Source organism: Telmatherina bonti (assembly GCF_933228915.1).
Source record: "Telmatherina bonti genome assembly, chromosome: 5".
Taxonomy (NCBI): domain Eukaryota; kingdom Metazoa; phylum Chordata; class Actinopteri; order Atheriniformes; family Telmatherinidae; genus Telmatherina; species Telmatherina bonti.
The window spans coordinates 27464172-27608350 of record NC_136623.1 but is presented as its reverse complement, the minus strand read 5'-3'; the positions used below and the strand labels follow the sequence as shown (position 1 = coordinate 27608350).

The window sequence follows — 144179 nt, the reverse complement described above, 5'->3', positions numbered from 1 at the left end:
TACCCTAAAACATTCAGTCTCTGTCATTTATGATCATATCTGTATCATTATAAGATCAACTTCAAAATAAAATTCTTAATCATTGTTATTTTGTGAAAGTTTGTCATGTTTGTTTCCTTTTTTGTCTCTTCTTGCTTTTGTAAAATGTGTTATATTTACTGTGCAAACTGTGAGCAAAAACTGTGAATAAAGATCTCACTTTGGGACGCACAGGAAATGACATTCACACTTCTGTTTTTCTACTGTGTTCATTATTAGAACACTGCTGTCTCTCAAGTTTAGTTCATCAGTGTACATTTGAGGGTATCACATCTCCTGTGATATAGACAGAAGGAACGATAAAACCTTGGAACACAGAACTGGACTGTATCTGATAGAAGAAATCATCACTGAAACATGAATAATTCAGGTCAATCCATTTAATTTCTTTTCTTAAACTTCAAACTGTAAGTCAGTCTTATGGAGGCTTGTTGTTGAAAATATATTTAATTATGAAATATAAAACAGGGTTGTAGGGTTTAGGGTTTAACACTCATGACATGGACAAATTTTAAAAATTGTCTTATTCAGTATTTGCATTTAGATTTGAATTATCACTGTGTAACAATTTAGCTGTGTTCCATAGATAGCATTATGAACTATTTCATTTATAAGATAAATTATTTATGTCTCGAATTATTGTATTATTGGAAATTATATGTATTACCCCAACATTTTTAAAAAGAACGGTTTTAAGTTCTGTTGAGTAAGTTTATATTGAAATTAATTCAGAATGACTATAATTAACAAACTATCAAAGATATTCAATAAATATAATATTCCTACTGCTGCAGGAACAAGACAAGTACAAGATTTTGTATTCTTAGATTTATTTGAGGCCATGTTTTGTTTTGTTTTACTACTGGTGTGTCACCTATAATAACCACAAGGGGGCACCATAACTGTGTTTATCAACTGAGTGAAAGGTTTCCTCGTGAAAGCTATAGTTGGTAATCTTGCTCATAAACTATTTTTTTCTTTTTACTCTGGGTGAAGTGATCCTCGTCCTGATAGTAGTCTATACCTTTTGTAATCATAAACAATAAGAAATATAGTTTGACCCCTCAGTTTGCTGTAAACCTGTAAAAACTCTGACCAATCCAAACGTTCGGGCCGAAGTGAAGTTGTACTTTTCTTATATTTCGTAAGTTTCTTCTCCCGGCTCTCCTCCTCCCCCTCTCGCAGCACATTCCGGATAACCCGACACTGGATATGAATACGATGTAGTTAGGATGAAAATACAAAGTAGTGAAGAAGAAACTCGGAAGGCAAACATGGCTGAGAAAATGCAGGAAGGATTTACCCGGATTACCCGAGGATATGCCTCCTCCTTCTAGCCGAGAAAGAGAAAATCGTTGGTGGAAAAAGATGCGAATAAAAAGAGCCTTGGATCACGCAAGGAGCAAAACGAGAGGGGGAGCAGCCAAGACAGGGTGCTACTTTCAAATCTTGCAAGCTCCCCAACATTACCTACCCCCACCTTTAACAACAGTTAAAGCAGATAGTTTGTATTAGTGGATCAGTTATGATTTTGTCATCCCAATGTGTCAGGGTGAATTAAAAGGAAATGAATCTCTGCCTGCAGGTGTGGGTGGAGAGATTACCGTCGCCTCCACATACAATTATTCAGATTACTATGAAGATGAGGGAGACGCTGCTCCCTGTGACTTTGGTTTTAGTGGCTTTAGCCAGGAGTTTGTGGTCATTCTCTACTGTTTGGTTTTCATCCTGGGCTTCATTGGTAAGTTTGTGTAAACTGGTCTGAATGTTGTGACTATCCATTCTGACATCAAGAAGCCTGCATTTTTACATGATGTGTTTTTCCTTTTCATTCTTCTAAGGAAATGGCCTTGTGGTGTGTGTCCTGATAAAGCACCGCAGCTACAAGACCAGCATGACAGATATGTGGCTCCTCAACTTGGCCATCTCCGACCTCATCTTCGTTCTCACGCTGCCTTTCTATTCCCACCTAGCCATTATTGGCCACTGGCCTTTTGGAGATTTCATGTGCCGCTTCCTGCCATGGTCCCACCACTCTGGCTTCTTCAGCAGCATCTTCATCATGGTGGTGATGACACTGTACCGCTATCAGGCCATCATGCATCCTCACAGTATAGCACAGCATTGTACAATGAGGGCAGGCATTACTGTGACCGCAGTTGTTTGGATTCTGAGCTTGTCCATCTCTCTGCCACAGTTAATCTTCTCAGAGGTCAGGAATGAATCTAACGGGCTGCAATGCGACTACTCTCTGTACAATAAAACTTGGCAATATTATGAGGTATTCTCAACAAATGTTTTGGGTCTAATAATTCCCTTGTTGGTGATGGTGGTTTGCTACTCAAGAATTATCCCCACACTGGTGAAAATGAAGACTGTGAAAAGGCAACGCATTGTTAAGCTAATCATCTCTATTGTCGTGGCCTTCTTCTTGTTTTGGACTCCATACAATCTTTCCCGTTTTCTGGGGTTTCTGAAGCTCAATGGTACATTACCGCTGGATTGTAGCTGGGAAACCAACATAAAGCTGGCAATAACGGTGACTGAGTCTTTCGCTTACACCCACTGCTGCCTGAACCCCATCATATATGCCTTTGTGGGACAGAATTTTATGAAAAAAGCCTTGCGATTGCTGAGGTGCTGGAGGCGTGTCTCTGTCAGAGATTGGGCAGACAGTTCAACCAGGAATGGCTCAATTGTGTCCAGGGACTCTGTTGTCTCTTCCACTGTCATCATGTAGAAATTATTTAAGGCAATAATGTTGTCCTCATGTCCGCTGTAGAGACTCTTACTTTCAGCTTTTCAAAGCAGTACCGTCCCTTAATTAATCTGTTTTATATCTCCAGATTCCACCTAAAACATTTATAGCACCAGTATGCTTTCTTTCAAACCGCTATCACCTGCATTGCATTTTTTATTTTAATTTGAAACTGCAACATTGTAGTGTTTTGTGCTTCTTATTTTGTTTATCTGCTGTTGTTCCATTGTTCTGACAGCTTGCAACCACAAAATTTGTTTGTTGTTTGCCTGTAAATTATGGCTTATTTTCTGTTCACACAATATTTTGTGAAACTGCAAGTCTTGCCTTGTAAGAAACAGGCTTATAATCACATATGTGAGGCTAGTTTTGTTCCCAAAAGTAATTATTCATCACTGGTTTCATTTTGTTGATGTGCACAAGATTTTCCATTGATGTTTTATGCCTCACATATGCAAAAATGTACAGTGTGCTGCATCTTTTTACATTTTACTCTTTTTACAGTCTATACAAATGTTTGTACAAAGTCAACAAAATATTCTTTTGATTTATAACATGTACTTGGTGACAACCAAATAAAAAAAGGGACATCCTTTTGACTAGTTGGTAGAGGTTAATTTTTTATATAATAAAATTCTGCCAAAAGTTGTCAAATATTTCAGTAGTTCAAAGTGATTATTTAGGTTGTCAAGAGGGAACTGAGAGGGAAAAAAAAATCTAAAGTCCTCAGTTCAATCAGTGGACAGCCAAGGGTTTCTGTTACAGCATGGTAAAAACAGCTTCTTTTTTTAAAAATTATTATTCAGCCATTGTTCAAATGTAAGTCACTATATTTATTTATTTATTTATTTTTTACACAAACAGTTTTTATATAAAACTGTATAGATAAATCTCATGTCAGAGTAGTTTTCTTCATTAGATATTATTGTTTTTGTGTTTTTGGTTCTATTGAGTTTACTTCTTATGCTGTAAAATTTACTTAGTCTGTACTTTGGCATTCAATTTAGGCTTTCTGGGTTTAGGTGGAGCCTTTGTGTATTTATCATTTCCTGTTGTAATTCATGAAGTTCATATTTATGGTACTTTTGTTGTACTAACATCTTGTTCCCCTGTTCCACCTTGTTTTTGGTTCATAATTACCACACCTCCTTATTCATCAGTCCCACAGTATATCTTCTTCCTGGTTTCTTTTCTTCTCTTGTAGTTTGTCTTTAGTCATGCTGGTGTAAGTAGGTCAGGGAGTTGGTTGGTTTTGAGTTCTCATCTAAAGGCAAGATAAGGCCTTTAAGTCCCACATGGGGAAATTCTCAAGATTGCATCAGCAAAGAAGTAATAGCACTTAGATTAAAGATAAATACTTAAAAGAGGGCAGAAATTAAACGCTATGTACATGGTGCAAAAATAAAAAAAAAGTGAAACAAGACAATGCAATATTGTATGTATGATGAGAGTGATTTGCAAACAGTTGTGTTTGTGTCCAGTACACCCCATAAGCAGAGGACATTGTAGGATCTAAAAGCCACATGTAAGAACGAAGTATGAAACATCTTTCTTATGCACCTCGGATGGAACAGCCTTTTGCTAAACAAGCTGCTCAGTGGACTCAATGGATCAACTATAGACTCAGTGGCACTCTGACTCCATCATTCATTCACTTAGGACAGTTTCGCCATCATCGTCCTCTCCCACTATCTCAGCGAGTTCAAGATGGTACCCCAGAACATAGCTAGCCTTCTTAATTAACCTGTTCAGTCTTTTCAGCTACTAATCCAACAAACCACTGCATGCAGGATGGCCGATGCCGCCAGAGAGCTGTACGAGATTGCCAGATTGACCCCTGAACTCCAAAGACCTCAGTCTGCCCTGTCACTTCTTGTAAATTGTGTTGGTGTTGTGCAACCAGTACAGTGACCAGTACTCAGGTATTTGATGTCTGTTCCATGGTGCTACAAAGAGGTGTCTATATCTACTACAAGTGGTACAAGGCGTCTCCATACCATTAGTTCCTTGGTGTTCCTCACATTCATACACAGGTGGTTCTGCTGACACCACTCCACAAACTCTCAGGATAGTCCTGTATACTCCAAGTCATCCCCATGAGAGATGAGGGTGATGATAGAGAAGTTGGCCATGTAGAACCCATCCATCCATCCATCCATCCATTCATTTTTTTTAACCGCTTAGTCTAATCAAGGGACACAGGAAAGCTGGAGTCTATCCCAGCAATCACTGGACGAGAGGCAGGTACACCCTAGACAGGTTGCCAGTCCATCAAAAGGCCAACACAGAGAGACAAACAACCATTCACACATATTCACTCCTGGGGACAATTTGGAATAACCCATTAACCTAAAATGCATGCCTTTGGACAGTGGGAGAAAGCCGGAGTACCCAGGGAGAACCAATGCATACACGGTGAGAATGTGCAAACTCCACAAAGACTCAGTATAAAAGTTATTATTCCCTGACAAGAGAAAGATTTTTCTGTTTACAAACTGGTAACAAGATGTTTACATACACATACACTTACAGACATATATTTGAATACCTTCCTGCGCTTAAACTTAGCTTCTGTGCACTCAAAAAGTTGGAAAAAAAAAGCCAAAGGCAAAGTGACCTTGTCCCCAAAAGACAAAATTCCAGGCCTGGTTCCATCACAATAGGACATTATTGCAATATAATTTTTGAAAAAATTGATCAGATAATAATGAGAGTATTAGAACTTATGAAAAAGAGAATGATAATAAATTCAAGAATTATAGAAATTACAACAATGAAAAATATATGTAGACTGAAATAAGCTTCCAAAACAGCTTACTCATCAACACAGTATAAAAACATCACAGCTGTGCATTTTGATAATTGAATACATTTTTTGTTTGTTTGTTTGTTTTTACAATAAATTCTACCAAGTAATGTAAATGGAGTGAGTTATTACTGCTCATAAGATTATTACTGTGCTATTTTTAACTCCAACTGGTTGGTGAAATTGACCATACCTTCAAACATTCAGTCTCTGTCATTCATGACTATATCTGCATAATTAAAAATCAGCTTTGAAATAAAATTATTATTTATTTTTACAATGTGGAAGTATACCATGTTTGTGGCCTTTTCTTCTCTTTTTTTCTTTTGTAAAATGTGTCACACTGACTGCAATCTGTGAGACCCTGATAAAGATCTCACCATGAGACAAAAACAGGAAATGACATTCATAATTCTGTTTCTCTACTGTGTTCACTAATAGAGTACTGCTGTCTCTAAAGCCATTTAGTTTATCACTGTACATTTGAGAGTACCCCATCAACTAGGATACAGACAGAAGCAACGGCGAAACCTTGGAACGCAGACCTGGACTGTATCCAACAGAGGAGGTCATCACTGAAACATGAATGATTCAGGTCAATCCATTAGATTTTTTTATTTTTTATTTTTTAACTTTACACTGTAGATCAGTGTTGTGGAAACTTGTTGTTGAAAATCTAAGTATGTCATATACAACATTTAGGGTTTGGCATTCACAACTTGGGCGGCTTTTTAGATTATATTATTCAGTAATTGCGTTCAAGTTTAAATTATTATTGTGTAACAATTTTTCTGCATTTGGATTGCTTTACAACCAACTTAATTTATAAAATAAATTAATTATATAATCAAAATAAGTTCTATGTTATTACCACAACATTTTTACAACAACAAAAATTCTCTAACAAACTTCTGTGACAAACTATGCGATATATTCATTCTATACAATATTTTTACTGCTGTAGGAACAAGACAAGTACCAGACATTACATTCTTAGTTTTATTTACGGCCTTTTGTTTTTGTTTTGTTTTATTTTACTACAAGCATGTGACTTATAATAACCACAAGGGAGCACCATAAGTGTCTTTATCAACTGAATGAAAGGCTTCTTGATTGATCACAGTTCGAGCATTTAAAGCAGATAGTTTGTTTTTGTAGATCAGTTGTGATTATGTGTACAATTCATTTGTCAAGATTCTGCTTGAAGACAACCACTTGTTTGGTTTTAGTATTTGCACCTAGTCAGTAAATAATGGGATATTCCTTGGGATGTTCAAAGAACAGGCCAGTTACGGACTAATTTTAAATAAGCAACAGACATTTGCCTCCTTAAGAAAGGATCGACTGCACTCAAACTTCCTTTTACTTCCCTGTATAAATGACACATCATTACGACTTTTTGTTAACAGCCAAAAAAGAAGAGAATTGCACTCTCCTCAAACCACCACACACAGTATGCTTTGCTCATCATGATCTGTTTGTTGAAAGGGGTGGTGGTGGAGGGGGCATCCCGATGTGTCATGGTGAATTAAAAGGAAAATCTCTATCTGCAGGTGTTGATGAAAATATTACCATCACCTCCACAATCGATTATTTAGATTATAGTGGATATATAGGAGACGCTGCTCCCTGTGACTTTGAATTTACTGGCATTAACCAGGAGTTTGTGGTCATTCTCTACTGTTTGGTTTTCATCCTGGGCTTCATTGGTAAGTTTGTGTAAACTGGTCTGAATGTTGTGACTCTCCATTCTGACATCAAGAAGCCTGCATTTTTACATGATGTGTTTTTCCTTTTCATTCTTCTAAGGAAATGGCCTTGTGGTGTGTGTCCTGATAAAGCACCGCAGCTACAAGACCAGCATGACAGATATGTGGCTCCTCAACTTGGCCATCTCCGACCTTATCTTCGTTCTCACACTGCCTTTCTATTCCCACCTAGCCATTATCGGCCACTGGCCTTTTGGAGATTTCATGTGCCGCTTCCTGCAATGGTCCCACCACTCTGGCTTCTTCAGCAGCATCTTCATCATGGTGGTGATGACACTGTACCGCTATCAGGCCATCATGCATCCTCACAGTATAGCACAGCATTGTACAATGAGGGCAGGCATTGCTGTGACCGCAGTTGTTTGGATTCTGAGCTTGTCCATCTCTCTGCCACAGTTAATCTTCTCAGAAGTCATGGATGAACCTAACGGGCTGCAATGTGACAGCTCTGTGGACAATAAAACTTGGCAATATTATGAGGTATTCTCAACAAATGTTTTGGGTCTAATAATTCCCTTGTTGGTGATGGTGGTTTGCTACTCAAGAATTATCCCCACACTGGTGAAAATGAAGACTGTGAAAAGGCAACGCATTGTTAAGCTAATCATCTCTATTGTCATGGCCTTCTTCTTGTTTTGGACTCCATACAATCTTTCCCAGTTCTTGCGATTTCTGCAGTTTAATGGTACAGTACCATTAGACTGTAGCTGGGACAGCAACATGAAGCTGGCAATAACGGTGACTGAGTCTTTCGCTTACACCCACTGCTGCCTGAACCCCATCATATATGCCTTTGTGGGACAGAATTTTATGAAAAAAGCCTTGCGATTGCTGAGGTGCTGGAGGCGTGTCTCTGTCAGAGATTGGGCAGACAGTTCAACCAGGAATGGCTCAATTGTGTCCAGGGGCTCTGTTGTCTCTTCCACTGTCATCAAGTAGGAATTGAATTCGGGCAGTAATGTTGTCTTCATGTCCGCTGTAGAGACTTGTGCTTTCAGCTTTTCAGAGCAGTACCCTCCCTTGATTCCACCTAAAGACATTTAGGTGGAATCAACAACAGTGTTCTTTCTTTAAAACTGCTCTCCACCTGCATTTGCATATTTTTTTTTATTTCATTTGAAACTGCAACAGTGTAGTGTTTTGTGCTTCTTATTTTGTTTATCTGCTGTTGTTCCATTGTTCTCTGACAGCTTGCAACCACAAAATTTGTTTGTTTGCCTGTAAATTATGGCTTATTTTCTGTTCACACAATATTTTGTGAAACTGCAAGTCTTGCCTTGTAGGAGACAGGCTTATAATCACATATGTGAGCCTAATTTTGCACACCCAAAAGTAATTATTCATCACTGGTTTCAATCTGTTGATGTGCACAAGATTTTCCATTGATGTTTTATGCCTCACATATGCAAAAATGTACATTGTACTGTATCTTTTTACATTTTACTTTTTTTACAGTCTATACAAATGTTTGTACACAGTCGACTAAATCTTCTGGTGCTTCCATGTACTTGTTGATGAGCAAACTAAAAAATATTTTTTAAATAAATATAGTCTTTTTCTTGTCTAATACTCCTTTAGTTGGTAGAGGTGAATAGTTTGACCCAACACCAATAAAACTGCAGATGAAGATGAATTTATTTTTGAAGAAAAGTTTAATTTGAAAGTGTCCTGTAGTCTGAGTAAATGATCTCCTCACAAACCTCAACAACGTCTCTGTAATTCCTCAATGAGCCAAAATTACTTCTGTTTTTACATGCTGTTATTGTAAAAAACTTAAATAGATGTGATTGTCATGAAATGTTTTGTGTTGTGTCTTTAGTTCTTGTTTACTGTTTTGCTTTCCTATTCACCTGGACTCATTAGTTAAGTCATTCCATCTCTGTCTTATTCTGTTTGTGTGTATATATATACTAATGGGCAATGGGTTTCTGTTATTCGTTGCTGGTTTATTTTGTTAGCTCCATGTGTTGTGATTAGCTTCATATTTTTTGCTTTTTGTGCTAGTTTGCCTTCAGTTTAGTTTTTTGGAATTAAAAACATCATTCTGAATTCCTGCCTCCCGTCTCTGCATTTGGGTCCACGCCTCCTAAATGTTAATATTTGTATAACAGCAGCTGACATCCGACAGTTATTGATGAGCTAAGAAAGAAAGAAAAATTTGTAAAATGAGTTCTTATGAGAACTAGAAAGTAAAAAATGTTTCTTTATCACAGAGTTAATCTTTCCGTTAAAATGAGATTTTTAATGTATTCCTGCTTTAACTGTTAGGTTGACGTCAGGTTCGGAGAATTCACATGCGGACTCGGCTTGGAGTTTCGATAATAATTTATTTGCTTCTTTCAGATTCTTGATTCTTTCCCAGGTGGATGCGGAAACCAGGCTTAGTCGGCAGGCAGACAAGCGGGGAGGAAAACCTAGCGGATAGAGAGGCGGGCAGGCAGGCAGGCAGGCAGGACAACAATCGGGCAAACAGGCAGATCTCTGACGGGAAAAAACACACGGGTTATTGATCAGGACTACACACAGGAAAGAATCTTTCAGGCCGAGAGTTGTACCGCGGAACGTTCAACAATCTGGCGATGAACAGCAGGCCGGGCGGATCCTAAATAGTGCTGCAGCTGATTGCCAGAATGAGGATCAGGTGTTTAGGATGCCAGGCACGCCCACCAAGGAACAGGATCACAACAGTACCCCCCCCTCAACGGGAGCCACCAGGCGACCGAAAACGGTCAGGATGAGCCCGGCGAAAGTCACAAATCAGGGAGGCATCCAAAATGAAAGAGCGGGGGACCCAGGCACGCTCCTCAGGACCATACCCCTCCCAGTCCACCAGGTATTGAAAACCCCGACCACGACGGCGCACATCAAGGAGACGGCGGACCGTGTAAGCCGGGTGACCAGCCACAAGCCGGGCGGGAGGAGGGGGCCTGGAAGGAGGGACCAGAGGACAGGACGAAACAGGCTTAAGTTGGGAGACGTGGAATGAGGGATGAACCCGCATGGAACTGGGGAGTTTGAGTTGGACCACCGTAGGGTTGATGACCCGTTGAACTTCAAAGGGGCCCAAGTAACGAGGGGCTAGTTTCCGGGCATCGGTTCGTAAGGGAATGTTCCTGGATGAAAGCCAAACCTTCTGACCGGGGGAATAATCGGGCGCAGGGGTCCGGTGACGATCCGCCTGGCGCTGATTCCGTTCCCCAGTTCGGAGAAGCGCAGCCCGAGCCTTCTGCCAGACCCGTCGGCAGCGGCGGATGTGAAGCTGGACGGACGGCACCGAAACCTCACCCTCCTGGGCGGGGAACAGTGGTGGCTGGTACCCTAGGGAGCACTCAAAAGGGGACAATCCAGAGGCTGAGGAGGTGAGAGAATTGTGAGCATACTCCACCCAGTCCAGATGTTCGCTCCAAGAGGACGGGTTAGCCTCTGACACACACCGGAGGGCAGTCTCCAAGTCCTGGTTGGTCCTTTCAGCCTGACCATTGGTTTGAGGGTGAAAACCAGACGACAGACTCAGAGTGGCACCAATAGACTGACAGAAAGCCCGCCATACCTGAGACGTGAATTGGGGCCCTCTGTCAGACACGATGTCCGCGGGTAGCCCGTGGAGCCGAAACACGTGGTGAACCATTAGATCAGCCGTTTCCTTGGCCGAGGGGAGCTTGGGGAGAGCAACAAAATGCACGGCCTTGGAAAAACGGTCAACAATGGTTAGGATAGTGTCTTTACCTCTGGAGACGGGCAAGCCGGTGACGAAGTCCAGGGCAATGTGGGACCAGGGCCGGCTGGGAACAGGTAAGGGTCGTAGGAGACCCGCCGGTGGTCTATGTGAGGCCTTACTCCGGGCACAGGTAGTGCAGGCAGCTACAAACTCCCGAGTATCCTTATCCATCGTGGGCCACCAAAACCTACGCTTGATGAGGGATAGGGAGCGCGTGGATCCAGGGTGGCAGGCCAGGCGAGAAGAATGACCCCACTGGAGGACCAAGGAACGGGCGGTATCTGGAACAAACAAACGGTTAGGCGGACCTGTGCCTGGGTCAGGTTGCCGTCGCTGGGCCGCGAGGACCTTATCCTCCACGTCCCAGGTAACTGCAGCAGCAATGCAGGCGGCAGGCAGGATTGTGTCCGTGGAGGGAGTGGAACCTGATGTGAACTGGCGGGAAAGGGAGTCTGGCTTCTGGTTCTTGGAACCGGGTCGGTACGACAGAGTGAAATTGAAACGGTTAAAGAAAAGGGACCAACGGGCTTGATGGGGATTCAACTGTTTCGCGGACTGCAGATACTCCAAGTTTTTATGATCTGTCCAAATGAGGAATGGCAGCCTAGAACCTTCCAGCCAGTGACGCCACTGTTCGAGCGCCAATTTAATGGCTAGTAGGTCACGATCACCGACGTGGTAATTCTGTTCGGCCGGGGTGAGACGTCGAGAAAAATAAGCGCAGGGATGGAGTTTCTGAGTCCTGGTAGATCGTTGAGACAGCACGGCTCCAACCCCCTTGTCCGAGGCATCGACCTCAACCACAAATTGACTACTGAGATCAGGGTGGAGGAGAACTGGTGCTGTGGTGAAAAGTTCCTTCAGTCTAAGGAAGGCCTGATCTGCAGGTCCAGACCAGGTAAAGGGACCCGAAGGTGAGGTAAGGCGAGTAAGAGGGGCTGCAATCTGACTATAGTTACGGATGAAGCGACGGTAGAAATTGGCAAATCCCAGGAAGCGTTGCAGGTCCTTTACAGAGGTGGGAGTGGGCCAATTTACAACCGCCTTGATCTTCTCCGGGTCTGTACGGACCTGCCCGGTCTCAAAAATGTATCCAAGGAAGGTTACTGTATTAGCATGGAACTCGCACTTCTCAGCCTTGACGAACAAGCGGTTTTCCAAAAGTCTCTGTAAGACAAGTCGGACATGTTGCACGTGCTCTGACTGGGTCCGGGAGAAGATGAGGATGTCGTCTAGATAGACTAAGACGAAGCGGTTAAGGAAGTCACGTAATACATCGTTTACCAGGGCCTGAAACACAGCAGGAGCATTGCAAAGACCGAACGGCATTACCAGGTATTCAAAATGGCCCAGGGGAGTTCGAAACGCGGTCTTCCATTCATCTCCTTCCCTCATTCTGACCAAGTGGTAAGCATTACGGAGGTCGAGCTTAGTGTAGATCGTGGAGCCATGAAGGGAATTGAAAACTGACTCCAGTAGTGGTAGAGGGTACTTGTTCTTCACGGTGATTGCATTTAAGCCCCGGTAATCAATGCAGGGCCTAAGGGAGCCATCCTTCTTAGAGACAAAGAAGAATCCTGCTCCGACGGGTGATGATGAGGTCCTGATCAATCCAGCTGCCAGGGAATCTGAGATGTATCCCTCCAAGGCCTCCATCTCAGGTCGAGAAATATTGTAAAGTCGGCAGGTTGGTAACGGAGCACCTGGGAGTAATTCAATGGAGCAATCATAAGGCCGATGGGGTGGCAGCGCTAGGGCTTTATCCTTGCTGAAAACCTCCGTTAGGTCGTGATAAGCCGTAGGGACTGCGGATAGATCCGGGGTAACGGGGAGAAGACCAGAAACGGATGAAGTGGAGGGAACAGCCGACTGAAGACAAGTGGCATGACAGAAAGTGCTCCAATTAATTATTCTCCCGGTCTGCCAATCCAGGTGCGGGTTATGTTGTGACAGCCAGGGGTGACCCAACACTAGCGGAGATTTAGGTGAGTCAATTATGAAGAAGGGGATGTATTCTTGGTGGTTGCCAGAGACTATCAATCTAACGGGGATGGACTGTTGGGTTATGGAGTAGAGGTGGCTCCCATCTAGAGCTTGTACAGACATGGGAGAAGAAAGAGTCTCTGCACCTATTCCCAGGGTGGTGGCCAAGGTCCTATCCACGAAATTGGCCTCAGCTCCGGAATCAATTAAAGCCTCAACAGAATGGGGGGTCTGGTCTGTGAACAGGGTTACCGGGATAAGTGTCCTTGTGTGCGGGACCTCCTTGGGGGATGTGGTCGCCAGTACTCCCGCTGCTACTGACGACCCTGGTCTTTTACCCGGTTAGGGCAGAGAGATATCCTGTGTCCTGATCTCCCACAGTAATAGCAATCACCAGATTCTCTTCTCTGCCGTTCCTCTGAGGAAAGGTGAGCCATGCCCAGCTGCATGGGTTCCTCCGTAGATCTGTTTGTGGGAGGCAGAGGGAAAGTAGTTGCTGCAGAGGGAACCTCAGGATATTGGCTAGACCGCCGTTCTCTGTCCCTTTCCCATAGCCGGTTGTCGAGTCGTATGGCGAGATAAATCAACTCATCCAGAGAGCCAGGTGTGTCTCGGGTGGCCAGCTCGTCTTTCATCCGACTACTTAACCCGTTAGCGAAGATGTCCCGGAGTGCTTCGTTGTTCCAGCCTGTATCCGCAGCTGCTATCCTAAAATCAATGGAAAAGTCAGCAACACTCCGATCTCCCTGACGGAGATTAAGTAGCCGTTTGACTGCTTCACCTCCCCTAACTGGGTGGTCAAAAACCTTCCTCATCTCCTCGACAAACGAGGAATACGAGGAGTATCTGAAACCCTGCTGTTCATATGCTGCCTCCGCCCATGCCAGTGCCTTACCTTCCAGAAGCCCAATAACATAAGAAACCCTGGATCTATCATTAGCATAGGTGAGTGGTTTCTGGTCAAAGACAAGGGAGCATTGAAGGAGGAATCCTCTACATTCTCCCAAATTCCCTGCGTAGGGCTTAGGATCTGGGATGTGTGTCTCTCTTACTGTGACTGCGGGACCGTGCTGAGGTGCGGGTGCGTCGGGAACCGGATGCTGGAGAGGAGCAGGAGGGGTTAATATAGCGATATGCACGGTTAGTTGAGCCAGCTGAGAGAGAATGGTGTGATAATTCTGTTCCAGAGTCAACATCATCCGCTCATGTTGAGCGAGGCGAGCATTCTGACCTGAGAGGGTTTGTTGCAGTGGGTCCGAGGCGATTTCCGGGTTTGCGTCCGCTGAATCCATTTGTGGCCAGATTGTTCTGTTAGGTTGACGTCAGGTTCGGAGAATTCACATGCGGACTCGGCTTGGAGTTTCGATAATAATTTATTTGCTTCTTTCAGATTCTTGATTCTTTCCCAGGTGGATGCGGAAACCAGGCTTAGTCGGCAGGCAGACAAGCGGGGAGGAAAACCTAGCGGATAGAGAGGCGGGCAGGCAGGCAGGCAGGCAGGCAGGCAGGACAACAATCGGGCAAACAGGCAGATCTCTGACGGGAAAAAACACACGGGTTATTGATCAGGACTACACACAGGAAAGAATCTTTCAGGCCGAGAGTTGTACCGCGGAACGTTCAACAATCTGGCGATGAACAGCAGGCCGGGCGGATCCTAAATAGTGCTGCAGCTGATTGCCAGAATGAGGATCAGGTGTTTAGGATGCCAGGCACGCCCACCAAGGAACAGGATCACAACATTAACACACAAATCAAGTTGACTTTATTTCAAGTTTTTATTTATTGTGCTAAAAGAATACAATATTTTATACATACTATTATGACTCAAACTACATACTAAAATTCTGCCAAAAGTTGTCAAATATTTCAGTAGTTTAAAGTGATTATTTAGGTGTGTCAAGAGGGAACTGAGAGAAAAAAAATCGAAAGTCCTCAGTTCAATCAGTGGACAGCCGAGGGTTTCTGTTACAGCATGGTAAAAGCAGCTTGTTTTTTATTATTCAGAAATTATTCTAATGTAAGACACTACATTTATTTATTTATTTTTACATAAAAAGTTTTTATGTAAAACTGTATAGATAAATGTCATGTCAGAGTAGTTTTCTTCATTTAGATGTTATTTATTTAGTGTTTTGGGTTCTGTTGAGTTTACTTCTTATGCTTTACAATTTACTCAGTCTGTACTTTTGCATTCTGTTTAGACTGTCTGGGTTTAGGTGGAGCCTTTGTGTATTTATCATTTCCTGTTGTAATTCATGAAGTTCATATTTATGGTACTTTTTGTTGGGCACTAACATCTTGTTCCCCTGTTCCACCTTGTTTTTGGTTCATAATTACCACACCTCCTTATTCATCAGTCCCACAGTATATCTTCTTCCTGGTTTCTTTTCTTCTCTTGTAGTTTGTCTTTAGTCATGCTGGTGTAAGTAGGTCAGGGAGTTGGTCGGTTCTGAGTTTATGCCTGAAGACAAGATAATCCCTTTTCAGTCCCACATGGGGAAATTCTCAAGATTGCATCAGAAAATAAGTAATAGAACTCAGAGGAAAGATAAATACTTAAAAGAGAAGGCAGAAATTAAACACTATGTACATGGTGCAAAAATAAAAAGAAAGTGAATGAAGACAATGAAATTTTGTATGCATGGTGAGAGAGATTTACAAACAGTTGTGTTTGTGTCCAGTATACCCCATAAGCAGAGGACATTGTAGGATTTAAAAGCCACATGTAAGAAAGACGTATGAAAAATCTCCCTTATGCACCTCGGATGGGACAGCCTTTTGCTAAACAAGCTGCTCAGTGGACTCAATGGGTCCAATATAGACTCAGTGGCACTCTGACTCCATCATTCATTCACTTAGGACAGTTTTGCCATCATCGTCCTCTCCCACTATCTCAGCGAGTTCAAGATGGTACCCCAGAACATAGCTAGCCTTCTTGGTTAGCTTGTTCAGTCTTTTCAGCTGCTAATCCAACAAACCACTGCATGCAGGATGGCCGATGCCGCCAGAGAGTCAAGGAGGTTGTCAGAAGTGACGCCTGAATTCCAAAAGACCCCAGTCTGCCCTGTCACTTCCTGCAAAGTGTTGCATGACCAGTACAGTACCTGGGTGACCAGTAACTAGGTATTTAATGTCTTTTCCCTGGATGTTCAACGGTGCTATAAAAAGGAATCTACATCTACTACGGTACAAGGGGTCCACCTACGAATAGTTCCTTGGTCTTTCCCACATTCATATGGAGGTGGTTCTGCTGACACAAGTCCAAAAAGTCTTAGGATAGTCCTTTATACTCCAAGTCATACCCATTAGAGATGAAGATGACAGTCAAGGTAAACTTTTGCAGACGACAGTGTGGTGAGTCTACCCTGTAGAGCACGAACAGGAAAAGGTGAGAACTGATTTCTGAGGGGCTTTTGACAGCAGATTGCTGTCTCAGGGATGCAACCCTGGGCCCTCACAGACTGCTGATGCAAGTGAGGTATTCCAGGATCCAGGAAGACAAGTCTTGCTCTACCCCTGCACCTCAGAAGCATTGGCCAAATGGTGTGGAAAGTAATGGAAAAATCAAAGAAATTTTTCCAGGCTCTACTAGGTGGGACAGCCTTTCCAAGGTCTTCATCGGGTGTAATGTGAAAGCCACTTGCCTGTAGTTCCTTCTTGAGGTGCAGATTTGGATTTTGTTGGCTCCTAAGTTAGTTTCTTGATTGTTTCAAACACTTTTGGATAGCTTTAAAGTAAAATACTGCAGCATTTTGGTCCTTAGGTTATTCTGAAGTGCTAACAAAGTTACATTGAATTTAAACAAATTTCTCCCATTAAGTCCCCTGCCAGCCTCCTGTCTCTTCATCTAGTATGGGGACTTTTCTCTCCTTTGTCATGAGTCTTGACAGAAGTGTGCAGGCATTAATTTCAGTGATGGTCTTCATAACAGGAGAGAGTGCAGCCTGCCTGCAATGACATATTGGACTTGTGACATATTTAGAATTAAAGCAGTTTTCAGTAAAATTAGCAAAAAAGAAAGCACATACCTTAATCTTGTTTTGGAATAGACTATGATGCTTATTTGAGGAAATTAAGCTTCGGAGTTCCTGGTAAGCTGCATGCTTTACAAAGAATTCTGTGAATGAACAATTTATTATGTGCAATAAATAGAATAAAGGTTGCATCATTTGCATACACTTTCCCCTTAACTCCTTTCTTTCCTTGAGCTAACACACATATTGGCATTCATCAGAAAACCACAGACACCTCTGTGTAGAATTAACACAATGTGAAGGAAACAACAAAAGCCAGGGTTCACCTTACCAGAAATGAGCAGTGCAGCACGTTCTGACAAAAAAAAGAAGAAAAAGCGTGCATTGCAAGTTGACAGGATGGCAATTTAAGTTGGATGCTCGGCAAATGAACGTACACATTTTGGAGCAGAGAGTTTGATTAAGAATGTGGTAAGTGTTTTATCAGTTCAATTTCCAAACTTTTAGACTAGAGTTGCTTCTCATCTTCTGACACATTTATACACGCTGCATAGTTGAGGGTTTAGATGCACATGTGGCTCTGTGTGTTAGCAGGTGCTGCCACAGGAAGTGAGGGTCGAGGCAAGTGGTTCTGCGTATGTCACAAGTGAAAGAGAAATGATTAAGATGTGGTTTGCGACATCAAATTAAGTAGGAAGGTTGTGATGTTTTTCTTACAAGCACTTCTGTATATAGGTTATGGTTCTTGAGAACGATGCTTGTTACTGCTGGCAGGACAACAAATTCACAATTTATTAATTTGTTATACAGTTGAGGGAAATCAGCAGCAACAATAACAACAAAAGAATTAAAGTAGTTCATTTCTTTATGATTTTGTAAGCTGTTGTTTAAAAAGAAAAGGGGCCAGGGTTGAACTTGTGAATGTTTGTACCAGAGGTTGTTTCCAACATGACTCACTAAATTATGATTGCAACTGAAAAGATCAACTTAAAGGGCAAGAAAGTCCTTTGTAACGTTTCTGAATTCCCTCACAGTTTCAATGATAAGCATGTTCATTTGGGACAAAATGTTTGATAGAACAGATGACCTTCAGTCTGCATGGCAGGGAGGAAAAGTTTGTTCAACAAAGAGGCAAAGCATACGTTACCGTCTTCTTTTAACGGCTCACTGAAGATGGATGAGATTTTTTTTTCCTAATACCACAAGAAACCAGAGTCAGGACTTAAAATATGAGGTTTTAAAGTAAGTGGAGTTCAATGTTTCATATGATAATTCAGCAACTTTGGCTAAGAGTGATAATGTTTTCAACATATGCAGTTGGTGAATTAGATTGGAAATAAGTTGATGGTTCATGAAGCAAAAAATGAAAGTTTCTGCTGTACTGAAACAGGCGTGTTCAATATGGTCAAGCTTATTTGCTTAATCTTTTTTAAAATTAAGTAATAATATATTCACAGTACTTTGTGTTTTAATTTACCAAGATAGAGCAAAAATCTAAATTCACTTATGCTCAAGAAATCTATAACCACTTCTTTAGTGAAACAGTTTTTTGTCCTTCGTCTACTTTAAGTAAATGAGAGATTTAAGAATTAAATGCTGTAATCTTTGACACTAAAATGAATGTTGTCCTAAACTCTCATTATGTTACAACATTTCAAAGGTTTTGAGGATCTCATTTCCATGTAGGTGACTTAGAACATGTTGTCCCAGAGATAAAATCTACTTGTTAATTTGAAATGCTTGATTATGCAAATCCAATGATTTGTGTACAAATATAGATTGACATAAATCTAAAAGTAAAAATGAAGCATTTGGAAAAAAAAAAAAAATCTGTCATAACTGTAATTATGCTGCATAATATTGCAGTACATTTAACTTTCCAATATCCCGTCATATTCTTTCATGATAATTCAGCCATTTGTTATTTACACCTACATATTTTTCTCTGAATCCACCAAAAACCATATTATGAAGAAGTTTTGCACTTTGTCTTTAAACATGTTACACTAAAATTAGGAAGCACTGATAATCTCTTTTTTTTTTCTATCTCTCTCTCTCTCAGCTCTGTGAACAACTCAATAGAATATTACGACATGTCCTATGATTATACATCCTGTGACCAGGATGACAATCCATACTTCCTCAGTGGATCAACAGTCATGCTGGTTCTTTACTACGTGTTGTTTTTTCTGGGTGTACTTGGTATGTTCAAATAAACACAAATTCTAAATATCATGTTCTATTATGTTAAAAGCATTGTTTTTATATGAGCAAATGTACCAGGATAACATACATTAGTGTGTATAGTCCAAAACTGACCTTTACAGTAATTTTATTGTTAGAGAGGCTATAAAACACATCACCATCGTGATATATATATTTAGATATATATTTAGAACTAAATTCAGTTCAGTAGATAAGTTTACCAAGCTATTTCACAATTTTTCAACCACAAATAATCCAAAATTCCCCATCTTATATAATTTGACTTGTTTTCACAGGTAACTGTACCGTTCTGTGGGTTCTCCAAAGGTACATAAAGCTGAAAACCATGACAGATGTTTGTATCCTTAACCTGGTCCTGTCCGATCTTCTACTGGCTGTGTCCCTTCCCCTGTGGACCTACAGTTCTGAGAACCTCCCATCATGCAAACTGATAACAGGAGTTTACCAGGTGGGCGTTTTAAAACACATTTTCTTCTGTGTTAAACACAATTACAAATTCTCTAAATGTGTTGTTTGAAAGTCAAACCTGAATTTTCTTTATTAATGACAAGTGACTTTAGGTGAGACTTGCTGTGGGATGTCAGCTGCATGGAAAACTTTACTCAGCTTAACAAATATCCTCTCATGTCTTTTCACATCCTGTCTTACTGTGCTTCCTTTCTGCTTCTACGAACAGATAGGTTTCTTCAGTGGGACCTTGTTTGTTACCCTGATGAGCGTGGACCGCTATTTTGCGATTGTCCGCGCTGTTGCAGCCATGAAATCTCGGACACTTCGCTATGGAATTGTGGCCAGCGTTATTATTTGGGTTATATCTGTAATCATGGCAGCCCCTCAGGTGATATTTGCCTCTGTGGACACAGTTGCAGATGACAACTCCACCCTCCAGTGTGAGCCTTTTTACCCAGAAGAAACAGAGATGTTTTGGAAAAAGCTGCGAAACTTCACTGAGAACACTGTGGGACTTTTTGTGTGCCTCCCCATTATGATTTATTGTTATGTGAACATCCTGATTGTGTTGTCCAAATCCAGAAACTCCAAAAGACACAAAGCTGTAAAAATGATATTAACTGTGGTGTGTGTGTTCATGGTGTGCTGGATTCCTTATAATATTACTGTTTTCTTGACAACGCTGCAGCTGTTTAATATCCTGAACACCTGTGAACTCTCACAATCCATCAACGTGGCCATGGGCTTTGCTGAAGTTATTGCACTGTCTCACTGCTGTGTCAATCCAGTGATATATGCATTGATAGGGGAGAAATTTAAGAAGTCACTGGGCAAGATATTGATGAAATACTCCCACTTTAATTATCAAAGTAGAAATACCACAGAAAATGAGACGTCTAACACACCTGTAAAATCAGATACCTGAAAGTGGATCATCTGTATGTCAGAGGGTGCATCTGCAGTGTTGTGGTTGTGTTTTTTTTCTGTTTTTTTTTTTTGTCATTGCACCTGAGATGACATTGTGCACGTGTCAGCAAGTATAGGTGTGTGGTGTTGATGGTGGAGGTGTTGTACATGTGGTTCATGTGCATGTGCTTGCAAGAAAAATGGTAGTTATAGCAATTCACATAACTAGTGCATGATTAATTTTACTAGCACATAGAATAAAGGAAGTGTATAAAACATTTATGACTGAGAATATATAGCTTGTAAATCTAAAGTGTTTGTATTGGAAGTACAATATAAAAGTTGTCTTTTCTTTCTTTGTTAAACATGTTAAAGGAAAAAAAAATTATATCTTCAATGTTTTATGAATGTGTGTATTTACTGTTAAGAAAATATACAATATAATATCATCAGAGTAGTCCTCAAGTCTGAATAGCATTGGTAGAATATATGGTAAGGTATAAATGTACACAATTAATGAACAACTGTTTGATTGTAGAATTATTATATAAACCAGTTATAACTTTCTCAACTCCTTGTTCATTCTCTGCCTTCCAGTGAAAGTTTGACAAATAAGTTGAGCAAAAAAGTTTAAAAAACCAAAGAAGTTTTTGAAATATTTTTTACTGACAAATAAATTAAATTTCCTCCTTAGTACTCACCTTGTAAAGTGGCTGTGAAGCGTCAGGGGCTTGGGTTGTTCAAGACTTCTGAACGCATCCCCCTGCTTGGCACTGCTTCTACACGATTGTTTAATAATGCAAAACCTACCAGCTGAACACAAAACAGTCACAGAGTACAGTACGGCATCTGTGCTGGGGCCCACAATGCTTTCTCATTTATTCTTAGACAAATACACACGTAACCACACACTTTAGGAAGAGAGAGGAAAAAGAGAAACGATACATTCAGACATAAGTGGGTAACCTATATTATACACCTCACTCATGTGAGAATCAACAGCTACAGTGTCATAACTAGGTTAGCCTGAGCGTGGTGTGGTGGCCTGGGGGATGTTATCAGTGCAGTGGAGAACTGACTTGCTCATTGGCTCTGTCATACATCACCATAGATTGTTGTGGGAAGGGGTTGATTTAGATCAGGCCTGGGAGGGGATGCAGTGTCTGCCTAAGATCATTCTTTTGTTCTTAATGTTTTGTTTTTTTAACCCCTGCTTATGGTCATACATGCTGTACTTAAAAGTTGCCATCCTAAATGTTTTTATTTTTATGGCTACCCCCTCACATACTCTAACTTGCACCTACACTTCTTACACTTTAATGTTTAGTAGTTGTTTGTCTTTATTGCTTATGATCATTAAAATGGATAGAAAAACTCAATATGAACATCCCCTACCCAGATTTGTCAGTTTATTTATCTCTTGAGGATCTTCTGAAGCAGCAAACACAGCTTCTGCTGGCCGCATTGAGAACTGCAGGTCTTAGGTGACAAAGGGGACAAATGATCATCGAAAATATTTACGGACTAGTCAAGAAGAAGAAAGCAAGATGCAGCACTGTCATGCAGAAATTTCCAGAACATTGTGCATCTGTTCTGTGGATTTATCACAAAAAATGATCCACTGATTTGTATTTTCAAGACTTCTCATGGGCACATGAAAAAATAAATGGGTGCTTGTCATGACTTTTTTTTTTTTTTTGAGGTTTTAACAAGTAAAAGATTATTTATGTGTAGAGACTGCAGGAGGTAGGGATGGATGTATTACTATTTAAGGAAACGCAAGTTTGTGTCATGTCTTCAGAGCTAGTGGCTACTTTTGACCCCCCCCCCCCCCCCCCCCCCCCCACTTCTTTTTTTAGTTTCTGAAATTACTTATGCAGTAACAAAAACATCAGAGCCTTCCCTTAAATAGACCATTTAACTAAATCTTCCTCTGCAGTCTCAAGAATGCATAAAAATCGTGTCAGCTAGAAAAATGCTTCAACTCAATACTTTAAAAGTCATCTAAAGTCCCAGATGATGAAAATACAAATCTCACTTCATGTCCATATGTATAAGTTAAATTATGTGAATGTGTCTTGATTCATTTTTTTCAAAACTGGGCTGAAAGATCCTGGCTTTCCTTAATCCAACTGGGTAAAGTTCCATGAGAAAATGTAGGTTTAACCTGAAAAGATTGAAATGACTAATTCAAATGACTCATTCTTGATTATTGGGAATGTTAAGTTGGCGTTTTGTGTTGTCTTTCTATTGTAAAATTAAAGAGATAGGCTTTCAAAAGCATGTCACAATTATTGTTGATCCTCATAAGTAAAATAAAATCATTGTTAATAAAAGCATAACTGACAGCTGAAATCTCATTACAGATGAATATTTTACTGCTATCAACATAGACCTCAAGGGTCCCATAAATGCTTCTCCTCTATTGTTTGTGTTTTATTTATCTATTTATTCTATATAACCCTATCCAACCAAAACAGTTTTGGACACATGACTTTCTGCAGAGTAATGTCACTTATCACCTTCTTTTGGCAACATTGTTTCAGTGGCATTTTGACAGGATGTAAAATCGAATTTTTATTACCATCCGAAAATGTCATGAGTCTCTTGAGTCCAGTGTCTGCCCTGTTTCTTTCCCTTTCTTTCCCATGTCTGTCCTCTGTGTGTGTGTGTGTGTGTGTGTGTGTGTGTGTGGGTGTGTGTGGGGGGGGTATGGCTTTCCCTCAGCTCATAATCCTTGCAGTATATCTTCTCCAATCCCTCCTTCACTCAACACCAGATTGCTAATCTTGCAACAAAAAGTAAATCTGGTCTCGTGCATTTGCAAATATCAAATTGCCTGTTCTGATTAGAATATTGTTCTTGGATAAAAGTCAAGGATGGTTGAAGGTTGAAGCCAAGGAGTAATCTTTTGATTTCACCATGAATAAACTTCCTCACTCCACTGTCACTCCACTGCAGCTACAACCTTCACAAGAACAGCGTAACCATCTGTGTCCCACTTGCCAACCCAACTTTTCAGCCTGTCAGCAAACTTCCCCAACTCCTAGATAAAACTTATTGGGTGCCTCTTTGTACATTCTGTCTGCTCTTTGGTCCACAAGCCTACTTCCTTTAACAGAAAGGGAAAATAAGCATGTAACAAAGCAGCTGCATTTTCTGAAGTGCTTCACCTAAAGTTGTATTGTTTTTGTTTTGTTCTTTTTTAGAGAGAGAGTGTGTGTGTGTGACAAAATCTCTAAAACCTTATGAAAACCCATCAGTTAATGGGTTTTATTTTTTTGTAATTTTTTTTTTGTAATTTTTTTTTTTTTTTTACATTTCATTGAATGAATCTTATTCAGTGGCCATATTTGAGCTTTTTTTTTTGTCCGCATCACTGAGTGGAAGGTGAGTGAATGTGGAAGGTGTCACATCCACATTCAGGCTTTCAGGGTGATGTTATATAACCCCCTGTGATGATACAAGCTAGATGTGTTTATGTGTGAGCTTGTTCTTTCTATATCAGTGGAAACAAAATGCTGAACTCCACGTGTTCAAAGGTTTGTCAACGCTGACTGGTGTGGTGTCAAAGCTGTTACGTATTCACTGGGGAGAGTTAAGGGGTTAGAAAATTCAATACATCACATATGATTTCCCTTGAAAACCAAAAGACAAGGATGTGTGTGCGCATGTGGGTGTGCGGGTGTGAGCGGTACAGTGTATGTTAAAAGGTGTGAATACTACGACGTTCATTCAGCATCATATACCTGAGTGACAAAACCATTTTCATCCTGTCATTGTTTGTAAATGATTGACAAGAAGGACAAGTTCCTGTGGCAGCAAAAACATCCATCTGTCATTTTGTAGTACAAGGTCGCAGATACACTTTGCATAATATAGCAAATATCAACATCTATGAGATGTAGTTCTCTCATCTCTAAGCTAAAACTGAAGCTTTAGACAATAAATTCTCTCTCAATAGAAAACAATTAACATTCTTCATCATATGTTGTTATGAAACTGTCAATAGAGACTGCATTACTGACTCTGTGGTATCAGTTCTCTTATGCAAAAAAAGCAAAAACCCGCCTGCAGAGTTTGCAAGCATGTGTGCAGGTCTGGTCAAATTCACCTTGCAACATTTTGATCTTGCACATATGGACTTGCGGTTGTAAATCTGTCAAAGGTACGGGCCTGCGCTTGAATGTTTCAAAACCATTTCAGGAAGTTACAAACCAAATTACTCATATAAAAAAAGCCCACTCTAGCACCGTGGTTAGGGGAGGGGAGATTACTTAAGGAGGTGTGTAAACTATATATGCTTATAGTCAAAGGTGTTTAATAGTCTTCAGTGCAGAGCTCCAAAACTTTTTTGATTAGTTTGTCCACTAGCCTATAACAGAATGAACACCACCGAAATTTATTTTACCAACAGAAGGAGTGGGTAGGTTTTTTTTTTTCTTTTAAATTTATATATGTGTGTTTTTAAGTAGCAATGGATGTGATATAACAATGCAATTACCTGCTTTTGTTAGCAGGGAGTGGTGACATGTCAAATGCACCAAAACTGTATTTAAGAACAGTTTTGGTGCATTTTAATTTCTATATTTTAATTTGACAAAACTCTTTTTCTTCTATGACACCATATATTTATATTTATCTGTTTGTTTTAGAACGACAACTTTATCTACTAAATTCCAAACACGGTAACTACTAAAGGCAAAAAAAAAAATTAAAGGAAACCGACACAACCAACATAAAGTAAGATTACATCTGTAGTTCACTACTAGTTGGGCTCTGATAACATCTTACAAGTGGTGTGCAGTTGGGGTAACATTTAATATTCACACTTCCGGTGTGGTTTCATATCAATAAATGATTAGCAATCAAATTTGACAAAGAAAATTTTCAGGTGTAAATAAATCTGTGAATCCAGGTGGTAGCATTCTTCTTTCTTTTATCACAAATCATTTCACATGCAGGTGTGTCTGCTATCGCTGTATGTAAGTAACCTTAAAAGAACCTTAAAAACTAGTCCCACCTGGAGCAGCTTCAACTTGTTGATTACACAGTATCATATATAAAGCATGGAGCCGTGAACTTCATTTTTAAATCCAGGGTTTATTCGTAACAGTACTTAACATTGTTGGGTTGGCAATGTCTTGGCAAGGGTTAACACAAGTCAACAGATAAATCAATCTGCGGCCTGTAAATAAACAAACACAGGGCGCATACTTGCAGGTCAAAGTGCAGAAATAAATTAAATCACCTAGATTACATCTTTTCTACTTATTAATCTTATGTGTTAATAACGATCAACAACGTATAGATTGAAATGTTTAACACTGTAATGTGATTTTGTTCTGAGTCAGACATTATTCAATCTGAATCATTACAAGAGGTTTGGAGGTTTATCAAAATAACAGAATTTCCTTTAATTCTGACAGTAAAGTGTCGATCTTATTTAAGAATCTAGTTTATAGGGAAAGAGCGGAGCCCTTTATGTAACTATTGACTAAAGAGAAAACAAAACAAATACAATTTTTTTTCAAGGACGAATGCAATGAATGAAAATAAGGAGGTTTTATTTAACGTTATATGTATTTGGTTTGTGGATTGCTGTTATTTACAGCCAACAAAACAAAAACACAAGATCAATCCACTCCAAATAACAGAACAGTATTGGCAAAAGGAAGTGAAGAAAACCACAATCAGCAGGTGATCATTACTGTGGAGGGGAAGTAAAAGTCAAAATCATTTTGAGTGAAACATTTTCACATTGTCATGATACTCATTTACATTCACGTCGATAATTTCACATTGCCACAATGCACAATTAAATTATATAAACCATTTACATGTACAAAAATACAAAGACAATACTGAAATACTGAATACTGAAACGCTTCTACTGAGAAAAAAAAACATTGTACACTTTTACAAGTGTACAATGTTACCTTGACATCAAGCTGTTGCATCTTTTCCATGGTGTTTTGAAGGCACTGATGATTAATTGACTGCAGATGTGCAGAAATTACCCGACTGAACACAGGTGAATAAACCAAAGGCAGAAACCATCAACACTGTAAAGAAGGGAGAACGCAAAATAGTTTTCGTCCTGTCCTCGTGTTTTTACGAGTCCTTTAACTGGATATCCCGAAGTGTATTTTTATTCCTATCTAAGATCAACACATGATTTTAACAGCAACCTCTAAAATAAATATGTATAAATGATAAATTAAAAATGATAATGACTGGGCGGGTCAGAGGGATTACCTGGATAGGCACCAGTCACAGAGATTAACTACTTCCGAACAGACTTTAAAAGGAACAACTGTTTTCTTCCTCAAAAATAGTGGCTCGCTTTTTATTTTCAGCCGAGCATGCCAATGACGACTTCACCCATAACTGTCTTCAGTTTATCAGATTTACCAGGGTAAGGTTAAAAAAGCTGACACATCCCAGGCTGTTGTTTTTCTAATCAGACAGCCATAAAATCTGCTGTTTACATTTGTTAGCTCGTGCTAATCACCAGCCTTTTACTGTTTGTCACTTTTATTAACAGTTTAAAACATTTCAGGTTAGTTATATTTACGCATAATGCAATTTACAGATGATTAGCGATTCTTCACGCCGCGATTCTTTTTATCCTGGCGACGTCATTATAACAATGTTTTTTTTTTTTTTTTTGTTGTTGTTTTTTTGTTTTTTTCTTTAGTAATTACGTATCATTTCCTGGCCGAATTTTCTGAATCATAGTGGAGAATTTAAGCTGTAACAAAGGAGGAAACTTCAACACTTTTATACATCTCGAGTACTTTATTTTAAACAGTGAAACGTGGCACTGGCAAAAGAAAAAGCTCTCGGCTGAAAGCAAACTCCAGCTGTTTTTGTTTATGTTTTTCTGCCAGATGTAAGCTTCGCATCTACTCTTTACTCAAACTGCAACTTCCTTTTATGGTTTTAACGCAAACCATACTAAACGAGGAGGAACGATAAAAACCAAATATGCCTTACAAAGTCACGTAGGCATATGTGTGTGTTTTACATATTTAACAGAGTATTTCTTCGTGAAAGTTACTCCTTCGCCTTGTTTGTGCTCGTTTGCAAAGGCTTCGTTTGGACCCCTTTGAAACGTAGAAGCTCCAACAGACATATAAATTATACATGTGTCGTAATAATGGAAATCAGAAGGATAGTCAGTGAAGATTAATGCTAATGTCCCTGTTTGTCCTGCAGCATGTCCACATAATTTAGCTTTTACCTCAGGTAGTTAGCCTCCTGTATGAAGTGAACGGTGACCACTAAGTAATTTTCTGCATGTATACATGGTTTGTCACATTGTTTTCCACTGGATGCTGTTATACATATTCATCGTATATATCTAGAAAGTACGGAGATGCCTGGGTTTTGAGAGACATGATCAGAAGTCACAGAGGAAAAAAGTTAAAATTCTGAGCAATAGAAGTGACTTTTCTTCAAAGATTGTAGCTGACCATACTGTGTTTTGTAGTGTGTACTGTATTTTTCCACGACAATCCCTACAACTTCAGTTAAAGTACATGGCAGTATTTATTTATTTATCTTTTTTTTAAAAAAAAAAAAAAAAAAAGAAAGGAAAGAAAAAATATCTGGTATTTTCTAATCATTTGCTTTTGTTTCTGTTTCTCACCAGCTTTACAGAGGCCTCTACAGAGAATTATGACTATGACTACGAGGGCGACTACGGACCATGTACTTATGAGCAACATCAGGCAAATTTTCTTCCATTGTTCTATGCCATTTTCTTCATCTTGGGTTTTGTGGGGAATTCCCTGGTCATCTGGGTCATTGCTTGTGGAGTGCGGCTCCGCAGCATGACCGACGTGTGCCTGGTAAACTTGGCCATTGCTGACCTCCTCTTAGTGTGCTCGCTTCCCTTCCTTGCCCACCAAGCCTGGGATGAATGGGTGTTTGGGGATGCTATGTGCAAGGTAGTCCTGGGCATTTATTATATTGCCTTTTACTGTGGGATCTTCTTCGTCTGCCTCATGAGCATTGACCGCTACTTGGCTATAGTGCATGCTGTTTATGCCATGAAAGCACGGACACGGTCATTTGGACTTATTGCAGCTGCTGTTACATGGCTGGCTGGATTTTTGGCCTCTTTTCCTGATGTGATGTTCCTCAAGCAGCAAGCTATTAGAAATACCAGTCTTAGAAATATGTCTCTTTATTGCTTCCCTGATTATTCCCAATCTGCTACTGGAGATTTTGCCATCTCTCACCAGTGGAAGGTCTTTGGTCTTTTTAAAATGAACGTTGTGGGTCTGTTCCTCCCGCTTTTCATCATGAGCTTCTGCTACGCGCAGATTGTCTGGAGGCTTCTGAACAGCAAGTCATCCAAAAAACAAGCCATTCGTGTTGTTTTCTTGGTGGTGGCAGTCTTCTTCTTCTGCTGGGTCCCCTACAACATTGCATCCTTCTTCAAAGTGCTGGAGTTAATGCACATCTACACAGAATGCGACAGCAGCAAAGTCATCAGAAGAGCCTTACAAGTCACTGAAGCCATCGCATACTCTCACAGCTGCCTCAACCCCATCCTATATGTGTTTGTTGGGCAGAAATTCAGGAGGCAGCTGCTGAGGCTGATAAACAGATCTCCTTGCAGACTGTGTCAGGTGATCAAGGTGTACATACCACAGCACAGGATCACATCAGTGTACTCACAAACTACAAGCTTAGATGATAAAAACACTGGTGTTTAAACTGGGGTTTGTGTTTTCCTGTTCTTTTCAACTTCACCATCAAAATGAGAACACATCTGACCAAACTTCTCTTCTCAGCATCTATTTTAGGTTACGGGTGACAGCTTGGTAAAAGGGAAATGAAGAGATATGCATGCATAAAATGTATGTCATTGTTAAGAGTTATTTTGTATCATATTCTTTTTTTTTAATTTTTTTTTTTATACTTTTCTAAGTTCTGTATTCACTGTGCTGTAGGAACATTGACCTGTTTGTAAATATAGTGACATGTGCATGAGATGCTTTTGAAAAGCAAACCATATATTGCAATGAGTCAGAAATAGTTTTAAACCCATGTAGTTGGCTGAATGTGTGTGAAACTGTGTCACCTAAAACAGCTGTTAAAAGTGTCAACATTGGAGGTTTCCTTGTTGTATAACCTGCTGTTCAAAGACCATTAGTTCTCATTTGAAATAAACATCAATCTGAAAACACAGGTTGATTAGTCAATAAAACATTTAATGGTAAAATAAAAACAAATGTTTAACATTTTAACTTTTTAAAAAATATGCTTATTCAGTTTTTAATATGAATATAAGCAAAAGTGCCAACCAGTGATATTAGTTTAGAAATGCATGAAGCATGTTTAGCAGAGGATTTGCAAGCTAACCTCAACCCATCGAAAGCCACAGGCTGAAAGAGGAAATGCAACCAAACTGTGTGTTTAACCTTTGCAGTCATGGTACATAATGGAACATTTGCTGTCTAAATAAATTCACAGTTCCTGCAGTAGTTTTTGTTTTGTGATCAGAAATATCAATCAAAGCAGATCAGGTGATCTGCATGCAGGATATATAGGTTATAAAGAAAAGCATAGCATGCATTCCTCAGTATGTTTATAATATCACAAATACAAAATAATGAATCATACTCTTAGACTATTTTAAGTGATACTGCAAGTGCTTTTTTGTTTGTTTGTACTATTTGTGTTTGCTAAAAAAGAACAAAAAAAATAACAAAAATAAAAAAAAGTTAACTGAATTAGCCATGGTTGAGATGTTGTACAGGAATAATGCGATAGTTTGACATCATGCAGTGATGGTACGTACCCTGCTGTTCAAGCCAACAAACGTGACACTTTAACCACAACATCCACCTCTTTCTTCCTGCATTTCCTGCTTCTTGCTGCCAGATCGTGTTCATTGCGTACGCTGTTCAAACTGCACATGCAAAAGTAACAATTGATCAACATGAAAAATAGAAAACTGCAGATGTTCAAAATTAGAGTGCATACTTTTAGTTTGGGTAAAGAAAATGTAATGTTCATATTGTCTCTGCATTTTTCATTTTTTTTAAAATGTTGTTTTAGTTTGAAAAAAAAATACTGTACATAATGTTGATCTTTTTCAAATAAATTTAATTATATACATTCATTTTCTTCTTTTGTCTTGTTCATACTTTATCGTTATTTTACTATTCATCGCAAAGCAATCAGTCATTGAGGGGTACTGTTTCTCATCTTGTGTGGTCTCTTGTGGTAAACCCATTCATACAAGTGTTTTATCTATTCAAGTTAATACGCCCATTATCTTGAAAAAGACACAATCATACACACGTAAGTACTATAGCAGGTTATGTCATACTCATCAAAGCTAATATACGTGCACTGTTAAAAACTATGGCAAGCAAAGAAGAGAAGAAGATTCTTGAACATGGCAATTCAGGACATCTACAAGTAGTTGATTGATGGCTTAATATTGACTTAAATAGATCTTACAGATAAAAAAATGATGTGTTGTTTCTCTGTCGAATGTTTGCATTCTAAACAAATTCTAAGGATTTGTTCAACTGTTAACCTAACACATGCAAAACAGCTCCTTAAAATCTCTAAATTTGTCCAAAAATTTTTTTATCAACACATGGAGGTCTGGATTTGGAGTTATGCTCAAAATTTAGGTGGAAAAACACACAACAGGCTGATCCAACTTTGATGTAATGTCCTTTAAACAAGTCAAAATGAGGCTCAGTAGTATGTGTGGCCTATGCGTGCCTGTACAATGCCTGGGCATGCTCCTGATGAGGCAGTGGATGTTCTGCTGAGGGATCTCCTCCCATACCTGGACTAAAGCATCCGCCAACACCTGGACAGTCTGTGGTGCAACCGGCATTGGCTGATGGAGCGAGACATGATGTCCCAGATGTGCTCAATTGGATTCAGGTCTGGGGAACGGGCGGACTAGTCCATAACATCAATGCCTTCGTGTTGCAGGAACTGCTGACACACTCCAGCCACATGAGGTCTAGCATTGTCTTGCATTAGGAGGAACCCAAGGCTTTTTTGGGCTGAATTTGGGCTGAAGCTCCTGGAAAGTTGGAAACCATGAATGTAATGAAAAATGAATAAGCTTCCATATACATAAAATCTCCTGTGACTCAGTCATGGGTCGGGACCACTTTTTTGGCAGAGCGAGAAGACAAATGTCTGCTGGCTCTGGCAAAACAATTTTCTTCTTTGTCTTTAAACTGTAAAAGTGTAAATACAGAAATTAAACTTTCACAGAGAAAAAAAATGGCCCAAAGAGCTGCTTTTCAGTTGAATCCTGCATGCCTAACACTAATTTGTTCAAAAGTTACCAGGATAGCTAACCACAACTGTAGCACTACTGTCACTGCAGGTGAGTTGGAAATATTAAAGAACTATGTAACGATGGAAGAGGGAGGAAGGAGAATTTCTGATGACAACATGCCAGTGCCAAGTCTTAATCCCCAAAAACCTAAAAAAGTGGATGCAAAGTGAAAGAAACTGTACAAAACATGACAGCGAACAAAGAAGAATTACACGCAGTGAAGGATCAAGGTCAACCACATGAAGAAAAAGCTGCTCTACAGCATGCATGTTTGGAGATGGACTTTTGCCTCATTTGCCAGCCTGAAAAAAAGAGAGAGGAGACCACATTGTTGGCATTCTCATTCATGTTCAGCCAGTGTCACAGGACAAACTTCATGAAACATTGGACCACGTTCATCACTTAGAGAGGAGAAATGATGCAGCAGTAAACATGGTGCTCAGAATGGTGATCATCCAGTTTGCACTGCGGGGACAAAGGTGGAAAGATCTATCTGGAAAGAAATGGGGTTTATGCTTTGGAGAAGATATCTCCAGGGAGGACAGGGAGGCACGGACCAAATAATAGCCAAAGGTTGAAGAATCTTGAAAAAACAGGAAGAAAGCCTTACTGAGAGAAGTCTGTACTCTTACCGAAAGCAAGAGTAGATCTGTGACCATTTTAAATGAGTTAATCTTGAGTAAACCCAGGTGAACTGGAACAATGTTTATTTCTCAGTTAAATTTATTTTTGTAGCATGGCACACTCATAGCTGTCCTTAAAGAAGACATGTAGGTTCCAGTCTGTTCATATTTGATGCGTTATTAAATTACAAGTTTAATTAATGACAAATGACAAAAAGCCCATTTTTTTTACTGCTAGGCAAACATTTCTTTGTCATCATCTTTGTCATTAATTAAACGTGTAATTTAATAACATATCAAATTTGGACAGACTGGAACCTACATGTTTAAAAAAAACTATCTAATTATGATTGTTATTTTTTAGTTTTTTTTATTTTTTAAATGTTGAAAATCTTATATACTCCACCTTTAATGTTCAGGGGCTAAAAAAAATAGGACCAAGTGTAAGTCTAAAGAAATTAGTCATTTTGGAAAATCCAGTCAAAGGACTTAATTCATTTTGAACATCACATTCAGCAGATGTTATGATTTTACATAACAGGTTTAAAGGAAACATGATTGAACATGTTAAGGATCCAGAAGGGCCCTGACTGTTGATGATTGTAGAAATGACAGAGGTATGATATATTTTGATATGTGTTTATGGCTATAGCAAGCGTTGCTTGAGTAAGATTTTTTTATTTGTAAGTTTTACTATTAAACTTCTGGAAATTAGTCAACCATACAGACAAATTAATAATAGGTAGACTTGACCATTGCTCCTAATTCATGGCAGGGTGCATAACCAGTTTAATGATACAATACTGAAACTAAGCTTGTATACAAATGGAGAATGGCAAAGCCTGGTACTTTCCTTTGTACATAGTTTAACAGTGGTAATGGTAACAATGACCAGTATTCAAGACCTGATGTGCCTGTATTTGTCAGACTGTGTAAAAATATTCTGGATTCTAACTTTTGTAAGCCACAGTGCAAGAAGTTTTCCATTATCAGGCCCTAATAGTCCTCAAAACCAGTTGAATGATCTCAAAATTTTATTATAAACTACTACAAGTTCCAGAATTTCTGCAAGAGGTAAATAATATATTTCAACCAATAGGAATGGCTGAAATTCCACATGAAAACAACCAGTAATCAGATCTGAGAAAAATTTATTGTCAGGAAAACATAAAAAACAACCAGACCTAATGAGAAAAAAATGAACTCATTAGCAGAAAAGTTAGAGAATCTTGATGATGCTGATGAGCTCCAATCCTTATACACCACTTTGAAGATCAAGTTCTTTGATTTCTCAAGCACTATTAATCCTTTCATGCATAGTGGCCCAATAGTGGACACCAATTTATTAGCTTTTTTCTTGCATATTCATGAATGAGGATGGTATTTTTGTAAAAAAACAAAAAAACAAAAAAACAAAAACATGTCAGTGGATATTAGTGAGTCATCCAATACGTTTCCACTCACTGGAGAACATATGATATAATTAAACATAATGTAATTACGCAAGTTTGCCTTTGTGATAGATAGGAAAAGAAAACGATGCAGCTATATTTTATAGAAGATTTACATAATATAAGGATTATATATTATTTTATAAATATTTGATAGAATACATAAAAATAAATCAGAAATGAAGATACATTCTAAATATCACTAATAAACAAAAAAGTATTGCATTATGTATGTAGAGGTAAAATATTGTATTAAAAAAAAAAAAAGTTGCATTCTTTTTTGTTAATTCATGCATGAAAGGGTTAATACAATTTTCTGCTCTGTTATGTGAGAAGCTCCATGAATTCCAGCTGGATGCTTCCACAGCCAGCTGGATTTACGCTACATAACAAACCACAGTTTGTGAAAACATGTGTGTCTTAGATGTTGTTCAGCAGCACAGGAGCGCCACAAGGGCCTGTACCTTCATCATTTCTCTTCACATTATACATCTCAGTCTTCCAGTACAACTCTGAGTCCTGTCATCTGCAGAAATGATGACTCTGCAGTTGTGAAGTGTACCAGTGATGATTGACAAGGAGTTGAGTACAGAGAACTGGTCAGTCAATTTGAGATACGGTGCAGAAAAAATATCAGTTCATCTTGAATACCAACACAAGAATAAGATGGTTGTTGACTTCAGAAATTCATTTCATTCTCTTTCTTCGCAGCGCTGGAAAAACCTGCTCTAACAGAAAGCAGCAGTGCACTTCTCTCTACCATTACAACCATTCCTGAAACTGAGAGCACTTTTCAGTGTGGAGGTGAATAGTGTAGGCAGCAACAAGAAAAGTTCTTAAACGTCTTTATTGTGGTTTGTGAAGTAATTATGTGAGATAATTATATGTAATTTTTTTTGTAGAAGGGATTTTTACTTGTCCCTGTTCTTTCACAATGAAAAATATCAGATGTTACCTGGGAGGACATGACTGAAATTTACTCAGCTTAAAGGTTCACAACGCACCAACATGACTGTCTTTCTTTTAATGAGAATCAAAAAAGGACCAACATGGTGTGATTTTTAAACTCTTGAGAAAAACATGGGGTCTTCCCCATGTGAAGCTTTTAATCAGAGGAATTAAATGTATAAATGATAGAATTAAAAATCCAAGGACGGCCATTTTCCAGAAAATATCATCATAAAAACACGCGCCAGGACAGTATACTCTCTGTAAGAAGCGACTGAGAGTGAAATACATCTGAAAGATCTGGTATTAGTGTTCCGGAAGACTGCAAGTGAGTTTTAGAAAGTTACTGGTTTGAAACTAAGCTGGTGTATGTCTGTGGTGTTTTCATATCCTTTACTTGCATGCTTGGTTACTGCAGGTACACTGGCTTCCTGTCACAGTCTAAAAACATGTATGTTAGCTAAATTGGTGTTTAAAAAAACAACCATAAAGGTGAGTGTGAATATGCATTGCTGTCAACTTCATATATTTCTCTGTTGGCCCAGAAACATGGATTTGCAGGGATATCTGCAACTCGTCCAGGATGTATTTTAACATGGTACATCCTGAACCATGACCCTGAATTGGACAATACTGCAACAGAAAATGTGCAGATGGATGGAGGCTTCTTGTTTTATTTGTTTAACTTGCCCATGTGTTTTATAGGGAAACTGGTATTTAGTTATAGAATAGAAACTTTATTTGAATTTGAACTTTTGTTTCTGATGTAACAATATTTTCCCTTCTTAAACTATGCTGTAAGTGAATGAGTGTGTGTGTGTGTGTGTGTGTGTGTGTGTGTTGAGGGATGGGTGTACTCTTGCTGGAATGCAATGCAATAAAGTGCTTTTTGTGTCATTTATATAAAACAGAATCTGTCAATGATTTGTAAAATCCACCATAAAAGCACTAATCTCTTGAGGAATGCAAGACGACCCTCAGCCAGAAGTTGTGTGTTCTGATACATGAAATACAAAGTCGAACATAAGCTCTTTATTGCCATCTATCGGTCAGTGTGAGATCTCTAACACTGTGTCTATGCTGTGCTACTGATAATTTGCATGCGTTCTGCAGTGTGACTAACTTTCTAGGTATTTGCGACATTACAGAGAAAATCACTTTCAGTCATGAAAACGGACTTTTATAACTGTTATCTCAGTCATTCAACCTCTCATATTTTTAAATCAGTCAGACAGGGATTTCGGTGTATGAGTGAATGCTGAATTGAGTAGGTGATGGATGTGCAGAAGCCAAGGTGGGTGTTAAAAGTGGGGAAATGACAATAGAGAGAGGGAGTGGGAAAAAGCAACAAAACAACACGTGGATAAAGTAAACCTAAGATGCAAATGTCTGATTTATATATTTTAAATATATATTATATTATATTTTAAACATAATATAAAAACTTTAGCATATAAATTTAGCATTTAAAAGCTTATTTTTTAAATTCACAATTCATTTAACCTTGTTTTAATTCATGTTTATTTGAATATTCTCTTTCATTCACATTTTTATGTCCTCTTTCAGTGCTGTGACTTTAATTTCCACATTGTTTTGCGCAGTTTGAAAAGCACTTTGTGGTACACCTGCGTTTGAAAGGTGCAATATAAATAAAGTTTGATTAGATAAGATTAAGCAGAACACTCAAACTTGACAAAACAGCACGTTTGCATGCATCACCTTCACATCTCACTGCTTGGCAGGGGACTTTGATGACAAGATGGTCTACAAAGATTGCAGAGATAAGTCCCATGTGGTTTCATGCAAAATAATTGTCACAGCTGTTACTGAAATAATCAGTGGATTTCATACCTGATAAGAAAATGTGAACACAAGGTTCAGTAAGTTCACAGGTGTTCAAGGTAATCCTGAAAATATTCAGCCTTCAGAAAAACATGTGTTAAATTAACAAAAGTACAAATGAGTACAATTATAATCAGTAAATTTAGAATACGATTGTGATAGGATGAGTAGGAAAAGATGCGTTACTTTCTTGAGGCGAGTCATTACAAACACTGATTCATGCTGAGTTTTTTGCACAGGAAAAGATTTGATCAATAACACCCCTGTCTGGTTCTTTTTTTAAGACAGTGACAGCTTTGTGTGACTGGAAAGTTAACAGTTTACCATACACACCTCCATTTAACTCATTTTGGTTTTAGTAGGTTAAAAAAAAAAAAAAAAAGATTTGCTAGATTGTTAAAAATATCACATTCATTGGTCATCTCTCTGCAATGCAATTACCAACCTAAGGCTAATCAGATATATCTATCAGTTTGTGATCAATTGCTGATTCCATTCGTTTTATAGCTGGTTAACTTATTAAGGGTTTTTCTACTTTCTAAATATTCCAGAAATATGTCACTGTCACCTTCCTACCTACATTAAATAATACTTTCAAGACTATTAGTTTCACGTGTGGATGTGTATGTGTACAAAAAGATTTGGTAACACCTGTTGTTCCTTGTACGTTTAATGGCAAAATAAAAGGACAAAATTAATTATTTACAACACATATGTTAGTAACATGTAAACACAATCTTCTGTACAAAGAAATATACATGCAAAAGTAAAAATAAGTCATAATAAAACATTCAAGATGACATTGCTGCAGTCTCCTTGTAGGTGTATTTAAAATATGACATGAGGTTTACATCCTGGGCTGAGACAAACTGTCCGACCCTCTCTGTACAACTTTACATCAAGAGTAAACTGGGGTTCCCAAAGACATGACAGTACTTGAATCAGATCCTTCCACAAACAGGCTTTCAGAGAATACATTGAAGCGATGTACAGCATGATTTTTTGGGAAACCCAGACTCACACTAATAAATAAAAAAATAACAGAAAATGAGAGACTCAGACGACAGAGACCAAATATTCTGACAGGAACTCTTACAACTTTCAAATTGAACAAGAAACAATGCACACTTTTTGTTTAACCCAACCGTCTTGGTTGTCTCACTTATTCGGCACTTAAAAAAAAAAAAAAAAAAAAAAAAAAAAGGATTTCCGCAACCACTTATCTTACAGACAATAACTTATATGAACAAATAGAACTGGCAGAAACCTCTTTAGCTGTTGATGCATTTTGAAACCTGGTCGTCTTCAAATACATCAAATGAATTTTCCAATGCATTTTGTTTTCTAGACCTACTGCTTTGTGAAAATTTAAACTAATTATATATCTTATGATGTCAAACTGAGATGTTAAAACCAAAACAAAAAATAGCAACATACAACTGCGTCTACAAAAGCCTAACAATCTCACACAGCAAACCACTTTGTGCACAGCTTGAAAATAGACAAGTGAAATCTTTTTTTTTTTCCAGCAATAAACCATCAAACAATATCTCATTACAATAATAAATAAAGTCACACTGAACTTTTGTAAACACTCATATTTATGTCTTCAGTGTGCGCTGTCATAACTTAACATGAAAAATCTGGGGAAAAAAAAATCAATCAAATAAAAACACATAAAAGCACAAAAACAAAGCATTGCCAACTTTGGTATTGTTACAGAAAATAACATAACAAGGACAAAATGAAAGTCTAAGCGTTTGTATTTTATAGTTACACATTTTTATACATCATATCAGAAAACCCTCCTTTGACTTGGAGGTTTGCAGATATTAATACTGAAATTAATACATAAGAGTTAACACAATACAAGCATCTAATGCAGTACCAGGTACATACATGCCTTGTTAAGAATACGGCTACAACACAAGTCTTCATAAATAGTTGCATACATGTTAAAGCTGCAACATTGCACATGGGAACTGATGCAAAATACGAGTGCATTTTTAGTAGCGGTGTGTTTATTGTGAAAATCCAGCCGCCGAGGGTCAGTCAGGAAGTGACTCACCTTTCTGCACAGAATGACTAAAACTCGGCAAACAAAATAGCCTTTGTTCATTTGAGATAAATTCTTGAAAATCAACATATGTAAAGCAGAAACATCTTATTTACAAATAAGGCGGATGCAGGTAGAGATCTGGGAAGCTTTGCCAAATATGCTTTTTTTTGCCAAACGGCTTGTAGCTTTTTCAAGATTTTTTTTTTTTTTTTTTTTTTTTTGTGTGTCACAACATGAAATGATTTCAACTTTTAAACTCAGGTGGGTTAATTAAGATATGCAAACTATTGCACAAAGTTTTAAGTTTCACGTATTTCTGGAAAACACGGTTTTGGTAGTTTCTATCTGGCGCCAGAACAAAGTGGACCCTGCTGATGGGCACCACTTTTATCCACATCTCATTCCTCTTCTTTGCTTTTGACTTAGCAACTACGCTTTGTTTTTCAAAAGGTCTCGATAAAGACAGTTCTCTGTTCTCCAACTGTACATGGTTTCATTTACAAAAAGTAATCTCTCGTTAGAAAAAAAAAAACATTTTCTTGTGTTCAACCTAAAGCAGCCTGAAATAACTCTTATTTTACAGTATTTTATTTTCTTTAACACTGTCCATAACGTGAGACTTGCTTGCGCTGGCTTGTTGAGAAAGCTTGGTTTTTCTCCCTGCTGAGTCAAAGTTGGAAATCTCAAGTAGATTCCATTAGTTCATTTATTGTGCAGGCACAGAAACTATGCCAGGGTTAAGTAAGAGGGCTGGGGGAAGGTCAATGGATTCATCAGTCAGTCAGTCAGCAGCAGCAGGACTTTTGTGGCTTAGTGAGGGAAAAGGGGATCTTACAGGGCATGTCGCTGTTGGTCCTTTCAATGGGTTTTAATGAGAATTGCTCAAACTAAAAGCAGCAGTGGCAGAAGTTCCTTCTGTTTCCATCTACCTGTGAGCTTTCTGTCAGGTGTGGTTCAGAAGGCGGCTGTGAAGGAAAGCCTGAATGGTGCCCACAGGTCGTATGTCATTCTGGTGTTTCCGTCGCTCGATGAAGGAGATGAGCCTGGATGTGTCCAGGTGTGAACTACAATGACTCGGGGATGGTGGCAAGGCTAGCGGCTGCATGTGGTTTAAGGTGGCGGGTCCGCTATCTCTGTTTAAAGGGCTTTGAGGCTGGAGCCACGGCTCTTGCAGACAGAACACTGCAGAAGGCCGATGATCCGGCTCGCCCTGGAGCAGCAAGCAGACAAAGTCCTTCGCAGCTGAGCTCACACCCTGGAAGTAGTCCTCTGGGAAGCTGAAGTCCAGACGACAGATGTTCAGACACGTCTCCTCCAAACTTTCATCCAGGAAAGGAGAAGCACCACTTAGAATGACATAGGTCACCACCCCTGCAAATCGTTCAGGCCATAAAACACAATCAATTATCATCTCAGTCCCTTACCAGCAACACTGATTTTATCTGGCAATGTGTTCAAAATATTTTTATGGAAATATACCCACTTAATACAGATGGAATTTTAAATTAATTAGGTTTCAACTTCAGCACGCTATACTTATATTATACTTAATCCTGTGGAAAGGAGAGACCAGACTAAAAAGGTGAATGTGTGTCAAAACAGCAGAAATGTGTATGTGCCTTTATAAAGCCATGCACACATTCATGTATTTATTATATGAATCTCTGTAATCGTGAATCAGTATGTTGGGTGATTCAAACCTTTAGAGGCTCAAGGCAACACATGAACCAGTGTTATTATGGTGGAGAATCAAGCCAGTAAATGCATTTCTTTCCTTTTTTTCAAAGCATTGAAAAGGTCTTCCATAGCCATGATGTGTGTATGATTTAATGTATAAACATTAAATCCTGTTTTATTTTAGATTTTATCTACAGACCTAAACTCCAGAGGTCAGACGTCAGTGAAGCGGGCTGACCTAGGACCAGTTCAGGGGCAGAGAACTCGGGGCTCCCCAGGAGAGGATGGATATAGGAGGAAGATGGGGTCAGTTGAACTGCGTCACCAAAGTCTGTCAGCTTGATTACAGGCTGGGAGGATGCATGTTCCACCACAATGTTTTCAGGCTGTAGATGCAAGAAGAAGGAAACTGAGACCCAGTATAAATTCTACAACACCAGTACAATGACAAGTAGGATCCAGCAGAAGAAGAAAGATTTTTAATTATTTATTTCTTGCTATGCCAGTAAAAATGAATTTAAAAAAGCAGTATTGTGCAGACACTTCAACAGAGGTTTTACCATGTCTGCCAATACTTAAATGACCTTTTTTTTTTTACTCAAAACAGCTCAACAGAAGAGTTTTCTGAGTTTTATGCAGACACAAGAATGCCCGTTTACTTTCAGATCCAGGTGTGCTATCCTCCAGCTGTGCAGGTAATGGAGAGCTTCAATAATATCTCTGAGGTATAAAGCCACTTTCTCCTCTGTCAGGTTTCCCCAGCTTACAATGTAGTCCAGGAAACGTCCCTGGTCTGCCCTGAGAACAGAAACATAAAAAGATGTGTAAAGACCTCAGAAACCACAGAAATAATCAGTTTATTTGATCAAACAGTGGAGAGTCACAGCTGCTGTACCCACATCTCCAGTACAAGAACGTAGCTGGTGGCTGTCTCATATGTGTCCAGCAGTTTGACCAGGTTGGGGTGGTCCAGAGCCTGGAGGAGTCTGATCTCCTGCAACACCTGTTCTCGACGTAGCAGCTTCTTGTTGACGTGCTTTGCTGCAACGGTTCGTTTACTCCCACTCTGGTCATACCGCTTAGTCACTGAGAAGCGGCCCCTGCAGAGGATCGAGGGAGGTCACTTAATGTCACGCAGCAGGATGCACATTAGGGAGTGAGGAATCTGGAATTTCTACATTTCTAAATGCGAGGTATGTTCAAAGGATCAAAGGAAATAATGCTGCATCAAAGGATGCAGCATTATTTTAAATAATTATTATTAATATTGCTGCATTTATCATGCATATTTCCTTGTGCAAAAATAAATGACCTGAAGACAATGTGCATGACTGGGTTTTGTTATGCAAGTCTGCATCTTTTAGGCCTCATTTACTGCAGTAATTTAAATCCTCACATCAAGTGTAGGCAACAAGCAGTAAGTTATAATTCTTTTGTCATCCAAATATATTGTTGCAGCTATGAGATGAAAAGGTGAGCATGGCGGGGAATTTCTTAGCTTGTGGTCAACGCAAACTGAAAGCTAATGAGTGGATTTACAATACCACCAGCTTACCTTCCGAGTTCAGTGATCTCTGTGTAGTAGGATTCAAAACTGCTTTTCCAAAGGACTTCACTGCCATCTTCTGGGGCTCCTGAGAATATTCAGTTAATTGAGTTTGCTAGTTACAAAACCACTAAAATATTTTTAACAAGCTTTAATTACTGAACTGTGGTCTCACATGATGGCATGAGAAATAAACTTTGATAGTACTCTAACCTGACACATTGAGGCTGGCAGAGGAGGAGACGGTGCCTGCTATGTTTGTTACCACACAGGTGTACACACCGCTGTCTTCTAGAGATACTCCAAGGACACGCAGGGATGCCTCTCCTGTCTCACTGTGATAATACAAAGTAAAAGGGATGAGGGACAAAATAACTCACATGATATGTGCAGATGTGCAGTAGCAACTTAATGGACTTAATGGGCTCAACTGTTAATAGAGTATATTTAGATTCATACCGCAATGATCAATGTAAAGTTTGGTTCTTGTTTTGCTTATAAAGTCCAGTAAATCAAAGGATCTCAATGGCTAAAATATGTAAAAATGAAATATAGTTCAGATGGATGCTGTACCTGTATGTCATGCTGTAGTGTCCGTTGTTGCTCAGAGGGATGTTGTCAGGTCCATGCCATGTTACAGTGGCACGAGGTCGACCGCATACTTTACACCTGAGAGTGACATTGTCTCCACTCTCACATGATGCATCATTCACAGGAATGAGGAACTCTGGAGGTGCTGGAGAAAAAAGGAAATAAGCAGATTATACATTCATTCCAAGTCACAATTATGAAGTGAAAAATTAAAAGTTTCAAAAGTTTTTTTTTTTGTTGGCTTTATTATTTTACAGAACACATCTGACTCAATTTACTTACCATCATATATGAAATTGGGATTCAGAAGCTAAAGTGGAATAAACAAAAATTAGAATTTAAGCACAAAATCAAATGATAAAAAAATCCAAATGATGCAATAAAACCTTCACTCTTCCTACCTTGACAGAGACTTTGTTTGCCAAGTTGTCCTGAGACTTACGGTATCCATTCTCCATTTTTCTGCCCTCCTTGTCTCTTTTCTCAGACTTTCGGCGAATGCGTAGTGCTGTGTGCCATGATGATGATTTTCTGAACCAAAAATTAACCAAAAAGGAGAAGTTTTAGTTTTACAACTTTTTTTTTTCTTTTATAATCATTGCAGGTGATTTTGCAATGTTTGTCATGCATTTTTACACCAAACAACAAAAAAAGCATCTTTTATTCCTCTTACTTGATGGTTCCTTCAGGGAGCTCAGGTGTGATGGAGGATGAGGTATGTCCTAACACAAAGCCAGGGATCCACCCCTCTGCTGCAGGACAGTGCTCATTGGCAGCCCGGTACACCAGGAACATATTCTGCTGGTTGCTGGCAAGCATTTGGACCACCTCACCCTGCACCACACTGATCTCATCCTCCTTCACTGCCACATAGTCCTGGGTCACCAACATGGTGGACACGCTGCTGCTGCTACTGCTTTCACTCTGCTGGAGAAAAATAGCCAACTTGAGATGGTAACATGGAGCAAAATGACACTTTGCACCAACATGGAAACCAGCACATAAAAAACAGTCATGGAGATAAATAAATGACCACACATTAGAAGGAAGTACAAAAAAGTTTCTCAACACCAATCAAATGTGATCAAATGATTTGATTGATGGAAATCAGAAAAAATGACCTTGCCAGATGTTTAGTGCATGCAGTGACAGAAGCACTGACTTTTTTCTTGCAGGAATGTAAAGAGTTACTGTTTATGCTTTAAGTGTTTGACAGCTTTTTTGCAACACTAAGATGTGAGGCAGAGGTGTTGATCCTGATGCTGAAATGCAAGACGTCTTCTGTTAAATAGAAAGAGGTTCAAGTAAACAGTGAAAATAAAAGGGAAGTATAGAAAAGACTTTCAGAGAAACAAGAAAGTTTAAAATAACTGTAAAGTTGGTGCAGACATACCGCAAAGTTAAGATTAAACTGACAGCTGACTGATTATCACTTGAAAATATTCTCACAGAACGTTGTGGCCTCAGGCTTTGGCCACACAAAATAACAAACAGAAAAAGGATAAATGCTGTTTTTAAAACCATCAGTGGTTAGTTACTGTCAGTATAGTTGAAGAGCATGTACTGAAACGCAGAGAGAATATTTTAAAGCAGACGCAACAAATGCTCTGTGAGTCAGATCTGCACTGTTAGTACACTCCGAGAGAGCCCAAGAGTTCTCCCTCACACACACTGTTGGTGAAGTTAGTGCACGCAGATAGCCGTTAATCTTCAGTCAATCGGTGTTTCTGCTGTAAGTCGTTGCATGTACAAGCCATTCTTAGAGCCAGTGGCTGGCCGACTGATGGATAGACAGCCAGTGAAGAAGGGGTTAGTGACTACTGAGAAGCTCTAGGAGCTCACTCAAGCCTCGGCCTTGACTTGACATCTTACCCCGTTGCTCTGGGTGGAGTGTATGGACTGCTCGCTGGTGGAGGAGCAGGTGCTCATGCGGTCTGTGTCCTTACTGTGGTTGGAGTGGTGGTGATGAGAAGGTGTCCCGTGACTTCCTCTGACCAAAGAGTCACCGACCCCACTACTGTCACTAGGGAAAGAAAAGGAACCAGGCCTGCTAACAGGAGAAGGAGGCATCGGAGGAACCATGGCCCAGAAAGGGTTCCCTTTGTTGGCGGGACTTGAAGGAATAAATGGTTCCTTTCCTCCTCCAGGAGTTTGAGGCGAAATGAGGGGGGAAACTGTCCCGACTCGAGGGCTTTTAAGAGGAAAACTTATAGGGACCACTGACATTTGTGGTACCGCTTGATGCTTCTGTGTCTCTTCAAAGCCTGCCAGTGCCTGTCTGAAACTAACATCCGTACTACCTGATGGCTTGTTACAGTTTCTTCCATGAGGACCATCCAGCATCCTCACCCTAGGAACCTCTGATGACAACAGTTCTCCATTTGTTGTGCTGTCTGAATAGAGGTTAGAGGGGAGGAGCTGAGGGGACTGTGGATGGCAGGGTGACCACATACCTGCTGACCGGTTGGACCCCTCGGGGCCCAGTGGATGGTGATGGTGAACAGGCTGGGGGAGGCGTGAGGATGGCTGTGGGATGCGGGAAGGTCTGGAGCGAGGGCCACACAGAGAAGAGGAGTTGCCTCCTGATACTCCAGAATTGCTGCCGCCGCCACCTCCTCCAATGTTGGAGGTACTGTTGGTGGTGCTGCCTCCTGTACTACTACTGCTACTACTGGGTGGTCCGCTTGACCCTCCACCACCCACATGGTTTCTCTGGTACTCTATAGGTGATGTCAGAGCTGCACAACAAGAAAAATTAAACAATTTTCCTCATGTCATTATGTCTGTATTTGTGTAAAAATTGTACATTAAAAAAAAAGAGGTAAAAAAAAAAACTTTACTTCCACAATGAATAAATCCAGCAATATTTGTTCACAAGTTTGTAATTGTGCAACAACAGGAGTAACTCCATCAGTTTCTTACCATTGAGGAAGTTGCGCTGGTTCTCTAGTATCTGGCTGACCTGATGGATCCAGACTTGACTGACTCCAGGGCTGGCTGAATAGAGGGTGTACCTCTCTACATTCCCACTCGATGATCTAGAGGTCAGTGTGAACTTGGAGGGGTCGTCTGTATTTTCTTCAAGGCCCAACCAGCTCACCTGGAGACATTGAGGACCAGAAATTCAGAGCAGGATTTGTAAAATCCTCAGAAAGTGGATTTAAATTCCATTCATGTTAGTCTATGACGAGCAGCAGCAGGCAGATAGGGATTACTGAGAAGCACTTACCTTGATGCTATTTTTGAAGAGGTAGCCTGGAGTAGAGAAACCTTTCTTTTTATCCAGGGGCTCACTGAATATAACAATCTGCTCAAATAAAAACACTCTTCTCTCCTTCATCCTGGACAAGAGGCCGCCATCTTGGTCTGAAACCATGAAAGTGTCTTGGAGGAGCAATCTGCCCTGAGCAACAATTTTACCCTGAGAAACAAAAACCAGCAGAACAAAAGAGTCAAACATTAGTGGACAGCATGGATGAGCTAACATTACAGGAAATTTTGAAAAAAAAAGGGGAACAGAAGCACATCAAGGGTGTAGACTCTGCGGAACAACCTGCCTTAATGCTTTAGTTAGAAAACACTGACACCTTGTGGTTGCTGACTCACAAAACATATTCATGTCTGCAAGACGTATGTTAGCACCATGTTTACAGACGTGCAAATGACTCTGATATGAGGAAAAGACTTACATCGAAGCCTTGAAGGCGTCCAACATTCATCATGTCATTGCAGCGCTTAGGGACCACACACATCACTTCCACAGCTTTCTGCAGTTCAACACAAGAGGAGAAAACTTTAAAGAAAGTGATTGGTTGAAGGTAAACTAAAAAAAAAAAAAAAAAATCACATTGAATTAAAGTCAGAACTTTTCATTATAGAGGTCATTTGTGACCTCATTTGTGACGGACACTACAGCATGACATACAGCTGACAGTTCGATTGTACCTCCAGCTCTGTTGTATCCACTCCTGCCTTCTTTGAAACTTTGAGAAGATCCTGTCAACCATAAACATGTAGATTTATGTTATCGAAGCAGTACTTACTTCAGTACTGTTTGTTCAATATGAAAGAGTCTCTGAATGCTTACAAAGTAAAAATCAACAATTTACCTTCAGTAAAAGCTGGTATTTCATGATGCGTTGGACTGGTTTGATCAGCAAGTCAGTGATCTGCAATCTGTGTCCCAATCGCTGCTTAAGGTCCTAATGATAGATGGAAACATGTTATCTTGATGGAAAAATGATCAGGAAGATCTAGAATAGAGATAATCTTGGAGGCAGAAAGCATAAAATTATTTAAAAATCTTACTTCAAAGTAAGTTTCGATATACTCTGACACGATGTGCTCAGATTTAGGTTTGTTCTGGCAGTACACAATGTACATGTGCAACCTGCGCTCCTGTAATAGAAACAAAATCACAAAATAAAGAAACTTTTTACAATTTCATAAATAAATTTGACAGCTAAAAATTATTAGTTGCTTTGCCATTCAACAGAAACCCTGCAAATAATCAATGAATAAAAACAAAAATTGAGGATAAATAAGTAATTAAAAAAAGCAAACAATTCTTAACCTGTTTGACAAATAAAAGAGCCAGCCTTTCGGGGTCCTCCAAACACTTTTCAAGCTCTGCCAGGAAGAAACTGTAGACAAACAGAAAAACTCATGACTTTACCAGCCAGAAAACAGAACGTACTTATCTTGCTGTTTTGGTTGCTTTCTGTTTTGCATGCCTCACTGCTACAACAGATAAAGTTTTAAAAGAAAAGTACAGGGAAGGCCTTTAGCTTACTCCTTATGCCAGTCGTAGATCTGATGGATGTTTCCAAAGACGATCTTATCTTTTCCTCTCATGTCATCTGGAACGCCTTCCTCTTTCATCCTGCTCATGTAGCCCTGAGGGCAGGAAAGGTAACTGTAAAACCTCCAGACGCTGTCAACCAAACGTTGCCTGCAGCTTGACTATATTTTATTCATTTTACCTCCACCACTGATCCCAGGTCTCTGACATAGTCTCTCTCTGTCTCAACCAACTCCAGAAGAATGTAACTGAGAGAAAACAGAATCTGTCAATGCTAAACTTTGGATGAACATCAGCAATATTCAATACAAACACACATTAAAAGGACAAATGTTGCCAACTGACTCAAACAGCTTTTGTTTATCAAAAAGCTCGCAAGAAACAAGGACATAAAACTCACTGTCTTCTCTTGAGGAAGCCAGATTTACGCTCGTCCACCTCATCGATGGGTGAGGAGGAGGAGAGGAGTGAGTTATCAGAGGGATTAAGAGATGGTGAGCTGCTGTCACCTTGCTCCACTGACAAAGAACTGGGACGGTCCTCCAGGGACTAGGGACAAAGTAGTGAAGAGGAGGAGGGAGAAAAAGAGAATAGAGGGGTTAACAACTGAATAACAAAAAAAAAAGGTTTAAAAAAAAAAACAAAACAAAAAACAAAAACCAAACAAACAAAGAAAAACAAGTAAACAAAACTGTCACCATACGCTTCTGTTCAGCAAATGTAGCATGTACTGTTTGTAGGACAGTGAGAATGAGTGTTGGGGACATTTGCCAGAGTGCAGTGCCCATTTGTTGGAACAGAAGACAGCTGGCATCATTAGTCAGAGTTGAGACAGATGACCAGTAGGCTACGATGCCATTCTCTGTCACCAACACCAGAGAAAAATGAGTGCTTGTGTGCACATCTATCAGAATTGTTTTGTGTACAAGCGTGTCACATTTGCAAGTACTTGTGGGTGTTGTTTAAGACTTTTTAACTCACCATCTTGCTTTTCACCAACTCTTCGATGGCGCTGACCAGCTCAGCAGCACTGGGTGTCTCTGAACTACTGGGGCGAGCGGACAGACGAGACGCAGACTGAAAGACAGCGAAAGATGGTACAAAAAGAAAGAAAGAAAAAGATTTACAGTTATATATAATTCCAAACCAACTGGATAACGTGACAGGTTGCATGCATGCAGGAGTCCCAGGGGCAGGCAAAGGTTTATATTTAAATACAACACATTGTTTGCTGAGACCTTGACTGTCCTCTGACCTAAACAAGTCTAAAAAAAATGTGTGGATAGATCTCATAATAGATCTCTCATAAGCTTTTACAGAAAACTCTTTGTTGGGTACATAATTAAAAGTCAAGATCATTTCAAAAGGGGTGTCACTAAGTACTGACCATGCAGAAAATCCAAACGTGTTTTTTTTTGGTCACTTTACAATTCTAAGATGTAAATGTTGCTTCGAATGGCAGAAAATTACTCATCTTCTACTTCTGCATGCAACAGCAAATTTCAGCAACTACTGTGAATGTGATCAGGCTCACCATTGCTGTGTTTGGACCCCGATATTCCACATGTCCAAAAAAACAGACTTGGTGCTTGTAAGCTCCCTAATAAAAACGGTTAATTGAGGGCCAAACTGGAGCCAATCACAGGCTGGTCTCAGGGAAACAGGGGCTATGAGGTGGGCTGAGGTCAGGGTTCAACTTTGGGATTGGAGTGTGTGCGCCCATTAAGCACACACACTGTGATTGGTCAAAATACAAACAAATAAACAACAACCACAAAAAACAAAACAAATGTAGATACAGCAAAAATTGCTGTTTAATACTCCATTGCACAGGAAGTTTGCCTATATAACAGAGCTCAGTCTGCAGCAAAATGGCAGGGAAAGATGGAATATGTTTCTCCTAACATAACATGTAAATGGAGTATTCACTTGAACAAGAGTAAAATAATAAACATTCCACGGGAATGACATTTAGTTAGTAAGAAAAGCAGGTTAAATAAGAAGGGATCAAAAGGAGATGATTAAATGTTTTACATAGAAAGATAGGGAAACTGGGACAAAAGAGAGGCAGAACAAAAATCAACATAAGGCTGAAGGAGGTAACATGCAAGCAATAACAAAATAAAGAGAAAAAAAATCAGGTTATTAGTGCAAGATGAAGGTTTAGTTTTGCTAGCTGTTAGTGCTAAGTTGATGGGAAATCATTAACAGGCATCTCTGCAGAACCAAAAATAGACAAGCTGCTTAGTTATGATGAAAGCAGATTTTATTTTTGAAAGAAATTAGGAATTTTAAAAGTAACTTCTTTTTATTTATGCCATATTAAAATGCTACAAACTGCATCTTATTTTCTTAACAAGCAACCTTCTTCATACCTCATGCATAAAACATCTGCATTTATGAGTCACCATGCTCTTGCTGTTGAGGCATCATGAACCAACGCAAATGGAGCTCAATTAACAGAAGGACAATAGTATTCAACTCATTTTAATGTACTGCTAAATTACTTTCAGTTTGATGATTACATTTGCTGTGGCTCACCTTGTCATCCTGGGAGTCAGGCTGCAGTAGGCTATGCTGCTGGATGGCCATTGGGGGAGGCAGAGGGACAGCATCGGCCCCCTCTTCTCCTTCTTCCTCGCCACAGCTCTGCATGCCCGATGAAGATGACTTGGATAGGGTACCGCTACTAAGCCCTTCGTTACGCATGCGCTGCAGAGAAGATAGGAATTGTGACTTTTAAACAGTGTGTCGGAATCAAAATCAGGAGTCGATTTTTTGTGTTTATCCACAGTCTTACTTCCTCCAGAGTCTCGTCCTGTGGTGTGGCGGCGCTGTCGTCAGAGTCCTTCTGTGACCCGGGAATTGTATCCATGTTTTTCCTCGTGCCGTCACGGTTCTTCTTGTGCTTGTGGGCAAGCTTCTTGACGTGGCCATCCGCTTTACCGGAGCTGAGCCGCCGCACAGGGCTCGTCAGCCACTTCCTTAACGTGTTCCCAGGACGTTTGGGGCCTGGCGAACTGTGCGGACCCAACGTTTGGCTGGAGCCTGGCTGCAGGGTGTCGTTACTGGATACAGACAAGGTGTCTAAATATGAGAAGGAGAAAAGAAAGATGTCAGTAACGACTTAAGAAAAGAGAAAATGCATAATCATAGTCCACAGCTAATAAGGCTGCTAAAAGTTAGTTAGCATCACAGTATGCTGCCAAATTTCTGTAGTTTACTATGTAGCATAAGCATACAGCATAATAAAATGAAACATCAGCCACTGACTCTCTATAATGACAGAACACAGAAACAAGTCAATTTATGACAGAGAGCATTATGCATTTGCATTATGTTCAGTAGGATGGCCACCTCCACGCTGCAATGACTACTCCTTGGGGAATCTGTAGGAGGAAATCTCTTCTCCGACTGGAAATGGAGCGGTGAAAATATAATACAGGATAATGGGATGCTTTGAGCTTTGTCTGAATACTTCAAAGGTGTATCCATCTGTCTCACCTGTCTCTGCTCCTTTAATCCTTCTCTTTTCCTTCCTTACTTTCTTTTTCTTAAACTCTTTTCTCCATAATTCAACCTTCAGTTTTTCCATTTCCTCATCATCACCAAAACTGCTGCCGAAGAAAGATACGACAAATCTTCTCTGGGTCTACAAATTATCCTAACCGTTACTCCATGTCTGGTCATTTTCCTCAATTCCAGCACAGTGTACAACATGGACCTGAGGGTTTAGCTTCATGGTATTTCCCAAACAACAGATTATACATACAGTTCAGCATTATTTGGTCATTTTTTTGTAAACATGTTGGAAGAAATATAAGTATGTGTGGTGGCTGAATCTCCCACTTCATATATTTTCATCAATGTCTTTTTTAATTCTTAATTAAATATAAAGATGTCTGTAGTTGATGCAGCAGCTATATTTAAGATACAGAGGCTCAAGCTTTTATATCGCCATCATTTAGCTATTTTAAGGGTTAAACAGAGGCAGCTGCTGCAGATTAGACCGTGTGACTCAGCCAAACAACCGTAATAAATGGCAGGTGTGGAGATTCTGCCTTCTCTCCCAGGACACTTTCACACAGCCTGAATAAAAGCATTTGCATGCAAACGTGCGTGCCAGTCATTCAGCCTCTGGAGGATTTTTTTTTTTTTTTTTTACTGCTCTCTGTTTATAAAAAACATGTGTTCTCACTGCACAAGCAAGTGAAAACAATGAACAACAAGTAAACCAGCCTGTAAAGGCTCTAAAACCACCTCCTCTGAGAGTGCTCTAATTATCTGACTTCAGGTGAGCTCTGGTTATACATTGAGTGAAAGTATTTTTGAAATGATACTATGATATTCAACCTGCACATTTGTAATTTTATGAGATTAAATTTGCTGTAACAGTATAGACAATATCTTCTATTCATTTCATTTTCCAAACCGCTTATTCCAATTCAGGGTCGCGGGGAAGCTGGAGCCTATCCCAGCCAGCTTTGGGCGACAGGCAGGGTACACCCTGGACAGCTCGCCAGTCCATCGCAGGGCCACACACAGAGAGACGAACAACCACACACTCACTCCTAGGGGCAATTTAGAGTGACCAATTAACCTATCATGCATGTCTTTGGATGGTGGGAGGAAGCCGGAGTACCCGGAGAGAACCCACGCATACACGGGGAGAACATGCAAACTCCACACAGAAAGGCCACTGACCAAACCAGCTAAGGATTGAAACAGCAAGGATCAAACCAGCGACCTTCTTGCTGTGAGGCCACAGTGCTAACCACTGCGCCACCGTGCATCTTCTATCCTCAGTTATTTTTCTAAACCAAATATAACACAATGCAGTTCCATGTCTCAGGAGGAAGGAATTTGTGTACGTTTCACCCAAATGGTTCATTTTTAAAAGGAGGAAAAGAGGTGTTTTGCTTGAGGGCAAACTGATAAAAGAGTGTACCTTTTGTTGGCTCCAGAGTGTAGCTATGATATAACTGCTTCCAACCAGACAATGTTTCTTCCTCTTTAACTGTGATGGAAGCCCCATGATTTCCTTTTGTCGTTGTAAAAATATGAAATGGGATAATTCAGTATTACATGCAGGTTTTAGGTAGGGATGACAGTCAACAGTTATGGTTCCTCTGCACTTCCTGGCTCCTTGTTGTTGTCATTTGTTGACAATCAGCTATGATGGTAATAGCTGGATGCTTCATCCATTCATCTAGTACATATTTTCTTTAATTTAAAACGGCCTGTTGTCCAAATGGTTTCAATGAAAAACTCCCCCCAATGACTCTAACTGGCATGTGAAGTTACATCTCTCCTGTAGTACAAATAAAAACCAGAGCCACAACTGAACATTCATGGATCCTATTTAAGGCAGGAATTCTGGAGACTCGGAATAGAAATTGTTGCTCTCCAAGGGCTACCAAACACTTAGTTAATGAGTGCCTAAAATGTTGGAGAGTTTAAACAAACAAATAAAAGTTGATGGTAAAGCTACTTTTTCAGGCAACAGGAATTACCAACAGTACACACTTACATACACCTATGCTGTTTGTGGAAAATAGAAACATCCTGCGTTACCAAATATTTAGACATTTGTGGTTTTTATTACAAGTAAAACAAAATTTCAAATGTATGAATGAAAATATCTTGAGCAAAGATTGATGGATATCTGTTTACCACTTTAAAAAAAGCATAACAAAACTAAAAAAAAAAAAAAAGGGGGGGGGGGGGGGGGGATTGATAAATCTACAAGAATCTGAAGAATCAGCTTCAGCAGATCTTTAAGAAAAATAAAAAAATAAAAATTTTGAATTCAGATACAAGAGAGACTAATTATATGAAGAGTTAGACGCCATAAAAACAAACATTAAAAAGAACTACATCCCCCATCACTATAACCCCAACTGCAAAAAGGAAAACTGGAATCTAACTATCTGCTGTAATGTTGCTCTTTGGCCTTTAAGATTGAAGAAAACTGGAAAAGTATGGCACTGTGTGTGCTAAAATAACTTGTTTGCAGGGAGGTCCAGCACTGTAAATAAAGATGGTCCCAAATTGCTCAATAAATTAGTTCCCCAAATATTGAAATCCCATCAGTTCCCACAAGCTGTTTTAGTTTTCATCATAAGATGCAGCAGCGCTGAACATGCTAGCTAGCAAGCATTTAAATGGTTACCAATCTTTCTTTTAAATTGAATACAACATTTTCATAATTAATTGGGAACACAGCAACCTGTTTTATTCTACATTTAAAGTCTTCCAGCTCCTGAAGAAACAAGATTGTGGCACTTGAGAACAAACCTTGCTGTTAAACAAAAACAGCAAAAGAAAAAGTCTGGACCATTGCTTCTAGAAAAAACAGACACACTGCTGTTTTCCTGCAGACACACTGAGGTCACAAGGTAACATATAACCATGCTGGGATAAATCTCTTCAGGCTTCAGTTAGAAGTGCTGTGTCTTCGGCTGAAAACATCTAAAAGAGTTGGAAAATCCATAACTTGTACCAAGTTTATGACTGAAATGTCCACACACTAGTTACATAAGAAGCATTAGTAGCATCTACAGGCTCTGACGGAGGAGGAGGCCATAACAAGGGTGTAAATGGGTGAAACATGGGGTCAGCAGCCTTGACACATTCCTCCTCCTCAGTGGGAAATAACTACAGAAGCATAAAGATGCAGAGCTCATGATCTTAGCCCTTTGCCCTGCAGGGCGTCCATCATTACGAAGTCACATCAAGGACAGCTGGTCCAGCAGAGGGAAGTGAATAGGGCAGAAAATGAGTTCTGATCCTCTTATGTCATCAACTATTTTGTTGATAGGACTTGATGATTGGATGTGTCACAGAAAAAAAAAAAAACGTTTTCTTTTTGCTCAAAGCTAAACTGTTGTGTATTTGATAAAGACGTCATTCCATAAACATCTTTCAGACAAAATAATCATTTCATAAACAGCAGACAGGAAGCTGTCAAGGCTGATGTTGAAATGTCTTTTATTTCACAAATGAAGAATGTTGAGTTTCTTTCAGCATTATATTATTTATGTCGGTTCCAGTTTACCGTCTGGATAGATGTCAATACCTTAACCTGCTTTTAAAGGGCAAAATCCCCATAGGATGATTAAGGTCAATATCTGCACTGAATCTTCCGTCATCATTAGAGCTGTGACGATATGCTTTTGTCCTGCTTCGATTTGATTCTGATTTTTTGGGTGCTGATTCGATTTAAATTGCAATTCCCACAATTCTTTCATATTGCCGACTTTTGTAGATTAAAAACAAAAAATATATTTTTTTAAAACCTTTTGTTGCTGGTCATTTTTCCTAATTTTAATTAGGAAAAAACGACACAATAGCCAGACCATCATTCTGCTGCTATAATGCCCAAGAAGAAAAGTAAAAAGATCAATATAAACAATACAAATGACAAAAATTTTACAATGGATCATTTTCATTTATTTAAAAAAGAAATTGATTTTTTTAACAAAAAAAAAAAAATCGATTTTAAAATTGTAAAGCTAAAAATCCCGTTATTCGATTTTTTGATTCAATTTTCCCACCCCTAGTCATCATTATGAGATAACTACCTAAAACTGCTTATTAAGCTTTACTAAAATGATTATCGTGACTCCAGTAGTAACATTATGTTTTTTTGTTTCGGGAGCTACCTGGTAAATTCATCAAAATACTCATCAGTGTCATACTGCTGAGGTTAGTGAGATAATTAAAAAAGTCATTTTGTAAACCTTTGCCTTCATATGGAATCCATATTATGAACTCTGTGATTCTTAGAAGGAAAGCATATAACACTTGTGACAACATGCACGCTAGTTTCTTCAAATCTGTTTAAATGTACAACATTACTAAAATGTAGAGACATAAAATCACCATGTTTGCTAATTTACTTGCAAGAAACTGAAATAAACTTACAATTCAGTAATGGATTTTTCATGGTTTTTCAACCTTGGATATTTATGACAATAGAACGGAGGGGTGGGGGTTCATTTGGTGTGGTTGAGTGTGTAACTGTAAAACTGCAGTGATGCCAAAAGTCTGTGCAGCTCCACAGACACATGCCTGGGATTCCAGAGGTGTCGCCAGGGGAGCATTTTTAAGTATGTGTGGTCTCATCTTCCCTGAAGAAGGGATGCAAAAACACACTGACACATGCACAGCAGTCATTGTGGTTGGAGAGCTGTTATTAGTGGTGGAGGTGCAGCTTGTAGGAAAGCCCCCAGGGGATTTGACATGATGATCTATAAAAATGTGGACAATGCCAGAGAGGGCTTGCCACCAACAAGCATATTTGGGGAGATAGCAACGACAGGATGGGAGACACTGCGAGCAGACACCACCTGCTGCACATTCTGGCAATAATATTATATGTATGTATATGTATAATTTTGTTTCCCATCCTTTGTCCATGGTGTGTGTAACAGCATCGTCTGCCCTTTTTATGCAGCACCAGGGCGACAGAATGGACAAACAGAAATATATGATCTTGGAAATGAGACTGCAGCAGATTTAACAAGTCATCACATAATGATGCATTCATCAACAAATTCATCACTATAATACCACAACCTAATCCCCAGGTAAACCACTCAGGACTAAAATAGCAGACGCACACACACAAAAACAAGGTCTTAAAACACACACACACACACACAAAAAAAACCAAACAGCATTTATGTCTGGTTGTTTCTTTCATTACTGGCATTTGTTGTTAGAATGTGAAAACGTTGTGTGGGAGCACATCTGCCACATTTTTGCAAGCCTAGCCTGAGTTGTGATCTAAAATCCAGCACTAACTCAGAAAAGCTTTATTTTTTATTTAACTGCTTCTACATGATGAGCAAACAGCAATGCTGAAATCACAAACAAAAACAGCCCCAACCCAAAAGATTGGTTTTCTCTGTGAACCAGAAGAAATTTCAATTTCATAACTCCATATTATTGAATAACTATTTTAATAATATTAGAATTTTTTTTTTTTTTTTACACATATCCTGCAAATGATATAGTTCCGCATGTGTTCCACATGACAGAGACACCTACCTAGATCCAGCAGCCAGAACTTACAGTTGTCAGGGTGTTCTGCCCCTGTTAAATCCATTGAGAAAAATGGGTTTAAAGACACTAATGACTCGATCCCACGGGCCATGTTGGTCAAATGTTAAGTCTCTGGAGCTCCGATTCAAAATTTCCCCTTACAGTATTTCCACACGTTTTAGAGCTGGATGATTCAAAATCCTGTGCAGATCCAAACTGCTTTGGAAAAGATTTATATCAGTTAATAAAAATAATGTTGCACCCAACAAGCTCGCTGACATTACAGCTGAAGAATCCAGCCCGAAGTAAAAGAAACAAGCCAAAAGCAGCATTAGCGAGTAGGATGTTTTCTCTCTTTTTCTTTGTATCTCCTTTCCTGCTTCCTTCCCACCTTCATGAGTGGGCTGCTGTGAGGATATTGGGCGAACCTCCACTGTGCTTCTCCTATTCCAAAGGGACGTCTGGAAATGGGCAGCACATCTACCGTATTACTCTTTGTAGAAGCACCCACTCAGTTTGTGTGGGCGGGTGCATATTTTACAGGCATTAGGATGCATACAAGTCGTGTAGTATGCTTGGAACAAAAATAGACTTGGTTATGAAATCAAACTGGAAGTGAATTGCAAAATGCTTACTAAAATGACTAAAAATGACTTGCACAGTGCAGTTAGGAACAGCTGTGCACAACTGTGCAGACCAGATACACAAAGATGTCTCTGTTTGACACACTTTCTCCTTTAAGGACAGATGCAAATAAATTAGCTTTCATTCAGTCTTCATAAATAATGTTGTCATTAACTAAGTTCTTGTGCATTTATTTCATTTGGAGTAGCTGAGAGTAGCCATTTACTTTGTCATAGAGAATTCCAAGGAGCCATACTGATTATAAAACAGGTGTCTACTACAGATGAAAGGTTGGTTATTGAAAAGGAGTTTGCAGTTGCTTTCTAAAAAGACTCATACAGTGAGTACATAAATGTGAATGACTTTTTCTTCACCACATCAGCCTTTAATCTGAAAAGAAAACCAGTTATCCAGCATGTACTTTGTAACCTACTTATTTTAGGTAAGTCAATAATTCCTACTGTGAGACGCAGCATGCAAAAAGGGCAGATTTCCTGAACTGCCACCCTGTCACATCATTGGACTAATAGACCTCCATGGTCGGTTGATGAAAAATAAAAACCAGACGAAGCAGCAAAGACATTTTTTTGTCATGCTTGCCCACTGCTTCCTCCTCCTCAGCAACAGTGTCTTTTCTGTTTTGATTAGAATAACCCCTGCAGTGAGAGGATTCTTTTCATCACTTCCTCTGGCCACACAGACAACACAAGCTGACTGGTTAGGCGCAGTCAGGGAATCAAGGAATGACAGAAACAAGACGAGAGCAATCATAGGAGTGGAGTTGAAAGAGTAAAAAAGGTAGTTGGGAAATGCTCCCTTCTCCTGAGGCTGTTTTTTAAAAATCATTCAGGTAATGCCAAAATAGTCTGTTCATGTGTGCGCAGTCCAGGCACACTACAATTTAAATACAAACACAAACCTCTCATTTTGACTACAAAGAGGTTGCCAGCAAAATATTTGTATGCTATATCTCCATAGAAACAAGCAGACCGACTCTCTTCCCCTCTTCCAGATTAAATAGGAGGAAGGCACAAGCAAAGCTTCTGTCAAGACATGACAGCAGCACATAACTCCAATCAACTGCAGTACATGTCAAACTTGCTTTGTTTGCTGTTTTAGGTTGATTTGAGGTGCTTAAAAACCAAAATGTGTTTGTCTTAACAGCACAAACAACTAAAGCATACAGTGTTGTATATCTAAAGGTTCGGCAGCGACCAACACCTACAAGACCACAGCTGGACCCCAGGAAAGAAAGGGATCTGTCTTATCTCTTACTAAAATGTTACACTGATTTAGGTGCATGATTATCGTGACACTTCCTGACAAAACTGAAAAATACTGGAGCAAATGTCTGCAAAACTCATCACCCAACAGAGCAACAACGTGATCAGTTGGCACAGTGCATTAATGCACATTCAACAGCACCCACAAACTATATCAACCCTGTAGAGCCCAGTGTGACATATAGGACACACTCATTTTCTGAAATATTTTGGTCTTTATGGTAAAAACTGCTTAAAATTCTGGTGAACACAATTTGATACTTGACTTATGCCTGCTAACACATATGAGAAAACAGAAGTCTGCATATATATCTGTCTGGTAATTTTGACATAGTACAGGGTAACACATGGAAGATGTCCCTAAAAATGTCTTAATTTTATCTTAAAATTTTGCTAAAGGGACAAATAAAGATATCATATTAAAAAAATGTGACCTTTCTTGCCATTTTTATTTCATTGGTTGGGCCTTGAAGGGTTAAGCAGCCAGACCTCTGTATGAGATGTTGTGGGAATGCTCTGTACAGTTTAATATAGAAAAGTCATTAAGTACATTCCATTCATCAAGTGCTGAAATACAATTTTGAGGTACTTTAATTTGCGTAATTAAGTACCTTAATTTTATATTCATTTTCACCTCAGGTCAAAAACTCTTGAAGCTGATTATAGCCTCTACATAAGATGTGTGTTAGATTGGTTTTGATATCTAGTAACTTATCTAGTAACTTAACAATTTTAGATGTGCAATGTATGAGAAATAATGTTTTGACGTAATTAGAAATAAAGTTATTAATTATACCTAATCCTGTGAGACCAACTGATGCTAATACAATGAATAATTCAACAAGAATATTATATTTTTCAGCTGGATGTGTTCCTTGTGATTTGTTTCATAAGTTAATGATAAAGTCTTAAACGTATGCTGCATTAAGAACAAGTAAATCCGTTGACAAGTTCTTCTTTGGGTGTAAAAGGATGAGAAAGGATGAGAATAACACACAACACTTAAGTTACACAAACAGTGCAGGGAAGAAAATAAGGAGCGTCCTTTCTTATAATTAAAGGCTTTGGGTATGAAAACACATGCAGGTTATGACATCACATCCTCCAGGAGTTCACCTTTACAAAGCCAGCTTATATTTCCATGGCGGTTGTACCAGATGGGCAAGCTGTTGCATGATTGAGCTAAAATTAGCATTTTGCTGCAACAGTGCGTGTAGTCGTTAAAGGTGTGGAAAAGTTTCGGCGGCAAATGTTTTAAAGATAATTAAAAGAGAGCAGTGTGATGCCTTCATGGTTGCATAGCAACAGTTAGAAATACATATTATGTGTTTATCTAAGCAGCTGTTTAATGAGTAGGGAAGGTTCTGCAGGTCATCAGTCATACATTTACAAACAACAAATGCATCCTCCTGGCTTTTTCTGCCATATGTTTTATATGTATATAACTGTGATAAGTTGCTGTTTAGTAAGTGTGTAAATATTTTATGTGTTCCTGATGTGTTTATAAGAAAAAAGCCAAAGGAAATATTGGGCTCCTACCTTTGTGGTTGAAGAGCCCTTCCATCTCCATGGAGGATCGGGAGTGAGCAATACAGAGCATGGAGCAGGGTACGATGCCCTCCTGGGCAGGGGATCGGTCTGTGGTCCGGACCAAACACCAGTCTGGCTTGTCATGGAGTCGCTCCAGAACCTCCACAGTCTGACCTCTGCGGACTGTCAGCTCTCCATTGCTGCCACCATTACTGGCCACGAAGTCATGGATGACCACAGTTAGCTCACAGCCACCGGAGAGCTGCAAAGCAAGCAGTAAAAATCTCACTCATTAACAGAGTTGGAGGCAGAACAAAGTCATCTTAAGGTGCTAAACAAAAGACTAAACTCTAAAAGCTACTGTTCATAGATGAAGTCTGTAGGATACAGCAGTGAGGTCCATTATACAACATATACCTGAAATTCTGACATGGTCTAGGTTTCTAAATATTATCCAATATTTTAAAGTCAAGCAGCATGACATATAAACTGATGCTAATAGTCATGATCCTGCAGTGGAATTTCCTCTGATAATACTTAAAGGAATAATAGAAAACAAAAAAACTATTTTTTCAACACATTTTGCTTTTGCTTACAATAAAATTACTCATGCAGCATTTTAAAACGAGACTTATTATGCAGTTATGGCTGCGTCTTATTTTAGCACAAAACGTCACAGTGACGATCTGACTCTTTATCGCCTGAACATTTGAGAAAAGAAGAGCAGAATGAGATGGAGGAGGAACAAGGTGAAATTAGTCATACGTCTCACTAGGAGCTTGTGTTCAACATGCAACTGAAAATGCAGCAGCTTGCTGAAAGTGCAGCACAGGCAGAGTAAAATCTTCATAGTTGGAAAGAAAAATTATCATCTATAAGCAACAAATTAAAGGCTGATAAAAACATACAGCTTCACCATCTCAAAAGCCCATAAGTTGCAACATACCCTTTGGTAGTGTGGTAAAGCCAGAGAACTGAGGAGCTGAGAAACAGGATTTGAGATCCTCTCCTCAAGTTTCTCCATTGCCTTCCACTCCCTCATTGTGAAAGATGCTCCAAACAGAAAGAAAACTATACAAAACTGTCTAATTTTCCTTTTTAAACAGATCACTTAAGCCGTCCGAAATCACAGTAAGTGGATATTTAACAGATGACCATCTATTATCTGGACAATAATTACACTCATTTTTCAAAGAGCAACGCTGTTGAACGAAATTCAATTAAATTTCATATCCTGAAGAGTTTCCAAAAGCTTGTAGGAAACTTGTCCACCAGAAAAACCAGCAACGTTCCTCCACAGTTTAAAGATTCCCTTTTGTGTCTTCCCTGTGGCAGAGCAGTTAGTCCATCCTTCTTCTAACAGTAGTTTCCAAAATGTCCAATTTCTCAAGAAACAACAACAACAACAACAAAACACAAACACGAGCAAATGGGAGGAGAGAAAAAGCACTGATTGCCCAAATTTTGCAGCAAAGAGTGACATCGATATCTGTGATGAGTTAAAGCTGTGCTCTCTTGTCTGGTTTAGAGATGAGCATCTTCTGTGGAGAGAGTGTGGGAGGCTAAAGCCACTGACACACAAGTCAGTCAATTTAGCACACCGGAACAGGACCACACACACACAAACATTCACACACACATGCATCTTAAACACAAATGCACCACTGTTGCTGCCTCTTGAATGAAATGGCTCATGTGAGTCCTCACACAGACAGAGGGACAGAGAGATGCATTGAAAAAGTGAGAATGAGATGCACATTTTAATGTGCACGTGTTACGATGTGTTTTGCATCTTTATGCATGCGAGCATCTTCTAAACTGAGGGGACAATTCTTAATTAATCAGCCTCAGCAATGGTTTGGACTTAAGTAGACAGATGCACAAGCACACACAAGCTCAGCTCACCTCCTCTCCTTTAGATTTCAATCTAATCGCACATGAAACAGCTACACAGTAGAGCTAAATTTCTTATGTTCCTAATAATGGTGCAAGCCCTTGAAGCTGAGCTGGGAATAGTCCAATTTAGGTGTGAAAATAAAAATCTTGTGTATGCATCTTCTGCTGTTTTCTAATTAAAATAGCATGAAGGGTTTGAGAGTTGTTTTTTTTTTTTTTTAAATCTGTGTTCTAGCTTTACAATTGGTCATACTGAGTGTAGGAGGATATCCTTCTGGGGTGCTATTACCAGATATAACAGTAGCCCAACATCCTTGTTGCAAAGCTAAGATTTTCTCTCTCTTACACACACACATGCACACACGCAGACACAAACTAATGCACGCACTGTATAGCTCTGTCAGATGGACCGTTTTTTCCTTCAAACACTATCGAATATTTTCACAGGAAATGACTTCAGGACAGCTGGTTGATTTCAAGCAGCCTGGAGCAACTGAAGATTGTGTGTGATGGCATTATTTGAGCCAATGACAGACCAATAACTGATTAATTGATTAAAGATAAAAAAGGATTAAACACTGCTTGATAGGTCAGTTTGTGAATCACTACAATGCTGCCTGCATATTGAGGACAAAGAATGCCTGTGTGTGTGCCGACCTTGTCACTGTCCAGAGTGTTCTGGGATGTGCGTGAAGCGATAGAGATAGTGTCCGGTTGGCTGCTGGCATCTCCCTGGCTGTCCAGCTCCTCCCCATCCCTTTAGGCAGAAGTTATCATTATTCATATTATAACCTCTGCTAAAAAAATACAATTTAAAGTGTCTTCTGCTTCTATATTATTTTGTTGTTATTGAAATATTTAGAACAGAATTTACATTAGGTACACTTTGTGCTTACCGTCTGCCTTTGTGTTTAGTTGTAGTAGCTTTAGGGATATGGATGGGCTCCTTCAGAGCTCCACGCAAGTGGACAGTTCGCTCCTGGATGACCTCTCTGATGTGTTTGATCCAGTCCTGCTTGTTCTCTATGCTTGAAGCCTACAACAAAACGCACGACTGAGTCAGACAAACCAACTTGTACGGTTTTCGTGTCATCATTTCAGACCTTTCTCTCCTTTCTCACAGTGATGCAGAACATCAGCATGAACAGCACAGAAAAATAATGATTTTCACCTGGTTTTAATGAATAACTTTTTGACTCATGACGCAGTGTACAGGGCACAGCATGAGGTCCGTTTTAGTGATTATAGTGCTGTCTGATCCCACATGACTGTTTGATCCCTCTAATCTTTCTCTTGACTCACACATCCATTTTCAGACACAATGTGACGTGATGACAACAGCGTGTTCTAAGCCACGCTCAATGCTCCACACATAGACAGGATATTTAATGTGCTTCTCTGCTCACATTTAAGTCTTATTCTATTTCACTCATAAGCTCACTAAGGTTACTGTGAGCTGAGTTATATAAGAAATAGTCTAAGATTGTGTGTGAAAATTATATAACAAAACAGAAAGCTGAACAGTACACATAAGTGATAACACATGCATTAGGATTTTGTTCTTTCTGTCCTGCTTGTTACACTTCCTAGCATCTATAGTAGCACTGCAACAGTCTCTGAGTTGTATGGTCGTTATTAGGTTAACAGGGTTAAATATTCACACCTTTGACAGCAAGAATAATAGGTATATTTGAAGTAGCTGGCAGGGCTGTTCATCACTCTACCCACTTTTCTTTGTTTGCATTTCATTCCCTGATCAAATGGAAACTTTAGGTTTTGAAGCCATATGTTAAAACCCACAAGCAAGGTTGTTACACAAAAACAAGAACCCTTACTGCAAGTACATGCATCTACACACACCATCCATAAAACATTTCTTCTGACTCATTGTGTGAGAGCTACCAAGCGGCCAGTGAGTTGGTGTTATGATCTATCGATTGCTATGCAAATATCTCTGCATGATAAGTAGCAACAAGTGACCTTCCACCCCCCTTAAGGCAGTGAACTTTCTTAACTTGCAGGATTTACTGGGGGTGAGACGCAGATATGAAGAAACTCCAGATGAAGGATCAAACAGCATTTTTAATCTCAACTCTAAATGAATCATTAATGTCCATGTTTATGGGAAAAGCTAGAAATGTGAATATGAATAGTGATACCTTTAGGACAATCTTGTTGTCTGAGGTCGGGGTCCTGCCCACCCAGAGGGCAAACTTGCAAGGATCTCCCTCCACGTGTTCTGTCACCCCAAGCTCTGAGGTCTAATGTGATGACAAACATGTCCGCAAATTTACATGACACAGATATCTGGATTAAAGGAATACAAACTAAAAAAAACCAGTAAGCTACGTACAAAGAGCTTGCTCTTGTAGAGGTATTTGCTTCGCCCATTGGAGTCTTTTACTTCCTTGCTGAAGACGAGGGACATTTCAAAGAGGAAGAGGTGTCTGTCGCGACCCTTACGAATCAAAGTCTTGGGATCCCATACCTGGAAGGACTCCTGGAGTATCAGCTCTCCTTGTGAGTCAATGTTTCCATCAAACCCTGAGGTGGTTAAGCAGGAAGAGTGAGAAAGCAAATTTATGATGTTGGCATGTTTGTACATAAGTACATTAATGGATGACAAACAAAGGCAAGCTGAACGTCGTCAATTCTGATTCACGGCTCAGTGATTAAACATTTTTCCATTGCAGGAAAAAAAAACTAAACACTGAGTCACTTTAAATGTCAGACAATAGTGAGTGATTGTGCATAAAAAAATATAAACTGAAGTCCTACAACCAAATTAAAGGTGTGTTTACGCACCATCCAGCATTGACAGGTGCATGGCATCATTGGCTTTCTTGGGGACACTGAGCATCACTTCAAGACCATCCTTGATCTCACCTTTTCCCTCCTCACAGCATGTCAACAACTCCTACAACGGAAACAAGGAAACACATAAATATGGTGACATTAAGATAAAGATGTTAACACAAAAAGGAACTCAATAAAGGGTTAAGTTTCTACTATATGATCAGAGCCAGAGAAATTCTGCTTTCTTTTAGCCACGTTTAAGGCATGCTCTACCTTGAGAAGCAGCTGGTACTTTGTGATTCTCTGGACTGGCTTGATCAAGTAAGAGGAAATGGAGTTGGCGAGACGATGCCTTTGCTGGATTTCCTGTTAATCACAAAAGGAAAGCCAAACGTGTTATGCAGGACAATGTTTTCTTTGTTTCTATTCATGTGTCATGCTGACAAAACAGCGGGAGTTAAAAATATGTTTGTTTTTAAGGAACTGAACATCATATTACATAAAACACCTCTCTGTGTAGTTTCTGGATATGTGTTCAGGCAAAACTGGGATTTGTGTGTTAAAAAAAGAGCTTTTTTAAAATATAGATTTCAACCACTTACATCAAAGTAGGGTCCAGCATGTTCCAGGATGAGCTGAGTAGAGTCTGGCTTGTTCTTACAGTAGTTCACATACATCTGAAACTTATCAGCCTTAGCAGGAAAATAAAAAAAAAAAAAAATGTTGCTCACAAAATATAAAAAAGTCAAATGATCAACACCAACACCAGAAAAAAATATGCATTACTCCTTAAGCCATCTGAATATTAAACTTAATGTGCATACTGATTTTCTGTTGTCAGAGAACATCTTTTTTGTGATATAAGTTGTTTCAAATGAGAGCGTGTTTGTGTCTGCTAAATGTCTTTTGTTAATGTGTGGCCAATCCAAGCACTCCTCATCATTGGTCGGGTCACTATAGCTTATTTGAAAACAACCATTCCTCTGTGGAGAATTCATCATCCTAAAATCCAAGAAAATGGAGAAGAAATGTCCATATATCTTGAGTTATACTTGTATGATTTGGTGACTGTTGGTGACTCTGTATATTTGATAATATATGTGTTGCGGGGTGCCTGTTTGATCAGGCTGTGAGATTAAATACTTTTCCAGTACTTTTGTTCAGGAAAACAAACTCATTTGGTTCTAATATAACACATGAAGATATATATTACAAGAGAAAACAAATCAAAAGAGAACTGGGACAGGAAAATGTAAGCACAAAAGTAGGAAAATGTAAGCACAAAAGTAGGGAAAAGCTAAAACAATCTCATGAGATTAAGTATATATCTTACCCAGGTGACAAAACAATGGCCGACATCTTCTGGAAGCTGCTCATACTTCTCCAACTCCTTTAGGAAGATACTGTTCAGAGATGGAAAGATTTACACAATCAAAATTGTGTAAAACTCATTCACCTCCTCTATCAAACATTTAACATTTAAATATATAATAATAATGATCATGATAATGATGATGATAATAATAATATTAATAATAATAACAATGGAATATTTTCTACGGTAAAGCATGCAGATTATAGCACATCATTGCACTACTTACTTGTGATGAAACTCATAGAGGTCCTGCATGTTCCCAAAGATGATGTGCTCCTTGTTGACAATACCTGGAGGAATCTCCTCCACACCGCTGGTCATTTCCCACAGGTAGGTCTGCACAAACACATACATCACATATTGAGAGGTAAACGGTAAGAAGTAACTAATCCAATGTATTTATAAAAGTGGCTATAATTTAATGATAAAGGATTAAAATTGTGTAAAACACTGAGCTGAAGAGTGATGGGGGGGAGAATCTGCTACGATACTTACATCCATACACTCTCGTAGATCTCTCACATAGGCTTTTTCTGTTTGAATCAGCTCAGCCATTATAAATCTGAAAGGAAGATGAATATAATTAAATGAGTACAACTGAGCATTGTGTTATCAGTGGTACACAGCTCTTAAGATAATAAAAACTGACCTTTCAGTCAGAAGGCGTTTCAGATCTGTACGTATTAAATTTAGTCACAAATTAGCTGATATTGCATACAAAATATTACGCTAACAGCTTAAAACAGAATATTAGTAATTTTTTTTTAGCATTTATGTTTTCGCCATATGCTCACAAGTTATCACACATGCTGTTTTTATAAAGATTACATCACAGTATTCTACCCATCTTTTCTACAGGAACCTGTTTTTATGGTATGGCAATACTGGAGGTGGGATGCATTATAACTCCCCGATGGGTTGTTAATGTATGTACTGTAATTTACAGGCTGCTCAGGGGCTCCCTGCTGTACAAATTCCACTCATAAACCTATAAACCATGAGCAACTACTCACCACAGACACTGTATTCTAGCACTAAATGCTCTTCTAAATGCTCTTTAGGTCATGTTACCGTGCACTATAATCTCCATCACTGTATGTGTACATAGCTGATTGGATCTTAAGAATGTTAATTTGTCAGAGTCTGAGCAAAACAGACTGAGGCTTGGCTGCAGCTTTAAACTTAATCATCCAACATGTATTGATGCATTTAATGGAAAAATGTACATTTTCTTTTTTGGAAACTATGATTTGAAATCTTTGGTGTGATCAGGAAAAGACTAAAATGTCTCTGTCTCTTACTCTTTCCTTCGTGCCGATTTCCTTTTTTCCTCATTGAGTTCATGGGCAGCATCTCTTAACTTGACCTCTGACCCTGGAGCACTGGCTGGGATGATATCCAGTTGTAACTCTTTGCTCTAAAAACAAAGAAGGCATTTATGTGGTGATTAACAGGCACAGTGGCCATTCACTGTTCAGTGCAGTAGTATGGGATTTGTTTGCTTTCTATTAGCAATGCTTCATTAAATGGAGTTTAAACAGAACACGCAAAGATGGAAAATGAGATTTGCCAGTCACTGATATCTATTTGACCACCTGGTTTCTACAAATGGGATAATAAAATCCAATTCAGAAGCATCTAGAAGTTAAATTAATCCATAAAAAACCATATAAGCCCCAACCCAATGAAAAGTATGTGTAATCACATATTTATCTATCCAATTAGTTGCAGATGTAAAAATGTTTGTATAAGACTTGGTATGGTTCAAAATTAACTCTATGATTATAAACATAGCATCCATATTCAGTTAATCAAACGTGCACTCACAGCCTTGTTTGAATCTGAAGAAATGCCAAGTGCCGTCTCCAAGCAGGTTCGGTATTTGTCCATGCGGAGAGAGAAGTCCCTGTATCGCTTGTCCACTGAGGACACCCATTTCTTTATTTCCAGGGCATGGGCGTGGCCCTTGTCACAAAACCCATCTGCCAGCTGGATCAACAGCTTCACCCGCTCTTTGGTTTGCTGTCAATAGAGAGACATTGAAGAGAGGGGGGCATGGAGTGAAGTGCAAAGGCCGCAGAGAGGCAGCACCGACACAGAAAAGGTAATGAGAGAAAGAAAGAGATAGGAATCATGTGTTGGTTGACGAACACAAAAGCACGCTCACTAAAACACAATAACAGTGACACAGCAAAGAGGAAAGACAACAATAAACTGCCCTAGAAATGGGCCTCACAGCAGAGCGGAGGACTGTGTGAACAGGGCATGAAGCAGAACAACTGGCAAAAAGTCCACATACATGAACTCTATCTCTTCACCTTTTTTACATTTTAAATTTCTTAAATTGATGAAAAAGCATAAATCATATAAAAAACATACCTTAGCTGTGATCTGAAAGTCTTCATGCTCTTTCAGCAGCTCCTGTGTGTGGTGAATGCTTGACCCAGTGGATGTGTGAGTGGACAGGTAAAACTCTCCAGTGTCATGGATCCACTCCAGAGCCTGACGAAACAACAGATTACAAGTTATTACATGGAGACTGTTGGATTTTCTGCTGCACCAGTTGTCAGTTTTTATTACCAATCCAAATCTGAGGACAAACAAAACTCTTTCAGTTTTTATAAATTTAAGTTGAGCCCACATATGAAATCAAACTGAGATTAACCAACTTCATCTATTCCCATTGAACATTTGTCTAACTTTATCTTCTTGTATCTGCATTTCACCTTCAGAACAATTAAACACATAATGTAATAACAACAATAAATATAACCGTTACAAAAAAGTATAATACTAGAATTACATATTTATTAAAAATATCTTATGCGTACCATTAAGAGTCAATTTATCACAATTTTCTTAATACCTTTCAATCCTCCATTATTATTATGTCTTACTTTCTGTCCACTTTAAAACTGGGCCGGGAAGTGATACTGCCCTAACTTGTTATGGCAGAACTGGTCCACTCAAACTGTGAGACCAAAAAACATTTAGACCCTCGGGATAAAACCTGGAAAGCCTTAGAATAGCCATGTTCTATAAAACCAATATGATGTCATCTGAGTTTATTGGCCAACAAAGTGATCTCTGCAGGTGTTGTGCTATCCTAGCTCCACTAGAGGGCGCCATGAGTGTTGCATTTCACAAAGCATACTCCCAAGGCTCATCTGACTTTTCTTATTTCAGCCTCCTTGTCTTTTCATTCCTCCGTCCTCCAGGTGGTCACCTGGAAATAGGTCATGAAATATCCTGAAGGATGGCTCAAGTTTAACTCCTGGGGGAGAGAAATGGTCTGTTGGAAGACCTACTGTCAGAGCATGGTGCTTCAGTACTTATTTGGCACCTGTGATGTGTGCCACTTTAGTCTAACATTTTAAAGAGAATTAAAGGTAAATTTACACACTTTCACAAACATGACTGAATTATTGGCTGAGCTGAACCTTAGCATTAGCTTTTCTGCTGACATGCCTGATGGGAGGAATTAACACACAGACAGATGAGCTGAGTGGATCCACAAAATGTATGCAAACTGGGTTATAAGATACGGGGTTACACAGAGGTTCACTGCCGTGTTTGGTGTTTTATTCCTTCCTGTAGTCAAAAATCAGTTTTTCTGCAAACTTGGAATTATCCATAAACAAACTCTTAGAGCTGAATATTTGAAGAAATACTGATATGAGACTTGTTTGACTGAAAAGTACTGAGTGCTCTTGTGACTCAGATCTCTTATTCTTCATAACATTTTTGGGAAACATTTCAAATCATGTTGTGGTTGACATGTTCATCATTGGCTGAAGCGGAAAATGACTAGGGATCATTTTTAAATGTGTTGTAATACATTTAGTAGGCCTTTTAAAAGCTAGGCATCTTTCAGACATTTTTTGCTAATATCTGCCTGGTTACATCACTTCCTGGATTTTTGAGCCTAGTCATTATCAGAAACACTGATTATATGTTTTATTTTAAGAGAAAAGACAAAAAAAAAAATACAAAGGCTGCAGCTTATTAACAAAGGAAACAACATCCAGATGAACTCCATACAAAAGCCTATCATCAGACAGGGAGGACGTTTATTTCCAACCCTTGTGCACATGATGAATACAACCCCCCGCTGTGGTAGCTACGGCCAAGTTAGTTTTTTTTTTGTTTTTTTTAACTACAGTTTGAAGAAAAAACACAAACACACAGACACAATGACACACCTGTTTGGCACTTCTTTCAAACACCACATATTGCTGGCACTGGTCCAGCCTCCGCTTCCTCATGGTCCAGAAATGGAGGACTCTGTTCTCCCTCTGCAGCAACTCATTTAAGATATCTGACATAAAAAAAACCCAAACTTGTTTATTCAACATATTTATTATTGCACATCTGCAACATCTGCTTCATCTATAGGCTAATAACTAATACACTGAGAATTATTGCAAACTCATTATTTTTGTATTGATCAGACATAGAGGTGAATAGGTAGCTCAGTTGTTTACTCACTCTTGACCTGGGTCTCCGGAGCTTTCACATGCGACAACATGCCAGGCATGTTGACACTGTTTCTGTGCAGGTACTTCAAGAAGACATCAGCGTTACGTCTGGCTAAGGTGCAAGCCTGTAATTGTCCAGAAAGGAGAAAAACGTTATTTTAAGGGTTGAGATAAATGCCTTTCTGAGCAGGATGATGCTGAAGGCTAACTCTGAAGTGTTCTCATTTCAAGTGACACATCTCACCTTTAAGAAGGCCTCTTTCTGCTCCAGATGTTTACTGATCATGGGCGTGACATGGTCTGACTCGCTGTTTGGGCCCAGTTTATCCGCACCACCGCACCAGTCTTCTTCTCTCTTGTACTCCTGCTCAAGGCTCTCCAACACACTGCACACCTGAGACACACATAGAAAGGCTCATGATTGCCTCCAGGTCTGCTCCAATTAGTACTGAACCCCCTGATTGCAGTTACTTGAGCTGAATGTGACACTCTGCCTTTAATGTATCTATTCAGCAGAAATATAATTTTTCAGGTTTGTTTGATGGTTTTTTTTTTTTTTTTTTTTGTTGAGCCATCTTCTTCAATGATGGTTTACATCTTCTGTGAGAGGAATTGGCATGTGTGGTACAATTATTGTCATACATACAGACCAAATTACCTGTTCAGAGGTTTTGTAGAATGCCACAGAAGCATTAACCAGTTTTAGTCTGTCCTCCATCTTCAGCATCAGCTGCTGCCAATGGTCCGCCACCTTTAAGTCAAACAGGACCCATTAAGTTTCTACTCTCAGCTTATAAAACCTTCATATTTTACACATAGATGAGAAAAACTAAACAAACACCTTTTCTGCACAGTCTCTGATCATATCCATGTCGTAGTGGTTGGCTTGCAGGAGGGCCTCAGCCTTCTGCTGTACCTGAAGCGCACTCTGATGAGTTTTCTGGAGAGAAAGGTGAGAAATAAATTAATGAACAGTTTCTTAAATTTTCTCCCTTCATGTTGGTCTTACACAGCAAACAAGCCAAGGTTAACTGGCTTATCACAAGGGAAGGAAAAAAAAGAGGAGAGGAAAAATGAGTGTTTTCTATAATACATTCATTCATTCATTTTCCGAACCGCTTATTCCAATTCAGGGTCGCGGGGAAGCTGGAGCCTATCCCAGCCAGCTTTGGGCGACAGGCAGGGTACACCCTGGACAGCTCGCCAGTCCATCGCAGGGCCACACACAGAGAGACGAACAACCACACTCACGCTCACTGTTTTCTATAATACTATTCCGAAAATATATTTAGCACAGGATACAACCAAAGCAGATATTTCAATAGAACTGAAGGTGTCAGGAATTCAGAGGTTGTGTGTTAATTCTAGTGTCATTGAGCATTCCTCATAATCACAGGCTTCAGCTGAGAATATGTGAAGAAGTAGGTCAGGCACGGGCCTGCATTAAAATGAACCTGTCTCAGATGGGTTCAAAGAAATGCACCCTGCACAATCAGTGCCAGAGAAGAAGGAGGAAATAAAGACGAAAGGTGAAGGGGGGAGGGGAAGTGGGGGGGCTTGTTATTCATAATTCCATTTCATGTGCGACTTGTGGTGAAAAAAGGAGGCAGAGACATATAAGAACATATTCTACAAATTGAGAGTGTTGAAGAATGACGGCCTAAAAGTATCGTAGAAGAATACTAACACATTCATCAAACTGAACCTCATGAAAGGTGAAATTCTTGTACTTGTATGGGAAAATAAATTCTGTAAAAACAAATTTACAGCCTCTGGATTCCTCTGGTCTGGTTACAAAGAGGAAAAGAAAAAGAAAAAAAAGACAAACTTGATTTATTTTTTACCTCTATTGCATGTTGAAATTGTTCATGTTCCTTCTGCAGCTGTTCGGCTTCTTGTAATGAACTGGCTGTGATCAGACCAGCGTTCAGCATGGACTCGCCATTTCGGATCCAACCCAGAACCTGCAGCACACACAGCATGTCGTTATTTTATTATTCAGTCATAGCTGGTATAATATCATTATATTTTAAGAAGGCACTGGTTCATCTGCATTTTCTGTTCCATTATTTTACTCCTCTAACATTATGTTTCCATTTCTCTCTAACTTTTAACCTCTACCTGTGTGTAATCTTATCCACTCTGCCACTAGCAGCTGCCAGAGGCATTCAAAATCACGTTTGCTCATAGCTTTGCTGGCCTAGTTCTACCCAAAGGGGGAGACTCACAAAGCATTTTCCTCGTTCTCTGACTCAGCAAGCACACCTGCTGTGTGGACGTGGGCAGAGCTGAAAATGACGCTTGGCTGTAAATGTGATGATGCAACACAACACTGGCTCTGACTTTTTTTTTTCTTTTAGCAACTTCAACAGGCTCAGTGTTTCCAGAACACTTTTAACATGCTGAGGCAGGGCAGGCAAGCATGATTTTTTTTTATCTTAGACTTTTGTAAAAATGGTGCAACTTTTAAACTTTCCTATAAAACAGACAAGTATGAGGTAAAAACAGAATCATATGTAATAATGCACTCAAATAACACCCCCCAGAATAGCAAAACACCATTTTATGTCATATATACCAACATGTTATTACACTGCTACTGTGCTTCTCATCTTTAGGCTCAGAAATATTTGGACAGTAATTTTTTATGATTTTAGCTCTGCATGCCACAACATCGGATATGAAATGAAACAACTGAGATGTTATTCAAGTGCAGACTTTCAGGTTTTAATTCAAGGAGAAGAACAAAAATATCATATGAAACACTGAGAATTGCAACCATTTTCATAACTTTTTTTTCCCTCACACACTCTTTATTTCCATTCACCAAACTGTTGACTTGGTCACTCCTAATATTTCTACTCTCACTGATGGATTCCTACTTTATTTTAGTCTCAGGATGGTGTGATTCACCTGAACTTACTGTTGTTTTCGCAACATGTTGTATATTCACAGCAACAGCTTCCAAATAGAGATGCTACACTTGGAATCAACTCCAGGCCTTTTACCAGGTTAACTGAAGATGAATTAACAAGGCAAAAGCCCACACAGCTCATAAAATAATTTCAGATTCAACTAATTTCCTTGGGTCCCTCAAGGAAAAAAAAAAGAGCTGGCTCCATTTCAGAAGAGCTGTAATTCTTAAACCCATCCTCCAATTTGGATGTGAATACCTTCAAATTAAAGCTGTGTGTCTGCACTGTAAACCTACATTATTTAGATATAACTGTATCTTAAATATGTTTTGCTTTACAGCAAAATACATAAACTTGTGCCAGTGTCTGAATAAACACAGATCTTACAATCTTGTGTAAACTCCTCTTATTACACTGTGCATCTGCAAAGTCTATAAATACAGAAATTCTAGCAAAAAACTACATCTGGCAAAACACTAACAATAGTTCAGTTAGTGAGGTAGCAATCTTTGGACAAAATTAAAAGGCTGTAGTACCCACAAATATATCAGCAGAATAAACACACAGGCTACAATTATCAGACTATAGCTGTGCTCAACTTCAGTGCCACCACTGGAGTTCCTCTCAGATTTAGTGTTTCAGTGTGGGTCCAGAGATGTACAGACTATTAGCTAGTTTTATTAAAAAAAAAAAAAAAAAAAAAAAAAAAAAAGGCAAAACAAAATCCAAAATAGCATCATGCTGCGATCATTTCATGCCATAGCCCTCTTCATTCACTGTCAAGCCTCTGAAAGGCTTTGCTGCAACGCTCTAAGGGCTAATTTAGTCTGTTATTGTTTCACTTGTACTTTGGTTTCTACTTTTATCCATATTTTATTTTCAGCACAAAGCTTGTTGTTACTTGTTGTACCACTATTATAAACAGCTCTTGCTCTAGAGTGCTGTTGATGGTTGTGTCTCCAAGTGGATGTCCATTGGTTTCATTCCCAATCCCTTCATGTAACAGTATCCTTGGGCAAGACTCTGAACACCCACACACACACATAGACATACACAACTTTATCAATGTTACTATTAGCCTACTAATTACAAAGATCAATTAAATCATGAAAATGTGAATATACTTCTGTATTTCTGTGTCCATTTAACTTTAAACTCATTATCTTCAAAGGGACCTTCTTTTCCTCTGACCAAACCCCTGAACCCTACATGGTAAACATCTTTAAAATAGATGGAACCTCAAAGATGTAAGATGAAACAGTGAACAGAGAAATAAATGCATAGAAAAACAGAAAGCAATAAGAAGGAGACAGACTGTTGACAGAGGATGAGTCATAAACCATAATCATGTAGAGGCAGAGCATACTGTGGCCTTTTAGCATGCACGCACTGTGCTGACACATTATGGTATGTTATAGCAATAAATTGTTAGAACAGCTTTCCATGAATCAGTCTAACCTCAGTTGGAGGAGGAAAAGAACATAGCTGAAAATACAAAGTGCTTTTTTCATCTGAGCATTTTTGCATGAGCACATTTTACTAACATTTAACAACTCACTTTATTTAATTTTAAAAAGATTAATCTCAGAATTTCAAGAAAAATTGGCAAACTGTGAGTATAATGCAGGAATTATTCTTTTATTAGTACATTCATGTCTCCCTCACACATTACTGCTTTCATGTTGAATAAACACTTTTCTGATCACACACTCATGTCCTTCACTTTTAAATGCACATACCTGTTTGACTTCAGCTTGTAGATGCCTTAATTGGACACACTGCTCCAGGTGTCTCCTGTGCTGTTCTGCAGCCAGGTCCAACTCCTGCTGCTTCTCATGGAGAAACTCAAGCAGGTCCTGGACCCGCGTGGCCATGTCCACATCCCTGTCGCATAACAGCTCCACACCTGCAGAGAGCAGACATGTCAATGACTTTTATCATTTTTATTATTTCTTTAAAGTATTCAGTAACTATCCAGTAACTGACTCTCTGAAGGTTGCCTCAGTTTGTGTGTTTCTGCATTATGAGCTTCGCATAACCTGTAGTCTTATTTAGTCATGCAGCATCTTATAGCTCAAATCTTAGAGATATCTCTGTGAGAAATCTTTGTTCTACCCGAGATTCCACATCCTTCTGACCCAACACCTCATTAATTTTTTCTTCCTTCCTCATTCATGCCAATTAGCTGAGTCTCTGTGTATTTGCAAATCAAGTAACAATGAACATGGACTTTAAACAAACTCACCTCACATGAGTGTCTTGTTATACTTTGGATTGTGGAGTGTAGATAATAAGCTATATGTTGGGATGCATTTGTTTAAGATATTGTTAAGCATATGTGATGTAGAGCTGCAGCATTAAATTAAGCCATGCCCTTTATTTAAAACTGTATGTTTAAAAAACAATACATGCTATATATGATGAATGTTTGAGAAGAATTTGATTGACACAGGTCAAATCCTAAAATTACAATTGCATTAAAGAGCAAACCACATGAACAAATCACTAAACACAACAACAAAGTGAAAATCACAATGAGAAATTAAAAAACACAAGTCCATTAATCTAGAGGTAGGTATCAGGACAGCATGAGACATCACTGAGTGGCAGCTTTTTAACTAGAAGTTATTGTGCCAGTGGAACATTACTCCAAACACAAATATTACTAGTGATCCAAACATAGCTGCTGCTATTGAAGAGCATTTCAGTTCAGGACATACATACAAAGTGACTGGATGTGCTTGGAAAATTGCTCATTTAAAAGAGGCTGAACTGTACAGATTATGCTCCACTTCTTGAGGAAGCTGCCTGGTCTGCAAGGACCAGGACATTTTTTTGGACCATGTGGCAAGTCCTCAAACACAATTCACATGATGTAGTTATGGGATTGAAGGCAACTGAATCCTCAAGGAATTGCTTTGAGAACTCACAGGAAGTGAAAAAGATGCACGTATCCCTCCATGTGGCTCAATATGGCATGCTGGTGGCTATGACACACTGAAGCCATATGGCTTGGCCCTCTCAGGATGTACTGATAGCCAGAACAGCGTCATCCTTTAATCAATGTCTCATCTTACCCACTGGCAGATTAATGTAGTTGTGCTTTTTAATTTGTAGTTGTTTTGTATTTTATCATTGTATTTTTCAGTTTGTAGTTGTGCAGTTTCAATTTAGTTATTTATTGTATTTAGTTATTGGTTGATGTGACTTGGATCGTATAAAGTACCCCCATGTTGAGGTGATTTTATTCCTTCACTCACCAGATGCCTGGACCTCTGTGACGTACTGTAACAGCTCTTGTCCCTGGTGGATGACATCAAAGGTGAGGTTGTTCATGGTGAGTGCTTTGTCTGCATGATGCTGGAGCCTCTGCTCAGCCAGGGTCAGATCTTCTGTATCAAAGTCATTCATCTGCTGGGACAGCTCCTCATTCCATGACTCCAGGTCTGAGATGATCTGAAGGGGTGAGGCAGAAAGAGCAAAGACACAAAGAAGGGTCAGCTCAAGTAAAACAGGAAAAAAAGAAAATACTTCTAACTTCTTCAATCTAAACACATATATTTCCTCTGTTCCTTTGTCTGAGATGACAAAGAACTATCGGGTTTATCTTTTAACTATTTGTTTTTCTGATGGTGAAAAGGAGAACGTTTCTGACAGAATATCAGACAAAGACATCGATGCTTCAGGTTGCAGGTATCAAACTGAAAGAAATTATGAGGCATTATGCTTTTCAGAAACAAATTGTTGAAAGCATAGAGGAATTTTTTTATAAACCAACTCAGACAGTTTAACTACTGTGGTTCAACACTGTCATCCATAACAACACAAAACACATTACACTGGTAATGTGCAGCTGGCAGAGCAGATGTACTGAGATGCCAGTGCTTGTCTCCGACCGCCCACGCTAACTGAATCATGGTACCGTGGGGCACCTGGATCCCAGCACCATTGATCTCTGTCTGTCCATTTTTTGTTTTTATTTTATTTATTTCAAGGAGGAAGATTCAGCCCGCAAATCAAATTTATGAAAGTTTCCTTCTTTGTGTGGATTTGATCATAATTATTCTGAAGCTGTTTATGGGACCTGTCATGGTCTGAGATCATGTTTAATGTCAAATTTTAATGACAAGTGCGATATTTATACTAATGCAGCAAAACACGAGAAGTCTGTAAAATGTGTAGAACTGTAGAAATGCATTCAAAATGGTTTTAATTTGTCTTTAATTATTGAGTAACATGAGGACTGATGCCCTGACAAGTGTAAATCAGTATAAGTAATAAAATATACAGTGCAGTATCTCCTGCTGGCAGTAAAATCGAATCTGTGTGCAGAAAATTAGATGCTTTGACGACCTCACTACTCAATTCAGAAATGGTCGTCTTCAGCCTTACAAGACCTACACCAGTTTGAGTGAAAGTAGAAAAGGAAAAAAAAGGGGAGAACTTTGATCACTTCTGCATGTGTGCAACCGAAATGAAAGAAATAGGGAAACATTTCTGAAACAGTATATGGAGAATATGATCCCCTCAGGTAATGTCATGCTCAATTTCCTCTGACTCGGGATTATCCAACGTGAGACTGATCCTGTTGAAATATGTTATGAAACAAGAGTGCAAGAACAAGATGTGGTTTTTGATTCATAATGCAGCAACACTATTAAGAGAAAAAACTTCCCTATAGGTAGTGTTATACTTAGCATAGGGTGATGCTACTTTACGTTGGATGCGTAAGATGTAAAAGTATTTACCAACAGAATTACTCTTCCAAAGATCAGAAGATTCAAAGCTGCATTTCTATGCTTCATAAATTTCTGTTCCTGGAGGCTGACAATGTGAAACTGATGCAGAGTTGGAGGCAAACTTCGCTTGTTTCTGAATAATTTAAGCAGCACCAATTTCTTGCTTAATATGTCTAAAAAGCAAAGCTCATTAATCAGTTTCCCATTTCCCCCTCTAGATCCAGGTGAAGAAAATAAATCACATCGAGAGCCAGTTTAGTTTTCGGCTCTCAAACAAGGTTTATTTAAAACCAGGACACCAAAATATAAAGGACTCTATTAACATACGCTTGCATAAACCTCAAAGGAATTTGGATTTTTGATAAATCCCCATACCATAAATAAAGTAATGTTTAAAAACATAACTTTCCTGGTTAGCACCCTGGATTATCTCATCGGGTCATTTAATAGCTAAAGAACAGAAACTACAGAGAGTAATTCTACAGATCTACCCACAAGGCAGAACAAACTTACCGAGCATGCATGTGAGCGCTGCTCTCCTCGCCTTCTACAGTTGAGTAAAATACCTTCTGTGTACAAAAACACCATTTCCTTCATTCAAAATTAATCAGAAAACTGCAACTTTTCCCTTGCTTCGTTCCTCTCTTGGCTGTGTGCAGCAACGTAGTGCTGAACGTCACGAGGAAAGCACTGAGAGAAGGAGGTGCCTCACATCAAGATGTGTCCTCACCTTACACACACCTGAAGTTAAGCCAAGAGGGAGTGTCGTGTTGCAAGAGCATGTTTGAGAGTGTAGGAGCAGGACGCAGGGAAGAACAAATGCCTCCTCCACCTATCTTCATTCTGACTTGGACTCAAGCCATCTGACTTGAGACTTAACTTGAAGTCAAAGACTTGACACTTAGTCTGCATTGCAAAAGAAGACTTTTGAACATCTCTGGGGCATACTTCTGTGTTGGGCATGTGCAGTTAGCAGTCACTGCCATTCTCTGACCTTATGTGTCGAGTTAATCTGTTTCTTTGGACTGCACAAACAACTTCTATTAGCACACAGCATGAATGTGGGATTGGATATTACGTTCATCTATTCTTTATCCCTCCTCTATCCCAATAATTATCTTCTTAAGAGTATCCCTTTCAAGTCGTAAACCAGGCATGGTTCAATAAATCTAGTTTGATAGCAATGATAAGAATCACAAGAAAAAATGTAAAAACATGTTTAAGAGGGGGAGTCATCATATCTGAGCACATACTGAGAAAAGCATTCACTCTCACAGTGGGATGTTGGAGATTGAGCGGATACAAGACAGCAAAGTGATTGGGACGAGTAAGTAGATGAGACGCATCAAGTGGAACTAAATGTTTTTTTAGCAGCAAATGTGAGAATGTTGCAGTGAATTCAGCCTAGTTTAAACCAGCAGGAATCCTCACTACAGAACGGCTCTCTCTTTCATGGTTAAATAGTCCATCAGCTCAAAGTTACTTTGATTTAAAAGTACTCCCCCTTCCATGTGTAATTGATCTTTTTACAGAACCCGAAAGCGGTCTATAAGAAAAAAGGAAAAAGAAAATTGGTTGGGTGAATCGTATATGTGATTCCACTTCTTCAGCTCATTATTTACTATTATTGAGGATCTTTTTCTTTTCACCTTAATGTTTCCTGATGCTTTCTGTCAGTTTTAGTTTCTGTTTGAGCCAACATATGTCTCTCTTGTCAGAAAGGGGAAGAGTGCACCAGATGAAATCCAAGGAAATTTCCAGAACATGATTCAACTCTCCCTCTTTTCCAAACATTGAAATGACAAAGCAAGACCGAGTTGAACAAATCTTCAATTTCCTGCTTACTTACATCTATGGCATCCCGCTCAAAGATGCGGAGCTGAAGGAAAAGCTCCAGTTTGATCTTCCTCTCCTGAAACAGCTCCTCCATCTGACCCTGGGCTTCATCCAGCTGCTGCAACACGCTCTCGATGTGAGCCATGGAGCTGTTGTGAGGGGTCTTGTTGCTTGAGATCGCAGAGTCTCTGTGAGCAGAAGTAAAATACAGCAGATGTAGAAGAGCGTATATCTGGTCGGATGTGAGACTTCAAGTTATAGAAACCTCCTTGAGAAAGTTTCTCCTTCTCTGCGAGTGAAAATGCCTTTCTATATACAGTGGGGCTCCAAAGTTTGGGCACCCCTGGTAAAAATTTATTTTAATGTGCAAATAAGGAGCTTTAAAAAGATGGAAAATCTCAAAAAGGCATCAAAGTACAGTTTAGACATTCTTATAACATGTCAAAAAAAAAGTTACATCCTATTTCCATCATTTAAACCTTCAAAATAACAAAACAAAAGATGGCATCTGTAAAAGTTTGGGCACCCTGCAGAGTTAGCACCTTGTACGCCCCCAATTTGACAACAGAGACCTGACAGTGTCCTGGACTGTTTACAGTTAGTGTCTGGAAAGACCAGGTGATGTCAATCTCAAAGGTTTTAAATGCTCAGACTCATCTGACCTTGCCTCAACAATCGGCACCATGGGTTCCTCTAAGCAGCTGTCAAGAACACTGAAACTGAAAATAGTTGATGCTCACAAAGCAGGAGAAGGGTGTAAGAAAATAGCAAAGTGTTTTCAGATGCTAATATCCTCTGTTCCGAATGTAATCAAGAAATGGCAGTCATTGGGAACAGTGGAAGTTAAAGCAAGATCTGGAAGACCAAGAAAAATATCAGACAGAACAGCTCGCAGGATTGTAAGAAAAACAAGTCAAAACCCAAGTTTGACTGCACGATCCATCCAGGAAGATCTGGTTGATACTGGAGTCATGGTGCACTATTCCACTATAAAGAGGTACTTGTACAAATATGGCATTCATGGAAGAGTCATCAGAAGGAAACTTCTTTTACGTCCTTACCACAAAAATCTGCATTTGAAGTTTGCAAAGGAACATATAGACAAGCCTGATGTATTTTGGAAACAAGTTCTGTGGTTTGATGAGGTTAAAATTGAACTTTTTGGCCGGAATGAGCACAGGCACGTTTGGAGAAGAAAGGGCACATAATTTAATGAATAGAACCTCTATCTAACTGTTAAGTATGGGGGTAGATCAATTATGCTTTGGGGTTGTACTGCAGCCAGTGGCAAAGGGAACATGTCACGAGTAGAAGGAAAAATGGATTCAATGGGATTTGAGCAAACTTTGGATGCTAACCTAATGCCATCTGTGAAAAAGCTGCAGTTAAAGACAGGATGGCTTCTACAAATGGATAATGATCCTAAAAACACCTCAAAATCCAGGGTGGATTACATCAAGAGGCATGAACTGAAGGTTTTGTCATGGCCTTCACAATCTCCTGACCTCGACATAATTGAAAGTCTATGGATAGACCTTAAAAGAGCAGTGCGTCACAGATGGCCCAAAAATCTCAAAGATCTGGAAGACTTTTGCAAGAAAGAATGGGTGAAGATACCACAAACAAGATTCGAAAGACATTGGCTGGCTATGAAAAGTGTTTACAAGCTGTCATACTTGCCAAACGGGGGAATAGAAGGTACTAACTCTGCAGGGTGCCCAAACTTTTGCAGATGCCATTTTTTGTTTTCTGTTATTTTAAAAGTTAAAATGATGGAAATAAGATCGAACTTCTTTTGACGTGTTATAAGAATGTCTGATCTGTAATTTGACGCCTTTTGGAGATGTTCCATCTTTTGTTAGCTTCTTTTTGGCACATTAAAATAAATTTTTACCAGGGGTGCCCAAACTTTGGAGCCCCACTGTATCTCTTTAGGTGTAATACCTATTGCTCTTAAGTTTACAACTTTTAATTTCAGATTAGAATAAAATGAAACTAACAGATCGCCGAGGCTTTGGAATTTTCATTTCTCACTTGTATATTTTAAAAGTTTATATGTTGACAACTGGATTTGAGTGGTAAATACTGCAGTATGTGGACCTGAGGAAATTAAAGAAAAAAAAAAAAAAATCACCTGAGTTGTTGTATGAGGTCCTCGCCCTCCTTGATGACATTGACAGTTGCCTGCAGGGTGGTCTGCTGCTGCTGGCCAAATCTCTTGATCAGGTCTTGCACTGCTTCTACTGACTCAGCGTACACATCATCCAGCAGTTCCTTCTGAAGCTCCTCTAACCATGTCCACAGCTAATAGTGACACAGCAAAGAGCACATGTCTGTTAAACTAAATGATCCTGATAGAAATCACAGGATTCATCAGTAGGCACATGTTGAACGCTACGCTATTGTTTAATATTGTGTTTAAACAGAGATGTAAGTGTCAATCAGCAAGCTGCAAAATGGGTAAAGAGAGGCAAGGAGGCAGAAATCGGATCCAACCAATTCTGCTCCAAGCTGGTGTTTTGTGAATGGTCATCTTTGTAACAGATTAGCCATCTGGCTGAATTGGCTCAGCTCTCTAAAGCCCTGGCCCACGATCCAGGCTGCAGGAGAGAGACCTTGGCACCCACTGTTCATCTAATAACCAGGCAGCTGACACAGGGGCAAGTCAACTTACTGCCCTGTTTTCATCAGCTATAGCATGTAGCATGTTAACGGGCATCTGTCCGAAGACTGTCGCTATCATTAAATATGCAAGTGAAATCAATGTGATAGCCTTGTTTTAGAGAACCTAAATACCTTGTAATGAATTGTAGAGGTAGAAAATTGTCCTATGCCAATGAATCCTCTCTTCAACTCTGGCTAATACTCTGTTTTTATCAGTTAAGGATCAGCTTTTTAATGCTGAACTGAAACCATAGCAAGCACATAGCTGGGATGAGGGAGAAACATCTTTCATCTTTGTAGAGATGAAAGACAAAAGGCTATATTTCTGACTCTTGCATAGACGACAGTGTGTTAGCACCATGATTAGCATGCACAGATGTAAATCTTTTGGAGTGGAACAGTGATAAACACAGCAGATATTTTGTGGAAAAAGGAAAATTAAAGAAAAAAAAGTTGCTTATCATCTGAAAAGTTAAGGAGAAGGCATGTGAGTTGGATGGTCTCTAATTTGTATAAACATGACTCTACAACAGAGACCAATGAAAGATCAAGATGAAGGAAATTTACACGCAAACACAATATGTGTATTTGGCCTGTTTGATATACACTGCTTTAGTTACTGAAAAAAGAAAGCATGTGTCTAAGCGGGGCGGAATTACCCAGCAAATTATTCAAGCAATGTAGCATTTCTCAAACAACAATATATTAACTGGCATTAGAAATGTTCTGGTTTCTACTTGTAGTCTGTATCCAGTTTGAGTAAGAACCAATCAGTTTGTTACAGTGGCACGTTAAAGGCTGTGAGGGAAAGGAACCCTGAAGTATGGGCTGAAATACAATCTTAAAACAATAGTCTGTTGTCAAAGATCATTAATGTTTTCTTATTTATCTACCATGAAACTTGAGGTCTTGGCCATTATCCATTTATTGTTTTCTCAATCACAGTTACTCCCGCTAACTCAATCCCCTGGTTGTTTTTCCCAGAATCATTACAGGCCTACTGTCCAGTCATTTCACCTTACCATTATAATATAGCTAAGAGACAACAGCTGAAAAGATGCCTGATGGGTCATGGGTAACTTGATGGATAGTAGAAAAACATAGATTACTACATTTTATTATTGCATTTGTTAGTATACTTAGAGAATGGACAATTAATAGGCAATCAGTTCCCCTTGACAGTTACTAATCTAGTTGTGCTGTAGGAGGAAAAAAAGAGGTAAGACAAGACAAACCTCTTTGACATGTGTGTGAAAGGCAACAGACATGTCCAGCAGAACTTTACGCTGCTCAACACGTCGAACAAAGTCCTGGATACGATCTTCCAGCTGGTGGGCAGCCTGGTAAATTTCCTCTGGGTCACACTCTCCAGTTTGGGCTAGCTGTTCTGCAGCTTCAAGCAGCTTGTCGGCATTGGTGTAGGTATTCTGAAATGTAAACATTATGAATATCCAGTAAGAAAGTAAAGAATACAGCACTGTTAAATCTAAATTATTTATTTACTATATATGTACTCTGAATTAATACAATGTTATATTTACACCTATTGGACTTTGGTGTTATGTATTTGTTTTTTTTATTAAATGCACTTTAGACAGGTGACAATTTGTGATTTTACTGCAACACCTGCAGAAAGAATTCAATTCATTTAATTCATTCATTTAAAAACTAACCTGTGCAACCTCTTCAAAGTCTTCATGGCGCTTCTGTAGAGCTCTGGCTCTGTGCAAAGACTTGCCAACACCAGTGTGTTTACTGAGGAAGGCCTCACCATGGTTTTCAATCCAGTCTAACACCTTGAAACAAGCAAACGAATAAAGCCCATTGAAATAACTGAAAACACTCAACGCTAAAGTTTATTCAAGATGCAGTATTCTTTTTCTGTCAGTAGGGGGTGCAATGGATTGAAAAAGGTGTATTCAGATTCACATAAGCACAATCAGACTAGATGTAAAAATCCTTTTGCTAACTCTCCTGTTCAGCTCAATCTTATTTTTTTTCCCCTCTCTTCTACTCCATCTCTTGTTTAAACTATTAAAGCATGAGCCATCAGCAGAAAACCTTAAAGCGCTGCGAAGTGTAAACATTTCTACCAAGGGAGTGATAAGCTATAAATCGTCATACTTAATTGCTTTATTATCTGTCAAACAGATGGCAACACTTAGTCTGTTTCTATGTGGGGCAGTGAAAGGGATTTTCAAGGTCTCTGAGAGAATATTTTTACGGGACAAACACATAGGAACCCATGCAGAATGCCCTCGACACTTTATGTGACAGTAAATTGCATCACCATGGAAACCACTACCAAGAGAGAAGAGTGATGAAAGAGCGGATGCAAGTGGGCAAAGAAAGAAGCATAGAGATATAGCAAGAGGGAGTGAGAGAAAGCTGTAGAGCAGGAAGAGGGCAGAGAGGGGCTCATGCCCCAAGGGTGGAAATGCAGAGATGACACTATAAACCAAATCACTGGTCTTGATCTAGGAGCTCTCCCATCCATTCAGTTATACCACAGAGAAAAGCTCTCATTTGAAAAACCCAGGAGGATGTTGAAAAAGGCTTTGAAAGGCTGGAAATAATTTGATTAAGTCCCTAATATCACACCTTCTGCTATATTCCAAAGAACAGCTGCAGAATTTAATCCTTATTAACATTTACATATGCTGTCCTAATATAGTAGGACAGCAACACATCTAGCTAATGTCTTGCTTTGCCTCAAGTTTAAAATGATTGTAGTTGTTATTTAGTAAAATAACTATTCAAAACACTATTGCAAAAAGCTCATTAAGGTTGTTATTTTGTAAAGGTTTTAGTAAAAGACAGTTCTTCACATTGTTTAAACAAACTGACCTACAGTCGCAGCTTTACAGAAACAGGGACAAGCTATGTCTGAGTGTAGTTTCCACAGTGGAACAAACAAACTAACAATCTTTTATCAGTCCCTCTATAGAAAAATATATAAAAGTTTACAAAAAAATATTTAAATAAACTAGTATGGAAGAATGTGTATGCCTGCCTATGTTTGCACAAACTAAAATCCTCAACTGTGCAGGTCTAATCAGAGTAACATAACATCTGCATTTTTCCTTACTTGCTGCACATCCTGCTGAAATACACACAGCTGCAGGCGCTGGTGCAGCCGGACTTTGCGATGCTGCCAGATGTTTTCTAGTTGTCTCTGGTGATGCAGAACCTCATGGATGATGTCAAGGACATGGTGTACTGCCTTGGAATAGTTGGCTGATGCCATCAGTGAATCAGCACTTCCTGGGGTCAAAGGGCGCTGCAGTTTGTCCAGTAAGGACTTGCCATCCTGGCTTACCTGTAAACATTGACGTGTAGTTTTATACAAAGCAAAAATGGTACAAAATGTACAAAAAAATGTGCAAGAAAATAAACATAAAACAAAGATTGAAAAAAAACACATAGTACAAAACATTAGCTAATTTGTACTAAATTCAAAAAGACTATTTTTCTGGATTATTTACGTCACAAAGACATTTGTACATTCATTCCTCTGTTGTGTACTACAAACTGTTGCATTCAAAACTGCAAATCAAATAAACCAACAACATAAATGTTCAAATGATGCATGGACCCAAAACCAAATTTTGAATAATGATTTGGATGATTCTTCTCAGCCCTATTTTGTATTCAGAAGAGTTGGCATGAATATTTGTATAAAGCTCTGTGTTTTGCATATGTGTGTGTGTGCATCCTAGTTATTTGTGTGCTGACCTCTGAGTATGCAGTGGTGATGTGCTCATATAGTCCCTGGTGATGATGGATTGTATCCTCCAGGTCCTGAAGTTCAGAGGGCAGCTCACCCTCACCGCACGCCTTACACCATGGCTCCACTTTACTCATGTACTGCGGAGAGAATAAGAACACAAATATCACATAAAACACGCTTGAACATGAAATACAATAAAATTGTATTTCTGTAAAGACTTAAGGTGTATTTTGCAGATTGATTATTAAAATTTGCAATGTGCTACTTCATCTTATTTGCATTTTTTCCCATTATTTTGATAATTGCTGCTTAATATGATAAGATTAACAATGTACAAGTTTAGATTTTGTACAGACAACTGGCAATCTTATTGACTTTCAGGTAAGTCAATAAGAACCCTAATGTTTCCACATTTCACGTTTATCTTTTATTTTCCTTTACAAACCTGTTTTAATAGAAATATCTTATATTCAAAACATTATTAAACAGAAAATGTATTTATAATGCACTTGTGTTTTTATATCTAAAACTTTTGTTTTTTCTCAGAAGTATGCTGAATTTTTGGCGTATATGCCAAGTTTGTGCGTCTGTACCTGATCTGCTTTCTGGTGAAAGCTGGCAGACATCTCCAGAAGGGTGCTGCGTTCGTCCAGTGCTGCAGCAAAAGCTTTCCACTCTTGTTCTAGTTGGCCTGAAATCTGTTGGATCTGCTGGGAGGCGTAGTGGCCCGACTCAAGGAGCCGATTTCCGACTGACATGATCCGATTGATGTTCACATAAACATTCTGTGATTTAAAACCAGACACACAGACAAGACAGCAAAGATCAAATCAACAAACTTAGTTATATGCAGTCTGGACTTACATAGAGAGCTCTTCCATTCCATGCTTTTGTCTAGGAATCTTGCCCCCCCCCCCCCCAAAAAAAAAAAAAATAGCAGACTTCTAGGCAAATTGCAGATGTGGTTTCAATTTGTGAACAATGATGCATGAAGCTGCGACTTAGTCTTGCAGTGGGCCCTTTGTTTCAACAAAGCAACCAAACTATGTTCATGAAATGTGGTGACCACAAGTGTATTCATAAAGACAGTAAGTCAATTTAGACAGAATGCAAGTGAACACATGTGCCCTGTCCTAAGCACAAAACACACACGAACACCCTTGTGGACATTAAAAAGTAATCCATTTGCAGTGTATTTGCATACACTCATGTGACTAATAGAAAAAGCCAATTTACCTTTTAAACTTTCAGTCTTTTTTTCTTTTTTTATGTTCTGGCTTCAAGCTGTTTTGTGCAGATAGGCACGGATCAGCAAACGCTAATTAACAGCTGTGTTAATAGTCTGTTATTATTCTATTCAATTACTGCTCCTGGAGCCTATTATGGCTCTTGGTTAGCTTGTTTCAATCACAACAAAAAGAGGACACCAGCAACAGCCCTTCAACAGAGGCTGAGTTGTAACCTGAAAGGCTTGAGATTGTCTCTCCTTCTTTGACTTCAGGGTTTACATAGATTTTTGAATAGCTTTACTTTCACAACTTTAATGGGAAGACACCATCCCACTGTCCAAAATCAACAATGGGATTAAGCTTTAGATACTTCTCTGAGGGCAACAGAGACAGCAGTGCGCTTTGAAGTGTGACTCAGATGGTTTAAAGTGTTCACACAAACCTAAACGGCTCTCACACCAGTAGGTAAGCTGTTATACACAAAAGAACATCAGTGCACAGTACGCTATTATAATCCTATTAAAAAGTTTTACAAAGACACACATGACATATCACAGCTACAACAGATTTTATGTAGTAGTATACCAAAAGGGCTCTATGGTCATTTTTAATGGGCAATACAAGGCCTCTAAGACACACACTGCTCTATAAGCACACACACACACACACACACACACACACACACACACACACACACACACACACACACACACACACACGGGAGAGGTACAGGGTAGAAACAAAAGGGGGCTTGGACTAGTCAAACACACTGGGCGGTAAAGCCTTAATCCAAAACGGATGCATGTACGGGAGGGAGGAGGAGGAGTTGGGCCGAGTTAGCATTCTGGTATTCCTGATTTACACCTGATGCCGGCCCAGAACAGGAATACAACGGCTGAACTAAAAACAACAAGAAATACAGAAACTGGAAAATGGGAGTTCAAGAATTTTTAAGTCAAAATGGCAAAAAACAAACAACAATAAAACAACAACAACAAAGAAAATAGCATCTGGAGTACTTTAAAAAACTAAGATTATTAAATAAAACAGAGTTTTCACAACTTGACAAAGATCCTGAAGTAACCCTACATCCAGATCAGTTTTTTGTAAAACACACATTTCAGACAAGCAAAAAGACAATGTAAATCATAACTTTGAATATACCACACTTTAATGCAAAACTCATCTTCCAAATCACTTTCACAATGCCTTGTTGTTCTGAATTTACTTTAATTACTGACTGCTACAAAAGATAGTTTTTATGCAAACAACAGACAAATCTTCCTCTACACGATTGGAGATGTTCCCAAGTTCCTGATGTTTTGTTTTCCTTAGGTTCTTCCGTTCCATCATGTGCGACATTGATTTTGCACATTTCTTACATTTTTCTTGCTTTTTTTATTTTTAAATCAGTCACTGCTGGCTTTTAAACTGTGACATTGCCTCTATTTACTCTTTAAATAGAGCCCAAATAAATATCTGATCCATTTCCTCTGATAACTTCATTTCAAAACATTCTACTTCCCGAAGAGCAATAACAGCATACATAAGCTCATTTAAGCAAAGGGACCACATTTATTTGCACACAGTACCATGATTCAACAATGGGAGCTCCAGAAGCTGATAGGAAATATATGACAATGGAAGTTAAAAAGAAAAAATCAGTTGCACAAGGAAAAGGCCCAGATTCAAGAAACAAGATGAAAGAGGGAAAAAAAATGTTGCAACTCTGAAAGCACAGCAAATAACTGATAGCGCACCCATTGCTCTACCCTTCACCCCCCTATCTGACAGATACATGGCTATCAGATGCCCTGCACTGGACACAGACACAGGACTATGCAGAAGAAGCAAGTTGGGTGAGGTGCCTCAGTTTCAACAGACCTGGCAATCAAAAACAAACAATGGACGCTTACAGCGAAATAACATTTTATGATTAGTGTTCTTCAGGTCTGCTGCAGTGTGGCTGGTTCTGTGCAGTGTTAGTTCGTCTGGTGATTGCTCAAGACATTAGTAGAGTCTTAACTTTTTTCTTCTTTTTCAGTTAAAATAATAAAAGTAATTTGCAAATCTGACCTTCTGTACTTAGTCTTCTAAGTAGAATCTTACAGTGAATTTTTTGAAGGTTTACCTCTTTGGCAGGCAGAATTTCATTCATCTTTACATTATATGACTTCAAGACTGAAATTTGAATAGTTTGATCAATAATTTAAAGTGTACATATTTGTACATTTTACTACACAATTATATTTCTGCGACTTTTAAAAATATGCTCAGTCTATAGTAGCTTCATTAAGCTCCAGCAGCTACAGTAGTAGGTGGTAAAGAACAACACATTGTGTATGCAGACATGACCTTTGAATCTGTCAGAAACTGAGAATACTTATTTACCATCCTTCTGATAAACAGCAACTTTGCTGGGGTTTATACAATTTGCCTTAGAAGACAAATTGCGCAAAAATAAACAATAAACAGAAGAGGGTCAAATGTGCCAAAAACCAGTGGGACTGAACAAATCCTTGCTTAGACTAAAAACAACATGTAAATTTGAAATGTTCATCTTTGAAGAGATCACAGAAAACCTGCACAGGTTGGTCTACCGCATATCTGGTACTTAATACCCAGGCTGTCTCTCTGGGAATGACCTGGTCATTCTTAATTATTGTTTGCTTGAAGTGAGGATGATATTTTCATAGTCCTATTCCTGTACCTGCAATTACATCTTTATAATAAAGGTTACATGAATAAAGTTGGAATGATCTGAATTACATCATATTTCTCTGTACAAGTACATGGTAGGAACAGATCCTTCTCTCTGTTCACAGCAGGATGTATGGTGGATCATGTGACAATCAATTTGTTTGCCATTAACCTTACCGGTATTCGTCTGAATGAGACCATGGATGGCCAGAGAAGAACACCATCGTGTATAAACAAGTTCTTTATCATATGTAATGTTATCAATGCTAGTTCTAGGGTACATTTTCATATTTGTATTGAATAGTTTGCTTTAGAAATGTGATACATATTTATAATTTTGTTTTTTTTTTTTTAGCAATTCATCTGAATACACAAAATGTATACATTTAAATGTTATACAGAGCACTTTTTAGGAGTTCACAAAAACCATTGTTAAACTTTGGTGTAAAACCATTTTTAGTGTCTGCAAAGTTAAAAACATCTATCTGGGATTTTTTGTGTTGTTAAGTCACCAGGCAGAAGATGGTGGGTGTAGTACAGCACAGCTAATGAATATTTTGACTTTGCCTAAATTAGCTGAACAATATGCCTGAAATAACTTATACTTGAATATTTTTTGTAGTAATTACACTTGATTTCATAAATACAACTTCTATAGAGAATAAATAAATAAATATAGCTAAGAGACCCTGAAGGTAGAATTTCTGGTGACCAGTTGTCAATTACAAATTCAAAATAAATGTAGAAAAATAATTTGTCTTATTTCAACATATTTATGATAATAAAAATTTCAAATGTATAATTCTTACAGAAAAAAAAAATCAGGAAATATACCAAAGATTGGCTTGTTCAGTTTGATGTTAGTATTGGTCGTTCAACAAAAAAGTAAGAGTAAGCAACTCTTGATAAACAAAGTTTACAACCCGTGTTAGTAAAAACCTCCCATAGGGGGCATAACAGTATCATGACTGTGGTCTGCTTGTGTACATCAGCGCTTCATTGATTTCATTATCCCCATTTGCATTTATCCTGCAATTTATCAGACATTGTGGATGTTTGCAACAATACCTACTGTTGATAGTTATTATAATATTTCTAAAAGTCAATTGCACACCATTACATTCTTTTTATGAAACTATCTTGAGAACATTTGGTCTCTTCAAAATGGAAAGATTATATAATTACGCTGTTTTACCTTTTTTTTTTATTATCATTAAAATGTTTTAATGTGGGGTACATAAATAAGAGGAAACAGATAGTCTCTGTACAGGAACACACAATCACAAAGTGACACCACGAATTTCCATTCTGTGGCGCAGGCAACAGGAAGAGGAAAAGCAGCTTCCTGTGGAAGAATGGGTGGAGGGGGCGGTGGCCACTCAGACTTAACCTGACTGTGCCTGTGTATGTACAACATGAAAACATGTGCATGTAAACAGCAGATTCATGTGTTTTTTGGCAGAAGTTTGTATCAACACAACCAGCTGTAACTGAAGCTGCTGATGGACACTCATCCTCTCACTACTACCAGTTTGTTTCAACAAAGAATCTATGAGATAATTTAGGCCACTAGGCCATGACTCATGCCTGTTATAGATTGCTTGCTGCTGTCCAAATCAGAATAATTGGGTTCTTTAGGTTTCAACCTCATATAACTTTAAAGACAGTTTTGGTGACACAAATTTATCTTTTACAAAATAATTCAGGCTTGGTTTACTTGCTGAGTGACATAATACGCCATTATAAATTATCAAAAGGTGAAAAGAAGCTGTAATATAGAGGACTGAGGGCTATTAAATATACTGTACTAACTGTACAATATAAATACTGTTAAAGCAGAGGATAATTTGTGGCACATAGGAAACAGGAAGAGAAGCTTTGAAAAGGTGTCATAAAGGGCTAGAAGTTTTGATTAGAAACAGAAGAGCACAATAGTGTATAAATTACAGAGATGATAACATAATGTCAGCAGGAAGTCTTACAGGTCACCAGTAGATCTCGATGAACTGGAATAAGGTAAAAGAGGGCAGAGAGAGAAGTGGACTTGGGCTGCAAAGGCCAGTACTCTAATGTAGAGGATGCACAGAGACAATATGGCTCAATTATGAGAACTGCTCCTCAGCAAGACAGGACAGATTTGGGGCTGTGTGAAAAGTCACACAATATGGGGAAAATGATGGTAGAAAGAATACCGGATACATGGCAAAGTCTCAGTTCAACAGAGAAGATGGATGGAGATAAAGAAGAGGTGAAGATCTGTTTGTTGATTGTTCACAAATGAGAGACTTTCTCAGATTATTGTAAATGACAATAACACTGATAGGTTGTGACTGGAGCGCCTCTATGTATGGTTGCTTGCCTGCGTGTGAGCAGAGCAAAGATTGCGCCTTACCATGCAGTTCATAGCAAAGTGGTTGTGCTGCGTCTGCAGCTCCACAGCATGCTGGTGGTTCCCTCCAATCTCTGTGTAGCTGGTGAGAAAAAGCCCCTTGTTGTGCATGATCCAATCAAACATCTACGTAAAAAAGAGGCAGTGAAATGTTAATTTTGTGGAAAGTGTTTAAAAAATAAAAACCCTCCTTATGATGACAAACAGCAAACTACAAAAAGAATAAGAGAATAAGAGCCTGTTGTTCGCGGTTTGCAATGACCCAACACCTTTTACCTCATCTCAGCGACGATATTTTTTTTGGAGGCAAGTCATTTTTACTCTCCTTTATCATAAATAGGGGCAAAACAACAATACCTGTGTGTGTATGGTTGTGTTGATGTGTACAAAAAGGGCATTTAATAACAGTTTAATTATACAACTAAATTTTCTAAGATGGTGAGCTGAAAATGGGCAGTATTTATAGGAAGACATAATTAATTATTAAAAATCCTTATTGTTCCAGTGTTAATTACATCCTTTGAAACGCACTATTTTCCATTTATTATTTCAATTCAGAAAACTTTAGATAAGTTCAGATACTTATCTCAAAGATGAAAGTTACCAAAAGTAATAATATGTATATAAAAAAAAAAAGCTGAAACAAAAATACTTTGTGAAAGTTTGAAAATCGTGATAAATCGTCGTGTCATTTGATTAAGTTTACTGCCTTTTATGGAAGTGATGCAGCTCTGCATATTAGCTAAGATAAAAATTAATTGTTTAAAGGAGTCATGTGACAGTATTTTGAGCAAACAGTATTTGTGCCCTCTGGCTGCAAAGGGTGCTTGGTTCTAAATTTAAAAAAATAAAATCTACATATCATTTTAAACAATAGTAAATATTAAATGAAGGCAATCCCCCCTATTTTACTTTTTTTTAAAACTGAATATCCCTTGGGATGAACAAAAATGTTTTTATTAAAATTTGCATAAAAACAGTTTAAATCTTTAAGTTTCCAATGACTTCACTTTATATTTTACATAATTAGGTTAAACTGGCCAACAACCGTTCATAGGAGATATACATTTACCCCTCTATATTCACACAATGCTGTTAACCTCAGAAACAAAACTTAATCAGAAGACTTGAAATGTAATATTTCCATATTCCAAACAAAAACAACTACTAATGTGCTTGTAATTGATTAGCTGGACTACAACCTGAGGCGTTTGCATTTAAGAGGTCAATTGCAGAACAGACACATCAAGATCGGTCAGGATCAAATAGGTTTAAGCTCATTTTCCTCAGTCATATAGCATCATATATACAAGTATCTAGAATACACATGAAGCACGATGAAAAGAGCAAAGAATAATAAAGCACTCTGACCTTCTCAGCATCCTGTTCAAACAGCCGCAACTGGAAACACTGATCCAACTTTAGTTTCCTCATGTGCCACAGCTGCTGCAAATTCTGTCTTGTCCCGTGCAGTTTATCCAACAAAGCCGTCACTTTCGTCACTAGATTGTGCGTATCAGCATGAGCATGAAGCCCGTGATGATGGTCGTTTGAATCTCCGCTGGCTCCAATACCACGGTTGCCATAGCTGCTTTCAACGCAACTCCCCCCTCCTGTCGTTTGTGACTGTAGCCTTTGGAGTAGCCTTCGTCCCTGCGTGTCAAGCTCTTCTATGGATGCCTTTGTGGCCCTTTTCTTCAAAGCAGCATGCTCTTCCATGAGCCGCCGTGCGCCTTCCAAGTCCCGAGGGAGATCACGCTGGGACAAAGTTTCCTGGAGTTCCTCGAGGCGTGCCAAAGCCCGTGCAGCATCACTAGCAAAGGTCTCAAATGACAACCGTACCTGAAAATAATATATAAAATTTATCAAGATTTGGTATCTTAGAAAGTTTTAAGTAATTGAAAAGAGAATTATAAAAAAACAAAAACAAAAGCTGCTCAGCAAGTCTTAATATGAGTCGTCTTAAATAAGCAAACAAGTCTGTGGTCTACAACCTCTGACAAAAAAAAAAAAAAAAATGGATTTCCATAATTAAAGGGTTTTTTATTTCAGATTTGATACATGGCAAAATTAAGTAGTTGATCAATCTAATTGCAAAACATACTGAACCTTTTTATTTTGTTTGTTCATTTTTCCCCAGATCAAGTTAAAGGAAAGGGAATGGAATGACCTTGTGGTTTTCATTTCTAAAACAAATGCCTACATGACTGAATATTTCAATGAATCTGAAGTCACTGAAGCGGATGCTTTTCTGACTGTTGCACATTAAAGACTGGCAGGTTAAAAAAAAAAGCATGGCCAGTAAAAATAATAGTTATAAAACATTTTCAAGAAGGTCATTCAGCTTAGATTGTGGCAAAAGAATTTGGTTATTTCCGGTCAGATTTGTGCCTGAAATTTGGAACAAGTTCTAAGAAAATGGTTGTGTAGTAAAAGAAAATAAAGGCCAAACAAGAAAATATCAAATTGTCAGGACATGATCAAAGATATATAACCAAAATTACATAATGGGAAAAACAAATGGCCATGAGTTACTCTTTGTGACTGAACGGTAACAAACCTGCTGAAGGAAATGGGATTTACATGTATAAAAGCCAAACATTAACCATCACTCACACTGAAACAGAAATTATCAGGGAGAACAAATCAGACTTGTTAGATCATTTATCAGCATTTGGTGAAGATATTATAACCAAAATGTGGTTTACTTCAGGTCCAGTGGAATATGTACAGATGCCTGAAGAAAATAAGCCCATTTCCACAGTCTTTGATTATAAGAGGTTTATATCCAGTAAATGCATGGGTGTACATGCATTTTTCTCACAATTCTAATTTAATCATATTTGAAAGAGGGTTTGGTGATGCACAGGTAAATCGTTAGGATGATAGAGTATTGTGTCACAGATCAGATCAAACATTTTCTTCAAAGCTGTTCTATCGACCCATACATGAAAAAGGCATGACCAGATTTAAGAAGAACGTTGTCTTCCTTTCCCCTCTTATTCAGCTGAAAAAAATGGAACTTTCTGGGTATGTTTTATGAAGCCAGAATGTTCTGCTATTACATACAATTGTTTTTCTTCACTTCTTAAAAGCAGAACATCCTCTACATTTGCTGATTCTATCATTTTGGCAGCATTGTAAAAGTGCAGGAAACTAAAAGAGGAAGCAAAAAGAGAAAGTTTTACAACCTCAATCCAGTCATCGTGGTTGTACTCTAAACTGCCCTCAAAGTCAGCTGTCAGCTGGGATGGGTCCACAATCTTGGTCAAGCCCTCTAAGGAGACCATCACCGTCTAGGGCAGGTAGATAGGTGAGAGATATAAAAAAAAAAAATGGCAAAGATAAAAGGAGGATGAACAAAGAAAGGAAATAAAAATTTCAGGGAATGCACAAAAAAGAAGTTCAGAGAAAAAGAAACACAAGTTACACAGCCATCATCAACTTTCCAATCATTAAACTAAGATGTGAAATAATTTCCAGCATCAGCAGCTTTGCATGTTGATATGTTTACAAAGATATGGTGACAGAAATACCAAACATTTATGTTATCATTAATAAGATGCTTATATAGATATATAAACTCTTAGAGAGTAAAAACACAGAGGTGAGGATAAATGAATTAAGGTAGATGTAATGAAAACAACAAACGGGCAGATTCGGGACTGGAACTGATATTGCTTTTTGTTTTGAATGGAAATAGCAATGGATTTGTGAATATTACATTTTTGGGAAAAAAAAGGCTTAACAGACTCCTGACTCTTTTTATGAAGTGACAATATAAATAACAATCAGTCTCTGTGGATGCTTCAATATCAGCTTCCTGTAGGCTGAAGAACTGCTGAATGTTTACGTTTGTAGCAAGGAGCTGTGTGCTCTGAAAACATTTACTTGTACTTTTGTATATAACAGGATTAGATGTGAAAGAGAAGAACAGATCGCCATCACTTCCTTAGGTTCTGAACTTTGCAGCCAGTCAGAGTGAATCAAACAAGCTGTATTCTGCTTGTCCCTGCATGCAACTCAATATATGTACATCGAGGAAATTACAAAACAACAAGTAGCTTCTTTCAACCCAACTAACTATAGTTGAGATAAAATTCTTCGCAATGTCCTATATATCCAGTTTCCATAGTAACTGGGTCAGGACTAAATATACCAGCTACACTTGCCCACATGGGACAGAATAGTGCCACTGTCACAGAGCAGCAGTCCAATTAGAGCTGGTAGAGTACAGCTGATGGCTATGCTGTACAAGTAAGAACTATAATTGCATACAACAAATTGTAATTTGAATATACAGCATGCAGAACACTACCAGTTTGTATGGCAAACAGTGGAACAGATCAACGATTAACAGTATACACAAAAAGAAAAAAAAAATCATTACAGTATAACGTACAATGTCACATCAATAAAAACAAACCCAGCCAACAGAAGAATGAGCATTTTCAGATCAGAAATAAGGCAACACTCACTTCAAATTCAAACTTGGAGCTGCCAAAGTTGGTCCTCTGTTTCTGCCAGAAGTTATCTGGTTTTATGATGAGGGCGACGTGGATACAAGAAGGGAAAGATTCCTGTAGAATCTTCAGCAGAGGTTTGATGCTGTCCCACTTAGAACCACGCATGTCCACAATGACTGTGAAGCCATGTCTGGCCACCTCCTCACTGCAAAAATCATTCAAATTGGGTCAGATTCCAGGATAAAGAGCACGTCAGAACAGGAGAAAATGTTGTACTATTGACAAATTTACACTTTTAACATGACAATACACAAAAAACTGCTTTGTAAAAGTCTGTTGAAGCTGTACAGATTTAAACTAAGAGGTCCTGTCCTATGCAGTGTCTGGACAGGAAAAAGAGAGTTAAAACATTCAAGTGTTGAAATTTCCACTGCTACTTACCAGGCGTCATGTTGCTGTACAAGTCCATAAATGGATGTTTTTCAGTATTAAAGGCTTTAATCTGAATGTGTCTAGCTAGGACACAGAAACAGACGCAGGCCCTCCTGCTCTATCTCACTCTGACCTCACTCTCTGAAAACAGATCGGTGGCCAAATGGGTAGAGAAGAACAGTGCACAGAGAGGAGGGAGAGGAGAGCGAGAGAGAGAGGAAGAGAGAGCAACAGAGAGGGAGAGAGAGCAAGAGACAGAGAGAGAGAGGGGGGGGGGGGGGGGGGGGGGGGGGTAGAGATAGGAGAGAGGACGGGGATACAGAAAAAAAAGATAGAAATATTTAAACAGGGAGAGAAGGAATAAAGCTGAAGAATAGAAGTCACGCTACATTTGACTTAAGACACTTCTCAGACCCAAGGGGATAAGTGGTCTGTCACCCCTGATGAATCAAATCTCTTCTATCCTTATCTGTAAAACTAAGCTCTCGGATTAGCTAATTTGTTCTGTAAATATGCTGTAACTGTGTAGGCTACCTGGTGTAGCTACAAAGTTCATGAATAAAAAAATCGGAAGTGCTGATCTTTGGGATGCAAAGTTACATCTTATCAAGTCACAAAGCCCTAGAATATAGGGCTGCTTGATTATGACAAAAATTATAATGAGTATTTTGACAGAAATTGAGATCTCGATTATTTAACAGAATTATCCAGTATTTTTAAACAACGCTGCGCGTCGTGGTGTTCTCGATGATTGAGAGGAGATGAATAACATTGGTAACATTCGTGATGTTATCTAAGACACAAGGAAAAAGCATAAAACAGTCTTATTTAGGTGGGCAGGAATGATTTTCTGTAACGGTCCGTGTAACAGCGAAGCTCTCATAACTTCATATTATAACCAACTGTCATATTATAGCCGTCCATTGCACGGTTCCGAGTTGTTTAATCCGCTTTTAGGAACTATTTCATGTTTGCCTCAATATATGTTTTATGCCAAACAACTGCTGCCAAGCTACAGCGCGTTTCTCTCATTCACCTGTTAAAAGACAGCTGATTTGAACGAGCTGATTAACGCATTGCTATGGTAACTCCCCGTAATGGAGGGATATTACAGTGATTTAACTCGCCGAACTATGTATACAAAAATAATGCAGCCAGTTGTCACTGACAATGGTATAAATTATGTTGTAGTGAACTTCCACAACCTACTGCAATTATTCTACATTGACCTGCAGCCAGAGCCGACTGAGACTGGCCGCCTGGGAGGGCTTTAGGATGGGAGGGGCTCCCACTGCTCGTTCCTTACAGTAACTGCAGAACAAAATGGGCCTTTTAGTCTGTCACCAAAACATCAGAAAAGTCTCTAATAACTCCAGTAAAAGTTGCTAGATTTGTCGCAAGTCACTTTTAACAACGAAAAAAAAAAAAGTCGCCAGATTTAGCGAGAAAGTCGTCAAGTTGGCAACAGTGTCTGAATGAAACCAAAGCGGCTGTGAGAGGAGTTTACAGCACAGCGCTGCAATGCCAGAGATGCTCGATTAGCAACTGAAGACAGATATGTGAACAGAGGAAACTGCAAAGAGAAAAATAATCGCATCCTTTTATTTTTATGATCGTTGCAAAACCCAGATCGTAATTGAAAATAAAATCCGATTTATCGCCCAGTCCTACTAGAATAAGGATTTTTGGGTAGATAAGATTGAACTGAAGATGTTTAGCCACAATACACAACATCAAGTTCAGTAAAAACCAGACCTAATCTCAACACATGCAGCTAATACAAGCTGTCAAGCATGGTGGTGGAAGGCGGATGATTTGGGCTTGTTTTGCACACACCTTACATTTATTGAATCAGCCTTGAACTCCTCCATCTATCACATGAAATGTAAGGTCATCTGCCCAACAACTAATACTCTGATAACAATGGGGTCATGCAGCAGTATTCTGAATTCAGTATTCTGAAAACTTTACAGTGATATGGAGTGCAGCAGACAGTTCTGCATAATGGAAGATTGCAAGCAGTCCTCCAAGATAATTAGAATACACTCCAAACAAAACAGCCGAGAGCTATTAAAGGTTATTTTAGAGTTGAAGATCAGTGTGCTCATAACACAAGCTTAAACTTGGCAACTATTTCCTTTGACAACACAATTTAAATTTTTTAGACTCAAGTCTGTATGACAGCATAGCAAATGGAGTGGAAAAGAAAAATCTACAGATTTAACAGGCTGAAAGACATGGTACGATTGATTACAACAAACTCTCGAATCAGACTAGAACCAACAGGGGTCAGGGGAGGGAGGTGGGGTCTGGTAAAAAAAAAAAAAAAAAAAAACATTTTAAAGCGCTAAGAGGAAATGAAGGAGGGAAAAGGTGGAATGGGGTGAATCTGCTTAGACAATCTAAACTAAAACCATTCCAGTTCTTTGTAGCCTCAGGCTTTGTTTCTAAAATCCAAGCATGGTGGGAAAGTCTGACAGAAAGAAAGCAATGATGTGTGTAGTTTCTATAGGTAGAAAATGTCTGTTTAAAATCAAAGGCATAGTTCACTTCTTTGAGGTGAGGGTCATCTCGGGTACTTTGCCATGTCTTAATTATCGTTTTTTGAAGGATGGTCCCAACATTAATTCAGAGAAGGAGCCATGAATCTCTGCCTGTTGCCTATAGGTTTGGCAGCAAACCATATTTTGCACACCATTTAAAAAAACAAACAAACAAACAAAAAAACATAACTGGAGTATTTCAACTGCTTTATCTTACTAGTATATTGTCTTTTCCAATTAAAAACAGAAGCCATCTATTCAAATCCACCAGATTTCTCTGGTGTTTACTGTGCACTGCAGTGCAATTTACATTATGATACATTATCTACACAAATATCCACATTTCCCTCAAGTGAAAGCCTCTGTATTAGAAACAGTCATGAGATTTCCTACCTTGGGATTGTAGCCAAGTAAGCTATGAGCCTGCGCAAGTCCTCTACTCGTATTCTGTCATGGTTGCTCCGCGCTGGAAAAGTAAGAACCGGACCTCCACGTCTGTCTCTGCCGCCTTTGGAAATAATGATAGGAGGATATAATGAGAGGTAGATTATCAGTAATGTCATGTGTAACAACTTGTCCAACAGTCATAGAAAATTCTGTTTCAAATATTGAAAAAAATGGAGGAATAAGAAACAGTTACACAAGACCAGGAGGAACTTCTCACAACACTTTCCATAAGCATGCTGACTAAAATTTAAAAACTTGAGTCATGTTTGTTGCTGTCGTGTTCAAATGGAGGACTAATAACCTTTAGCTACAATATGAACAGTATGGAGTAATGTTGTGAGATGACCTTCAATTAACATGGGTGCCATCTGTGGATATGACTGCAGTTAGTCATGACCATACTGAAAAGTAATCTCAGTGGTTCATCTCATGATGACAAGGAGGGTAATGATGCAGCCGTAATACTGCAGTTGAACTACATATGAACGCCAAACAAGCTATACCCCTAGTTTACCTAATGGAAATGCTCATAAATTTGTGACCATAGTTTTTTTTTAACAGCAAATTTCATTAGCACACCCCCACTGCCCTTTTTTTTTTTTTTTTTTTTTTTTAGCTCACAAGCATAACAGTTGCAATATTAGCCATTTAGTTAGTGCAAGAACAAAGCCATAGAAAGTACTCTTGAAGACAATCAAACTATAGCTACTGTTGCCCTTTTAAAAACCTTTGCTACACAGTGTTACACATTCTTTCTACTTAGGTTAACTAGCTGAGATGGTATGTGAAATTACAGTTTGTTAGAAATGTTAGCAATCTTCGAATATCTGCAAGTACGGTGAGGTGGGACAGTTAGTCTGTTATACTCTGTTTTTCTTGTCCTTCTCTGAAGAACTAGTTTTAAAAGGTGAACTAGGTCAGCCAACTGAGTAATCAGGTGTAATTAGCTGGTGTTGGTAACCATGTAACATCCCTATGAAGCTGCTTAAACAATCAAGCCTGGCAAGTTAGCTAGCAAAGTAAGTAGCATATTCAGCACTGCTAAGCTAGGTTTATATAATGAGATGTTACTGGCTTTGTGCTACTTTTATTTACAGTAGAATGGGTTTGACACTGTTGCTCTTGGTTACATGTTTTAGCTGGCTTTAACATCTAGTCACTATGAAGCATTGTGAAAGACTTAATTGGTTTGAGATACAAATCGCATACTGTCCCTCTAGCTGATCCAGTGCAATACCAGCCCTGCTAAACATGCTAGCAAGCTTGTAGGTGATATAGTTCTGTAAAACTATGTAAAAGGACATAGAGAGAGTAAATGTTGTGAGACTTAATGAGGCATTTATAAGAGGAAGTATAAGCCTGTATAATTATATACATATATATATATATATATATATGTATATATATATATACATATATATATATATATATATATATATATATATATATATATATATATATATATATATATATATATATATATATATATATACATATATACATATATATACATATATATATATATATATGCATATATATACATATATATATATATATACATATATATATATATACATATATATATATACATATATATATATATATATATATATAGTGTATATATATATGTATATATATATATATATATATATAGTGTATATATATATATGTATATATATATATATATGTATATATATATATATATATATGTATATATATATATATATATATATATATATATATATATATATATATATATATATATATATATATATATATATATATATATATATATATATGTATGTATGTATGTGTCAAACTTAGAAAATTGCTGGACGGAATCTTTTTTTTTTTTTTTTTTTTTTTTTTTAACAAATGTAAACTTTCCCATTACACTGATCCAATAAAAAATATTGCTGGCACTGAATGAATTTTTTGGACAAAAGTAGGTGTGTAAAGACCTTTATGCTACCAGTGTGAATTCTCTTTTGTATTAACAGCCTTGATGACCTTACCTCAATTCATGGCATTTTCTCCTCTGAAAAAAATGTTTGTTGCATCATAAAAATAAAGGGAAACCATTTTCCCATGGAGACTAATTATCCAGCATTTCATTCAAACTAGAAAAACTTATTGAAGAAGAATAAACTTGAGTGTGAATTGGGAAATCATTGCCTTAAATGACAATTTTGATGAACACAGTGTCAACATAATATCAATATCTGCTGTTACTATCACTGACCTGAAAGAAAGGCAACCTTTTCCTTGAGGATAGGAAGCACATCAATAGCCTTCATATCCTCATTGCGATGAAACCCTGAAACACAAAGAAAACATAAACTTAAACCACAACAACCAACTTTGTTTATGATCACCAGTCAAAATAGATTTAATTTTTGCACTTCTTTAAAGTTTTACAGTCTGAATGCACGGTTGATTTACTTATGCAACTGGAAACAACTAAAGCATCAAAGTTTTTGCAATAAGCATCCAGGAATGTTAAGTTTGCTTTTGCTAGTGCTATAATTTTTTTAAAACGCAAAAAATAAACGAAGCCCCCTCATACTCTGTCAATGTTGTGTTTTACCATGTTTATTACAGTGATGCTTATCTGCACCAAAATAAAAAGAGTACCCCCTTTGCCAATACACAAGCCTTCCTTCAAGTGTACATAGAATCCAGCATGATAGTTCAATAAAACAATAAAACAAGAAAAGCTCATATTCCTTCACTTTAGTTTTAGCCTTAGTGAAAAAAAACCCCAATATATCAGGATTATACATGAGCCAGACAGATTTATTGCATAAATATTTGCTTGCAGAAGGCATTGGATTAAAATACTGAGTACTGCTTGCACATCTGTGGAAAAGACATATGGAGGACAATATGATTAATTATGTCACATTAAATAATAGTGCTTATATTACCACTACTTCAGAAGCAATTAGACCATCTGCAGATCAAGCTGATTACAAACAAAATTGTTATTTTTGTTGATCTGTATTATATGGCCTTTGAAAATATCCAACAATTCAGAAAATTGTATTTTTTTTCTTTTAAATAGGACATTGTTGCAGAATTAACTGTTAAAATTTTCCACTCTGGTCTTGCCTGGTCTGTTGATATGTTATTTAAATGTCAATCCCTTTCCTTTGCCTCCTCAACAGACGGCACATTGATCAACACCAAGGAGCAAAATGCAGCAGCTACACACACAAAGACATTTACGACTAGTTGATGCAACATATTAGAGTGTTACTAAAGTTATTTACTCTGAATTGTAAACTTACCAACAGTTTTGGTAAATATTTTTTAAATTTCTGTCTTCAACTTTTGTATTTCTGCTGGCTATAGATAATTTGATACATTGTTTTTTCATAATATTTGAACAGAGAACTGGAGGACAAAACTTATAGCTGACAGCTATAATAGACATGCTATAGTTATTGGGTAGGCTATTGCACTTCTGACCTGCAAAAAAAAACAACAACAAAAATAAAACCAAACAAACTCTTGACAAACAATGAAAAAAAAACAATGCAAAATACTTGGAATAAATTCTGCACAAGCCTCTTGATGAGCTCTTAATTTGAGTCAGGTGTGGCGAAGAAAAGAAACATCCAAAAAGTTGCAGGACACTGCTCTGAGGGGTCCTGGGTTGGAATCCCTGCTCTAAAGTCTTTAATTATGATTTATTGCCACCTGTTATTTTGAGAAGCTAGAATATTTAGCTGTAATGGTCTCCACCTGTGTGTGGTCTGTTGACTCATTTGCAGCAAGACTACACAATGAGGGGCAACCAAGCAAGCATGACTGGTTAATTGGGACATTTGAAATTCACCAAAACACATCAGGGAGACTCTACAAGTTTGTCAGTCAAGAAGAGTAAATTCAATCCACACACCCCTCATCACCCAGAACTCACTATAGATGGAGCTAAATAATATAAATCATATCATACTGGTGTGAAGGTTCACCTTTTAGCATCATAATGTCTCAGAGTATTCTGCTCAAACAATTCATGAATGTTTTAAAAAGGCCCATTCAAAAGACTTGGACTGGCCTTGTTCAAGCCCAAACCTCAGTCTGATTAAGAATCTGTGGTATTTAAGAACTGCTGAATCCTTCCAGCACAAAGGAGCCAAACTGGATTTTACAAAGTATCAGATTTGTGGAAGAGAGAATACATATATGTTCAAGCTTTCAGTTTCATGCCTTTTTGTTTAAATATAATTTGTTGCAGGCATTTAAAAATCCCTTTCAATTATAGTTGCATGTCAACAAAACAGAAAAAAAACAAGACTGAATATTTTCACAAGGTCATGTAAGAGAGAGAAGAGTCTTGTGTGTATGCATGTGTGCAGACATGTAATTGGGTGCGAAACTGATGTCATCTGACATGTAGAATAAAGAGCTTATTTCTTCTCACTGTAATTCCAATAAAATTGAGTAAAAAACTAACACTACTATTATCTCTCACAGAAACAGGATGCTTAAATATTTACATAAACTGAGATCAGGGTTAGAAATGAAAATAAATAGTTTATAAGGAAATGCAACAACTTGAAAGACAGTACTAGTTTCACTGTGCTAAACATTTAATTACAAACAAGCAAATAAGATGGTGGGGAAATTGCAGAGTGCTGATTTATTTACACATATATGCACATAAAAAATTGTGCTCTTAAGTAGGACTTAGTCAAAGTAATAAAAAAGCTAGAAAAAAGAACTAGAAATGTATTAACATGAGACATGTGGTAAGTAAAAGAAAGATCCTTCCAGGTTGAAAATTAGATATAAATGAGGACGAGCAATGGGAAAAAAAGAAGTTACATGGGATATGAAGAAAAAGATGGAAGGATAGAAAAAAAATGACAGTGAAGAGGGACAGACTGAACTGGAATACAGCGGCAAAGACTGATAATGATTCAGGCAGAACAGACAGAGGAACATGGTGACTGAGCAATCATCCGAACACAGGTAATATGATGAAGTAGACAGAAGAGGCAGCAGAAGAAGACGTTTAAATAATTCTCTCTGGATTTAATTGCTCCAGTCAGAGATGTAGAAGCAATAGTCAAGACTTGAGTAGCACCCCAAAAGCTCTAAGCAGGAAAGGCTCCACTGGCCATACCTTACATGAAACCAGTAGGAACATGAGAGGAATCATGGAGCAAAAATGGTTTAAATTTTTCTATTGCAATAACTGAATAGCTGAGTTATTTCCACATTTTTTTTGTAACTTTCTCGGCTACTTTAAAAATTGCTGCACGTGTTCCTCATTAAATTTCACACTCTCTGACTCAAACATACAAAAACTAGGTCCAAAAAAAAAAACAAAAAAACACCTGAATTCATTTTCTATACCGTTTAGTCCAAATTAAAAACATTAAAGATATCAATGACTGTGCATCAAAAATAAACACCACAGACCGTAGGCAGGAAAAAACAAAACCAAAAAGATTAAATAATATATCTTATGTGCTTTCTATGTCAGCACATGTGCGTGCGTGCTTTTCCTGTGATGTGTAGCCAGACACATTCCTCATTGGGGTGGTTTATATAAGACATTGAACCTGGTATGCAGCCAGTGCTGACCCCTGTTAAACTGATGTAGATTGGCTTAAACTGTTGCTCTGCACCTTTTTAAATACCACATCAGAGCCAGTCTGGCAGAAAGCTGGACATACATGCACCACTGCTTCGTGCAAAGCACAGTAGTGCTTGAGAAACACATGTGGCTGTCATACAAATTTGTATCTTAATGCTGGTGCATGGACCGCCTGGAGAATTCCAGAAAAGTGTTGAATGATCATAAAAATGAAGAGCTACAAAGTACAAACAGCTGGTTAAAAGTATATTGCTTCCCCAATATGATGGCCTGATATGTGTGATGTCAACACTGTAAAATAGACACAATGCCACAATTACACATATAACCACAAGGCTTTTCCTGGTTTTATGCGCAGCAATAAAACCCAGAATATCCCACAAAAAAAAAAAAAAAAAAGTATCACCCTACACACAGTGATTCATAAAATCCCATTATCGCCTCTCACTTTACACACTTACACACAGATAAACACACAAGCTCATCTCTGCACTACACACAGGCCTTCATCTACAAGCCTGCTGAGCATGAAATAAAGCTTTTCAATCACAGACTGCTTGTTCATAACACACTCATAATGAGAGCAATCCATTTAGCTGTCATTGTGCACTCATTGAAGGGGGTGAAATGCATAGTGTTCATCCAGGAAATAACATTTTAAGGTGACCTAAAAAAAAAAAAAAAAAAAAAAATCAAACTACATATATTTTTTATACAATTAAAACCAGAAAATGGTGACAATAGGGAGTACCCCTTATGAAACCGGTGGCCTCAAGGTGAGTGCATGACAAGGAAACAACTGCACATATGTTGGGATGGAGATCATGGAAACAAAAACCATATGTGCCTTTCTGTCAATGACAAACACATGCACGCAGTAAGAAAGCACTATACAAACATGAACATTCAATGCAAATATGCCATCTCTGTTTCTACACAGCACACAGTACATAATACGCAAATGCCTTAACGATTTGCACCTGGTATTTTTTGTGTTTTGGCATTTAATGGTGGCTGTGGATATTTAGGCAGCTGATAATAAAAATGCAAAGAAAAGAAAACACTGGAGACAAATAGAAGATAAGTATAATTTGTCAACTAAACTAGAACAACTAAACTGGAATAACTGTCCAGTCTGGGTGCAGACATGAACACCTCTATGCTCGGTTTGCTAAGCTTCGAGTAAATGACATCGTTTATATTCACAGCAATATTCTGATAACCCTAATCTGAAAAAGAGAGTGCATGGATGCATTTTCTGATTATTTTAACCCAAGTTATCAGAAGTAAACAACATTCCAGTTAGGCTTTGTGAGGTTTTCCAATATGAGATATGTACTGTGTTTACCTTGGTGGCAAGATTGTTATTGTATTTTCCCCCAAGCTTTATGGAGAATTATCAATGCAAGAATACATCCAAAAGAATTTAGTAATACATATACTAAGAAAATAAGAAAACATATTAAATAAATAAAAAGAAAAAGGAAAGAAAAACACAAGATTATTCATAATAATATTGCTATACTTATTTTTGTTACTATTCATTGTTATTCATATGATTATTCAAACAAATACCTTAAACTCATTGCAAATATTAACTGTTTTAACAGCCTTACTGTTTTGCATTGGAATAATAGTCGAGACATACTGCTCCAGTTAAGTCTTTAGCACCAGAAAAAGTGGAGTTTTTCTTGTGAAAGTGCATTAATGAATGGGATGTTTGGCCACAAATCAAATTAGATTTACAAGAAAAAGTTCATCATTAGTAATCATACTGTCTCTAAAAAAACAATTAATAACATCTACGAGTCTACGAATTAGAGTTGCCTGGTCCAGGCTAGTTTGTCACAGTTTCTGCCCATAACACTTTTGCGCAGTGTTTTTTACCCAACACTTGTGTACAGCATATCATAAGGTCTACCAACACCTGGTGACTACAGTAGAAATAATACACATTTCGGGGGGGGGGGGCAAGCTAAATTCCCTACTGTAGTGTTGCCATTAATAACACTATACTTTTAGGATGGGAATGGATCGCCCCATTGACAACTCACACAAACACAATGACAAAAAACCCCCCAGTAATTTAGATTGGGGTCAATAGAATATTGCTTCACATGTACGAATTGCCTGCCACTGTAAAAATTTGTCTAATGCAACTAGAGCTATGTTTTCACTCCTGTTGCTACATGATTAGAAAGCACAGAGCCAGATCAAGACATAGTGGCACAGATTCCCTCTGCTTAGCCCTTCTTGTCTTTATAACTCCACAAGGACTCTGCCCTAAATCTGCCAATTCACATCGCTGTGTATCGGAGACATGCCAATGCCCTCCTGATACCAGGCTTGAAAATCTCACAGTCATGAATCTAAACAGAATACTACAGTACAGCAAACATGACCATGCATGTAACCCACTCATGGATAAATACAAACAATTACTTCACTTACAAACATTGTAAACCTGATTAATAATCCAGGCTGAGCTACAACTACATCTCTGCTTCATCTGCTCACAGAGCTGGAACACACGGCCTTGGTTCAACACAACCAATCCCCTTTGATTCCAATCCTTTAGACCACAGACTAGACCATACATGGTGCATCTGTGCATCCTGGCATCAGGAGCCCGTGCCAGCATGTCAATCCTCTGGCTCCTAACCTCGTAAACTCCAACTCAGACCAATTACAAGCTGGCTGTGTGTGTAGTGGAGCAGATCAGGTCTGCTACATAATACAACAGAAATACTATAGTACAATTCCCCTGGCTGATCTCCCAGCCGTCTCAGCACAAACATGAAAACACAGATTCCAGCTGCTTATGAAAGATAATTGAGGTATAATGCAAAGATTATATGCTTTAGGCTTTAAAAAATAGATTTTACATATATGATGTGAGCATGCACATCAATTGATCATTTGAGAATATTTGATAGTTTAAATGTAAAAGATCATTTAATCACAGCTGAGTGTAATGCTTTAAGTTTGGTATCTGTGACTGGGATGGATTTCTGATGGTTCTTTCATAGTTCACCAGTAAATCAAGGCTCAGTATGAGAACCTACTTTTGCGAATGTGTGAACTGGGACTCATTTGTCACATTGCTCAGCATGGTTCGCTCAGTTTGTTCTTACTTAGAAGGTCTGTGAATATGGGGGGCATTGGAGCAAAGAGCACAAACAGAGGAAATGTTGAAGCGGATACATTCATGGGGCCATTATACTGTCAGAACTGCTTGTGGGATGGTCTGCCAACTTTGAAACCCCCCCTCCCACCAGACTTTCTCAGTACTGGACTGCTGGCAGCCTGAATCAATCTTTTCTTCAACTTGAACAAATAATCAGGTTATAATGTAAATCTAAAACCTGCATGCATACCATACGACTGAATTTGTTTCAAAGAAAAACACCAGCTTTAGTTATGCTTGTATTGATTAACTAATCTCTGAGCAGCACCTTTTGAAGTATATTAGAAAAAAAATATCCCCTCAAATGGATGTCTGAAGGTTCAACTAACCTCTAAGTGTTTGTTGTTATGATAAAAAAATAAATAAAATAAAATGAAATATGATACAGTTTAGAAAGCTTCAGAGCATTTATTTATCATAATCCACCATAACTGATTCCAACTCTTTGGTGACACTTGGTGAATACAGCATTTGCGTTGCAATCTGTGCTGATTACCCTGCAAATCGTTTGCTTTTTTTTCTACATGGCCATGATGGTGTTTATTGAGGATGAAAAAGTCAACTTAATAAATAGTGTCCGACATGTTCATGATCTAAAAAAACCAAAACAAACTAACAAATAAAAAACCTTGACAGATGTTTGAAATAAATATAGGACATTCATGGGTGACGTCACTGTATTTTTCTAGATGTGTAAATATTTTTGGTTCATGTAGATGTTATCTGCATTGTTTTCCCAACTTCTAGCAGTTTGTCACAATAAGAGCATGAATGTGTGGTCTTTTTTATTTATCTAATTTTTTTCTTTTACAGCAATGCATTATCTGAAGGTAACATTTGCTGCAACAATGGGATGTCCCATTCTTTCCTTTCATTTCCATTTTAGGGTGACATTAACAAAGTTATTGAAGCACTGCGGCTGTAACATGAGTTAAAGCTGGGGTAAGTAATGTTGGGGAGCTAGCAAGATCGAAAAGTGGCACCCTGTCTTGGCTCCTCCTCCTCTGGTTTTGCTACTTGCATGATCCAGGGCTTTTTTCTTACCTCCGCCAAGGAGGTTACGTTTTTACCGGCGTTTATCTGTTTTTCTGTTTGTGTTCAAGATAACTCAAAAAGTTATGGACTGACTTTAATTAAATTTTCGCAAATTGTTGGAAATGTAAAAAGGAAGAACAAGTTTAATTTTGGTGGTGATCTGGATCCAGGAACTTTTTAAATGCCATGGCGGAGATTTGTGGTCTTTCTAGTTCCCAGCTTTTTCCACCAACGACTTTTCTCTTTCTCGGCTGTTTAGCGGGAAGAGGCAAAACAACCAAGCTGGGTCGGGAAATCCTTCTTGCATTTTCTCAGCCGTGAAGAAGCTTACGAAATATAAGAAATGAACAACTTCAATTCGGCCCTAACGTTTTGATTGGTCAGAGTTTTTACAGATATACAGTAAACTGTGGGGTCTAACTATATTTCTTATTGTTCATGATTACAAAATGTATAGACTACTATCAGGACGAAGAACCACTTCACCCAGAGAACAAAAAAAAAAAAAATGTCTGAGCAAGAGAACCTACCCAAGTTATAAATCTGTCAAAGAAGTTAGTATCAGGTGCAGTACACTTCATTTAGTTATACTTGCCAGTGTGAACTCATTGATACACTCAGAATAGCAAGTGTAATACTGAGACAGCAATCGCTCCCACAGCCGGCGTTCACAGCATGATACGACCAGCATTTTGTTGGGATCTTTAGTGTTTTAGAGCCAATTGAGGAGATGAAAAGTACTTTTTTTTTTTTTTTTTGTTAATTTAGAAGCTTAGAAATAACAGTGTACTGCTGGCACAAACATTTAAATACAGATTTTATAATTTGATTTTTAAACAAATTTTACAGAGGAGGTGAACAAATAGATAGCATATTTCAGCTCTGTTAGCCACAACTACAAACATAAAGTCCAGATTCAAGATTTTTCTAACACATAAATAATACTGTTGTTTATCCTCCTTCGTGTGTGGGGATATTGAGCTGCAATGCCCCAGATTGCTATGGGCATTATATGTTTAGGCTTTTTTTCTTCTCTAGCAAGCTGTTATAAGCAGGGCGGTACAGTGAAAACACAGACAAGAGAAGCAACAAGTGTGTTTTGTACCAGCGCAAGAGGGTAAAATGACAAAGGAAAGCACTATTTTTGCTCCTTTCCAGTTTCCTTCTGTCTGACTTTAGAGCCTTCTCATTTATTTATTTTACCCTCTTTTACACTTCTTTCTCACACACACACATCTAACGGTCCTTCTCTTTCTTTCTCACAGACAAAACCACTGCTAGCTGCCTCTGCTCCACTCCACTTCAGCTCTGTGACCTTCATCCGGGGCTGGCAGGGGGCCTGGGGACTGTGGTGAGCTCAACTTTCATCACATTTCTCATATTGTTGTTGTTACAGTGTGGCTTACAGCAAAAATAACACTTTGCTCCCACCGCAACCCCTCGACCTGGACTTAACCCCTCTGCACAGCAAAAAAAAGAAAATGAACATGAATAAGTTATAACAAATGAGAAGGCTAGAACCAAAAAACCAACTTCATGGTACAGCTCTCACGCTGTACTTAGATGTTCAGTAGGTAATGTGAAGTGTGGTGCCTTCAGATAAAACAATGTACTTAAATTTTCTGTCCAGTTCATTCTTTTGCTGTTTCTCATTAAGTTGTGTATACAATCTCCAAACAGCGGGTAACTGCTTAAAAGAGACAAAAAGCAAATCCTCACATCTGATAAGCTATGTGCATGTTTAGCATTTTTTTCTTGGGTTAAAACTAATACATTTTTTAGGTTTTCAGTCAGTCTTCAATTTGTGAATTAAACACAAGCCATAATTGCAACTCAAACCCAAATTATGTTGTAAAACATCAGTACAAACAAAGATAAACTTTAATTCTGAATAAAAGTTAATTCCGCTTCAAACTGATGAAAAAAAAAAACATGTAAAGAATTAATTCCTAATGCAAATTTCCATTCGGAATTAAACTTAATTCCGATGTAAGTGGCTGGTAATCCCTCTGTCATGTAAACCTTCATACCGCTCGAAGTTAATTCTGGTCATTCTGCACGTGCTCGTTACCTTGTCCTGTCCTGATGACGCGCGTTGTTTCGCGTCCCATGTTCAGTGGTCTATCTTTTTTCTCCTAAGTTGCTGCAAAAAGTGAAGTAGTATGCTCGTGTTGAGCTGGTACTTTGAATTCATAATGAAAATAGCGGCAAAACTGATACTTATTATGTAGTTACAAGTTACAACTGAAAAGACAAGAAGCAGGGATCCACCTTTGTTTATTTCTGGTTTACGCCATCTGTCACGTGCACCCTTTGTCCAAACAGAACCCTTCCCAACCCGCCGCTCTGAAGTGGAATTAATTGAGGACGTGTTTCATGTAAAAGTTCATTCAGAATTGTTATTTTCATGTAAACTCGTAGAATACGTTAAGTCCAAATTATTCAATTTCGAATTAAAAAACATCATGTAACTGTAGCCAATCGAAACTGAAGAATGAAAATAAAATAAGCATGTCTGCGTCTTCATATTACCCTGCAGATTAACAGCCCTCTGAAACAACTCTACATCCAAAGAAAAGCAGAACATCTCTGAAGATCATATCCAAAGCAGAGTGAACCCGAGTGTGTAAGCACTGCAAGAAAAGGGGCGTTGCACACATAAACAGTAAGGAAGTGTGAAAGTTACTCCACTGAGCTGTCTGGGAAACTAGCGAGGGTTGTAGTCAAATGATGGAGTAATGCATGGTGTACATCTGTGCTCTCACAAAAGCACAGCTCTGCAAAGAACGTCTGACGCAGGGTAAAATAAGTGCCAGTGTGAGTTTGTTTTTAGATTTTTAATCAGGTTAGGCTTAGCTTGTACCTTGAGATATGGTAGTATTTCATAGGTTTTTATCTTTATGATAAAATATTCCCTTTCCACTTCACTGAGCCTGAACAACAACCTCATCTTTGTGTACAGTTTACGGATCCCTTTTTTTTTTCTCTTTTTCTTGTGTTCTCACCTCCACCCCATCCCCTCTGCCGACTCTTTTCACTACTGACGTTCTTAGAGTTCCCCTAAGCCTCACTAACAGCAACTCACAGTAACCCTCGCCAGCACTTTTCTTCCCTCTTGGGCAAGTCAAACACTTCCCCCTTATTAGAGCAAGAAATGAAAAAGAAAATGAAAAATAAAACAAACAAAAACACTCTCATTCCATTTGCCTTATTAATCTGAAATCAAAGAATATAGGAATCAATAGTAGACTAGTGATCAGGAAAAACTATTATTTCCAGATACCTTTAGAGTGGATGTATTTGTCTATTTTCAACTTAAAATCATCCATTAGAAAACTGAAGGAGAAAAAAACTTTGATTTAAACCAATTAATCTGTGCTATGACCTAGAAAAGGTAGTTGAACTTATTCTGTCTGTGTGCTGCTCAGCCATAGCAGCTCTTTCCTTTCTGGCTGAAGCAAAAGTTCCTCCCCATCTATCTCTGCTTTTTTTTAAAATGTGATTCACCAAGCATTTCAGAATCAATTTTATTAATTACTTTTCAATCACAGCTGATTGTGTCCCCACTTTTTAACAGATTAACTTGTATCTTTATTTTCCATATCTATTGTGTGTTGGCCATATCATATTGGCATTTTCTGGTCTTTTCTTGCCTCCTTGTTTTACTTTGACCATAACTTTTTCCAACTTGAAGGTGCTTCAAATATTGAGCTTTCTGTTCTTCGATTGCTCTCTGAGTATCCCATTATTGCTTTGTCAGCCAAATCTCACTGTAAACTGCTTTTATGAGTGATATTTAAATAAACACATTATTATCAGCTCCACATTGTACCCTCTAACTTTTTTTTAACAGAAGGAGAGCCAAAAACAAATTCTCCTAGGGTTGGGCTTAAAACAAAACAACTGCAAGGCCAGTATATAAATGGAGTTTTAAAGTTTTGAACCTCTGCAGTAAAATTTGATGGGAGAGCCAGTGTTTTCATTTCTCTTGGCAGCATCTATCTAGAGACAATGACAGCATTGTGCACTGACTGTCTGTCTTTTACAGGGTCTATAAAATAACTTTGCTATTGATCTTCCTATAACAAAAGGTCAGCTTACAGTATGAGGATAAAAGATTTAGCTATACCAGCTAAATTTGCTGCAGTGGTCAACTGATGGACCAATGACTTCAAGTTTTGTCTCAAAGCTTGGCATATTTTGTAAACTTATGAATGCCAAGGTTTTTATAAATTCTCCCTCTGCAGGCCAAGTTGTGATTTCATTGCACAGCACACTTCTTCTGACAAACAGCACAGTTTCCCCTAATCGCCTCAGAGCAGAACATCTCCTCAGACACCTGCATTCATTACCGCTGCAGGGAACAAGTTTTGCATTTAAGCAGGACATAAAAAAGAATTCATGTTGTTATGAAAATTGGAGCTTTAGGGGGATGAAACTAAATGTTACATACAATGCTTATTTTCTTGCTTACCCAGGGCCGATGTAGGTACCATATGTGCTTGGGTGGTCAGATCTGCTCAGGCTGCGCCTATCAATGACGTCACACTATATTGTGCTCTATAAGTCGAACAAGATGCTTATGGTATCTACTTTTTCAAGATATTTTTGCTTTTTTTCCACATTTTTTTGCAAACTGAACATGGGTTCCACAGACCAATAAAGCCCCTTTAAATCTGAGGATGTATCGATTCAATTGTCATGGCAACTCATCAATACATTTCCATATATGGTACTGTATATCGGTTTAAACCAACCACCAAGTGGAGCTTGGCCTGGTCGTCAGCTTGTCCATGTAATGCATCAAGAAAGCCAACGTTATTTTGGGACTTATGTATAATAACTGGTTAAATTGTGACTAAATATTGCAATTATTAATTAAACAGTAGTCGCTAACATTAACATTAGGTCACACTGTATTTTCAATTGTGTCATTTTTTTCAATGCCTTCCAAAATGCGGAATTGCTGCTTTTCGAAGTGACGGTCAGGCTGTGGTAAGTACTGTACAACTGGTAATGATTGATTTCTTTGTAAATGTTTTCCATGTATCCAACAAAAGAAAGACCTACAATCCCACTTAGCTGAAAAAACTACTTCCATAAGTTGTCCGGATCAACCACAACAGTGTATCTACAACAGTACACTATTTTCAGCCAAAACAGACACCAGTAGAAGAAACTAGACAGGCCTCCGCCTCACTGTCTTTACAACAGGCTGAAAGTAAAGAATGGAAAGTAATTCAAGAAAGTACAGTGACTGCAGTACGTACTATTACTTTTTATAATATATTTATGTAAGAATTATTAAATAATATTCAGATCTGTAGAAAACAGAAGAAGAACCTTGAATGCACAGTAGAAATGTCATAAAGATGATTGCATACAGACAGGCTGTTTCACATTGTTTTAGAATTTGCATTTTTGCCTTTTTTTAACCCTGGACTTTTGTACTAACCTTAAAGGTATTGTTTATTTCTTTTGTCATTACTGTAGCTCTTTAGAGTGTCGATTTCACTGTTGTTACTGCCTTGTTATGGGAATTGCACTTGTGCCATTGAATGCTTGGATTTTTGTGCTAAACTCAGAAGTGTTATTTATTTTGTTCTATTTATCATTTTTATTCAATTTAGTATGTTTCAGTGTAACTTTGATTTGTTTGTCAATAAAGAGACAAGAATTTGTACATTAGTTACAAAATGTGTGCAACTGAGCTATGTTGATTCAGTTTTGGTAAACATTTCGCCATATGGGGTTGGGGGGTAAAACTATTCTTTGCGTGAGTCACTTGCCAGTTCAGGGCCAGTCCTGTGCTTATACCTTTCCAAACGGGCATATCTAGGACACACCTGTGCTTAAAACCAAGCCCAGCTGTCCTGGTCACTGTCTCATCTTTTGGCTAGCAGGCTATCTGTGCAGGCGTACAAACTGTTCAAGCATAATGCTGCTTTTCAGACAGCACTCTTACTACTGAGTAAACAAAGACTGTACAGTATCTCCCTACTTTTAATCTATTTATAGGCTGAGTTATCTAAATATGTATTGTGTCTTTGCAGCCCAATCAAAAAATGATGTACATTTCAGTATTATGCAAAAAGTCCTTCTTCCGGGACCAAATTATTTAAAGCTTTCCTGCAGCAATAAAAGGTGATTGCCCCTTTAAATCTAATGCTAATCATTCTTACAGGTGTTCCAACTTTGCTAGATTACTTACAACCCTGTCTGTCTGCATAAAAGCAGTGTTTGAACACATTTTGGTACCATAACCTGATGAGCATCAGTTGAACAGTTTTGTACCGCAGAAAGTGTTTTTTTTGCTGCAAAAATGGCAAGAAAAAGGCAATTAAAACTAGAGGAAAGACAGACCATAGTAACACTTAAAAATATAGGCTTTTCCTACAGAGAAATTGCAAAGAAAGTCAAGGTGTCAGTGAGTACAGTTTCCTACACCATCAAAAGGCAGTCAGAAACTGGGGGAAACTCGGACAGGAAAAGGTCTGGCAGACCCAAAGTCACAAGTCAATCTGAGGGACAAGTTTATGAGAGTTAACAGCTTGCGTGATAGGCGGCTCACAGCACAACAGCTTCAAGCGCAACTTAATGATGGTCGTACTAAACAAGTCTCAGTTTCAACTGTGAAGAGAGGACTTCGAGCTGCAGGTTTAACAGGAAAAATTGCAGCAAGAAAACCTTTGCTAAGACGTCAAAATAAGAAGAAGAGGCTTGCCTGGGCAAGAAAACATTCCAATTGGACGACTGAAGACTGGAAGAAGGTATTCTGGACTGATAGATAAAAATTTGAAATCTTTGGTTCATCACGCAGGATCTTTGTGAGGCGTCGAGTAGGCGAAAGGATGGTTCCACAGTGTGTGGCATCAACTGTCAAACATGGGGGAGGAAGTCTGATGGTCTGGGCCTGCTTTGCTGGATCCAGGGTTGGTGACTTGTACAGAGTGGGTGGCACCCTGAACCAAAATGGATACCACAGCATTCTGCAGCACCACGCAATACCCTCTGGTATGCGTCTACTTGGTCAGGGGTTCATTGTACAGCAAGATAATGACCCAAAGCACAAGTCCAAGCTATGCCAGAACTACCTGAAGAAAAAAAGAGCAAGATGGTAAACTTGAAAACATGGAGTGGCCAGCACAGTCTCCAGACTTAAACCCCATCGAGCTGGTTTGGGACGAACTTGACAAAAAAGTCGAAGCAAAGCAACCTACAAGTGCTCCACATTTGTGGGAACTTCTGCAACAAATGTGGGAAAACTTTCTGAAGAATATTTAATTTCTATTGTTGAAAGAATGCCACGAGTGTGTTCAGCTGTTATATCTGCCAAAGGTGGCTACTTTGATGAGTCAAAAGTTTAAAATAAATTTTGGTTTATGAATTGATTCTGTACTTTCTTTTTTGATTGTTAGTACTATGTTTTAATTTCAGAATACAAAGAGACATTAACCTGCACAAGTTTCAAGAAATAACTTGGAAAAATTGGGGTGTTATAAAACTTTTGACCAGTAGTGTATATAAATGTATATATATACATATATATATAAACCGATGAACTTCAAAACAGTAATACATTATTTCTCCATTCATCATTCTTTCTTTAGCTGCAGCTGGCTTTTTAAACCATGGCCTTTTTTTCCTTTTTTAATGGGGTCTGCAGTCTAAATAAGTTCTGAATAGTACATTTAGTATGGAAATAATATGTATATCCAGAGGTCTAAGTGCAGTAACCTATTCAGTCATCTAATTATTCGCTTCCCAATTTCTTCTTTGACAAAGGCTGTAGGTATTATTGAATATACAATGTAGAGCTTGTTTTTCTATTAGACTATCAATAAAACTGCCAAAGGGCTCCGAAATGGAAATAGAGGCAGTTTTACTTTTTTACTTTTTAGAGGCTATTTACTTTAAAGAAAGCAGAAAACCATGCTCTTGTCAGAGAAGTTGAACTGTGTTACTTAAAACATAACTTTCTCACATGCTGTGCTGAGGAACTGCAGCTCATTTTAGTCTTCATTGCTCTCTTTCTATTAAACATGCAATTATGACACCTACATACTTGACCCAAGAACACTTCGCTTGGGTAAATTTCATCCATGCTACATTAGTTTTGAAAGGCTGCTCACACAATGTTTGTCTTCTATGATGACGCATATTAGTAAAAGTAAGTAAAACAAACACGAATGGCCCCCAATAGAATATCTGGCAATTTAGGAGATAAAAAACAGAACATTTACAACAGACTAATTAACATTCCACGTGTTGAGATCACACAACAAAACGGTACAAAAAGTCTTTTTGAATTGATTATCACAGGCAAAGAAAAGTGAAAACAAACATTAACAATGACAACTCTGATGACAGACTAATGAGAAATTCTCAATAGATTTAAAGGAGTTTCCTTAAAAGTTTCTGTCTCTAGATTTATCTGTACATCATATTCCTGACCTCATGGCACTGAGGTGACCCTGCCTCCTCACTTCTTTTGTTAAGAATAAACAAGGATTCTGGATGAAGAGGACAAAATACCCTACCTGACAGTCTGATCAGGGTTTTCCCAGCCTGGGCGTACTGCCAGCTGTGGTTATCCAGCACTGCCATTGTGAACTAAAACCAGCAACAAACCGGTCCAAACAGCTACAACCTATCCAGGTTTATGGCACTTTTTCGCTCAACCAGTTCTAAGCTTTCCAAATGCATCATTGTTGTTTGGCAATAACGCAAGCGAATAACAGCCGTGCCATATATTGGTCAACGCCCTACCACCCACTGAGCTGCAGAAGGCCAAAGGCTCTGCCAGCTCCTTTTTTTTTTTGCCTTCACCAACCGGCTTTTCTTTGCTGAGCCCCCTCCTTCCATGTCACAAACCCCGCCCCAAAATAAGATTTAGTGACAAGTGTTGCTTGCATTTAACAGTTTCTCAGACCCTCCCTTTGAGCACAGTCATCTACTCACATGGAAAAAAAAGTTAAGCCTGCCAAACAGTTGTCGCTGCTGGATTTGTGAGTAAAATAGGCTTTAATAATGATTGGTTGTAATCTTCTCTCTGACTGATACGCCGACTCTGCTGGTAACTGTGAGCTTTTGCACTCAGCCATTAAAGTACTCTTTATGTAAATAATGTACTTCTCAACTTTTGAAAGCTGTTTACACGCATTTTGAAGTACTGAACAAGTACTGACCGCCAAATTTTCAACATCTTTTTTTTTTTTTTTATTTGTTACTTCTTTCTCAATAGGAGCACCTGTGTTTTGAACTTAATATGAACGACCCATTTATTGCAGCTAATGATTCATTCATTTAAAATCATGTAAGAAGCTTTTACATTTGAACTTTGGTATAACGTTCTGATGTCAATAAACCTCAAAAACTCAGACATTTTCCCCTTTCTGCTTACCCCTTTTATGTGAATAAACTGGAGTTTAACACTTGTGTATATCCACATCCATTCAAACAGTCACTTAACAGGGAACTAACAATGGGCTCATTCACAGTACATACTGCAAGAAGATATCAAGCTTCTTTGTTGACTAAATGAAAAAAAGGGATGTATTTTGGGGGGAAATTCTGAAGATGAGCTGGAAAGTTTGTTTGAAATACCTTGTTGGAAAATAAAGAACAAAGAAGGCCAACTGTTCTTAACAATCATTGGCATTCACCTAAAAACAAAAAAAAATCCTGATAAATATTGGTTTTACATGTAGATCTTTAGCGCTACCACAATCATCCTTTGCAGTTCAACTTACCAGTTTTGTTAGCTGGCTCTGCTGTAAGTCGACCTTTCCTGTCCCTTAGATATCCCATGTAGTTTAAATGGAACAGCATGATCAAAGCAGCCATGTTCAGTGACACTGATAACAATCCAGAGACTTAGAGGAGCTTCTTAAAACAATGGTTTCTGATGCTATAATACATAAATAGCCGCACATTCGCCCACACCAACCAGTTTTTGGTGATGGCCTTCATGTATTTCCTTAGTGCATGGAAGTCGACTGTGCTTGTGAAGAGAAAGTGCTGTATGTGTCTGCAGGCAAGCCGGGTCAGGCATATCTGACTGATCCAGTTGGAATAAATAACTGGGAGAGATTGTCACCTCTCAGAAAGTGAGACGGGGGTGGTGGCAGAGCCTGATGTAACAAGCAAATATTAACAGATGTCTGAGTGTGTAATAGGTCAGGTCTGCAGAGCTGTAGATACAACAGCATGCTTATAATGGCCTTTGCACATACATGGCTGTAATATGTTCCAAAGGATAATAAGAAATAGACAAATAATTGCTGAAATTAAGGACTCTGCTTTCGGCTACACTCCAAGTCTAACTTACAAAGAAGAAAGAAAAAAGTTTATCAACAGGACTGGGGTCTTCTTTACACCTAAACACTGGGGCTTTCTGCAACTATGCTATATGTTACTCTGTCTCTATAGCAAACAGGGTGTGAATGTTTGAGGAACTGCAGCCCTGAAAGAGAATAAAAGTTCTTTTCAGCTCTGAGCATCCATGGGCATCTGTCTACCCACAACAGTGTACAGCACAAACTCAATGGGCAGCCAGTTCAATTGCCTCAACACATCAATGAAGCAGAGAGGAGGACGCTTTGTACGACTCCAGGAACGCTATTCATCACTGCACTCTGTCCAAACCGCCCGATTGTCCTGCTGCACAACAAAACAGAGTCAATAAACCACAGCAAGACCAAACAGCAGTTCACAGGCAGGAAGATGAGAGAGGAGGGGCTGAACTTTTGCATGTTAATAACTGCCCCAGGGGAGAAAAGAGGACAGCAAAGGCAAGAGGAAAAAGAGAAAGGAAACACTCTGGAGACAGCACAGTGTCAACTGTCTGTCATTCATTAGACAGTTGTGGCCAAAAGCAGATGGGACTAACAGATGATGTCAGACAGTGGTAGAAAGAGGTGACGACAGGAAAGATGTGTTTCTATACACTTAATTTAAAAGCCTTTTCAATTTTGGACATACAAACTATAAAATGTAGTGAATAAACACTATTATGACACAACATGGACTTACAGTCAATAACACATTTTTATGGGATAAGTATTTATACAAACTTGTGACTTTTAATGTCTTACAGAAGTTAAATTAACTATGCAATTAATACACCAAAAGCTTTGTGTTCGATGAAATCCACATTATAACCCCCACAGGCAGCAAGCGATGCAGACATGGGGGGTTGTTACAATATTGTCACTGTACAACAAAAAAAAAGTGAAACAAATGCCCATGCACACACAAATAATCTGGTAAGTGCATTCCCCCACCAACCATGCAATTAGCATCAGAGGCGGCTCAACATTATGCTAAAATACACACTAAAATATGTGCACTTTTTGCCATCACGCATTCAGTGGTAAAGAACAAGCAAAATTTCAGTGTGGTACATCCCCGGACAAAACTTGATGAACAGATGCTGATGGAGTGACAGCTGAGCTCTGATAATAGGATTAATTACTCCAACAAACCTCAGGGAGAAAATGAAGAATTAGAACATGACTTAAGTAGCCAGTTGTCATTTGATGTGTCTATTTTTTTTTTTTTTTGTTTTCATCTCAGTAAAGAAGGAAATGGGAGTCAATGAAACTTAAATAACAAGTAAACACATACACACACGCACAAAAGCAGGGACCTGGAATTCCTACTTTGTGGCAGTTGTCATGGAAACAAAATAAAAAGTATAACAAATAAATATATAAGTAAAATAAAGAAGTCATTCTAATCTTAATCCACCTCTTTTAGAGTGGCTGTGTGTGTTTCTGTTTACAAGGCCGCCAATTGAGGCCTGGTCTATTATGAAAAACACAGTGTGTAGGTCTTTGTTGTTGTTTTCAAATGTATAAGAGTGTGAATCCAGTGAAAGTTGCACATAAGCATTACGTTACCTCTCCTCATCCCTGGTCCTCATCCCAACTCCATCTACACTCTGGTATCCTCCTTACATCACATTCTCATCAAGCATGTCTTCCTCTCATCTGGTCCGTGTTTTTGTTGCTGAGGTCTCTTTACTGTCTCCAAATCCTTAACACTCTATTCTGGTCAATCCAGTCTTTCCCTCCCTCTCCTCGTTTAGACGAAGGTTTTTACTCGCTGTTACTCCATTCCTCGGTGAATAGATTTTCACTAGACTTATCATCAACAATGACTAATGTCCCGTTGAGTACACACGCAGCAGATGTGGAATTACAGGCTTTGGCCGTGGCCTATACCATTTCTCCATACGAGGAGGCGGCCAGTGGATCCCATGGCTGTCCTGAAAACAACCGGCTTATAAAAACCAAGCAGCCACAACACTATCTGGTGGCACACCTGACTTATATGTCATATGCATGAATAATCAAATGTCTGCATGCACATATACTGCAACAGAATAGCGGCTGCCAATAAGAGAAGCAGCAAGTTAAGAAAAAAAAAAAAAAAGCATAAACTTAAAATTACAATTTGCAGTGCCAAAACAACAAAACAGAAAAATATGTACGCTGCACTGATGGAAGCTTGTTTACAACTTGCCAGTTGATTTACAACCACATTTCTACAGAGGGAAATATTTCACACCAATTTAGACAGCTGAGCAGTTCCAAATCTAATCTCATCTGGTTATTTTCACATTTTCTACAGGCTCCTGGATGTCTCAGCTTCTAACCATCCACCAGGAGAAAATAGGAAGCTGAGAGAGACAGAGAGAGGCGGGAAGGGAATCAGAGGTGAAAAAGAAAGCAGGCCAAGACATAATAATCATGATAAAAAGAAAAAAACATAACTCTAATAACTCAGATTCCTTTCTCTATGTCATTTCACTGTGGGTCTGTTTGGACTTTGAGGACTCAAATCTATCTAAAAAACAAAACAAAACACAGTACTATATCTGAACCAATAGGAAAAGGATACATATTTTAATTTACTTTGATTTCATTTGCATGAATTTCTCAGAAACTTAAAAATAATACAAATACACTAATATAATGAAATGTAACAACAGAATTAAAGAATTATGCTTAATTAAAAGCCCAAAAAATAATCCATGCACTCTTTGTCTCACACAGAAGGGGTCACCGCATCCATTTATCAGCCAAACGGTTTACCCGTGGTGGAGGTAACACTCTGCAGACACTTACATGAAGTCATCAACAAGTTTCTGGACATAAATCTGAGAATATGTGTTTAGCATGTTAAGTGGAACCAGCCTTTTTATATTTCTGTCTGCTTCTTTAAAATCTTCAATCTTTTGTCTTCCGCTGCCAATTCACAAACGTTTTTTTTTTTAAATAACTATCTTAACTCACATTACAGTAAAACCTTTAAAGCAACATGTCTGGTAAGAAAAACCCATAAAAAGCAGGATGTTCTGACATTACTGTGTTCTTAAACTTGAGCTTCAGTGGTTTCTTTCTGGACATCAGTCAGAAAAAACACACTGGCTATTTTCATCTAGAAATGAATGTCAAATGCATGAGAAGGAAAAATAATACGGGGAAAAACCTTGAGATTATATGTTGCTCTCTGCTTTCAGCATCAAGCATTTTAACAGAGTTACCACAACCTGATTTTAAACAATCAAATAGTTTTGCTTGCAAAAATGAATCCATAAAAGAAAACAACATTCCAAAATTTGGCCATTACTTTCCCACAATCCAGTTGCAGAGAAATCTTGATTGACAAGCTGCTTTAATATTAACTGCTTATGGGTCACCAAACTTTGCTTCACGGTCAAGAGGCTTCTCACTGTCCATTTAAGGTCCGGTGATGCCACAGAAAAGGCGAGTGACATTTTCTCATCAGCTCAGCTTTGCTTGCTGGTGTTTAAAAATAAGTCAACTTCACTGATTTGAGGCTTTTCTTGTGCTTGGATGACAGTTAAATGATGTTCATTCACACACTGCTGCAGCTTTTATTTGTAGCCATAACAGTTGCTGTTCGGTGAAGGTTAAATGCTTTATGCAGTTATTCTTTTTTTTTAAACACAGCTGCAGAATTTGTAGCTCAAAATATGATCAAATGTATGGAGTATCGTTGTTTTATGTTGACAACAGTTTTTCTAGGAAACCACATGAGTTAACTGCATTTATTAGCCGCAGACCAAAAATAGACCTTTGTTATGTTGCTGAGAAGTAGATTTATGTCTAAAGCAGTTTAGAGGAAGCAAAATGCCATCTTTCAGATAGGGACCAGATGTTTAGCAGACCTACAATTATATTAACAAAAAAAAAAAAAGAGCAGCACAATTAAATTTATGTTTAAAGCAGCAGTTTGTGCTCTAACATTTTATTTTCTAAATTATTGATCCCAGCCTTAAATAAACATGTCATACTTACAAGGGGATGCAGACATGATCTGGATGGACATGTCTTCAGCTTGTCTCTTTTGCCCCAGCACTCAACAACCAGTGAAGTAAGCAGCATGACAGCACAGGAGGGAAGCCATCCACAAGAAACGAGCTTCCCCAATATGAAACATATAACCTCTCCTTTGAAGAAAAAAGCGTTGGTAATAGCAGCCTTAACCTCCTACATTTCTCCCCTTATTAACTCTGTGTCAATCATTCTCTTGTGACATTTCAAGCACAGCACAAATCTACATAGTATGAATCTGTCAAATTCTCAAGAAATGAGCAGAAGCTGCTGCCGCGAGGTTCCCTCCTTGTGCATGCATTTCTAAACAGAACAGCTGTTCATCTTCAGCAGTCCAACAGCCATATTGCAGCTAGAGATCAAACTTATATCTGCAGCACTCATAGCATTAAACTGATCTGAATCACCACCACTGAATCTGTCTTTGTACAGTTATCAAAAAAAAAAAATCTAGCACAATGCTGTAATGCTCACATGAATGAATGAAAAGCATTCAGATTCTCCTGGTATGAATTAGCATTTCGTCCTGCAGCACTGTCATAAAAAAGCTGAAAATGCATCCGGATGAGGATGGAGCTGGCATTAAGGCGATATTCCCCCTGTGTCTGGAGCAGCCAAGCATCCTTTATATTCCTCAAGTCAAGGAGCAACCAGCGACCACACGTACACACAACATTCCCCGCCCCACCCTTGATGTTCAGCCCCTCCTCCACCTTCTATCTCCAAAGAGCCATTGGCTGATGCACGTGGGAGAGGTTGATAGTGATTGGATGGGTGGTAGAGCGGAACCTTGCTTTTCTATGCCTCAGTGCTCTCCAGGAAAAGACCAAGGTCTGAGAGACAGAGGACAAAGATGATGATGATGATGATGTGGGAAATAGGGATGATATAAGGGATGTGAGGGTGGGGGTGGGGCCGCTAACAATAAAATATGCTGCACTGCTCACCTTTCCTTGTACAACATCAAGGAGAAATTATTGTTCTTATTGTTTACATCATATCTTGAAAAGAGCTGGATCAGATTTGGATGCACAGAGAAAATGTGATGTTGACAGAGTGAACTCCCTGCACTGACTTCAGGGGGAAATTGAGTTAACAACAGATGGAGTATAATGGCAGATGGTGGTGTATTTATAAATCTGTTGTGTTTGTTTGTGGAAAGCACACGGAGCAGCTAAGGGAAATCGCTTGAAAAGAATGTGATCTATAAGCTTATGCGAGTAGTTAGTCTAGGTGCAGATATCTGCACAGAAGCTGTGGCTGAGCTCTGAAACTAAGTCATGCATCACATACATTAGTGTGTTCTACTTTTTGCTCATACACTGCATGAGAGTTTGGATGAGCAGCACTATATCATAAGCACATAAACGGATAAACAAAATTTTAAGATGGATGGCTTTTAAATCAGTAATTAGTATTTCCCCAGTAAATTCCAAGAGATCCTAGTTTAAGTAGCAAAATGTGCATATTCTGAATGAATTATTAAATAAAAACTAAATACGAGCACCAGGCATTACATTCGGAAAAAAAAAAAATTAATTGATTTTCTTATTTTCCTCTCACCAACCTATCTCAGAGTTTATCGTCTTCTTATTTGCAACCATAGGAAATACGTCATGGCCAAACAGATATCATTATGTTTACAGTATGTCCTGAGATGGGAGTATGCAAGCTGTGCTCTTTTGAAAACCAACACAGCCAGTGCTCCTCTGCAGCATGATCAAATTAGTCCTCCACACAAACGGGGCAAAGAGGCACACATAAAAGTCAGGATGCACATGTCCACGTGCACTTTGGAACAAAATGCAGTCAGAGAAGCAAACAAAGGTGCACAAAGGCATGACATAAACACACTCAGTGCTTTGTCCAGATGTCGCTGTGAAGACACCACAGGGAATTTAACAGGCTTTTCTCCCTTTCATTTGTCTGGATGTGTGAGTGTGTCAAAGAAAAAGGTGGAAAACAGTCCTAGAAACTTTATTGTTACCCATCTATAATTCTAATATTAAGGTTTTCATGAAAACATTTGGTCTTTTTTTTTAAAAACAAAAATAAACTTCCATATTCACAGGGGTCCATTAAAAATTCATTTTCTCATCCCATTATAGTACTAAGTACTAGCCTGTGAGTTAATTACATGATTTAGTTGAGACTGCAATAAATTATCATTAAGTCAGAGCTGTGCTTTAACTTGCCCATCCATAACATTAGACACACACAACTGCAAGCTACACTGAAAGCAAGCAGGTGTAAACCTGAAAAACACACTACTTTGTGGATAACAGAAGAATGATTGCAGTTTAATGAATGCACCTCAAAATGTTAGATGACAGCACCTCTGCATTTCCGCAAGCTGAGTTCATGTGAAGTTCAGAATAAAGTTAAGCCAGATGCTTAACGAAGCCATAAAGCTGCAGGCTGCATTGATTTATATCAGAGATCACCAATCCTGGTCCTCGAGGGCCAGTGTCCTTAAGGCTTTCCGAATCACCTTGCTGAGAAACATCCTGTCTCAGACTCATACAAGCTCTGCTAATGTCTGCTAAATACATATTGATTTGAATCAGGTGTATTGCAGCTGGGACACTTGGAAAACCTGCAGGAATCCGGCCCTCGAGGACCAAGACTGGTGCTTTATATCCCTGCTTTATATCAAGTGTTTGGTTTTCTCAGGCGTTGCCTGTGTTTTGTGGAAGTGATCAGCTTTATTTGCACAATTATGGCTAATTTCTTAAGTCTTTGCATGCATGTTAGTGCATTACAGTTATGAATATGATGAATGAATTTGCAACAAAAGCAAAAGTCAAGCCCACCTGTGTACCATTTATAGATCTAACCAAAGTGAGATGTTAGCAGAAAGAAAAAAAAAATCCAAACACATACTCGACTGCATGCAGACACACAGTATGGTTTAGTCTTCCCCATCCTGGCCTCTGCAGGGAAGGATTAAAAAAAAAAATCCAATGAACTCCAGAGAAAACCACTTCCTCCATTGCTTAGAAGTGTGTGTGTGCGTGTGTGTGTGTGTTTTCATGATTGAGGGAGCATGCCTTGCTGTTCGTCTACCCACAGTGCACATGGTTAGCATTCAAAGCGCAGTTCAATAGGAACCACACAGTGAGCTCAGTATGGGCAGGGATGAGAGACTGAGCTCACAGCTGAATGAAAGTTAACAGAAACATATGGAGGAGAGGAGAGGAGAGGACAGGAGAGGAGAGGAGATGAGAGGAGATGAGAGGAGAGGAGAGGAGAGGAGAGGAGAGGAGAGGAGAGGAGAGGAGAGGAGAGGACAGGAGAGGAGAGGAGAGGAGAGGAGAGGAGAGGAGAGGAGAGGAGAGGAGAGGAGAGGAGAGGAGAGGAGAGGAGAGGAGAGGAGAGGAGAGGAGAGGAGAGGACCCCATAACCTCTTAACATTTATCTTCTTTTTCAGCCTGTAAAGCAAATCGTTCTCATCTGCTTCACCATACTATGTGTGTAGCATCTTATTAGTGAAGCAAGAGATCAGAATTATCCTGACTAAACAGCCAGTTGGCTACGACAGCAGATTATCTTGGACTGAGAGCTAGAGCATATCTGGGGAACAGTCCAACAATTTACTCTGAGCATGCTTAGTCTGTAAGTCCATATGCAGGCCAAGAGTGTTTTGGGGAAACTTGTGATTTTGTGGTTAAGTATCTTTTACAAAACACATGCACACTATATGTGTGCACTCCTTCCCTCCCAGTTTCCTTTTTACCGTCACAATATTCACTATGAAGAGAGCTTTTCCATTTTTCCAGCTATTTAGATAATAATTAAATCCAATGATAAAAAGGACAGTTTACAACCCTAAGAGAACCTTAGTGTTGTACTAATAGTGCAGTTCATGTCCAGATGAACATTGACCAATCAGATAAAAGTCCGTATCGGTAAAACAACAATGGCATGAGGCTAGGGATATGCAGAATTCTTGCAGCACCTAAATTAGACCCGCAGACTTAATAATTCTCAAACTGAATTAAGTAAGATGAGTTTGTGACCATTATTAATAATCTCTTTTCTGTTTTCTAAACTGAAAATCTTCCATGTAAAGGCTGAACATTAACAAGAATGGACTTTGCATATTGTCTTTATTTTATGTTATGTGTTTCTGTTCAATATAGATTTGTTTTTGGAGCATACATTTCATGTTTAAAGTGTAAACAGTGGTCATCATCACTTCAAGGTAACTGTGTCTCAGAACATGTTATTCAGACAAACCAACTTTAGACAACAGGAAATACCCTGCTGAGGTTATGTCTAGTCCCCTTGAAAGGAAGAAACAAAAAAAAGAAGAAAAGAAGAAAAACCGCTAGAACTAGAACTAAAAGTAGCACATCACGCAAAAAGTCAGGATGTTTAATGTCAGGATACAGCTGCAGCAGAAAAAGGCTAAATAAAGAATACAAAACTTTTTTAAAGCGTCATTACATAACTTTCATCTGGATTTCTCAAAATTGCACACCTTGGACATTTAACCCTTAAAAAAAAAAAAAAAACCTTGTGTGGCCTTTAAATAGCTTGATTTATTCTTTTTTGCTTATTAATAAAACAGGTATCTATGAACATGGTGATCTGCTCCTGGCAAAATTTTCACCTACTGCGAAATGAGGGCTATGTAAAAAATACACTGGATCGCTCAACTGGGCCCAGTGTCCAGCAACTTGTCCTAGCCCACAGGGGAAACTAGCAAGGGATTATTAAATTGTTTTGGAAGTGCATGCTGGTTCTCCATTTCTTAGATCCATCACGACACGTGCAAAGTCCCCTTCTGCAAGTAATCAGGAAAAAAAAAAGATCTGTTTAAGCTATGCTACATACATTTCTGCCATTAAGACTCAGCTACTGACACGTTTTGATGCCACAATGATATTCATTATGCACATTCCTGGAACCGTCATTGCCCTGCAGTTTTCACAGGGATGGGAAACTGTACTACATATCACTGATTTTCAGCTCAGTGTAGCACGTGACAGCTGCGTTTTGCTGTATGCCACGTCACACTGGCCATTCTTGATGCATGCCATGGCTGATTCAGGGAAGAAAGAAAACAAAAAGAAGTTTATCAGAGGAAACTAGGGGAAAAAAAAGAGGGAATGTGACATGGCAAGAGATGAGACCAAAGTCAACATCAGACTTGCCTTATTCACTGCATAGAGAGAAGGGAAACTAGAGCAGGGGTCTGCAGCTCTGGTCCTCGTTAGCTACCATCATGCACGTTTCAGAAGTTCTCTAACAACTTCTTGCCATCTTTTGCACCTGCCTGTTAATGAACCATTGATTTGGGTCAGGTGTGTCACAGCAGGGAAACACTAAAACCTCCAGGATGGTAGCTCATGAGGACCATGACCTCAGAACTAGGGGATGCAAGACGGATGCAATAGTAGCCTTCATTAGGGCGTGCTAAAAGGCAGAAACTTTCCAAAGATAAGTACTTAAGCTTAAACGCAGTTAAAAACTGGATTTTGATGGGGAGAGACGTTGAAAGGTTACAATTCACTCAAGCAAAAGTGACATGTATCTTCAATCACCTTCAATCATATTAAAAAAACAAAGAGACAGAAACTGTGTGGCAGAGACAATAAATGAGAGATAGAGTAGAAAGAGAGATACTGGCATCATCAGCTCATAAATAAGACACATTACATCCGAGTTTTCTAACCCAGCATCTGCACATTTCATGTCAACAGAATGCTTGTGACAATTGACACTTCATTTAACAGCAGGTTAACTGTGTTCACTGTAATTGAAAAGGAACAATTAACAATCAGCCATAAATGGCCCGTACAACCTGATTACCTCAGATACGTGTGAGCAGTTCATAAATTTCTGCCTCATTTCCACAGAAACCTACAAAGACACCAACACAGCCCTGTGTGTGATCCAGCCTCGGGGAAGAAGTTCAAGGGTTTTATCAGCCAAAAGCTTTTGCGCAGGATTTGGCTGGCATGTCCCAATCATTTTACATTATGGCCTCTTCGTATTCTGGCAACTGGGAATAATAGGCCAAGCTGTCAATAGGAATGCGGTCTTCTTTTCATCCCGACATGACCCATTTGGAAAACATCAGGTCATAACTGTCTGTAACACAGCAGATGCAGAGCTAAATACCACACCATCCACTGATGATGACACTTTCCTTTTGCTGTAGTCCAGTACTGTAAATCTCATACGACATGCTATCTTGACAGAAATGCTGTCATGTTTACACTCACCATAACAACTCAAATGCATTTCTGCCACTGCAGGTCAGCTGCCCTAGCATGGATGGATTAGACCAAGCCTTTTAATTTAAATCAGACTCTCAATAGACAAGCTTCAAAGACTTACGATTCATTTTAGTCAGAAAGAGATTAAACTGTACAAAAAAACTAAACAAAACTATAGCCAGAGAAGCAGACCTCATTTATTTGGGATAATCTATCTGGTTATCCTAAAATGAGTCACTTAACTGCCCTGTTTACACTCACAAACAAGTAACCCAGGAGAGAGTGACTTAGTATATTTTTAGTATATTTGTCCTACGGGTATTAGGGGAGGAGAACACACAAGGTCATGGTTGCGAGCTGATGCCACAGAAGAGCTTGAGTCTAATGGGATTCGACGCAGTAGAGCTTTGATGGAGCACAACATTTTACCTAAAGTGCGATTTGTACTTGATGTTCTCTATGTTTAACAACTTTCTGGTCTTACATTTAATGTACATATAAGGTACACTGTCCCATTCAGGATGAAATGGGGGGCATTTTGAGTGTAAGTGTTGCTTTTCTGCTAAACGTATCGATGCATGTCAGATAACCAAAACTTTCCTCAACATAAAAGCCTATTAAGATAAAACTAAACAAACAGGCAAGTTGTATGGATACAGCAGGGGGATTCATAGGAAATAAGTAGGTCATGTGCATATATCCTGCTCTGTAAGCAAAGTCCTGATTAGTTCCCTTGACTGTCTGAAAACATTGAGACTTACCTGAGGTTTGACCAGGGCCGTCCAGTTTGGATTCACATTTTGGAAGAGAGCAATCTAAAAAAAAGAATCAGAGAGATCTGTGATAAGAAACAGAAGGTTTAATGAAGGAAATACAGATTTAAAGAACTGTCATGTGAACAACTGGAGCAGCAGCATAACCTTCAAAATATTTTAGTGTCAGAAACTAAGACGGTGGAATTACAGAGTACAAACGAGACAGTGTGTGTGTGTGTGTGTGTGAGCCATTGTGGAGCAGCACTTTGATCTGAATATCTGGACAGTCCCTCCCTGAGATTAAACACCATCAGACATGTTGCACGCAGATGCACAAGCACTCAGAATGTGCGTGTGTACTCACATGCATATAAATGCGCCAATAAACCGGTATAAGCTGGAGCATAAGCCGTCATTATATCTATATATTTTAGATGAAGAAAACAAATCCTTTGACTTTATCTCCTTGCTTTGCCGCATGCTTTTAACAGTCGTAAACACTCATCCTTAGACACTCATGCAGACTTATTTGTGCCTCTCAGCACAGCATTGGTAAGCAAAGGATTCACTTTAAAATTCATTTGGCATTATTGTCTTTTATAATGCCTAAGGAACCATTGTTGTCTTAAGCTTCCTTGGAACGTCATAGTAGAGACAAATACGGCTTTTGGGATCAGTAATATCTGTTTTCATTCCACAAGTAGATTAATCAGTAACAGCGGATTTATTATCAGCATCAAGCCTATTTTATTCAGAATTTTTTTTAAAAAATGGAGTCAAATGAACTCATCCTTAACTTCAAATTGTGTCCCATATGTCAGTCCAAATACTGTAAGCATTTTACCAAATTCTTCCTTGGACTGACATGTGTCATGTATGCAACAGGAGGAAGTTTTTCTGGGTCACTCAGCAGTAGGACGTGGTTGTGGCACAAGATAACAGAGAGGAGGGGAACGAGGGACAAGGGCAGCTTAGTTCTCCACTCTGACTTCTCCTGGCTGCCTTTCTGAAAGAACAGCCCGGCATATGCTGTCGCCTAGCAAGGATTACAGTAAGCACCTGCTCACACACTGTACACTTCATTTTATACAGTGCAGTGTGGATGGAGCGTTTGGGCTGATACAAAGTCCTATAAGAATGTTCAAAACCTTATCAGTGAAAAAGCAGAGGGCAAAGGTGTCTGTGTGGGATGACAAATGTAACACCGCTAAAAGCGAATGAGGGAACTTTCACCTGTGGATGTTGGAAGTTCTGAATTGAGCATTTTTTGCTGTGTCCTGCTTTGACATTTATCTAGCTTAAGAACAGTGAGAAATAAGAACTATTCCTTACAACCAAAATAGTGGGCTTTACTTAATGTCTTTGTCTTCAATTAATTAGGAGTGACATCAATTTCCCTTGCTTTTGAACTGAACTCATCATTTTCTAGGCAACTATCTGTAGCCTGGCAAATGTGCAGTGAGATGCAACAGAAATTTACCAACAGTTAGTACTTCTGCAAACCACTATGGCTGGATGGGATGTTAAGTTTGATCTTTGCCCTATTTCATCCAAAGCCAGAGAGGCCAAGGCTAAAGCGGAAGGAGGCTGCTCATGCGACCCAGATCAGAGTCCGCCTCTGTCTTCCAAGCAACTTGGAATGATGTAGTGTGAGTGTGTGTTTGTGAGAGAAAGAGAGACTTTGGACAGACTGAGCACAGCTGTTGACAGAAGACAAGCTGTCTCAGGCTGCTCACACATGTGTGCAAACACACACCGCAAGCTGTGCTTTGATTTAACCAAACCTAAGTTCATGTTCTGCTTTATTTTGTTTAGTCTTTTCTTCTCATAGCAAAGCAAGACCTTGGCTTGGCTTGTGTGCTAAAGCATAGGATTACTGCATGAGGAGGCATTACAGTGTTTGAAGCTGGTATGTGAAGTTGCAGGCATCAAGCAGGTGTGCAAATGTGCAACTTTGTGTAGTAAAAAATGAAACATTTCAAGCAACTGTGGCTCTTTTAGCCAGAAGGCTGATAAAGTGATACACCACATAATATTGTATTTACTATATGAAACTTGTGCAAAATTGAGCTAGACTGATTTTTATGAATATAAAGAAAATGACAGTCTCCTACTTTACTTTGCACAGTATCTTTCTTACTAGAAGAGGCTCTTAAAAATGGCGAACAGCCTCCTGAGTCCTTGGCTCTTTCAATCAAAGAGCTAGTCTTGAAAAAGAAGAGACTCAAAGCATTGCGGGAGACTTGTGACTTCAGATACCACATCCAGATGTTTCCTAGAAGCTAAAGAGGAACAGAAAGGGGTTAGGGGTGGGTCATAAGCTGTAGGGGGCAGAAATAGAGTAGAAAGACTAAAGTGGGAGGAGTCCCATTTTGTGAAAAAAAATAGATGTTTATACGGTGATCTCAGGTGCTACTTAAGTCATCTGTCTATGCTGCTTCTTGTTTCATTTTGTTGAAACAACAAAAACATCTTCTGGCTACAACACCTGATGAAATACGTGTGAAAACACTTTGTGTGTTGTGTTGTGGTGGCCAATCCTGTGACACCTATCTGTGTGTAATCCAGTTTTTATTGAAGAGCAGATGCTGAGATGTCACATCCATTGCATGTAAGAAAAGGAGGATGTAACCTGGTGGGACAAACGGGCAACCAGATATTATCAGACAGTATCATGTTGGGGTACATTACAGCTCTGAGCAGCAGCAAGGTATGAGGTAATGATGGGAGGCATTTGTGGAAAAGAAGAGGAGAGGGCAATGAAAGGGATGAAAAGAGATGGTCCGGGTGGGTGTCTGCTGTTGTCTGATAGCGGTCTCTCACTTATCAGATGGGGGATTTGCAGGAGACACACAGACCAGCCCACATCCTATTTTTATGACCCACAATCCTCCTATGCTTCCATCACTCCTTCATCAATTCCACCCCCTCATCACTTCTTTGCTTCCCAGGCCTCAGGCGACCTGGGTGGGATGCAGTGATTTATACCTCTGTGCATGTGCCTGTATCATGTCTATGTGCGTGAGGTAATGAAGCTGCCCCACAAGCTACACTTTGTACCAAACAAACACTTTACCAGCTTATTGGAATTCCTGATGATGGACTAAAAGCTATCAACAAAAATCAGGCATGTATACGTAGGACGATGCTGATTTCCAGAATAGTTTTATGTCCATCACTTAACATTCAAAACTATTCCTCTTACCATACGCACAACTTGGACAGTGGCGTAATCTCATTGAGGTTTTACTCCAGGAAACACAAGAATGTGTGTGAGTGTCTTGATGTAAATGCCATTTTACAGCAATCAATAACCTGTACAGATGGAGGGGTGGTTACATGCCCATAAAGAGTATAACATCTGCTCCAAAAAGGTCAAATCTTTAATAAGATCGATCAGCATGGCCTGCCCGTAAAACAGGTAATTGCCTTGCCTCGCTCCCTGACAGTCTTCACCAAAAAGCCATCTGACAAAGAATATAAAATACAAGGAACGCAACACACATTTAAAAGTAATTTTTAACTGAACGCATACAAGTATAAAAAGAACGCAGCCTCTTTTTATCTATATGCAATAGTATTTCTGTAACGCAGGGTAAACTCTGGAAGGGTCACAGCCAGGTTGAACAAAGAGGTACAGACAACCACACAGCGCATAGTCATACTGTATCCACAAATTTAGAACCATAAATTATCTTAACATGTGTATCTTTAGACTGTTTGAAAAACAGCTCGGAAATACACAATGAGAACCTGCAAATTCTGCAATGAAAGTCCCAGCTGAGGTCCAAACCAGCAAATCTTACTGCCAAGAGGTCTCTTTATGGGGACCATTTCTAAACACCATGCAACTCACAGAAATATACTGTACATGTCTATTATTTATTGGGGGAAAAAGGAATAAGAAAAACACAGCAGTGCCAGTGGTAGCTCTTAATCCCATATAACTGTATAGTATATATATTATTATATGTCGTGACTTTATGGTAGATTTTTGTTGTTATGTTATGAAATGCTCCACTTGAACCTAAACGAGAAGAAATATGGTTGAAAGACCGACAGACAGACAGAAAGAAAGAACACAACCACCATCCCTTCTTAACTTAAAAAGTGGGTATGAACAGAGGAAAACACAGCATTTACATGAATATACAGATACATACTAGCACCAAAAAAACAGACAACATAAAAGAAAAAAAAGAAAAGACACAGGCATTTAGCAATTTTACAGATTTAAACAAATACATTTTGTTTTTGTATTTGCTTTGGACCTAAGTAGCTATGACACAATGATCTGGTACTGGGCGAAATAAGTCTCAGCTACAAAAACTGCAAAGGCAAACGTTTTCCTTGATTATTTTCTCAAGTCTGCATTTTGCACAACGTGCTCTGAAACCACTCACTTACTCTCTGCCTATGGCCAATGAAAATATGACCAGACCTACAGTACTTTTCTTGGGTTTGTGTAAATGTTTAACCAACGTTCTACACGTTCAAACAATAACTATTTTAAGCCATGTAACCTTGTGTAACATGGACACATGCAAAGTGCAAATATAAAAACGCACCATCAACTGAAAGCAAGCGCCAGCAAATGCTAAAGCAATGACCAAGAGAACCCAAAGGACTGTGCTCTGAGGTCAAAGCAACTCAGACTAGTGTTCTCTTCCTCCTTGTCTTGAATAAATTAGTCCAGTGAGCCCATACAGTTCAGGTCAGGCAATGCCAGTCTGGGCTTATGGTCTTTAACTCTGACCAACTGCCAATTAAGCTGCTCCTGGATCTAGCAGTAAGGATTCAGCCTTATGAAGAGCACAGTAGCCTACATTTTTCAGGGTGTGCTCCACCCAAGCCTCAGATCTATAATTTGTTGAGTGAAAGCTTGTTTGTCCCTCTAACTATGTCACATCACTTTCTAGATCGCACTCTATACTCCCTTCCATATTTTTGGCCACTTTGTTGACTATTTCTTGTGCTTTTACTCTGCATATCCTTCCACGGCACATTTCTTTCTGCATTTCCATTCACGGCTTAATTTTGCCAGCTGAACTTTCTGTACAAATGTACGGAAAGTCTGCTCAAATCCTTTCTCATCTACAGAATTATATATGATTTTTGCATGAGAATGCAAACGGGCATTAGATAATAATACTTCCATCAGTTATGACTGTGCTAAAAGCGAATGAGGAATCACTGTGCTGTGATTTTGGCTCTCTTTACAGCCTGAACTGGCACAGGTCACTGGGTTCGCAGTGGGCACAGAGGGAAATGGCTCACTGCAATGTCAATGCTGGCACTACCATTATTGACGCTGACATCTTGATTCCATTCTCTGTGCTAGAGTCACAGAATATATAATGAGTCGCAACTAAATACTGCATGACCGGGTTTTTATTTAATTGTATGCAAGCATATAAAAGGTTATCAGCTTGTGCTTTTGACTTTTTAAAATTCATATTACAACTACAATGACAGCATGAGTCGTAGCCGACGTGCCTGCTGTTTCAAGTATTGTCCCAATGTGAAAGAAAATCTATTATTTAACAGCTTCAGACAAGACAGGAGATGCTCATGCATGCACTGTATAGCTGAAAGCATGTCTGCATTAGAAACTAAAAGATGCCAAATTCACGCAGAACACAGCAGATTTTTGCTGAAACATTAAGACCCACACAGACATGGGCGATGTGAGTTTATGTCCAGGGTAGTTATGACTTGAACTATGGCTCTTATGAAAGTTGCTTTGACAGTTATTTAATCTTAGTGCAGCATAGATCGGTTTGCTTTTATGACAATTGAGTTTCACAGCGCAGTTCTGTACAGTAATACAATTACAGAGCCAATAACTTCATTAAGTGTCACTCAAGAGACTAGATATGAAATAGTACCTTTTAAAATATACTATTGTGCAAATGTCACTTTTGGTTTTGCCAGGAAGATCTCTCCATAGTGCCCGAATATATTTGACAAGGCTTAGTCTGGAGAGGCTATTCTCTAGGCCATAATCAAATCTTAAACCGTTAATGCCATTCGATGCAAATGCTTCATTGTTTACTATTTCTAGTGATGCCAGTGACAAATGCCTGGCCTCACAAACACAGGATTGTGAATTGGGTGGGATGCAATGATCTATACCTCTTTTCCCAGCATTAAACAGGACAGCACATGACTGTTTTGTGTATGAAGTTCCAACATAGGACAGAAATCAGCAAATAATATGTTATGTCATGCATGAAATTGGTGTGAGACAAGGCAGGAAGGATTCAGACTATTGTAGCCTGCAGCTACACATTATGAGAGGGTAAAATGGCATGGCAGGGTATTTCTGAGAACTCTTAACTCCACAAACATATATGCGTGATGTTTGGAATGATACTGACCCGTATCCTCCATCAACAATGCCTCAAATTTAAATTTGATTTTAAAAAAAAAAAAAAAAAAAAAAAAGGAAAATGCTATGCCCAGCCACACTACTTATAGCGAAAATGTTTGGTGAGAATCAATTCTTTATCTTGGATTATTTAGAGCAAATTGAAGATTGGGCTTTAAGTCATGGCATGAGCAACCTGGGGGACTGACTCAGAGGCTGAACTGTGAGCCACAGCAACAGTGTGGGACTCAGACATGGAGCACCATCTGCTCTCTGAAAATAATCAAGCAAAGGGGAACATCAAGTATTTTCAAGGGCCAGTGACAGTATCGTCTATTCAGGTGGAGCAAATCTGCCATCCAAACAACCAGATTTTTTTTAGCTATAACCCACAAGTTTACATATGTGTACAGTAAAAACAGCGAATAAGCCTCTTAGCGTGTGATAAGACTGCACTGGCTGCGTGTTGATTGCTCAAGCGCTTGTTCAGTGTTAGAATCTGCAACATTTTTTGCCTTTATTAGCTAAATATGGCACCAAAGTGCTTACAGAGCCCAAGAAATGAAAGTGTTCGGAGTCAACTAGGGTAAGAAGCTGTGTGCCGAGATTTCAACATGACATAAGCAGGCATAAAGGAACATGCTGTGGAGGGATACATAACATGCATGTGTAAATTATAGAACAGATATTTCTTTTTTTTTTTGCGAATTTAACCGGATGGACATTATAAAAATTGAGAAAAACATGAAATATTTAACAGATTAGAAAATAAAGACGAATCAATATCAGTTTGGACTTCCTCTCATTAGCAGACTTAATGGATAGAAATACTGTACATCAGGGAGGATCACGTGTGGTAAAGTCTTCCTAAATACCACTGATCAAATATGTTCCGTCAATAGATTTTCTCGGAAATGCTTTGCAAGTTTGAACAAAAAATGGTTGAGAAATGTCAAAACTAGCAGATTTAGTCTGAGCCAGATGCAAAAACTCAAGAGTAACATAAAGCATTTTGTGCTATTCTCCCAGCAACTTCTTCCTCCACACTTTCTCTTCATAACAGTCTCTTATAAAAGTTTCCTGAGGCCATAACCTATTTCTGTCTCCATCATGAATACTGTATGAACTGCATTTGCTGCTATATAAACATCCAAGCAGTCTAACTTCACTTCAAGCCAACTTTCCAGCCTGATACAACGCAGCTATAGGAAAATACATTGGCAAGCATCCAGCCAACCGTAAGAAAGCATTTGAAAACAATCCATTTTGACAACATTCCTAACTGTCTGACTGGCAGAAGTATTTCCTTGGAGAAGGTACGTGATTTATAAACTGTTAAAAAGAATGCAAGTATGCACATAAAAGTTATCACTGCATATTCAGTGTGAGAATTCATAATCACTCCTAGGTGCACAAGCAGAAAGATTGTGTGCATTTCTGCATGTGCTCAATTTATGGAGACTGTGAGCAGCAGACCTCAAGGCACCGGGTGTCACAGAGAGTGAAGCAGCTGAAAGAGCAAGAGACAGCTGCTTCAACTGGTGTGTTAAAGGCCTGACTCGGCATCGGACTTTAAAACGCACCATCCAAACTCCTTGTCCTGAAACTTTGATGTGGATTTAATATGCTGGAAAGACCTTCTTGCAGCAAAATGTAGAGAAAACAAATCTGTTACTTGTTTGAATGCTTTCATTATCTTAAAAAAAATGTCTCTGAAAAAAAAAAAAAGAAAAAGTTAATGCCAATGTCACAGCAAAACATATCTTCCCAAAATAATGTAAACATTTTATGAGTGACATAATCAGGATCCTGATAAAAAGTACCAGAATGCTAAAGTTATCTTTAATCACACATTGCATCATGACTGATGATAAATAATGTCTGTTACTACCAATACAACAAAGTAGATCGAAACAAAAGTCCTCTTTAAATGATACAGAGCTCATATCACTGCAGCCACTAGGACCTATAAGACCTGATAAGGTTATGAACGCAGTGATAAGGGAGGCAGGCCCATCCTTATTTGTTTTGATGATGCCATCATATCAGAGGCCCAAAGCATGGTGGGCAACCCATTCCCCACACAGCGTCCACGGCCTGTCCTTGCCCTGCATCACATCGGTCAGACTTTACTATGTAAAATTCCAAATCCGTTTACACGATTGTGGAGTTTGCAGGCATTTTGGACCAACATCCAAGGGGTTCGTGATGGATGCCGTGTGTAACATCAAAACACCCCTCCAGCTTCAGGCTGTCAGGCTGTAACCATCCACACACGGCAGCCTGCTAAGATAGGGTCACTTGCTAATAATCGTGACACAAAATTCAGTGGGTGCTAATCGTGCTGTTGTCATAAAGGGCTGCGGCATGACAGGTCAGACTGAAATGTGGTAAATATCTACAATCTGTGAGCATCCTTCCAGCACGTTCCGACGCAGAGCAGCCTCTGCTTCTTGCAATTTAAACGCTCATTGATTTTTTTTTTCTTTTCGTTTTATATGTAAAATTAGGCAACAATACAAAGGAGCATTGGGGATCACACCGACAGCTTTGCTTCAGCTCTCCCTCAGGCAGACTCGCCCCTTTTTCCGACTTACCGGATTTGAAAAACGCCGCTATGTCTGCAGCGTCCTTCGCAGCCTCGTCTAATCCCTCTCCTGCGCTCATGGCTGGGGTCGCTTTGGAGGAAATAGCGATAGATATCCTCAAAGGGTTTTTAATTGTTCTTAAAGCTCCCTATCAGCAGAAGCGGGTCCTGGCGTCTTTCATGTAAGCAAATCCGGTCATATAATCTCTGCTCCCCTCATTAAGCGACAGACCTTCTCCTCCATTTTGGCCGAGAAGGGAAAATCCTGGCGACCGATCGGCGGCGCTCCCGAGTTGGGACGTGAGGCAGAGGAGGAGGAGGAGGAAGAGGGTGATAATGAGAGAAGGCGGAGGTAGAAGAGGACAACTGAGGGAGGAGGGCTATTCCGATTCAGGGGGGTGGGTAAGGGTGGGATATCCTGGGATTCCGTTTCGGGGGGGTTTGGTGCAATGTGCGCCACCCAATTTTTAAGTGTGCGCCACGCCACATGAACAGCCCCCAGCGTGCTCACTGCGGTGCTGATGCGGGAAGCGTGGGTGTCAGGATCCTACAACTTAATCTTCCACAAATATTGAGGCAGACGTCAAAACGACAAAACATGGATAACTCTGCACCCTTCTCCTTCTACTGTGTTTAATAATCTTATTTGTATTTAAAGATAATTTCCTTTAGGAAAAGCGAATTCCCAAGTGAGAAGGCACGTGTCGTCCCCAAGTGGTTCTAACTTGTAAAGCCGAATCGCGTTTTAGCCTATAAAAGGGACAAAATGAAGGTGAAAGAGGAGGGTGAGTTCATTCTCTCTTCATCTCCTAGTGATGAAGATGATGCTAAAGCATGAGGTCATTTGCCCCACAAACCTAACCCAGTTCTCCCTGACGGCTGCAGCGTTCATCCAGGACGGAGTGCTGCTGCCACCTAGTGGTATTTTTAATGAATTGCGCCGATGTGATTTTTAAATGCAAATCCGTGGTTCAGCGCATTTTGGCACAAAGGTTAACCATGTAAAGCGTCGGTTTATCAATAAATGACCAAAGCTTAAAAAAGAAAATAACAAACCAGTTTGAGTTTGCCGGAATTAGTTGTCACAAACGAAGCTACGACAGTGTAACTCATAATAAACTATGGTATGGAGCGAGCAGTACAAAATAACTGAAATGTAAAAAAAGGAAAAAAAAAAGCTTCTATAAGCTTTATTCATCAATGTGATGCGGCTGTCCATAGTTTCAGGAGTTTGATGTGGTGTCACACGCAACTGTGTGTTACTGGGACTAGAAACTTGAAAAGAACCAGGAGTCAGAACCAGAATGCAGTCCACGGTCAGGACTAAGCTTGTTATACCCCCTTCGCCCCTCCTTTTCAAGCCTCGTTACCCTGGAAACTAGTAACAACAGAGATTTTTCATGGAGAAGTAGGTCTTGTGCAATTTTTTTCTAATTATACGCCAAAATTACTGAAAGAAAACACTCCATATGATGTAGACTGTGTTATCGACTGTGTTCCCGCGGAGCCATGTCACTCAGCTCTCGAATCACTAAAGTCAGCTACAGAAGCAGACCCACCCAGCCTTCTGTGACTGTGGAGACACTCAAAGAGATGCAGGTTTGATCCCAAAATTTACACAATCTATATCCTGGTGCTTTTTAAAACTTGTCTATGTGCAGCATAATATGATTACTGACTGTTACCTGGATGCTAACTTTTACATCTGTTATGTGGTTTTTAGTCTGCAAGGTTTACAGTTTTGCATTTATGTAGCTGCAATATTTGTCTTCTCAACATGCCAAAAAAATGTTTGGATAAGTCATCTTCTTTTAACAAAAGAAATTAATAAACCAGCCTGCTGGACCATAGGGAGAGGAATGCTTTCACATTTTTATTGTGTGTGTTGAACATGTTTAATGTTTTCAACCTGTGACTGGTCAAGGATGCAGGCAGACCAGTCCAGCAACCAGACTCTTCAACTACAAAGCTATGCTTTTAAAGAAGCAGTATGCTGTTTCACATCATCTTGTTCAAATAGCAAAAGCCTGCATGAAAAAGATGAAGGCGCCTTTTCTGACGTGCAGGTTGCCTGTTCTGTAGGCGTTAATGCATCATCAGAGATGCAGAAATTTACACTAAACTTTACAAACAAGCTGATGATTCCTGTGTTCTCTAATTTGGAGGATGTTTCATCCATGATATCCATACAGGACTTCATATTTTTGTTAAGCTGATCACAGCACACTTCTCCAATTAGCCATTAACTTTTTGAATAGAACTTTGAAAATGGATATATATATTTTATATTATATACATTTTTTGGGAGGGGGGATCTGAGAGGAATTTAGGACACACACATTTTTAAAACCATTCTTTACAACTGCAAGATAGAGAAATTTCATAATACTATTTTTGCATGGCATATTACATAATGTCATTATACTGAAATATCCAGATTGTATGGAAAAATATAGGAGAGGTACATTATACCTCTCCTATATAATATAAAAATATGATGGTGAATCCAGTTTTATGTTGAGTAAAACAGATTAAAAAAAAAAAAGAAAATAAACAAACAAACAAAAAAAACAGTAGGACTATTGTTTTGATGTACATCAAGATATGTTGAAAATTGAGCTGCTGGTTATATTTTAAATTTTTTTATAAACTAGAAGAAAGTGTGAACAGAGTAGATTGACAAGATAAAACAACTTCACTAAATAAATATTGTTAGTTTGTATGGGTTAAAAGAACAGCTAGGTCAAGTATATCTGGCCTTTAATTCCAGTCTGCATACATAATGCTAGTTTGTAAATACCCTGATGTTTGTTTTACTGTTGAAATTTAAAAAAAGAAGAAAGATAACAAGGCTTGTGACCTGTCCAGGGTGTTACCTGCCTCTCGTTCAATGATTGCTGTGATAGCAATCATTAATTAGAACAAGTGGTTAAGAAAATAAATGGCTGGATGAATGGTAACAAGGTTGCTATGTTTTCAATAAATGTTTCACTGTTAATAACACATTTATTTATTTCAAATATTAAAGGTAATTTTTGATCATCAGTTAATCTAATAGTGTTTATAATAGGAATACAGGGGTATAACAGGGTAGAAATCACAATATGGAAAGGAGCTACCTGGCGGAGGTCAATGCTTTCCGAGTGCTTTGCTATTTTTTTGGAAAATTTTTTATATTTGTTTAGTTATTTAGATAAAAAAAAAAAAACTTGTAGTTTCACTTCACCATTTTGGACTTTATAATCTGGAGATCCATCACATAAAATCCCTAAATTATTCAAAATGTATGTTTTAATATAACTGATGATTTCATGATTATAGATTTTTTTGGTTTGAGTATTGTTGAAGTTTTAATCTGTCAGGGTTTGGATGTAATGAGGATCCACGTGCAGGCTGAATGATGCAGGAGGGACACG

At 38.7% G+C, this 144179-nt stretch overlaps 6 protein-coding genes across 7 annotated transcripts in view; 5 read left to right on the top strand and 1 right to left on the bottom strand.

Moving 5' to 3' along the window:
* Positions 1-1581: 1581 nt before the first annotated feature.
* Positions 1582-2779, top strand: LOC306756418 (C-C chemokine receptor type 1-like; the record flags this gene model as incomplete). Its single annotated transcript, XM_079241146.1, has 2 exons — positions 1582-1780; positions 1881-2779. The coding sequence occupies 2 exons, from the start codon at positions 1582-1584 to the stop codon at positions 2777-2779; spliced, it is 1098 nt and encodes a 365-aa protein (XP_079097272.1).
* Positions 2780-5151: 2372 nt separating this feature from the next.
* Positions 5152-8311, top strand: LOC306756417 (C-C chemokine receptor type 1-like; the record flags this gene model as incomplete). Its single annotated transcript, XM_079241145.1, has 3 exons — positions 5152-5212; positions 7157-7312; positions 7413-8311. The coding sequence occupies 3 exons, from the start codon at positions 5152-5154 to the stop codon at positions 8309-8311; spliced, it is 1116 nt and encodes a 371-aa protein (XP_079097271.1).
* Positions 8312-19143: 10832 nt separating this feature from the next.
* Positions 19144-20651, top strand: LOC306756416 (C-C chemokine receptor type 8; the record flags this gene model as incomplete). Its single annotated transcript, XM_079241144.1, has 3 exons — positions 19144-19252; positions 19552-19724; positions 19953-20651. The coding sequence occupies 3 exons, from the start codon at positions 19144-19146 to the stop codon at positions 20649-20651; spliced, it is 981 nt and encodes a 326-aa protein (XP_079097270.1).
* A 7678-nt stretch (positions 20652-28329) lies between these two features.
* Positions 28330-29361, top strand: LOC306756137 (C-C chemokine receptor type 4-like; the record flags this gene model as incomplete). Its single annotated transcript, XM_079240807.1, has 1 exon — positions 28330-29361. The coding sequence occupies exon 1, from the start codon at positions 28471-28473 to the stop codon at positions 29359-29361; it is 891 nt and encodes a 296-aa protein (XP_079096933.1). The 5' UTR covers positions 28330-28470.
* Positions 29362-38097: 8736 nt separating this feature from the next.
* On the bottom strand, positions 38098-140843 carry triob (trio Rho guanine nucleotide exchange factor b; the record flags this gene model as incomplete). Its single annotated transcript, XM_079240307.1, has 61 exons — positions 38098-40261; positions 40767-40953; positions 41227-41365; positions 41467-41667; positions 42123-42201; positions 42327-42448; positions 42687-42849; positions 42987-43014; positions 43106-43235; positions 43378-43628; positions 44577-45442; positions 45627-45804; positions 45934-46125; positions 46394-46471; positions 46650-46700; positions 46814-46906; positions 47013-47102; positions 47278-47347; positions 47497-47600; positions 47687-47753; positions 47906-48054; positions 48487-48582; positions 50047-50217; positions 50306-50592; positions 60000-60252; positions 62544-62643; positions 62783-62922; positions 64046-64147; positions 64240-64430; positions 64692-64803; positions 64956-65048; positions 65285-65374; positions 66016-66085; positions 66284-66393; positions 66553-66619; positions 67359-67474; positions 67885-68079; positions 68437-68559; positions 70260-70375; positions 70546-70660; positions 70780-70929; positions 71194-71286; positions 71377-71475; positions 72380-72499; positions 75190-75356; positions 76711-76906; positions 80039-80213; positions 82160-82329; positions 83925-84116; positions 84363-84485; positions 85778-86008; positions 86425-86556; positions 87013-87204; positions 92741-92863; positions 94109-94579; positions 95929-96033; positions 97216-97408; positions 100572-100686; positions 102868-102942; positions 131813-131866; positions 140774-140843. 61 exons carry the CDS (start codon positions 140841-140843, stop codon positions 39834-39836), a joined length of 9459 nt encoding a protein of 3152 aa, XP_079096433.1. The 3' UTR covers positions 38098-39833.
* Positions 140844-142272: 1429 nt separating this feature from the next.
* dnah5 (dynein, axonemal, heavy chain 5) overlaps positions 142273-144179 on the top strand; it is a gene marked incomplete at both ends in the record, with an annotated part of 97426 nt that continues 95519 nt past the window's right edge. For both annotated transcript variants that reach the window (XM_079241402.1, XM_079241401.1), the window contains one exon: positions 142273-142362. In XM_079241402.1, coding sequence (XP_079097528.1) covers positions 142273-142362 — 90 coding nt within the window. The remainder of the gene's footprint in view (positions 142363-144179) is intronic.